This window comes from Sminthopsis crassicaudata, chromosome 4, assembly GCF_048593235.1.
Source record: "Sminthopsis crassicaudata isolate SCR6 chromosome 4, ASM4859323v1, whole genome shotgun sequence".
In the NCBI taxonomy this organism is placed as follows: domain Eukaryota; kingdom Metazoa; phylum Chordata; class Mammalia; order Dasyuromorphia; family Dasyuridae; genus Sminthopsis; species Sminthopsis crassicaudata.
The window spans coordinates 354,066,611-354,188,506 of record NC_133620.1 but is presented as its reverse complement, the minus strand read 5'-3'; the positions used below and the strand labels follow the sequence as shown (position 1 = coordinate 354,188,506).

General features: G+C 41.2%; 7 protein-coding genes across 17 annotated transcripts; 2 read left to right on the top strand and 5 right to left on the bottom strand.

Annotated features, from left to right (window-relative positions):
- Positions 1-15,807: 15,807 nt before the first annotated feature.
- Positions 15,808-19,186, bottom strand: RND2 (Rho family GTPase 2). 2 transcript variants are annotated; one of them, XM_074261637.1, is made up of 5 exons: positions 18,966-19,186; positions 18,421-18,508; positions 17,514-17,623; positions 16,800-16,934; positions 15,808-16,606 (listed from the first exon to the last, which is right to left on the bottom strand). In XM_074261637.1, exons 1-5 carry the CDS (start codon positions 19,065-19,067, stop codon positions 16,358-16,360), a joined length of 684 nt encoding a protein of 227 aa, XP_074117738.1. In that variant the 5' UTR covers positions 19,068-19,186; the 3' UTR covers positions 15,808-16,357. The 2 variants fall into 2 exon arrangements, with proteins under 2 accessions (XP_074117738.1, XP_074117737.1); XM_074261636.1 differs by having other exon boundaries at positions 18,421-18,541; positions 18,930-19,156.
- Positions 19,187-22,437: 3,251 nt separating this feature from the next.
- VAT1 (vesicle amine transport 1) lies at positions 22,438-32,148 on the top strand. The gene is made up of 6 exons (XM_074261632.1): positions 22,438-23,113; positions 26,084-26,291; positions 26,634-26,804; positions 26,932-27,021; positions 29,468-29,709; positions 30,338-32,148. The coding sequence occupies exons 1-6, from the start codon at positions 22,709-22,711 to the stop codon at positions 30,419-30,421; spliced, it is 1,200 nt and encodes a 399-aa protein (XP_074117733.1). The 5' UTR covers positions 22,438-22,708; the 3' UTR covers positions 30,422-32,148.
- A 242-nt stretch (positions 32,149-32,390) lies between these two features.
- Positions 32,391-45,004, bottom strand: IFI35 (interferon induced protein 35). 3 transcript variants are annotated; one of them, XM_074261634.1, is made up of 8 exons: positions 44,806-45,004; positions 43,280-43,360; positions 42,971-43,063; positions 33,492-33,639; positions 33,311-33,417; positions 33,048-33,234; positions 32,841-32,947; positions 32,391-32,695 (listed from the first exon to the last, which is right to left on the bottom strand). In XM_074261634.1, exons 1-8 carry the CDS (start codon positions 44,824-44,826, stop codon positions 32,504-32,506), a joined length of 936 nt encoding a protein of 311 aa, XP_074117735.1. In that variant the 5' UTR covers positions 44,827-45,004; the 3' UTR covers positions 32,391-32,503. The 3 variants fall into 3 exon arrangements, with proteins under 3 accessions (XP_074117735.1, XP_074117734.1, XP_074117736.1); XM_074261633.1 differs by having other exon boundaries at positions 43,280-43,420; positions 44,806-44,893; XM_074261635.1 differs by lacking the exon at positions 43,280-43,360 and having other exon boundaries at positions 44,806-44,972.
- An 8,255-nt stretch (positions 45,005-53,259) lies between these two features.
- Positions 53,260-56,139, bottom strand: RPL27 (ribosomal protein L27). 2 transcript variants are annotated; one of them, XM_074261630.1, is made up of 5 exons: positions 56,015-56,139; positions 55,709-55,791; positions 54,835-55,004; positions 53,468-53,578; positions 53,260-53,352 (listed from the first exon to the last, which is right to left on the bottom strand). In XM_074261630.1, exons 2-5 carry the CDS (start codon positions 55,787-55,789, stop codon positions 53,304-53,306), a joined length of 411 nt encoding a protein of 136 aa, XP_074117731.1. In that variant the 5' UTR covers positions 55,790-55,791; positions 56,015-56,139; the 3' UTR covers positions 53,260-53,303. The 2 variants fall into 2 exon arrangements, with proteins under 2 accessions (XP_074117731.1, XP_074117732.1); XM_074261631.1 differs by having other exon boundaries at positions 55,991-56,069.
- A 3,814-nt stretch (positions 56,140-59,953) lies between these two features.
- On the bottom strand, positions 59,954-71,308 carry RUNDC1 (RUN domain containing 1). The gene is made up of 5 exons (XM_074261620.1): positions 70,333-71,308; positions 64,763-64,921; positions 63,115-63,313; positions 62,806-62,922; positions 59,954-62,703 (listed from the first exon to the last, which is right to left on the bottom strand). The coding sequence occupies exons 1-5, from the start codon at positions 70,837-70,839 to the stop codon at positions 61,838-61,840; spliced, it is 1,848 nt and encodes a 615-aa protein (XP_074117721.1). The 5' UTR covers positions 70,840-71,308; the 3' UTR covers positions 59,954-61,837.
- A 360-nt stretch (positions 71,309-71,668) lies between these two features.
- On the top strand, positions 71,669-88,217 carry LOC141539218 (putative protein PTGES3L). Of its 6 annotated transcripts, XM_074261627.1 has the most exons (16): positions 72,007-72,214; positions 72,304-72,370; positions 72,492-72,590; positions 74,471-74,560; positions 74,720-74,773; positions 79,384-79,521; positions 81,229-81,388; positions 81,573-81,630; positions 82,920-83,076; positions 83,178-83,294; positions 83,602-83,732; positions 84,318-84,384; positions 84,663-84,754; positions 85,419-85,473; positions 86,020-86,114; positions 87,971-88,217. In XM_074261627.1, exons 1-16 carry the CDS (start codon positions 72,072-72,074, stop codon positions 88,104-88,106), a joined length of 1,659 nt encoding a protein of 552 aa, XP_074117728.1. In that variant the 5' UTR covers positions 72,007-72,071; the 3' UTR covers positions 88,107-88,217. The 6 variants fall into 6 exon arrangements, with proteins under 6 accessions (XP_074117726.1, XP_074117725.1, XP_074117727.1 ...); XM_074261621.1 differs by lacking the exons at positions 72,007-72,214; positions 72,304-72,370; positions 72,492-72,590; positions 74,471-74,560; positions 74,720-74,773 and adding an exon at positions 78,810-79,280; XM_074261625.1 differs by lacking the exons at positions 79,384-79,521; positions 81,229-81,388; positions 81,573-81,630; ... (6 more) ...; positions 86,020-86,114; positions 87,971-88,217 and adding exons at positions 71,669-71,797; positions 75,053-75,080; positions 75,436-75,562 and having other exon boundaries at positions 72,101-72,214.
- LOC141539219 (transcription initiation factor TFIID subunit 9-like) lies at positions 74,019-79,265 on the bottom strand. Of its 2 annotated transcripts, none has more exons than XM_074261628.1 (2): positions 78,148-78,993; positions 74,019-75,090 (listed from the first exon to the last, which is right to left on the bottom strand). In XM_074261628.1, exon 1 carries the CDS (start codon positions 78,991-78,993, stop codon positions 78,172-78,174), a length of 822 nt encoding a protein of 273 aa, XP_074117729.1. In that variant the 3' UTR covers positions 74,019-75,090; positions 78,148-78,171. The 2 variants fall into 2 exon arrangements, with proteins under 2 accessions (XP_074117729.1, XP_074117730.1); XM_074261629.1 differs by lacking the exon at positions 74,019-75,090 and adding an exon at positions 75,411-76,914 and having other exon boundaries at positions 78,148-79,265.
- Positions 88,218-121,896: the final 33,679 nt, after the last annotated feature.

The following is a 121,896-nucleotide window of genomic DNA, read 5'->3' as shown; positions in this document are numbered from 1 at the left end:
TAGAAATATTAGAGACATCTGCTGACGTTTTCTTTATGCCAAATGTGAGAGCTAATAACTCCTTGCCTTAATGATAATTTCATCCTTTAGAAGGTAAAGAAACAGATAAAGAGAATTCTATTCAGAATCTGATTTGCATTAACAAGGAAGAACTGGTTGCTGGGGGGAAGATGGGGGGAACCTTTGGCCAACTCCTTCCTAGATTTGTGACAAGGGAAAAAATATGGGCAGGGTTATTATGAGGATGCAATGAAATAATAATTGTAATCTGGCTCAGTAAGCACTATTATAAATGTTAATTAGAACATCCAGCAGAGCCTGGAGTCAGGAAAACATCTTCCTAGGCTCAAATTTGGTGTCAGATATTTATTAACTGTGTGACCCTGAGCAAGAACCTTAACCCCATTTGCCTCAGTTTCCTCATCTGCAAAATGAGCTGGAGAAGGAAATGGCAAACCACTCCAGTATCTTTGCTAAGAAAACCCCAAATAGGGTCCAAGAGTTGGACACAACTGAAAAATGACTGTTATTAATTTGACAAAGCAAATTTCAAAGGGGTCAGAGAAAGGACAAGATCCCATGGGCTAAAATTCTTCAGGGGAAGTCACATTAGGAAAGATGGGAAGCACTTAAGAGTGAAATTCTTCAGAGACAAAAGGAAAACAATTCTGATGATGAAAGAGGAAAAGAGAGGTTGTCTAAATATACTTTTGTAGATACATGGGGAATTCACCGACCAACCAACATAGCTTAGATTTTTTTGCCCATTCTTTATTTCCACTTGTCCTTAAGCATGTGTAATGCTAGCAATTATACATGTATACCTTCTAAATAGTTTTTCATTCAGATTGAAGGATAGCATTATTGTTATTTCACACTTGAGTAGCAAATTTAGAGGGTTCCGAAATCAGTCATGGTCCTCCAGGAGTGCAGCAACTAAGAGCTTAATACTCACTTAGCAAGATGAATCAATATAGATTTTAAAAAGATAAATACATAAAATGGAAGCAAGAGCAAGTCACAAAATGAATACAAAAATGTGTCATAGTCCTGTAAAATTTGTTGTGTGAACACTCAAAATGAGATGAAAATGGCTAGCTTTAAAGACTATCAAAGAAGGGATAGGGCCATTGATTAGGTTGGATGGAACAATGATGATTTGCAATAGATCAGAATTGCTGGAATCTTATGAAACAGTGAGCCTGGCACTCCTCCCAATTCCCCAGAATCAGGTATGTTAACTTTTTCATTTCATCTTTTCCCCAGAATCTTTCTGTACCTTCCACTCTGTTGGATCCTGACAGAAGGAAAGAGTGAGATTGTCCCAGTGGGATAGTTTTAAAGACCTGCACAGTCTATCACAGCAACTGTAGTCACTGAAAAAAAAGATCCCATCTAGGTTTCCCCCCAAGGGTGAGGGAAACTTGGGATGCCTTATTCCAAAAGCAGATCTCTGCCATCTTCCTCCATGGATACCTTCATCTTACATGATCTAGACACATGCAAAAACTTCATTACACTTTGGCCATAGAGGGAAAAACCAGAATGAAAATGGGAATTATTATCAAAGATATATAAGGAAATAATAAGACAACACTTCCCTTTAATGAATCAAGTCACCTAGCCCAGATGAACCCCATTCTCGAGTGTTAAAATATTGACAGATATGATTGCTGAGTTTCTGCCAGTGATATCTGAAAAACAATGACGACTAGAAGTGAAGAAGAGAAAATGTTGTCCTGATTTTCATAAGATAAATAAAATTGGCTGATTCTTGGAGGAAATTCTAAAACAGATTTTTAAGGAACTGAACATGTAGAAAAGAAATTAGTGATTATGAAAAGCCAGCATGACTTCATCAGAAACAAAACCTTCTCTCTCTTTTTTTTTTGATAGGGTTATTAAACTGGTAGATAAGGAAAATGCCATGGATACCTACATTCTGATAAAAATAACTCAAGCTCTTCTTGAGAAAAAGAAGGAGAGAGATGTGATCTAGACACTGAGATGGATAAATACCCAGACTCAAAGGATAGTTATTAATGACTTAAAGTTAACTTGGCAGGAAGTGCCCAGGAGATTATTCCAAGGATCTGCACTTCACCTCATCTTGTTTCACATTTTTAGCTATAACTTGGACGAAGGCACAGATGGCAGCTCATCAGATTTGCAGAAAACACAGTGTGGAGGGATGGCCAACATTCTGGATGACAAGAGCAGAGCCCAAAAGGTTCTCCATGGCTTAGAACACTGACCTGAATCTAATAAGGAATTCAATAGCAATAATTGTGAAGTCATACTTATGTAACCTACCTTTTGGAGCCTGGACAAAAGACTTGTACAAGAGACAGGGCAGGGCTACCTAGTGGCAGGTTAACCCCCTTTCCAAGCTTCACTGAACTCAGAGGGAATTTCCTACATGAAGGTAAATTACCCAGAGTGTTCCTGACTCTGTTCTTAGGGAGGGGGCTTGTAACTAGGAGAAGCAGCAGCTAACCCAAGTAGCCAATATGCTAATAAGGAGAAAGGTGTGTGTGTCTGTGTGTGCACATAGATATACATGTAAGCATGTGTGTACATTTAATAGCATCATTTCTGTTTTGACTAGAAACCTTGAGGGTTTTCCCTCCCAGATTTATTTATCATTCTTTCTTTGGGCTACATGAAAGAGACCATTCTTTGCCTCAGATGCCGCTCGCCTTAATCCAGTTGTAGTCCAGTCAAACTGAGACTCGTTAAAGATTTTAGCTTAAAGCGGCCACGGTCTCCTGCTGCATCCAGAGTCATCTCTGGGGCCACTGGACCCACGTGGCTCTGGAGGAGAAAGGGAAGCAGGTGCCCTTGCACACCCTCCCCACTTAAATCCACTCCACCTGCATGGCATGGCCTCCCCTCATGGACTTCATGGACCTCTTCGAGAACGAAGAACAAATACAATATAATACACATGATCACATGCGTGTACATATGCACTGTGCATTACGTGAACATGTATACATGCTTAATATGTATAGCATGTGTACATATGTAACTGTGTCACAATGCACATGTATATACACACATAACCACACATACACAGAGAACTATATGTATATATACAAATGGGCAAACTTACACACATATATAACCACAAAACCATACTTATTCACATATATAATACACACACAAATAGCTTTGTTTACATATACATGTGCATGTACACACAACCATGTGCACAAATGCACATACATGCATGTGTGTTTTACAAATGTGTGTTTTACAAATGTGTGTGCAACACCACCTGTAGTGTGCAACACCACACACACACATGCACAGACATACAGAACCACGTGGGCAGTACATGTGTGTGAACATTTACAACCTACACCACCACATGTGTGCACCATATAACCATGTGTCTGCATGCTCAACATGTGTACCTGCATGTGTGAGTACAAACCACATGAATCTGCGTGTGTACACAATATAGTCACGTGTACGCCCCTTGGGGTTAGAAGGAAAACCGAAATCCTAGCTGCTCCCTCTCAGGGGGCTCTTCCCTTCCACCCCTCATGGCCATGACTTTCCTTAAGTCAAAGTCTCATTCCCTCGCCAGTGCAGGAAGGATGGGCCCCTTTTCACATGCTGGGAAAGAACAAAGGGGAAACCCCCACAAGGCCAGCTGCCTGGAAGCGAACAGGCTCCTTCTCCTTGCTTCCCAGCCTCCTTCCACCACATAAAACTGCTCACTAACAGCTCAGACTTTCCTCGGGGGATAACCTTTTTTTGTGCACTTTGGAAGTGAAGGGATATAAAATCTTAAGACTCCCTTTTACTTAGTCCAGGAGTTCCCTCAGTCAGGACAAAATCTCAATAAGGAATTTGTTCTCTTCCTTTCATTATCTCCCTTCATGCCGTGTTATTCATATGACTTTCTAACTCCGACTCTCCATCCAAAGTAAAGAAACACGCTTCTGTGGGACTCAGTTCCCTCCTCTGTAAAGTAAAAGCACCAGACTAGATGGCCTTTCTTTCAAGCTTTAATTCTATAATTCTCCACATAAGAATTGAGATCTGCTGTGACCCATCAATCAAACTTTATCGGAAGCCAACATTCAGGACTAATTAAACAAATGTAAACCAATTTTAAACAACAGAGATGAGCTCCCTAGGAGGGAGAGAGGAGAGGAAGAGAGTATTCAGCATTCTGGGCAGTAATATAGGAAGCAGCAGCCTCTGGCAATCTTCCATCATACCAAGGTATATTGGTAAATGTTTAACAACCAGTGGGGGAGGGAGTTGTATCCATGACACAAGTCTGCATTATTAACATTTTCTCCTTTATTTTCTTAAGTCTAAACAATCAACAGAACAATAAATCAAGTCTGATTTGTAACATTGGCTGGATTTCTGAAGTGCAAATACATTGAAAATTAATCTATATCTGCCATCCTCCCAGGCAAGATGAACACTTGGATATGTTATACTGGCAGTTTGTGGTTGTGCTCAATGACCACAGAGTTCCTTTCCAACTCCTTCTGCCCCCAAATTAGCACAAAACCCCAGGAACTACTCCTGGTTTTTCATCAGATACCGCGCAGACATGAAAACGATGCCGCAGGAATTCAAGAAACTGCTCCCTGGAGCTCTCTGAAGGTGTCAAAATGAGGTTCCACAGCAACTTGGACTTTCTGGTTTCCCATCAGTGCTATGACCACAATGCTGGGCCACTGCCAGTCGTCTTGACCGATGTCTTGCCAGTGGACTCCAGTGACTCTGTAGGTAAGAATGAAGCTGATGACTTCATTTAAATCCAATTCATTTTCAAGTCAAGAAATCACTCTTCTGAAGTCATTGGTCCTCTTCCGAGAAAGAAGGATGAACAACAACAATGGACATGGTGGAGGAATTGCCCCATTTGCCTGGGTTCCATCCCTGTGCTCACCTCCACTCTCAAGTCTCACAGCTTTTTTGTTTGAGAGTTCTTTGGCAGAGGGAAGAAAGAGAAGGAGCTGAACTTGAGATTTCATTGTCTATGCAGATACTGCAATTTGGGTTATCTCCCTCCAATGCACATGTTGCAATTTATGGTCTTATAGAAATGTCTGGGGATACTAGAACATTGTCAATCAACAATCAAAAAGAATGTAAGTATGTGTGCCAGGCACTGAACTAAGGGCTGGGAAAAGAAAAAGAGGGAAGAAAGCAGTCTCTAGTGTCGAGGAACTCTCCTTTAAATGGATACAGCATGCAAAAAGGGACAAGCTGAGGGGACCAAGGAAGGCCTCCTGCAAGAGATGGGATTTAAGCTCAATCTAAAAGGAAGCCAAAAAACCCCTAAGAATCCAAGGTGAGAAGACAAAACGTTCTCGGTGTGGGGGACAGCAGAGATGGGAGGTGAAGGAACCAGGTAGATCAGTGTCACTGAATCAGAGTGTGGAAGGGAGTAAGGATATGTAAGAAGGTTAGAAAAGTAGATTATGAAGTTTAAATGAAAAATAGAAAAGTTTACATTTGATCCTAGAAATAGCAGGGACCCACTGGAGTTCCTTAACCAGAGAGGCTACATAGTTAGGTCTCTGCCTTAGAAAAATCATCTCAATAGCTGAATGGAGGATGGAGCTGAATGGGGAGTGATTGGAGTCAGAGAGATCAATACTATTGCATAATTCAGAATGCAATTATGCACCCTGACCTAGGGTTATGGTGTTAGGAGTGGAGAGGAATAGATATATAAGAAAAATAGTTAAAATAAAAATAAGATTTGGCAATGGATTGGATTTATGGGATGGATAAGAGTAAGGAGTTGAGGACGACACTGAAGTTTAAACTTGGGTGACTGAGACATTAGTGGTATCCTCAATAGTCAAAGAGAATATTTGGAAGAGGGAAGGGTCAGGAAAAGAGATCAGTTCTGTTTTGGATGAGTTGATCAGTTGAATTTGAGATACCTTTAGAATATCTAGTTTAAATTAACCAAGAGACAATTGGAGATGCTCCTCAGAGAGATGAGGGTGGGATATAGAGAGATGAGAATTATCCACAGAAAGGTGATAATTGAACAAATGGGGTACATGGAGTGCTCAGGGAGGACCAGTATTTCTGATGTGAGGGCCTGAGGAGCCCTTTTTAGGGATGTTCATCCACTTTTTCCACTTTTCACCCAACTCATCCCAGGCTCCAAGAAGCTCAACAGAAAGCGTCATGGTAGATGGACCATGATGAGGGTTCCTGATAGACCTCAGACCCATCAGTGAGTTAGAAAGATGTTTAACCCAAGCATGTGAGGAGCGGTCAGGTGAGAAAATGTTGTTTCAGCAGCCATGAAGGCAGAGTGTGGAGTGCTGAGAGCTTGATCCGACGGCCCTGGGATGGTAGCAAGATCATCCACCACATCAGGTCCATCACCGGTCGTCCTGACTTCTGTCTTGCCATGGGACTTCTGGAAGAGAGCATGAGACTGATGACTTTGTGCAATTCTGCCTCATTTAAACCCATCTCATGAGCAAGTCAAGATGGCAAATCCCCCCACAGTGTCACTGGTCCTCTTCCAAAATGAAGGATACTGAACAAATGGGAGCTGAGATCTGAAATAGCAGAGAGTGAAAAGAGAAGGGAGTCGGGAGACAAGGAAAGAAGATTGAGCAAGAGAGGATGGGCAGGCTGAAGGACGAGAACCAGAACAGAGTAGGGCAGCTTATCTAGGAGAAGGGAACTGACTTGTGAGAGGCTGAAGAGAGGTCAGGGAGGCTCAGGGTCCAGAAGAAGCTATCAGACTAGCACGTAAGACAAAAAAGGTTACTTAAGGATTTGCTAAGGGTCACATAACCAGATTGTTGATCAGATAAGACTTGAATGTAAATTGTCTACAAAAGACTACACTAAGCTGCTTCTCTCAAGAACTACATATTTGTATTAATGTGTCTTGTAACTTTTTCTAGCACAGCATTCCTGCATAAAGCCCACTTCCCACCTTATCTGATATCTGGCATCCTACCTTGGGTCTCATAGAAGGAGTTAAGAATTGTGAGGGAAGGGCAGCCAGGTGGCTCAGTGCTCTATCCACTGCATAGTGGATATGCTCTATCCATTTGGATAGAGCACCAGCCCTGAAGTCAGGAGGACCTGAGTTCAAATATGATCAGTTCAAATAAGCCCAGTTGTCTCAGTAAAAAAATATATATTAAAAAAAAAAAAGAAAAAGAATCATAAGGGATCTTAGTTCAGTGTTTCTTAAACTTTCTCTACTCAGACCTCTTCTTACCTGAGAAATGTAATTCTGATCATAAAAGTATATTAAATTATATAAAATAGGTATACAAATCAAATATTTACTGATGTCATTTCATGACACCAAATTTAGTTATGTGACCCCATATTGGATCCAGACCCACTGTTTAAGAAGCTATGATTTTGTCCAAACTCCTCATTTTGCAGATAATATTTAAGCTCTATATGGGGAAAATACTTATCTCAGGTCACACAGTAATTATAGAGTAGGGTAATACATCTGACTTTAAAACTAGCCTGCCTATCTCTCTCCACCAACCAAAAGGGCAATTTTCTTATTTAAAATCTTTATATATGCATTTTAAATCTACCTCTTTTCCAATGAACACCCCTTTTAAAAAAACTATACAAAAATTAAATCTTCATCATTAAACACATACTCCAACAAAATTAATTCCCATTATTGGTCATGCCTGAAAATGTATATCTCTCTATGAACTTAAATTTCATTACCTCTCTGGCAGAAGGTGAATCTTTCAACTTCAGTTTTCTGGACCTATTGTTTATCATTTCATCTACTAGAATTTTGAAATTTTTCAGTTGTTTTTCTCTGTAATGTTATTGTATAAATTGTTCTCCTAGTTCTGTTTACTTTATTCTGCATCAGTTCTTAGAGTTCTTCCCAGGTTCTTCTGAAACTATTCATTCCATAATTTCTTTTTCTTTTTTTTTTTAGCTGAGGTAATTGGGCTTAAGTGACTTGTTGAGGGTCATGCAGCTAACGAGTATTAAGTGTCTAAGGTCAAATTTGAACTCAATGTCCTCCTGACTTCAGAGTTGGTGCTCTATCCACTACACCAACTAGCTGCCCCCATTCCATAATTTCTTATGGCACCATAATATTCTAACATCTTCAAACATAATTAGTTTCATTCTTCCTCAATAAGAGGACCTGCTCTTAGTTTCCAACTTTTGGTTACTACAAAAAGAATTATTATATTTTGCTACTATAGGTCCTTTTCTTCTTTTTGATCTCTTTGGGAATTAAAACCTAGAAGTGATGATAATAATAATAATAATAATAATGATAATAGCATTTATACAGCACTTATTATGTCAGGTTGTGCTAAAATATTAACAGTAATAATAATAGCTAATATTATTAGATTATTTGCCATCTAGGGAAGAAGGGAAGGAAATAATGGAATACAAGCTTTTGCAAGAGTCAATGTTGAAAAATTATCCATGCATACATTTTGAAAATAAAAATAAATAATTTTAATAATAAAATATTGATAAATATTATAAAATAATAATAACAATTTTAAAGAAAAAATATAGCTAATATTGATATTGCTCTTACTATGTTCCAAGCACTGTTCTGAGTGCTTTACAATTATTATTTAATTTGGTCCTCAAAACAAACTTGGAAGGTAAATGATATTATTATCCTCATTTTGCAGATGAGAAAACTGAGGCAAACAGAGATCAAGTGACTTAACCAGATTCACAAAGCAAGTACCTGTCTGAGGTTAGATTTTTTTAACTGAAGCTCGGTTCCCCTGATCTACCCACTGAGCTGCTTAGCTGTATGTCAAAGGCCATGCCCCATTTAGTTCCAAACTCTTTACCTGAATGGCTGGATCCGGGTACCATTCCACCCACAGTGCACTGTTGGGCCTGTTTACAATTTCTTCTATCCGCCCCTCCAGCCCCACCTCCTTCGCCTGCTCCCTTGGATGCTTCAGGGCTGTCCCTGGGACATTTCAGATGTCATAAAGAAGGTCCCCTGGCCCCTGGGAACCTGTCCCAGATCTTTCCTCTGCCATGCTGCCCAGCCCTGGCGAGAGAAGTAGCGTGTGGGTCAAGGGCAGCTCTTGGGGGAAGGGTTTGGATGCCAGGGGGCTGTAAGGGTAGGGAAGAAGAAAGGAGGGGGTCTGAGACTTCCTTCTCCAGAAGGGGGGAATTAGGGTTAGGGGAGAAGCAGGGCGGGGAGTGGATGGGGAGGGCTGAAGCAGGCTGCCTCATTTGCATCAGAAGTGATTGGTTTTCCCTGCTCGTCCCTCAGGAGGACACAATGGACAGTTGTTTGCTGCGGCAGCAGATCCATTTACCCCGAGAGAAAGAAAACTGAGCACAAGTGACTGATGGGTGATAGCACCAGCCCCCATCTCTGCTGAGGCTGTCCTTGCATCAGTGTTTCCATCAGCTCACTGTCTCTCTGTTCCTGCGTATCTCTATGCCTCTTTCTTGTAGCTTGTAAGGAATGACAATAATAAGGATTGTATAGGACGTCCCTAAAGCTTAAAACTGCATTAATATATGTTTTATGGTCACTCACAAAACAAATACAAAATCAGTAATAACTTCCCTTTTTTTTTTAAAACAATTTAAAGTTTGTGATTCACTTCTGTAACATATATGGGCCAAGGGATATGTGCAATTTAGTAATTTGGGGGGAATAATTCTGAATTATTTTCTAGAATAGCTGGACCAATTCACCGCTCCACAAACTGTGCTTCTATGAGATGTAAGCAAAAGGGACTGACCTCTACTGACCCTTCTGAGGTAGGAAAAGAAAATATTTTCAATCACCATTTTACAGAGAAGGAAACTGAGGCTCAGAGAGCATGCAAGATCCCACAGCTATTCATTGACAGAAATAGGCCTGTCACCCCTTTCCACTTCTATATTCTTCTTTCCCAGTCATTTTGTGTTTTTTCTTTTGGCCCCTCTATCTATCTCTGCCATTTTTCCCCTGTTTTCTCTTAAAAACAGGTCTGTTTCTGTATTTCTTCCTCAGTCTCGGGGGTCTCTTCCTCTTTTTCTTGTATTATGGTGTGCTTGGTATGTTGCTAGCCATATAATAAATATTGATTTCTCTACCATTGATTGATTTTTCTACTTCAATGAATGTCTCTCTCTTGGTAGAATGGAAAGATCCTTATACTCAAGCGTCAAGAGATTGAGTTCAAATTCTTACTCTGACAGATAAGAGTTATGTGACATCCATAGGGAAGTTGCAACTTTCTCAGGCTTGGAATTTTCATCTTTCAACAAGGACCACGCTTTGTGTTACTTACCTCGCAGAGGTTTTGTTTGGGTTTGTTTTAAAGGGGGAGAAAGCCCTTTGTAAATGCTTAAGCACTCCATGGATGTGAATATTTCATCTTTCTTCCTTTGACCCCATCTTTGTGCAGCTTGGATAATTACCAGGCTTATGTCCAATTAACTCCTGCCCTAACATGGTTGAGATTTGGCAGGGACAGGTGGCAATTTGACACCCATCTGGGTGGGAGGATAAATATGGTGCCCTGACAAGGGGAAAAACTCTGCCCTGGTGCCCTCTCCACAGATGTTCCCCCAGAGGAGGGCGACAGCTCTGTGGCATGGGACCCAGGACGTTCAGGGACACGTCGTCTCACTTCTCCTCTACGCCTCCACAAGAACATAGATCTGGAAGTCAAAGGCCCTCTTGTTGAATCTCATTTTACAGATGAGGAAGTCCAGGCTCAGGCAGATATGGGACTCACCTGTAGTCAAAAAGGTAATCACCATCAAAGGTGAAATCTGAATCTAAATCTTCAGACTCCAGAGTAATGGTTCTTTCCATAGAACCAACCTGCCTGTTTCCTTCTGGGCCAACTAGACCAACACACTCAGGAGGGAGCCCTTCAATTCAGTCTGAGCTAGAATAAGCTTCTGGGGATTCTAAACTCTCGAATATTGTTCCCCTCACCCCACTTGAGATCCTGGTGTCCAGGACCTGTGTCTCACTCTCAGCCTGACAAAGATTCAATCTTGGCTTTTCTTCTTACAACCTATGTTATCAAGAGTGAATCATCTAACCCTTCTAGGCCCCAGGTCCTCATCTGTAAAATGACTGGGTTGGACTAGGATGACCTCTAAGATAGAATCTTTCTTCTTTAAAACTGATCCTATGATTCTTGAAGAATACTGGACTTATCAGAGGACTAGCAACTCTGGGCAAGACACTTAAGCCTGTTTGCCTCAGTTTCCTCATCTGTCAAATGAGCTGGAGAAGGAAATGGCAAACCCCTCCAATGTCTCTGCCAGGAAAACCCCAAATGGGGTCACGGAGAGTCACAGGAGATTAAAAACAACTGAGCAACAACAAAGCAAGTCTGCAAGAATAGGGATGGGGTGGGGGGGAGGTAGGAGGAGGAGGATAGCTAGTGGGTTGTATGGAGGAAAAAAGTAGGCAGAGGGGCTCTCCCCTCAGAAAGATTTCCCCTCCCCAAAATACACATCCCTTAACTGTAGCTAGAGCTTTTAGTTACCCACCTCCTATTTATTGAGTGAATCAGTTTGGGAGCATCTGTTTGAGTGTGTACACTTATACCTCTATTTTTTAAAGGGATGTATGTGTGTGTAAGAGAGAAATAGAGAGACAGACAAAGAAAAAGACAATCAGAAAAGGCAGAGAAAGAGAGATAAAGAGAGAGACAGAGGCACAGTGGGCGTCTGTGTATGTATGTGAGAACATAAGGCCTCTGGGTTCATTCTGACACTGAATGAAAAACTTGCCAATGATTTTCCCAACTTCATTAATATGTGAACAGACATCTGTTATTTCAGAATTCACGACTCAGAGTTTTTTTTTTTGGGGGGGAGGAGCTTCCCCACCCCTTTCACTCTTGCAGACATCCCTTTACTCCCCTTTATATTCCCCACCTACCATGGGCCTAATCTCTCCAGCTGACTCATAGTTTTGAAGTTTGAGGAATGGGAAGCAGGAAAGAGAACTCAGAAAACTCAAGTGGAAGAGCGGGGGAAAGGAGCAAGAATAGAACCAGGCTCAAGAGACCACCAGTTCCTTCTCCCCAACTTCTCCAGAAAGGAATAAGCATTTATATAATGCCTACTATGGGCTGGTCATTGTGCTAAGCATTGTGTGAGGCGGTTTACCCCTCACACACAAATATATAATCTCACTTGATCTTTGTAAGAACCCTATAAGCTAAGGGCTGTTTTAAACCACATTTATAATTAAGGAAACTGAGGCAAGTAAGCAATAATTAGCTGTGGGTCACACAACTAGCACCTGAGGCCAGATTTGATCTCTGGACTTGCAGATTCCCGATCCAGCATTTCTCTGATACAAAGCGCTGTTTCTGGAACAGTGTTTTCCCCAAGTTCTGCCCTGATACCATTTCCACAGATGTATTCTCAGCATGGGTTGCTGAGCAGGTTGCTCTGGGCAGCTATTTCTCATCTCTTTTGCACTTTTATAAGAGCACAGATCTAGGACTGAAAGGAACCTCAAAGGCCATCTAGTCCAACCCCTTCATTTTACTGATGAGGGAATGGAGGCTGGGGGGGATGAATGGGTGGAAGAAATAGTCACCCCCGGGGTGAGATTTGAGCCCAAAGCCTCAGACTCCAGAGCAAAGGCTCTTCTTTCCACTGTACCATCCTTCCAACCTCCCTTGGTCAGGTTTCACACTAGGTGAATTCTGAGGTATCTTCCCATTCTAAATTTGTAGTCCTGATTTGATCAATCCTTCTTCCACCCTGGACCTGGACCACTAAAAAGCAAGCTGAATGTGCAGTACCATGGCAACCAGGGGAATACCGGATGGTACAACTGGAAACATCATGTAACAAGAGTGATCAGGAATCAGGGCCTGGAAGAGGGGGCTCTGGGCCTTGTCCCCCAGGAAAGTCTCAGACCTTCCACCTGGGTCAGATCTTCTCAGGACAAATCAGCCCTCTCTCTCCTCTCCCGCCCATGGCAGCCCTGTCTCTAGGAAGTCTCTTCTCATTCTCTCCCGTCCAATTCTTGTCAGCCCTTCACATCACGACCTCAGTAATAAGCCTGCATTTCTGAGCAGGGGGGTTTGTCCCAAATCTCAAACCAGAGGGCTCTGGAACGGGCCTTTTCTATCAGAAGTTTCCCAGGACCGCCTGCCTTCTACCCAATTAATCTCCAGCCTCCCGGTTTCCTCCTCCCTCCTAATGCAAGTGGAGTGTCTCAGAGGTTCAGAAACAGTGGCAGCTTCTCCAGAATCTGATTAGCTGTTTATTTCATTAAGTGATTAACTGAGGCGACATTGTTTCCACTAGGATGTCTAATTGGTGGGGAAAGCAGCAGCTGAACCAGCCCCCGTGCTTCCTCCCCATCCTAGGTGACAGGGTTCCCCACCCTCCCCTCTAGGAGGGGCTTCAGAGTAACAAGAGAGAACTGTTCTCACCCCCGTTCTCACCCCCTTCCCCCTCCCTTTTCTGTCTGTCTGCCCTCTCACCCTCCACCTCAGGGCACTTCAGGCAAACTCAGGAGTAAAGGAGGATATGAAATCCTTTTCCGGATGTCAAGCACTGGAAATGCATTAAACGCTGGTGTTTTATACCCCCTTCCCCAAGAGGTGTATCTTTTAATTATGTCTTTTTTAGGCTGATGTTAAAATTTTGAGTTTTCTTTTTGTGTGTGTAAACCATTGGGGGGAAGATGGGAGAGGAGGAAAGATCACCTGGGTTAGCAGACCAGTAAAACCAATCTTGAATTATTTCTCGGATAGCCACAAGGCAGGTAAGTATTTCTTCTCACCTTAGAAGACCTTCCCAGGTGATGCACAGGAAGGTCAGTAGATAAAATCTGAGTCACACAGCTGGGGCAGCCACAAGACCCTCGCAAGGCCTTCATAAACACCAGAAGTAGCAGAGAAATAGAGACTTACCCTTCCTGCCACTCACCAGCTGTCTCATTCTCCCGAGTCCCAGCCGGGTCTCTACAATCCAGTCTGACTTGGTCATACAAAGTGTCTATACTTATGGGACCTAGCTTTTCATTAACACAGAAACTGGGCCCTGAGAGTCAGGGGCAGATGACTGGAAATTTCCTCTTTGTTTGGGATGAAGTGAGAGCGAACTCTTTTAAATAACAAATTTCAGAGCAGATTCCCAGGGGAAAATCCCAACCAAGAGGGCATAGGTTATGAACTAGGATAGGAATGGGGTTCAGGCAGATTTAGGGACCTGGGCTCTTGGGGGAAGTGGGGAGAAGCTGAGAACGCCATGGAGGAAGAATTGGCAAGATGGGGGGTTACAAGTAGGTAAATGTCTCCCAGTGAGGGACCATTCTCTCTGCTTAGGAGAGTTGACAACGTGTGGGCCAGTTTTCATTTCCCTGTTATTAGGAACTAGGCCGGGACTGGGGGATGAGTTTGGAAAGGAGGGATTTCCCCCTCAAAACACTCCCAGGAAGAGGATTAGTGGAATCCACATCAGTGCAGCTGTGATTTTCTAGTTTATAGAGAAATTCTCCATCCTTTTTCTATGAGAAAATTCTCATTTCCCAGAAGTTCAAGATAATTCTTTCCCCACCCCACCCCCTTGCTGGTTGCTGTCCTTGGCACCAGGGCCAGGGAGGAAAAGTGCACAGAGTGCAACCAAACACCTAACAAAACATACAAAGATATCACCTTCCTGGGTCATATAATAACAGTCCATTCCATGGGGCTTCCCTCTTCCGCCCGGGACTCTCCATTTCACAAGGGATGAATTAAAACAAAGCATTGGATTAGAAGACAGAAGACTTGGATTCATATTCTGCCTCTGGAACTTGCTACCTTATGAGACTCTGGGCAAGGGAATAATCTCTTTGAACCCCAGTTTGCATGGAAAGCATTTATTAAGCGCCTACAATGTGCTTAATAAAGGGCTATGATAGGCTCTGTTATAAAATCTATAAAATGAAAGTAGAATGAAGTCTCTCTAGTTCCAAATCCTTTAATCCTATGAAATTTAGAACTGATTAACCTTGCCCAGCCCTGGTGAGTATTGAACCTTAGAACTCCTGCTCCTGAACTCAGAAATTGGGTGGAACTAGCCAGAACCCCCAAACCCTCTAATGGTATTACAGATTTTCTTAATTTTCTCAACCTGGAGTGTTAAAAGGAAATGTAAGGGATTTTTATTCTCCTGTGATACATCCTCAAGGAGGGAAAATTTGGAACCTGGGCATTGAATGAGAGAGATCCAAGACCATGAGAATGAATACCAGAACCTCAGGGGAGAAGGGAATACATACTCCCATCCCTCAACGATGGACACTGGCAAAGGATTAATTCACTTTGAAGTTCATGACTTGAAATCAGGCCGGGAACCTGGACAGTGGTTTTTCTGATAGACCCCGCTGAGTGGTTTCATCAGGGAAAGTTGTCATCTGCTCAACATTTTGTTCCTCTATCCAAGACAGGGGGAAGTGCTGGAGAAACGGTTCCAGTCCACTTTCCCCAGAGCACTTCCTTTTTCTGTGGAAGTGGCACATGGGGGGCACAAGGGGTAGACTATTTCTGCCAATGCACATTACAGTCCTAAAATCTTCAACACCTCCCAGAGCTAGTACGACTCCCATCTTTCTCTGACTTCCACCACAGAGAGCTCAGTCTTTAACCAAGATTCATCTCCTCTGGGTACCTTCAAATATTAGGAAGTCCCAGGTGGGGTCTGACTTCCATTGCTCAACCTCTAAGAGTCTTCTCATCTGTGGGAGCCTCAAACAACAGCAAATCCTAGTTTCCATGTCTCGCTTCCTTCTGTAGATTTGAAAAATGCAATGAACTGAAGTAGAGCCACTTTCCATGGACATGGGTTTTATTAGCCTCCTTTGGGGGAGGAAGGCAGCAGGGAAGAGAACTGAATGGGGACATATCCTTTGTCCTGAATTTAGTGCACGTGGCTGGAGTTAGGGGGTCAGAGAAAACAGCAGCAGAAGCAGATGAGGGATGGGAGTGGAGGGGGTGGCTCTGGGCCCACGAGGGGCAGGGTGTGAGTAGGGAGGGAGGAGTGAGAGGCCCACTCCTCATCTCCCTCACGTTCATATGTGTAAATGTTTTGTGGACATGCTTGTGTCCATGCACACATGCCTCTGGGCTCAACCTTGGGGCTCCGTGTAGCATGTGCCCAGATCGCTTAAGCATCAGGGACGCTCCCAGAGTTCCACAAGGAAGAGAGAGGGAGGGGAGGTAGAAGATGTTGGGCACAAAAATCTCCCCCTCCCTCCTACCCATCCCGCCCCTGTGCCAGATCAAGCTAGGTTATCTGGGTGAGTCTGGGGGGTCCTGGGCGAGCTCGACTCCAGACCAGCACGCTCCCTCAGGCTCAGCCGGGTGCCCGCTCTGAGCCCTCACATGACGCTGCAGCTCTTGGCCCGGTCCTTGCGAATCTCGGCCTCGGCCCCCTTGTCTGACCTCCCAGGCAGCTGCGCCGACCTCTGCAGGCCTCTCCTGGAGTCACTGCGCCGGAGCTGCCGGTGGCCGCGGCCCAGGGAGGCCACAGTGGCCACGTGGAAGACATCCCGGACGCTGCGCTCGGACGACCTCGACGAGCACTCCACGTAGGACACAGCCCCCACCTGCCGGGCCAGGACGCTGCCCTGGGACGGAGGGAGCGCGGTGTCATGACGGTCTGGGGGGGCCAGGCCCCGATACTGCGGGCCAGTGAGGGGGGGAACCTGGCCCTGAAGGGACCCGGACGAGTGGTGGCCAGGTCAGGGGAGAGATGGGCGAGGAAGGCAAAGGGACCGGGCTGGGGCCGGCCTGGGACTGGGTCAGAGGGCCGGGGCGCACCTGCTCGTGTGTGACGGGGATGAGCCGCTGCTTGGAGAGCTCCCTCAGCGTGGCCAGGTCTGTCCTCATGTCCAGCTTACACCCGACCAGCACCACCTTAGCATTGGGACAGAACTCCTGGGTCTCCCCTTGCCACTGAGGGAGCAAAGAAGCGGTTTGTTTGGGGGAGGGGTGTTCCCCCCATACTATGAAATCGTTCACTCCCTGCTTCAGCCGTTAGATCACAGTGTCTGCGGGTAGTGGGGCCGGAGCGTGAGAACCTTCTGAGTGAAGTGCGAGAATGGCCGAGTTCAGAGGGAGACTTGGGCTGGGGTTAGGGAACTCCCTCTTTCCCAAACTTTCCCTGGGAACTGACTAATTCAGACCCCTGCCCCTCCTCCTCCCAGGAACCCAGCAGGCCAAGAGCCCACTTCTCTCTATTCACCACAAACTTTTCTCATGGAAATCAGGTCCTGGGGAGAAGGCAGCTGGGGAGCAGGGCTTCCCCGGCCCCACCCCCTGGGCTCAGGGAGCTCCCAAACTGCCACAGAGACCAGGGGGGGGCGTGGGAGTGGGGGGAGAACCAGGGCTCGCCTGGGAGAGGAGAGTCTGAGCGCAGCTGGCTAGGCTACACGGCCCAGAAGTCCCCTTCTTGGTCCCCAGAGCCCAGGCTCTACCCAGGTGTCCTCGGGCTTCCCGAAGGAGAGAACCTACATTTCCCACAGTAGTTCCCACCTTCTTGAGCACACTGTCCAGCGTCTCTGGCCTGCTGATATCGAAGCAGATGAGGACAGCATCAGAGTCTGGGTAGGCCAGCGGTCGGACATTGTCATAATAGGAGGAACCTACGGAGGGAGGAAAACCAAGAGCCCAGAGCTGGCAGGAGACGGCTTAGGCAGGGGTTCCAAAACTCCGGCCCGGCTGAGCACGTTTCTGCAGCCGCCCGGTTATGGCAGGTGGGCTGAGGGCGCAGATAGAGTGTCCGGCCCTCCCACAGTCTGAGGGACAGGGAACTGGCCCCTACTTAAAAAGTCTGAGGACCGCTGGTAGAAGGTGGAGGGAGGAAGCCTGGTCAGTCAGGGAGCGGGCAATGCTTCCAGAGGAGAAGACCCAGAGCTCCCCTTCTTCCTCAGCCGGACTCCAACAAAGGGCGGGGAAGTATCACTAATAGTGTCAAATAGCCCTTGAATTGCCCTTCGTGGCTCCTGGAGCCGGGACCGGGAGGGAGAAGAGTAAGGAAGTCAGATTGCAGCAGAACTTTTCAGTCATTACAGGATGGCGGTCTGCCGCATCTGGGCAAGCCCTGTCTGCCAAACTCACCAATTAAGAGACTTTTCCGAGCTGGCTCTCACCTCAGAGGGAAAAGGGGGCAAAAGTCACTCCCTCCCCCCAGTCCCACAGCCGCATATTCCGGATGTCCCGGCTCCGGGCTCCCTGCAAGTCTGGGATGGGTCCTTCCTACGCCCCGGACTCAGTTTCCCCTCCAGAGGACGGGATCCGGCCCTGCCTTCCCACCTTCCCCGGCCTGGCAGGGGAATGAATGGGCCCGGCAGGCGGGCGCGTGCCCCAGGGGAAGGAAGCGTTCTGCACTCGGGGTGAGCGGGTCCGCGGAGGCCTGAGCCCGGGGGCCGGGAGGAGTTACCTGAAGTGTCCCACATGTTGAGCTCTATGCGGCGCTTGTCGATCTCAAAGCTGGCTGTGTAGTTCTCAAACACGGTGGGGACGTAACTCTGCGGACGGAGGCGCCGGGGCACCGTGAGGACCTTCCCCGCTCCCCCCCCCCCCCGCTCGGGCCGGACTCCCCCCCCCTCAGCCCGGGGGAGGACCTGGCACTGACCGCCCCGGGATTTCGGGGGAATGGGGGGAGTGGAGGGTGGAGGACTCCGGGAATCGCCGAGGAGGGAAGAAGCCGAGAGCCTTGCAGACCCCCCCTGCAGCCCCCATTCTTCCCTTCCTTGGCTCCTCAGATGCAGACGCTTTCCCCTGCTGTCCCCCGGGTACCCCGAACCTCAAGATCGCAGGCCGCCCCTCGGCCCCCGCCCCCCAGCCCCGTCCCCCCGCCCCCACCGCGCTGCCTGACCCCCGGCCCCTACCGCCGCAGCCGGCAGGCTCCCCGCTCGCTCCCGCGGCCCCCGGCGCCTAGCTCCGAGCCTCCCGAGAGCGCCCCAGCGGTGCGCGGCCCCTCACCCCGGGGTAGGCGTCCTTGGCGAACACCTGCAGCAGCGCCGTCTTGCCGCACTCCGCGTCCCCCACCACCACGATCTTGCATCGGCCGCTCTGCCCCTCCATGTCTCACTGCGCGCCAGCCAGGGCCCCCCGCCCGGGCGCCGCCGCAGCCGCTGCAGCCGCTGCAGCCGCCGCTCCGGCAGACACCGGCATCTCCCGGGCCCGCGCCGAGCCCCCGCCCCGGGCAGCCCCCCCGCCTCCGCCGGCCTCCGCCCCCCAGCCCGGGAACCGCGCCCCGGCCCCGCCTCCCACCAGCGCAAGGGGGAGGGGCTGCGAGGGCGGGGCGGGGCCAGGGCCGGAGGGCCCCGCCGGAGGGGGGGAGGGGGGACTTGTTAGGGAGCTTAGGGAGGTGGGCGCCGACGCCTGGAGAAGTTTTCTTGGGGGTGAGGCCGCCGGTATGCTCCTTCTACCGATTAAGCGCCCTCCTCCGACCAAACGCGTGCACCCACGTGCACATGCAACAGTGCGCCTCCGGACCTGCGGGGGGGGGGGGCGCCCTCAATTCTTGTCGCCCCTGGAGATCCTAGAGAAAATCAGGGTGCCCTCTCTCTAAGCGGGGGCACGGGCTGTGAGGATCCGTGGCGGCCGCGGCGCCAGAGGCGCGGGGAGGCAGGGATGACATCACGGTCAGCGCCGGGGAGAGGGGGGGCGAGAAGTGGGGTCTTAGGGGAGAGTAGTGGTGACTGCAATGTGAGCCCTGGATGCAGCGGAGAGAGCTCAGAAGCCCGCTCCTGGCGACGAGCTCTGCCGGCAAATTTTTGGAGAGCGGCGCCCTCTGCTGGTGAATTTGAGGATAGGCGAAGGGGGAAGAATCCTGTTTTGTGACATCTGGTGAATTCAGACTCACACCAGGCTAGACTTGAAATCCTGTCTGGGCTCTGTCAGGCCTGATTGTAGTTCCGGTGCCTAATAGTTAGCCCACAGAACCATCTGCGGCATCCTCCTGGGAAGAGGAGGGGGCCAAGAAAATCCAGGTTCCAGGACAGGTTTTACCCCTTACTGGCCCTGTGACTTTACACAAGTCATTGTCATCTTTTCAGTACCCTCACCTGCAAAACAGAGGTGGTGTTATTGGTGTAAGATTCTCCCGTGCAGGGCTGTGAGGAAAGTAACGTGAAGTCCCATTTGCAGGCGATCTTTTATTGTTCTCAAGACCGCGATGGTTTGGCACCAGTCTTACCAGGAGACAGGAAATCCAGGTGCCCTTATCCTGTTACTAACCAGCTGAGTGATCTGTTACTTAACCTCCATTTCCTCTGACTAACCCTACTACTCCGAGCACTAATGATTTTACTTTTATTTTGATGATTTCACTTATTTGTTTGTTTGTTTTGTTGAGGCAATGGGGGGGGGCAGTTAAGTGACTTGCCCAGGGTCACACAGCTAGGAAGTGTTAAGTGTCTGAGACCAGATTTGAACTCGGGTCCTCCTGAATTCAGGGCTGGTGCTCTATCCACTGCGCCACCTAGCTGCCCCCTTATTTGACTTTTTCTAAGTGTTTTCATTTACTATAAAAAAAATAATAACCTGATGGGACATGAATTATTTGTTGGGTATAGAAGGGTCTTCCTCCTCACCTTTGCCTTTCATAATTTCTGGCTTCCTTCAGGGCCTAGCTCTCATGCTTCCTCCTACAGTGCCTCTCCCCAAATTCTTTCATAATATACACACACATACATATGTGTTGTACACATGCACACTTTAAAATTTTAATCTTTTTTTTAATTTTGATAATAGCTTTTTATTTTCAAAATGCATGCCAAAGTAGTTTTCTTTTCTTTTTTCTTTTTTTTTCCTTTGAGGCTGGGGTTAAGTGACTTGCCTAGGGTCACACAGCTAGGAAGTAAGTGTGTGAGACCACATTTGAACTCGGGTCCTCCTGAATTCAAGGCTGGTGCTGTATCCACTGCGCCACCTAGCTGCCCCCTAAAATTTAAATCTGTATACATATCCCAATAAAACAACAGAGACTTGAATTTTTTGTTTTTATCTCAGAATCTGCATGTCCTTACTACAAGCTTATTGAATTAATGAATGCATAATGAATTAATCTCCATTTTAGAGAGAAGAAAATCTAGGCACACAGAGAAAATCAATATCATATAAAGTCATGTAACAATGTAGCTGTTTCTTTTCACCTTATGTACCCCTATATTATATTACTCCACTAGCAATCCATTCGTTTTTCTACTAGAGAGTACACTAAATTGTTCCTAGATTCTACTGAGGAAAGATAAAAATAATAATAATAATAATAATAAAGTCACATCTTTTCTGGTTGGGGCTTCAGTTGGAGAAAGCTTGAATTCAGTCCTGGGACCTAGGATTTTCTTCTTTCAGGGTACCCTTAGGATTTGGCAAATTCTCTCAGGCCCCTAATGTGATCATTAACAGCATTTCTTAAATCTCTAGTTTTAAGCCAGAAAAATACACAAACACTTAAATGAAAAAGTGACTACACTCACATTTTTAAGTTGGCATGGAGGACAACAAATACACAATTTAAAAAATACAAAATATTCACTTTCTCATTTCAAGGTAATTTAGAGGACACACCCTAACCACTAAGATCAGAAAGGTCTGTGGTCTTTCATCAGAGCTTTGAAGGAAAAGGGAAGTCCTTCTGAAGCATAAATTACTTAATTTGGGCTCCAGGTACTTATATATATATGTGTGTGTGTGTGTGTTTGGTTACCTATGTCAATTGATGGTGTTATCCATGTTTTATGCATTTAAATATTATTTGAAGAAAAAAAACACTCCATAGGTGTCACCAAAAGGCTTCTTGACACAAGGAAAGTTCACCTTTTAAAAAATATATTTATATTTATTTCATGAAATATTTATCAATTATACGTCAAAAAGTAACATTCTTTTTTTTTTAATTTTGAGTTCAGTTACTCCCGCTTGCCCTTTCACCCCTTGAGAAGACAAGCAGTATATCAATATATATATTATCAAATATGCATAGTTATATAAAACACATTTCCATATTAACCACGTTGCAGAAGAAAATATTACCACAAGAAAAACAAAGTGGGAAGGAAAGTTTCAGTCCACATCCAGAATCTGTCAGTTCTGTGTCCGCAGGTGGAGAAGCATTTTCATCCGGGTCTTTGGGAAATGTCAGCAGGTAGCTGAGAGTTTCGCAGCTGTTCATCGTTACAAAGAATCTGTTTTAAGGGAAAAACCCTAACGTGCCCTGAGAATGTAGGGGAGGAATAGCTTTGTTCTCTGCATTTTTCCCGGCGCCCGTTACACACTTAATAAACGTGGGGGAATGGATTTGTTAACAATGATGTCGGTAAGGACCATTAGGATTCTTAATTTGTCTCGGTCTCACTAACAAAAAGGCCCCCTCTCTCTGCGCACTCCCCTCGCAGACGCTCACAATGCCCTCCCGTCTCCCCCCCAGTGGAACGTTAGCACTATTAGAATGCACGCGCGCTGCGGGCCGAGGACATTTCGTTCTAGGCTGGGCGGGCGCGGAGGCCGCGGCGAGCCTGCGTACCATTTGACTAGGGCCGGGCCCGCTTCTGGCGTCCCTTTAACTCGGCCGCCCGGGCTCCGCCCCGCGCCTCGCGATTCTTCGCCTCCTCGGCTCCGCCCCGCGCCCCTCGCCTCGCTTTCCCCAGCGCCCGGAGCTCGCTCCCCACAGCTGTGCACCCGGGACCGGCGGCGAACGGACGGAGCTGGAGAGAGCCATGTCCGCAGAGGGGGAGGCAGCGGAGGTGGCCATTGCAGCGACGGCCACGGCCGGCGAGGGGGGCGATGCCCCTCCGCAGCTCCCCAAGTCGGAGGAGCCCGCCGCCCCGCAGCCGTCGGAGGCGGCCAAGGACGAGGTCCCCCCGGAGCGGCCCCCGTTGCGCTGCCTGGTGCTCACGGGCTTCGGCGGCTACGACAAAGTGAAGCTGCAGAGCCGGCCGGCCACCCCTCCGGCCCCGGGCCCCGGACAGCTGACCGTTCGCGTCCGAGCCTGCGGCCTCAACTTCGCTGACCTCATGATTCGCCAGGGGGTGTACGACCGGCTGCCGCCGGTGCCCTTCACCCCCGGGATGGAGGGTGCGGGCGTGGTGATTGCGGTAGGAGAGGGAGTCGGCGAGCGCCAGGTGAGCGGGCTCGGGAGGAGGTGGGGGGGTACAGGTACGGTCGTGGATGGGGACGGGGGTGTGGCTCCGAGGGAAGCGGAGCGAGGGGGTGTGTGGGGAAGTGAACGGAGTCCAGAGCTGCACACAAGCCCTCCCTGCCTTGGGGCTTCTTCCAATCCCTGCGGATAAGGAATTTTGGGGTGCTCGCTGGGAAGGGGCTCCACCCCATGCGTCTGTCCACTTGCAGCCGCCGCCCTTCGCCGGTGCCTGAAAAACAATAGGGTGGCCTCGCGCATGCGGAAAGTGAACTACACATCCAGCCCCCCCCCAAAAAAAAAATTAGCCCCCACGACTTAGAGTGTGCCCCCCCCCCCCAACAAACAGCGGAGTCTGGACTGTGCACGTCTCTAGGCAAGGTCTGTAGCGCCCTGCCCTGTGGAGGCGAAGGGGTGGGGCAGGGATCAACATTGCTTAAGAGCCTATTGGTTTTGGGGGGGGTAGACGGGGAGCCAGGGCCAGAGAGTCACATGCACCCCCGTGGCTGGCGGGGGCGGAGGGAGGGGACTACCTCTCCCTAAGCCAGACTTGAGGGACCGACACGCCCACCTCCTGGAAGAGGGAGGGTTGGAACTCTTACCCCACGAATTACCCTTTCCTCCCCCCCTTCTAGGGGCGTTTTCTACCCCGAAAACCAACTAGACATTGGGGAGGGAAAGGGAGGAGACGTCGAAGACGGGAGGGGGCGTTCGGAGAGGCTCCTTCTGTGACCGTCCTGCTCTCTCTCCTCCCCGTGACTCACACAACCGGCCTGGCTTAGTCTGCTGCTGCTGCTGGCTAGGCCGGGCCAGAAAGCTGGGAGCACCCTCTCCAGACAAAGCAGCCCCCCACTGGGACCCTGGCTCGGCTGTTCCGAGAGCTCGAGGGTGGGGTTGTTACGCAGTAAGGAGCAGGTTGTCCCTACTCCACCAGTCGCAGCATCCTATTTGAATTTATCATTCACCTCAGCACAGCCCTTGATTTCATTCAGGAAAATAAAATAAAAGTTTTAGAGAGACGAGCGCAAAGGGATAGATAATCAAGAGATCTTTATTTTATAAAGAGACCTTTATCCACTCCAGGCCCTACAATAACAGTCCCCAAAGGCACGAGGGGGAAGCTGCTGATAAACGTGTAGCTCAAACTCCGTTAAAATTCAGTCGTTTCCTTTTAGCTCGTCTCAGTATCGGATCCTTCCAGCCTTTTAATTGGGAGGCTGACCTTAAGAGATGGGGGAGGATTCTCATGGGATTTGGAGGTGGTGAACCGTCTGTTCTTGTAAACTGTGGAAGGCCATTCTTGGTATCCTCCCCAGCCAATATACACAGGGCTTCCGACGGATATCCTGTCCGGAGGAAGAATCCGAAGTGAGGGTCTAGAATTAAGCTTTGAATTGACCTCATCCCTGAGATCAAGGGATATGAGCCATTGGAAACATCACACAGGGTACATCCAGGGCCCTGTACAGAAAGGGCCTATAAATAAATGGTGTATTGGAAGTGGGCAAAGGAGATCTGCGGAGTCCAAAAGAACCAAGTTCAAATTCTGCTTCAGATACAGCTGTGTGAGGGAAGGCAAGTTAATTAGGAATCAGTTTTTTGTCTATAAAATAAGAAGTTGGCCCCTAAGATCCCTTCCCAGTCTAAATCTATGATCCTATTAAATCAGAGAATATTTTTGCCCCCACCCTCATCCTACTCCATTTCCTAGCCTTTAAACAGAAGCTGGAAGAGAATTTTCCTCCTGTTTATTTGCCTTGACCAGTCCAAGTCTCTCATTCTGTGCTGTAGGGAGCAGGCTGAGAAAGGGATATGTATGTTTCAGAGTTTTTGTGCTCTAGAGTCCCTGCTACGTAGAGAATGTAAGCCTTGGGGATAGTAGGCTTTTTGGTGGAATGGGGGTTAGATAAGTATGGGAGTTCTAGCCCCCTCCCCCTTCCCCACTAACTGGCTGCTTCTCATTATCATGCAGGAGTCTCATCATTCTTGGCAAGGGCTGAGACAGACCCTGATTGTCCGAGGATCTCACCCCCACCCACATCTCTATGTTCCCTATGGAGGAAGAATAAACCTTCCACCCCCATTCCAGAGAAGACCCCCCTCCTAAAAAATGCTGTCAAGCTGGAGAAGACCAAATAATAGTCTGTTCTGCTTTTACTCTAGGCATTGTGTGCACTGTGCTCTGGGAGTGTTTAGGGGTAGAAGGGGAGTGTTTCTCCATCTTGGAATGAAGGGATAGATATAAAATATAACAAATCTCTCTGAATCCCCAATAACTTCTCTGTGTATATAGAATGTTCCAGAAGTCTTAATGTGGTTTAACGCCATTTGAACTAAACGTGCTAAAACTTTCAGAATACCTTGTATTCTACCCTATCCGTCAGGATCCAGTCTGGCTCCCACCCCCATCTTCACCCTCTGCCTTCTTTGAATTGCCATAGCACAGTACTAGAGTTTATTCTTCTCCGTGTTCTGTTCCCTCACTCGACTGTAAGCATAAGAGGAGGGATGGTTTTATTCATCTGTGTTCTGCCTCCTCCCCCGGCAGTGCAGAGCAGCCTTGGACAATAGTTAAATAAGAGAACACAACTTGGGGATTAGAAAGCTGGACTTGAGTCCTGCCTCCTCCACTTTAGCTGGGTGTGATTTTAGGTAAATGCTTTTCATTTCTGGGCCTAAGTTTGTTTCTGCATAAAATGATCTTAACCTAGGGTCCATTGACTTGTTTTAAGATTATACCTATAACTGAATTTCAGTAAAATCTATTTCCTTTATAGTCCTTTGTATTTTATACATTAAAAAAAAACACTTTTCTTTCTTGAGAAGGGGCCCACAGGACTGTTAGATACAAGCAAGCTGAAGACCCCGTGGACCAGGTGATTTGAGTCATACTCCTCCCAGACTCTGTAATTTTCTTTGTGGAATGAAAAGTCTTTTTCTCTTCCCGCCCCCCAAGGTAGGGGACCGGGTGATGGTGCTGGTGCGGTCTGGGATGTGGCAGGAAGAGGTGACCGTGCCAGCAGTGCAGACATTCCCCATGCCAGAAGCCATGTCCTTTGAGGAGGCAGCTGCCTTGCCAGTCAATTACATCACCGCGTACATGGTCCTTTTCGACTGTGGCAATCTTCGGCCTGGCCACAGTGTCCTGGTGCACATGGCGGCAGGTAATGCCAGACTCTCCTCCTCTGTCTGCTGGTCCCCTCCCCCACCTTGCCTCCCCCTCCAGTCACCAAGCTGGCTGTTGTCATGGCAACACCAGGCAGACCTTGGCCTGGACTGCCCAGGAACCTCCCAGAGGCCTCAGCAGTAGTGTTGCCTTGGCAACATCCAGGCTCCAGGTTGGGTTTGGCGGTGTGGTTTCCATAGCAACTTGCCCCTGCCCCTTTCCTATGGAAATCTGGGCATGGAATGTGAATGTGGAAGTGGGCTGGGAGGTGAGGTGCGTGAGGGCCTGCCAGAAGACTTGGCCTCCTAGATGTTGTTTTTGTGACTGTCCCCGTCTGTAGGAGGAGTAGGGATGGCAGCCATCCAGCTGTGCCAGACAGTGGAGAACGTGACCGTGTTTGGGACCGCTTCAGCCAGCAAGCATGACGTGCTAAAGGAGAAGGGAGTCAGCCACCCCATTGACTACCACACGTCCAACTACGTGGATGAAGTCAAAAAGATCTCCCCCAAAGGTAAGTGTGAATGTGTGTGAGTGTGTGTGTGTATGTGTGTGTGTGTGTGTGAGAGAGAGAGAGAGATAGGAGGGGGCTCCCTTTGCCCAGCTCCATCCCTGCTGACTTTCTATGATCCTCTCTACAGGGGTGGACATTGTCCTGGATCCACTGGGTGGAGCAGATACCTACAAAGCTTACAACCTTCTGAAACCAATGGGTAAAGTTGTCACCTACGGTGAGTTTCTTTTGGGGGGATGGGAGGAGACACTGAGGGAGAGGGGTCAAGTTGAGAACAGGCAAATACTAGGTGAAAATGCTTGTCAATCTACTTGGCATTGCATCCTCCTGTTTATGGATAACTAGGGAACATTTTTACAGATTTATTTTAAAGTTTGATTTTTAATAAATGAGTTCAGGAGAAAACAGTCAAGTGGTCTGCAGATGAAGTGAGTTGGGGAGGATGTTCCCAAATCTCTAAAGAAAGGGAGGTTGGCCCTTTCTCTCTCATCCATAAGGTCATAGATTTGGAGATGGAAGGGACCTTAGAGGCATCAAATCTAGTCATTTCATTTTATAGGTGAAGAAATGGGCTGAATGTTGCCTATGATCACAGGTCTGATAAGTGTCCTGAGATGAGGTTAGACCTTTCTGACTTCCTGTCCAGCACTCTCTCCAGCATGCTGTATTCCCACTGAAAGGATTTAGGGAAAGTTACAGCTGGGGCAAGGGGCTTTTGAGACATTTAAAAAAAAAGAAAACATAAAACCAAACTTTGTTCAGAATCGAATGAGATATTTGTAAAGTGCCTGGGACTTAGCAGACACTTATTAAATGTTCATTTCCTTCTCCTTTATCTTCCAACTTGCCCTGAATATTACTACTCTCACTGCCCAAGAAGTACAAACCTCATTTTAATGTTATTCCCTGAATGATATATTGCTTCCTCCTTTTGAAGATGAGTCTGGAAATGTGTAACAAGGAGTTATAAAAATCTCACCCTTTGACCAGCTTACCGATTCCACTTGAATGACCATTCCACAAGAAAATAACACAAAAGGAAAATGGGAAAAGAGAGATGGAAGCTGTGCAAAGGCATTTTTAACAGCGCTGGGTATAATGGGGGGGAAATTACAGACAACTGGACTGCAGTTCTAAGTTGTCTAAACTAGTATGCTATCATAGTGGGACGCTGGCTGGCTGTAAAGTGATAGGTGTGTGGACTCTGCCCACATGTTGACAGTGCTAAAGTTCTGGCAGTGCCTGGAGAGCCTAGGCCTCAAAGTCCTGTGGAGCTAGAAAGGAGGCAGCCCTGGGCCTGGCCATAGGCTTGTCTGCTGTTCAAAAACCCAAGTGCAACAAAGATGGGCCTGGGTTTGCTGTTTTTCCAGCTTAGACAGTTATCAGAAACCCTCTGCTAATGTAGCAGTCAGGTCCAGAGACAAGATATAGCATGCTTAATGTTGAAAATCCCCAAGATTTTAATCACTTTGGCTAAAAGACCTTCCTAGAGGTCTTCAGATAAAAGCTGGATGAGTACTTGTGAGGAATGTTGTAGGAGAGGATTCCTGTTCAGATGTGGGTCGGACCTGTATGGTCCTTATCAACTCTGATACAGTGACACAACTGTGTCAAAGTAGACACAAACACATCAACAGATATCGGGAAATAATCTGAGTGCCTTAAGAAACCAGTAGGTTTCCTTCAGATGGCAAAGTAAATAGAGCTCTGGACCTGGAGTCAGGAGGAGCTGGTTTCAAATTTGACCTCAGATATTGTCTGTACAAGCCCAAGCAAGTCACTTAACTTTGCTTCAGTTCCTCATCTGTGAGTCACTTAACCTTGTTTGTTCATTTTACATATGAGAAAACTGAGGCAATGACAAATCACTACATTGTCTTTCCTAGGAAAACCCCAAAAAGGAGTTGTTATACAAAGACTGAAACTAGTCCCTCTCCTTCAACAAAAACGCTTCAATTCTTGATTAACACTTTAGCTATATACATATATATGTGTATGTGTGCGTGTGTGTGCATATACAAAATATATATGTAGTATGTACATATATATATGTACACATAATTGCATGTACATAATTTAATTTTTTACTTGAGTAGATTTGTAGTTTTATTAATGATAAAGAATGCCCAATGAGGGCATTCCTATCAATGCAAATCAACTCCTGCTTTCCAACTCGGGTGGTTATACCCTGACTCTGATGGACTTTATGGAGTTGTACAAGTCTTCCTAATTCCTTAAGGCTGAGGCCTACTCTTTACACACTGTGCCCTGCTTCTGCCTCTAAAGAATGTGCATGTTTAATATACAATTTGTATTAAATCTGTACTATGTAGGCGCACCAGATTTTCATTTTCAACGTATCTAATACATAGTACATTTGTGTGTCATGTGTATACATGGATGTGTATGTTTTGTGTGTTCACAGGGTTCTATGTTTAAAAAAAAAAATCTGAGTCACACAGATTGAAAAAATCAGAGCAAGTGGCATATTCTAAAACCAGCCGGGGAAAAGGCAGGATCAGGTGCTGGTGTGAATTCCCTAGTTGCTGCTTCTTGCCCTGCTGGAGATTGTTTGAGAAAAGGCTCCAGTGGGCCTTGGAACCCTTCTTCCACCAGCAGCAGATGTGGCTGGTTTTTGACGAATGTGTCCCGTTTTTCTGCAGGGGTGGCCAACTTGCTGACCGGCCCCAAACGGAACCTGATGGCATTGGCAAAGACCTGGTGGAATCAGTTCAGCGTGTCTGCCTTGCAGCTGCTGCAGGCCAATCGGGGCATCTGTGGCTTCAACCTCAACTACCTGGAGAATGAGGTGGAGCTGGTCAGCAGGGTGGTGTTGCAGCTGATGACCCTTTACAGTGAGGGCCACATCAAGCCTCATATTGACTCAGTCTGGCCCTTTGAGAAGGTGAGCTAGGGACTGGCCCAAGGGCCTGCTTTATGAAGCTGACATTCAAATACGAGGTGCCATAGAAATTATTTTACTTAAAGAGGGCAGTGAGACTTGGAAAGAGTTGCCTGTGTTTACTTAGGGGGCAGGTGGCAAAGACTTACCTGACATCAAGGTAGCCAGAGGGCTGGACCTGGAGTCAGGAAGACCTGAATTCAAATGTAGCCTCAGACACTTACTAGCTCTATCACTTAATCTTCATTTTCCTAGCTGTAAAATTGGGATAATAGCATCAACTCTCAAGATTGTTGTAAAGGTCCAGTGAAGTGATCTTTGTAAAAGTGCTTAGCTCAGTGCCAGTGGGTGCTCTACAAATGCTTGTTTCCCCACTTTGTTTCTCCAAGGCCACTGTACAGTGCCTTCTCTACAGCTCTTGTACCCATAACGGTGAGGGTAGCTGAGAAGGCATGGAAATGTGTTCTGAGCCTGGCTCTGATGCTCTCTGCATGGTCTCTTTCCACTCCTAGTCCTCTGAGCCTTAGGAATACCTTATTCTTAGATTACTCCCTGAATGGGGGTAGAGGGAAAGGAACCCAGGGTTTGAGAAAAGCCTCAATGTTTTGTTTGTTTCCTGTTTCCCCCACAGGTGGCTGACGCCATGAAGCAAATCCAAGAGAAGAAGAATGTGGGCAAAGTCATCTTGGTGCCCAACTCAGAGAAGAAGAACTAGGGGGAGGGTGATAGCAGGGGAGAAAGGCTGGGGGGAGCAGAGAGGACAAGGGTTAAGAATTTGGGGGGGTCTAGAATGGAGAGGTCAGGAAGTCATATTCTTTTGGGTTACTACTGATGTCTCTGCCTTCTTTCTCCAGCTCTCCCAAATACACTGCCCTCCCAAGGGTCAGAGATGGTCTTCGTGGTGTGATGACCTCTCTCCAAACCTGTTTCTTTTCTCTTGGTCAGGGCTGCCTCCCCTCCCTTCCACTTCCCTCAGAAGGTTAGGAAGTGACCACTTGGATGTATGGGCCCTGCTGAGTGGGCGGGGACCGCCCAGAGGCCCAGCTGCTTCTTCCCACCCCACCCTTTCTTGTTCTCCTGGGCTTTCTGCCCTTCTTGTGCCAAGTTTAACCTCTTCTCCTCTCCCACTCTCCCTGCCCTGTTGTGTATGAATTGGTCTCTGCTTGTTCTTCCCCAATCCTACCCCCTTACTTCCCCCAAAGAAACTGAAATGCCAGCTCAGGGTGGGGGTGAGGGAGCCATCCTTTTGAGTCTAGCACATATCCCATCTCAGGTGCACTCCCTATTCCCACTAACTCTGAACAGCCCCAGAGCTGACCACTCTTTAAAATAATATACAGGGTGTCCTAAAAATCTTAGTGCCATTTTAAGCTTTCTAAAATGGCACTGGGATTTCTGGGACACCCTCTGTAAATGTAAGCAATTAATAGTAAGTGGCTAAGTCCAGTCAACATTTCCCTCCTCCTTATTCCTGACTTTAAAAGCACAACTGGACCTTTCCTTACACAGGGCTCTTCCACAGGTTTAATCTAGTTTGTGTCTTACACCCTAGGGAAGGGACCAGCCCCTCCCCATATTCTGAGGCAGGAGTCCCCCTGACTTCCTCTCTTCCACTGAGTTCCTTAGATCTGTTCTCAGTGCCTTAGCATCTGAAAAGGTTCTTGTGTTCATGGGGAGTACTATCATTTCCTACCCACCCACTCCAGGTTCTCTTACCCCAACACTCCCCAGTGCCTTGTTCTGATGGAGCTGGGGTTTCCAGTCCCACTGCGCTGCCAAAAAAAAAAAAATCTGTGTGTCTGAGGGGGTGGGGATCCAGACAGCCTGTAGTCTCTGGGGCTTGTGAGAAACTCCCCCACCCTTTTTCCAATCTAACTTATCGGTCTCTGGTTGGGGAGAATTTTTTTTTTTCAGCCTTGCAGATAACTGTGGAATTTACCAGCCTGGCTCTTGGAAACAATTGTGTCCATTTCCAAAGTCTGGGACCAAAATAAAATCTGAAGCACATTCCAGCTTGAGTCCTGTTAAGGCCCCAACCAATTTTTTCCCTTCTCAAATTGGGAGGCAAGTTTCTTAAACATAGCCCTGGATTTCTTGTTTACATTTGGGATTGGTTGGGGGTGGGGGGAGGGAAGAGAACAGTAGGCAGATTTGGACATCTGCCTTTGGGTCCCTGAGCTGGAGCCAAATGTCAGGATTCTGAAGGTGACCCTTGTCAGCCCCTCTTCTCTAAATGGAGGAGGGAGGGATAAGGGACAGGTAGATCACTACCCTGGCCACTGCCAAACGACCAGTGTGGGGAAGGGGGTGGGCTTATCATATCCTTCCCTCCTTTTTCTAAGCAAGGCCTAACGTGAAATGTGACCTTCTGCTTGTGTGTGTGTCTTCCCCATCCACCCACTGCCGAAGCTGCCTTTGTGTCAATAAAGCGCTGTCCCTATAGCTCGTCTCCACTGGGTTTTCTTTGTGTATTGGGGAGTGGGAATGAGGATGGGACTTGAAGAGAAAGCTGGAGAAAGCCCCAGGGGTTCTTGGCCTTCTCTCCTCCTTACACATCAGAAGCATTTATTAAGGCCTCCCTCCGGCTGCCAGGCCCAAAGCTCCAGAGATGCAAAGAGGCAAAAGATTGGGGCTCCCTTTCCCCCTCTCCTCCCTACTTGTTAGAGTGAAATGGATGAAAACGATGCCAATAAAGGTTTAATTTCTGAAGGGGCAAAAGGCTGAAGAGGGAATGAGGCCCCTTCCCCTTAAAGGAGGTACAAAATGGGGATTGTGAGAAGCAGCGGCCCAGGAGGAGCTAACCAGACTCGGGGGTGAAAAGAGCCAACTTCTGTGTCCCCGGGGCCACGCAGACCAAGGCTTCCACTTCACCTCCCCCTTGGCTTGGCTTCTGGAAATGGATTTCGAGGACATCTAGCAGTTCTTCGCCATCGAGGATGTCTGGGATGTTGTGCACCAGCACTGAGTGGGGGGCTGGGCAACAGTTTATCTGGAAGAGGGATGCAGACATGGAGAGTGGGGTGGGGTGACTGGGATCCTCAGTACTAACGCAGGGTTAGGGGTCCTCAGGGGAGAGGCCTAGTCCGCCCTGCAACGGTGTGACATGCTCCTGTTCATCCCCTCCTCCCCCTTACCTCTATCTCCTGGATCTTCCCATTGACATAAGGAAAGACTCTTAAGGGAACCGAGTGAGGGCCCAGCGGCACAAAGAAGTGGCATATGCTAGTCAGGCGCTGAGCCACTGGCGAGGAGAAACAAAGGGAAGAAGGCTCCTTAGCCCCGAGATGCCCGCGACCCCCGTCTCCCTGGGTTACTCCGCAAGCCCCGACGATCCCGGTCACCTCGGTCATCGGCAAAGCTCAGAACGGCCGCCCCGGGCAGCAGCTCCCGCGTCTGCACCTCCCCCCCGCCGTTGGAGGGCTTGCTGAAGAAGAGCTCCAGCTTGTCCAGCAGCTGCTCTTCACCCAGCTGGAGCGCTGGGGGCAGCCCCAGGACGAGGATCTTCCGCCTGCACAGCCAGGTCAGAACCTGGGGAGGGGACGGTGGAGAATGGCACCGCCGTTCCCGCCGCGACCGAGATCCCGCCCACCCGAGCCCTTAGAACCTTGATGGCCGTGGGGACGGGCAGCTCTACGGGCTGGAGGCGGACGGGGAGCCGGCACTTCTCCAGGAGGATGCTGTGCTCCCGCTGCCGCAGCAGGCCGGTCGCCACTGGGGGACGGACAAGGAGGGTCAGCCTGGGCTCCCCTCACCCGCCCAGCCCTTCTCCCGCGTTCCTCTGCTACCTCCGGCGTCCTCGAAGCTGACCAAGGCTGAGCTCCCAGGCAGCGGGTAATGGATCCGCAGGTGGGAAATCAGGACGTCGGGCACTTCCTTGTTCTCCTTTTTGCGTCCTCGGAACACCAGGACCGCCTGAGGCACTGGGAAGGGGACCTGAAGATGGGGAGAAGGTACCGATCAAAGGGAGTCAGCTCACACTCGGCAGGTGGGGACATCCCATTCAGCTGAGACCCCCCTTCTTCGAGATCCCTCTGGGGCTTCAAATGGATCTCATCAATTCAAATAGTCCCCCTTTTTTTTTCTATTTTTTAATAAAGCCTTTTAGTTTTCAAAACACACGAGTGGGCAATTCTTCAACATTAGCCAAAACCTTGTGTTCCAATTTCCCCCTCCCTTCCCCCACGCCATCCGCTAGATGGCAAGTAGTCCAATATATATTAAACATGATAGAAATCCAATATATGCAATATATATCCACTATTTCTTGCCACCGAGAGAAAAAATGAAGCAAAACGAAATGCAAGCAAACAACAAGAAAAAGAGTGAGAATGCTATGTTGTGGTCCACACTCTGTTCCCAAAGTTCCCTCTCTGGGTGTAGATGGCTCTCTTCATCAATGAATAAGTGGAACTAATTTGTTTCATTTCATTGTTGGAGAGGGCCAAGTCCATCAGAATTGATCATCATACAGTATTGTTGTTGAAATATACAACGATCTCCTGGTCCTGCTCATTTCACTCAGCATCTGTTCATGAAGTGTCTCCAGGCCTTTCTGAAATCATCCTGCTGGTCATTTCTTACAGAACAATATTATTACATAACATTCACATACCATAACTTATTCATTCTCCAGTTGATGGGCTTCTACTCAGTTTCCAGTTTCTGGCCATTACAAAGAGGGCTGCCACAAACATTTTGGCACATACAGGTGCCTTTCCCTCCTTTAAGATCTCTTTGGGATTTAAGCCTAGTAGCAACACTGCTGGATCAAAGGGGATGCACAGTTTGATAACTCTCGGAGCATAGTTCCAGATTGCTCTCCAGATTGGTTGGATCCATTCAGTTCCATCAACAATGTATCAGTGTCCCAGTTTTCCCACATCCCCTCCAACATTAGTTGTTATCTTTTTCTGTCATCTTAGCCAATCGGAGAGATGTGTAGTGTATCTCAGAGTTATCTTAATTTGCATTTCTCTGATCAATAGTGATTTGGAACAACTCCATTGTACATGGGAACAAAAAGATTATACAATGATCAATTCTGACAAATGTGACTTTTTCCAACTAGATGATTCAGACCAGTTCCAATGATCTTGTGGCAAAGAGAGCCATCTACACCCAAAGAGAGGACTGTGGGGACTGAGTGTGGATTACAACATAGCATTCTCACTCTGTTGTTTTTGCTAGCATTTTGTTTTCTTTGTTTTTTTTTCCTTTTTTCTTGTGCAGCAAGATTATTGTATAAATATGTATATATACATATATATTGGATTTAACATATATTTTAACATGTTTAACATATATTGGATTACTTGCCATCTGGGGAGGGGTTGGGCAAAGGGAAAATTTGGAACACAAGGTTTTGTAAGGGTCAATGTTGAAAAATTATCCATGAATATGTTTTGAAAATAAAAAGCTTTAATAAAAAAAAAGAAGAAGAAGAAGAAGAAGAGGCCCAATAGGATTTACCAGACTGCTAAGGGAGAGGGAAGAAGTACATGATACAAAATACTCAGATTTAAAAATTTTTTTCTTATTTTCCAAATAATTTAAATAATGATAAATCAGTCACAGTCACTTAAACCTGTTTGCCTCAGTTTCCTCCCCTATAAAATGGGCTGGAGAAGGAAACAGCAAAACTACTCAGAGTATCTTTGCCAAGAAAATTCAAAAAGAAGAGTCAGACAAGACTGAAAACAAAACATATACACAATTTACAACTCCAGCAATAATGCATGAATGTGCCTGTTTTTCTGTAACCCCTCTAATGTTGACTTCCCATCTTCTGTCATATTTTTAACTTGCATTTTGGGGGTACGAGGTGAAATTTCAAGCTTGTTATGACTTCTTTTTCTCTTATTATAAATTATTTGGAACATTCTTTTGTAGGGCTAACAGTTTCCAAACTTGTTTTTTTCTGAGGACTGTTCATATCCCCTGACCATTTTTTTAAACTGGGAAATGGCATTCTCCTATTTCTATTCTGTAGCAGTTGCCTCCAAAGTGGAGTACTCCAGGTATGCAAGATGATCCATGGAGGTATACAAAGAAAATATTAAAGTCCCAAAGAAAGCCACACAGCTGTTCAATGAATTCCTGGACTCTACAACAAACCAGAGGCATGATCTGTGGAATCCTGGGGTATGAAAGAGCTCTCACTTCCCACCCAATAAATTGTCAAAGAAAACAAAAGATGGATAGTCAACAATGGAAGGGTTGTAGAAAGACAGGCATGCTTGAAAGAGAGAAGTGTTGGTGGAGTTCTGCAGTAGGATAAGCATTCTGGAAATCAATTTGAAATTATGCAAAGGAGGTAGCTAAAATACTAATTCAGAGTTCTATAATAAAATACCATTCAGAATTCCATATTAATTCAGAGATTGTCATTCTAGACAAATGCATTCCCCTAAGGAAGTCCCAAAATATTTATAGCAGCACCTTTTGTGGTAAACAAAGAATTGGAAACAAAGTGGATGCTCACTAAATAGGAAATGATTATTAAATAAATTATGATGCATAAGTATAATGGATCATCAGTCTATTTTTTAAAAGAGAGATGAGATGAATACAAAGAACCTTGAAAGACTTACATGAACTGATGCAGATTGAAGTAAACCAAGCTAAGAAAACAATAAATATGATGACAACAACAATGTAAATGAGAACCATCACCAAGAACAACCGAAAGTGAGCACCACAGAATTTCATAAAACAAACATAGCTCCCAAAGAAGAAATATGAGAAGATATCCCCCACTCCACTCTTTTGCAGTGGTAGGAAGTCCATATAAATGGAATATTACCTACATTTTCCGTTTTAAAAATACATATCTTAATTAGTTTTGATTGGTTTTTCTATCTTTCTCTTAAAATATATATATACATACATATATACATATATATATATATGTTCTTTGTCTTCTGGTGCCAAAATGGTGGAGGAAGGAACCCTCTTAAGCCCTCCCAAATCCCCCTCCAAATAACTAGAAAATCACTTCAGAATTGGTCTAGGATCAGAGAAGCAATCTGCAAGCCCATCAGGAAAGATGTGTTTCACTGAGAGAAGGAAGTCCATCAGCAGGCTGTCCTGCAAATCAGCAGACCCTGAGGCAAGTGAGCAGCCTGAGCACTGTAAGATCCCATCCCCAGCACAAGCCACCAGCAAGGTCCATAGACCCCGTTGCTTATCTGAAGCCTACCACCAGAGGGATCCTGTTTCCATAGTAATCCAAAAGCAGGGCCCCAGGCCCGGGCAGACCAGCAACACGAAGCTTCCTTCTGGGCTAACTTCTGGAAAGACTCTGTTACCATAGCAACCCAGCAGCAAGGCCCCATCCTAGGGCAGGCCAACAGCTAAACCCCACAATCAGGGGAGGCTAACAGGGAGGTCCCAGCCCCAGTACAAGCCAGGAGGGAAGTCTGTCCTCCAGAGGAAGCTAGAAGCTAAGCCCTGAAGCCCAGTGAAAGCTGGTAGTGAGACCCAGAACCCCGGCACAAAAATCTAGGGACAGTGTGGAACCAGAGCCCAACTCTCACATAAAAACAACAAGCCACAAAAAAGGCAGGAGGGACAGGCAAAAACCAAAACAAACAAAAGAGCTGGACCACAGAAAGTTAGTATGGTTGCAGGGAGGATCAAGGCATAAACTTAGAAGAGGACAATAGTGTCAAAAGGGCTACATGTGAAGCCTCAAAGCACCATTTAATTTGATCGAAGGCCCGAAAAGAATTCCTGGAAGAGCTTAAAAAATGAGTTAAAAAAGGAAATTAGAGAAATAGAGGTAAAATTTGGAAGAAGAAAAATAGTAGAATAATAGAAGCATGGGGAAAAAAAAACAATAAAATGGGAAAAGACGCAAAAATTTCCTGATGAAAATGATTTCCTAAAAAATAGAATTGGCCAGTTGGGAAAGAAAGTACAAATTTCACTGAAGAAAATAATTCCTTAAAAGTTAGAATTGAACAAGTGAAAACTAATGACCTCAATGATACATCAAGATATAAAACAAAATCAAAAAAGTAAAAAAAAAAAAAAAAAAGAAGAAAATATGAAATTTCTGATTGGAAAAACAATTGATTTAGAAAACAGATGCAGGAAAGAGAATATAAGAATTATTGGATTATCTGAAAGCACGACTAAGGGGGAAAAAAGGCTGAGCAATATTTTTCAAGAAATTATCAAGAAAAACTGCCCTGATGCATCAGAACCAGAGGGTAAAATAGAAATTAAAAGAATACACTGTTCAACAACTGAAAGAAATCCCCAAATGAAAACTCCCAGGAACATCATAACAAAATTCCAGAGCTCACAGATCAAGGAGAAATATTGCGCATAGCCAAATAAACAATTTAAATATCATAGAACTAGAGCCAGAATTACACAAAATTTGGCAGCTTCCACATTAAAGAATCAGAGAGTTTGGAATATGATTTACCAGAAGGCAAAGGAATTAAGCTTACAATGAAAAATCACCTATCCAGCAAAACTGAATATAGTTTTTCAGGAGGAAAAAATGGATATGTAACAAAATAGAGTACTTTCAAATATTTCTAATTAAAAGATTAGAGTTGAAAAGAGAATCTATCCTTCAAATACAAGATTCAAGGGAAACATTAAAAGGTAAGAAAATTAAGTTGGTTTTTTTTTAATCACCAAAAAATATTAAACTGTTTATATTTCTATATGGCAAGATTTATTTGTAACTCTTACTTTAGTATTATAACAGCAATTAGGAGTATGGATAGTAAAACTAAAATCTGTTTTTATGGGGGGAAAACAATGAAATAGATAAACCATTGGCTAATTAGGTTTTTTAAAAGAAAAGAGAAAACTTTGATACTATTTAGTATCAAAAATGAAAGTGGGGAACTCACCACTAATGAAGAGGAAATTAGAACAATTGTCAGGATCTACTTTGCCAATCATATGCCAATAAATATGATATTTAAATAAAATGAATGAATATTCACGTATTAATACAAAAAATATTAATTGCCAAGAGTAACAGAAGAAAAAATAAAATATTTAAATAACCTAATCTTAGAAAAAGAAACTGAACTAGCCATCAATAAACTTCCTAAGAAAAATTCCCCAAGAACAACTAGATTCACAAATGAATTATACCAAACATTTAAAGAACAATGAATTTCAAGACTATTTAAACTATTTGAAAAAATAAGCAGAGAATGACACAAATATGATGCCCTCAAACCAGGAAGAGCTAAAACAGAGAAAGAAAATTATAGATCAAAATAGTGATACAAAATTTTTAAATAAAATACTAGCAAAGAGATTGCAGCAATATATCACTAGGATTATACACTATGACCAGGTGGGGTTTATACCAGAAATACAGGGATGGTTCAATATTAGGAAAACTATTAGTACAACTGACCATATCAATAGCAAACCCAATAGAAATATGATTATTTTAATAAATGCAGAAAAAGGTTTTGACAAAATATAGCATCCATTCCTATAAAAAATATCAGAGGTCATAGGAATAAAGAAATTTTTCTTAAAATAAGTAATATTTATCTAAAATCATCAGCAAGCATTATCTGTATTGGGGATAAGCTAAAAGCCTTCCCAATACAATTAGAGATGAAGTAAGGATGCCAATTTTCATCTCCATTATTTAATATTGTACTAGAAATGCTAATTAAGGCAATAAGAGAAGAAAAACGAAATTAAAGGAACTAGAACAAGGAATGAGGAAATAAAATTATCACTTTTTGTAGATGATATGATGTTATGCTTTAAAAATCCTAGAGAATCAACTAAAAACTACATGAAATTATGAATAACTTTTACCAAGTTTAAGGATGTAAAATAAATCCATATAAATCATCAGTCTTTCTACATATTACCAACAAAGTCCAGCAACAAGAGATAGAAAGAGAAATTTCATTTAAAATATCTGTAGACAATATAAAATACTTTGGAGTCTATCTGCCAAGACAAATGGAGAACTATATACACACAATTATCCAACACTTCACACAAATAAATTCATATCTAAACAACTGGAAAATATTAATTGCTCATGGGTTCAACCAAATTAATTGTTTGTTAATTAATTTAATGTGTTAATTTGTTTATTCAGTAACAAATCAAACTATCAAAAAACGATTTCCCCCACCCTGAGGCTGGGGTTAAGTGACTTGCCCAGAGTCACACAGCTAGGAAGTGTTAAGTGTCTGAGACCAGATTTGAACTTGGGTCCTCCTGAATTCAAGGCTGGTGCTCTATCCACTACACCACCTAGCTGCCCCAAAAAACTATTTTTTAAACTAGAAAAAAATCGTAAGAAGATTCATTTGTAAGAACAAACCTCAAGGAATCAATGAAAAATAAAATGTGAAAGAAGGTGGTCTAGTCATACCAGAAGATTGCAAAAGTGGTATTTATCATATATTATAAAGTGGTAATTATCAAAAAAAATCTGACACTGGCTAAAAAAAAAAAAAAGAGTGGTGGATCAGTGGAATAGATTAGGTACACATTACATCATAGTAAATGATCATAGTAATCTAGTATATGACAAACCCAACGATCCAAGCTTTTGGAAGAAAAACTCATTATTTGACATAAACTGCTAGGAAAACCAGAAAATAGTATGGCAGAAACCAGGCAAAGAGCAACATTTCACACAATATACCAAAATAAGGTTAAAATGTGTACATGATCTAGACACAAAGGGTGATACCATAAGCAAATTAAAAGAGCATGGAAGTTTATCTGTCAGATTTATGAATAAGGGAAGAATTTGGGATCAAAGAAGATATACAGAACATTATATAATATAAAATAGATAATTTTAATTATATAAAATTTAGAAGGTTTTAAATAATCAAAACCAATGCAAATAAAATTATAAGAAAAGCAGAAAACTAGAGGGAAAATTTTTGAAGCAAGATAAAGGCCTCATTTCTCAAATATATAGAAAAGAGAATAAAATTTATAAAAATATAACTCATTCCTCAAATGATAAATGGTCAAAGGAGATGAACAACCCATTTTTAAAACAAAGAAATCAAAACTATAGTCATATGGAGAAATATTCTAAATCACTATTGAATAGAGAAATACATATTAAAATAACTCTGAGGTATCACCTCACACCTATCAAAATGGCTAATATGACAAAAAAAGGAAAATGTTGGATGTTGGAAGAAATATGGGAAAACTAGAACATTAATATACCATAGAGTTGTGAACTGAACAAACTCTTTTGGACAGTTATTGGGAATATGCCCAAAGGGCTATAAGATTGGGTTATTCTTTAATCCAGCAATACTACTCCAGATCTCTATTCTGAGGATGTCCATAAAAATAAGGAAAGCAGCTATTTGTACAAAAATATTTCTAGAAGCTCTTTTCTTGCTGGTGAAGAATTGGACATCAAAGGGATGCCCAAAGAGATGCATCAAAGGGATTCTATTAGGGAATGGTTCAACAAGCTGTGTATATGGTTGTAATGGAATATTAATGTGCTATAAGAAATGATAAGTAGGATGATATTAGAAAAATCTAGAAAGATTTACATGAATTGATGAATAGTGAAATGAACAGAACTGGTTTCTGTTGTACCCAACAACAACAATATTGTTTGATGAAGAATTGTAAATGATTTAGCTAGTCTAAGCAATAGTGATCCAAGGTAATCCCAAAAGATTAATCATGAAGCATAATATCTGCCTCCAGAGAAAAAACTGATATTGATTGAATACAGACTGAAGCATGCTATTTTTCACTTTCTTTTATTTTTTTCCTTTATTCACATGTTCTTGCATAAAATAACTAATATGGAAGTGTTATACATAATTATACATGTATAACTTATATCTGATTGCTTACTGTCTCAGGGAGGAAGAGAAGGGAGGATAGAATTTGGAACTCAAAACTTTAAATAAAAATGTTTAAAAAAAATTTTTAAATATTCTTTATTAGATAGAATGGCTTTCTGGGAGTAGGAGAAGAAAGGATACCAGGAGAAAGTTAAACAATGTAAAAAACAAACGACATCAATAAAAATGTATTTATAAAAATAAAACTAAATGAAAAAAATTCTTAAGAATTCCTGGCCACAAAGGGGAAATATGAGAAGAAATATTCATTTGCAGAGTGCAGAGATACAGGGGTATAGAACATTGCACATAATGACAGATTTTTTTGAGGTACTGGTGAGTTTTGCTAAATTTTTCTTTTTTTCTAAAAATAATTTATTATATGGGGCAGCTAGATGGCACAGTGGATAGACCTGAGTTCAAATCTAACTACAAACATTTAACACTTCTTAGCTGTGTGACCCTGAGCAAATCATATAACACTCCTTCCCCCCAAAAAAAAAGTTATAAAAGATGGTTTTCTGAAAGGAGGGATAAATTGGGATATAGGAAGTGTAGTAAGTGAAAAAAATAAAAGATATCCACTTTGATTACCTAAGTTAAGTGAATAATTCACTAATTAAAATTCAGGCTGTTAATGCCTACTTATTGTAAGGCATCTTGGGAGATACAAAGATTGAACCATAAACCACATAGTTCTTGCCTTCAAGGATTTTAGATTCTAGATATGAAACATAAATACAAATATACAAAATTTTAGCATAAAATTTAGGAAAAACATATACAGAAGAGATCAAAGAGAGATGGGAACAGGAAGGAGAGCTGAGCACGACATTTGATCTGAACCTTGAAGGAAGAGAGTTTTTGATAAGCTAGAATATGAAGTAGATCATTCTATAGATGGCTTGTGTGAAGGGAAAGAGTAGATTCTGAACCTTTTGGTGTCATGGACACCTTGGTGGTCTGATAAAGCCTAGGGACCCCTTCTGAGGTGAGGGGGCTTTTCAGAATAATGTTCTTAAATGCATAAAATAAAATACATAGCACTATAAAGAAAACCAATTATGCTGAAAATAGTTAGATTTTAAATTTTTATTAAAGATTAATTATTGATGTTAAATATGAAAATAAATGTGAAACATTAAAATTAAATATTAAAAATGGACCTCTCATACAGAAGATTAATGAGTAGTTCAGTTTGGAGAGACACAGAGAAGGCGAAGGAGAGTTCTATGAAATAAAGCTTTATAATACAGTTTGAGATGTGGTATGACCAGAATAGACCACCTTCTAGTAAGTGAGAGAGATTTTCAGATATAGACCTGACAGGATTGGGAACCTTACTGGACGTGAGGGAAAAGAAGAAACAAAGTTCCCTTCAGTCTCCAACCCCCACCTGTCTGCTTGTCATTTACCTCCTCCTTTTGGAAGACTCCTTTCCGGAGTTGCTGTAATTCCTCCTTTCTCAATTTCAACCTCTTCTGTTCTTCTTTCAGACAGCAGAGCTCCTGCTCAAGAAGGGGAAGGCAGGGAGAGACAGGTGATGATGAATTAATTGCTTGTCTTTCAAAAAAATGTACCTACCCAAGGAAAAGGTTCCCCATTCTGTTTTTTTTTTCTTTTTTTTTCTTTTAAGGTTCCCCATTCTGAAAGGTCTTACCTGGAATACAATCCAGTCTCTCTCCTTCCTGGAGAGGACCCTGGCTGACCCCCATGGGACTCACCTGAAGCTTCAATCTCCACCATGCATCATCCTGAGGTCTGTGTGTGTCTTCTCCCAAAGCATCCTCATGGGTCAGTTGATCCTTGTCAATTAACAAACCCTGTTGAGTTCCTCCCATTCCCCCATCACCACATCAGAGGCTCTGTAGGATTTGGGCACTATATAAAACATGGTCCCTGAAGAAATGTGGACTCTGATGGTTTCATGCTGTGGCAAGATTTATATACAGAGCATCATAGACAGAGGTAAAAGGGATCTTAAAGGCAGATGATTGGATGTGGATTTTGGAGGACCTTGGATTCAAATCCTGCCTGTAAGGCTAAGTAGGTCACTTAGTTTCCTCCTCTATAAAATGAAGGGATTGGACTAGATGGACTCATAAGGTCCCTTTTAGCATTCAATCCATGAACCTATGATCTAATTATCACCACTTCATTTTATAAATGAGGAAAATGAGGATCAAAAATGTTTAATGACTTGCCTGCTACCTAAGTATAAAGTGGAAAAGATGTTAGTTGAATTCCAACTATTTTGGCAATCAAATTGGAACTTTGTGCAAAGAGTTCTATAGTTCATGTCTTTTGACCCAGAAATACCACTACCTGTTCTATGACCAAGGGAAATGAAGAAAAGAAGGAGAAGTCTTATATGTGTGAAAGATTTATAATAGCTTTTTCTAAAGTGACTAAAAAGTGAAAACTAAACAGATGCCCATTGATTAGGGAGTGGCTGAACAAATTATGGTACCCTATTGAATAGAAGTGATATTGGGGCTGTTTCAGAAAAACCTGGGAACCCGTGCTATGAACTGATGCACGGGGAGGTGAACAGAACCAGGAGAATAAATTAGATAATAACAATATAATAAAGAAGATAAAAAACTTTAAAAGACTTAAGTCTGATCAATGCAATGACCAAGCACAATTTTAGAAGTCTGATGATGAAAAATGCTATTTCCTGACAGAAAGGGTTGGACTCATTATACAGAAGAGAACATAAATCTTTAGATGTAGACAGTATGGGCATTTATTTTGCCTGATTACGCATATTGATTATAAGGGTTTAGTTTTTCTCTAACATTATTTGATGGGGAATGGGGAAGGAGAGAAAGAAATGATTGTTAATTGAAAAAAAAAAAAATTAAAAGCAACTAGTTTTAGGAAAGAACACCTGAGAAAGAAGGATAGATCGATATGCAGACAGATTGTACTGAATTGAGAATGAAGATTGATGTTTATCTTTGTCACTAGATTTTTTGAGGAGCCCGGGGATTAATGTTTCTCTTCAGAAAGTGAGGGTAAGGCAGACACCTTCAGACTCTATGAATAGGAGCATTATTTGAGACAATGTGGGGTTGGTTTCATGTGGGGTAAGGGCTCAGTCTGTTTCTCCTCTCTTTTGCAAGGAAGCCAAAGAGGTATTGAATAAGCAACCTGATTTCTGCTCCCAGCCACAGCAGACCCTTTTCTACTCCCTCCATCTGTAAACCCATCAGCCGGGAAGGCTGTCATTCTGAAGGCCACTTACCTTATTATCTGTCTGATCCATGAGGTTCTTCTCCTGTCTCCTTAGGGGTAGGTAACACGAAGGCTCAGGGTGCCACCTGGAGGTGAGGATTTGAGGAGGGGAAGGGAAAAAGGGGTGAGCTATCGAGGATTGATCCCCCGGGTCTCAGGTCTCTTCAGATACACAAGCTGGAGGATCTCCAACTCTCCCCAGTTAAAGTACTTCCACTTTCATTTCTTGTAAATACCCACCCCTCAGTGACCACGCCTCCCTGATTTCCCTATCCCCAGAGCGAGCCTAGATACATCCCTGCCCAGCAGTAACAAGTGCCTACCTTCACTACCCCCAGCCAGCTGGAAGCTGGAACTGAATCCTCATCTCCAACTCTGAGATACACAGATGAGACCCGCCTCCAGAGAAACCTCACCTACGGGAACGTTAATCTCTTCATCTGATCTCAGGCTTCCATTCAATCCCACAAGAAGCAAGCAGTGACTATTAAGTAGTCCGTCAACAAGCATTTACTAAGTGCTTACTGTGTACTGTGCTAAGTGCAGGGGACATAAAGAATGGCAAAAGCAGTCTGTTTGAAATTTACATTCTAATGAGGGAGACAAGAACCCTCTTAAATCTGGTGGCTTCCCTCAATTGATTATTCCCAATTTATCTTGCATATGTATAATTTTAATGCAGTTGTTTGCATGCTGTCTCCTCTATTAGAATATGAGCACTCTAAAAGCAGGGACTATCTTTTACTTTTCTGTTTCAAGCACTTAGCCCAGAGGTATGTTGACTACTGGACTATGTATAAACAATAATAAAAATAGCTAATGTTGATATAATAGCCTTTTAGTAATATATATTTATATATTATAATTTATATTAAATGTCATATATTTTATATATTAGCCCTATATAAATATATATTATATGTAAATTATTTATAATAATCTTTTCCCTTTAGCAGGATATAATGCCCTCTATAATAATCTTTTAAAAAACCTTTCCTTTTATTTAAAAAATTCATTTAGAAAATGGCAGTTAATAAAGGAACATAGGACAGAAATTAAGAAATGTGAGAGTGTGTGGGGGGTGACAGCAATTCAAAGAAGCCATGGAGGACATAAAGAAGATTAAAAATGCCATTGACTGATTTAATTGATCAAGAGAACAAAAACTGAGACCCAGATTTCCTTTCTTGGGTATGCTTTCCACAAATTAAAGTGATGAATATTGAGCATTATTACTTTTTAAACTCTGTCCCCTGCTTGCCCCCTTCAGTCCAATAAATACAAAAGTAGGACTGTTAATAGAAGTTGTACTTCAAAGGTTTTGTTCTAAATCATGAAAGGAGGCTGGGTCTGGAATTTAAAAATACACACACACAATATATAAATAAATATAACATAAGACACAAATATGCATATAAATGTGCAAGACTACAATACTTTATATATACATGTATATACATGTACATGTGCATATAGTTACATGTTCATAAACACTACCTATATGTGTGTGTGTGTGTATGACATGTATATATACAAAGTCATCATCAGAGGAAAACAGGTTAAGAAATTAAAAAGGAGGAAGTAGCTATGTGGTACAATAGATAGAATACTGACCCTGGAATCAGGAGAACCTGAATTCAAATGTGACCTCAGACATTTAACACTTCCAAAGTCTGGGACCCCGGATAAGTCATTTAACTCCAATTCCCTCTCCCCAAAAAAATTCAGAAGGGATGAGAGTGGCAAGAAGCTTCTACAGATAAAAGCATTGCCAGGTCGAGCTTTCAGCAAAAATTTTTTCCAAAATGAAGGTGTTTTTTTGTTTTAAGCTAATCACTCATAAGGGTCTGAGAGCAACCCCAGTGTCAAGTTAGAACAAGGCAATTGACCTCAAGCTCCACTAGCTCCCTTTCTATTTTTTTTTTTTCCCCTGAGGCTGGGGTTAAGTGACTTGCCCAGCCAGAGTCACACAGCTAGGAAGTGCTAAGTGTCTGAGATCAAATTTGAACTCGGGTCCTCCTAAGTTCAGGGCTTGGTGTTCTATCCACTGCGCCACCTAGCTGCCCTCCACTAGCTCCCAATATCTATCTCTGCTTTACTGTCTTATTGATCCAGAAGGGAATAGAAAGAATTTCATGAAAAAGCATGAGACATTTTAAATATTCTTCATTTTACAATGATCTGTCTTAATCTGTGGGATGTTTTGATTTTTGTTGTTTTGTGTGTGTGTGTGTGTGTATATGGTGGGGCAGCTAAGCGTCCAAGTGGATAGAGCACAAGGAAGACATTTTCCTGAGTTCAAATCTGGATTCAGACACTGACTATGTGACCTTGGGTAAATCACTTCATCCTATTTACCTCAGTTTCTTTATTTGTTAAGTGACCTGGAGAAGGAAATAGCAAACCACTACAGTATGTGTATCTTTGCCAAGAAAACCCCAAACGGGATCATGAAGAGTTGGACATGACTGAAAAATAATAACTGTGGTGTTAGGTCACAAAAAAATCAGGAAGCAGAAATTATCTCAAGTTAATAAGAAATTGGTTGTCATATGCAGTAGCCAGAATGCATATATGTAAACTGAATTACAGGTATATAGGTAGCCCACTGAAGAGGCTATGAAATTCCCTAAAACACCCCAACTTTTAAACCTTCAGTCAAACAACTCAGGTTTCTTCTCTTTACCAAACATTGTTCTCCTACTGATATATCGATGCAAGCCCTTTTTCTTATCCTGAAAATAGTTTTCAAGAACATCTAGAGGTCTCCTGCGCAAAAAAAAAAAAAAAAAAAAAAAAAAAAAAAAAAAAAAACCCAAACCTATTGTTTACCAGCAACTTAAATGCTTCCTTTTTCTGTTTTGTAACCTTGTGAGTAGGCATGAATTAGTTTCCTTATTTATTTTTTATTTTTTAATTTACAAAGCACATGCAAGTTTTCCAACATTGACCCTTGCATAACCTTTTCTTCCAAATTTTCCCCTTTCCCCCACCCACTCCCCTAACTGGCAGGTAGTCTAATATATGTTAAATATGTTGAAATACATGTTAGATCCAATATATGTATACATTTTTATAGTTATTTTGTTGCACAAGAAAAATCTAGATCAATAAGGAAGAAAAAAATAACGGAAAGAAAACAAAATGCAAGCAAATAAAACAGAGTGAGAATGCTGTATTGTGCTCCACGCTGTTCCATGGTTCTCTCTCTGGTGTAGAAGGCTCTCTTTATCATTGAACAAGTGGCACTGGTTTGAATCATCTCAATGTTGAAGAGAGCCACTTCTATCAGAATTGATTGGTGTATAGTCTTGTTGCCGTGTATAATGAGCTCCTGGTTCTGCTCATTTCACTTAGCATCAGTTCATGTAAGTCTCTCCAAGCTTTTCTGAAATCATCCTGCTGGTCGTTTCTTTTCTTTTCTTTTTTTTTTTTACATTGTTAAAATTAATTTTATAATTATAACTTTTTTTTGACAGTACATATGCATGGGTAATTTTTTACAACATTATCCCCTGCATTCACATCTATTCAGAATTTTCCCTCCTTCCCTCCACCTCCTCCCCTAGAAGGCAGGCAGTCCCATCCCATACATGTTAAATGTGTAATAGTATATCCTAGATACAATATATGTGTACAGAACCGAATTTCTTGTTGCACAGGAAGAATTGGATTCAGAAGGCAAAAATAACCTGAGAAGAAAAACTAAAATACAAAAAGTTTACACTCATCTCCCAGTGTTCCTTCTCTGGGTGTAGCTGATTCCATTCATCAATTGGAACTGAATTAGATCCTCTCTTTGTTGAAGATATCCATTTTCATCAGAATACATCCTCATACAGTATCGTTGTTGAACTATATAATGATCTCCTGGTTCTGCTCATTTCACTCAGCATCAGTTCATGTAAGTCCCTCCAGGCTTCTCTAAAATCATCCTGCTGGTCATTTCTTACAGAACAATAATATTCCATAACATTCATATACCATAATTTACCCAACCATTCTCCAATTGATGGGCATCCATTCATTTTCCAGTTTCTAGCCACTACAAAAAGGGCTGCCACAAACATTTTGGCACATACAGGTCCCTTTCCCTTCTTTAGTATTTCTTTGGGATATAAGCCCAGTAGTAGCACTGCTGGATCAAAGGGTATATACACAGTTTGATAACTTTTTGAGCATAGTTCCAAATTGCTCTCCAGAATGGTTGGATCTGTTCATAACTCCACCAGCCATGTTTCAGTGTCCCAGTTTTCCCACATCCCCTCCAACATTCATCATTACCTTTTCCTATCATCTTAGCCAATCTGAATGTGCAGTGGTATCTCAGAGTTGTCTTAATTTGCATTTCTCTGATCAATAGCAATTTGGAACTTTTCATATGAAAAGTTTCAATTTCTTCATCTAAAAATTATCTGTTCATATCCTTAGACCACTTATCAATTGGAGAATGGCTTGAACTGTTATAAATTTGAGTCAATTCTCTATATATTTTAGAAATGAGGTCTTTATCACAACTTTTGAATGTAAAAAATGTTTTCTCATTCCCTTCTAATCATCTGCATTACTTTTGTTTGTATAAAAACTTTTTAACTTGATATAATCAAAATTTCTATTTTGTGATCAATAATGATCTCTAGTTCTTCTTTGGTCACAAATTCCTTCCTCCTCCACAAGTCCTGTGTTTATAATCTCATTCTTTATGCCTAGATCATGAACCCATTTTGACCTTATCTTGCCATATGGTGTTAGATGCTGACTCTATGCCTAGTTCCTGCCATCGCAGTTTCCAACTTTCCCAGCAGTTTTTATCAAATAGTGAATTCTTATCCCAAAAGCTGGAGTCTTTGGGTTTGTCAAACACTAGATTGCTATAGTTATTGACTATTTTGTCCTGTGAACCTAACCTATTCCACTGATCAACTTCTCTATTTCTTAGCCAATACCAAATGGTTTTGGTGACCACTCCTTTATAATATAGTTTTAGATCAGGTACAGCTAGGCAGCCTTCATTTGATTTTCTCTTCATTAAATCCTTAGAAATTCTTGACCTTTTGTTCTTCCAGATGAATTTTGTTATATTTTTTCTAGTTCAGTATAATAGTATTTTGGGAGTTTGATTGATATAGTACTAAATAAATAGATCGGTTTAGGTAGTATTGTCATGTTTATTATATTCGCTCAACCTATTCTAGAGCACTTGATATTTTTCCAGTTCCTTAGATCTGACTTTGTGTGGAAAGTGTTTTGTAGTTTTGCTCATATTAGTTCCTGATTTTTCCTTGGCAGAAAGATTCCCAAATATTTTATACTATCAATAGTTATTTTAAAAGGAATTTTTCTTTGTATAAGTTAGGTTTTTTTGCAAGGTGATCACCCCTGCTCTAGCTATGTTCTCCTTGGTGAACTAGTTTAGATCTACATTATCCCTCCCCCCTCTGGTGGCCCTTGTCCCATCACTCATGCCTTGCCAAAACCAACATTATTAACTCCTCTGTTCCTACTCACATGATGCTGATGGATGAAATCTTTCACCTGGATTTGTTATTTCATTAGTCTAAATAACTAACTCCCAGGTAAGGAAACTCATTCAAATCCAACAATCTGTCTTCTTACCACCTGATCACTAAACAGAAACTGCTTTCTCCAAAGTTATAAATGCTCAATGACATGTTAAAAAAGTTTTTATAATAGCTTTTTATTTTTTCAAAATACATGCAAAGATAGTTTCTAACTTCACCATTGCAAAACTTTGTTAAAAATTGTTAATAATTCAAAATTTTGAATGTCAAATTCTTTCCTCTTGAGAAGGAAATTTGAATTATATATAGTCATTATATCTAATCATTAAATATTTTGCAAAAGAAAACAAATGTTCTGGTTCTGCTCACTTCACTATGTATCAAGTCCTTCCAGTTTTTTTGAAAGCATCTTGCTCATTTTTTTTTTCCCAAATAGTATCTTATTTTTTCTAATTACATGGAAAGATAATTCTAATTTTCATCTAAAAAATTTTGAGTTCCAAATTTTCCCTCTTCCTTATAATTAATTTGATACAGCAATTTCTTATAGCACAGTTATCCCAATCACATATAACTCGTTCAGTCATTACCCAATTGATTGGCATCCCCTTAATTTCCAATTCCTTGCCACCAGAGTCGTTATTTTTTTGTTCATGTGGACTCTTTCCCTTTTTATCTCTTTGGGATACAGAACCAGCAGTAAGTAGTTTTATAACTTTCTGGACATAGTTCCAAATTGTTCTCCAGAATGACTGTATCAGTATACAACTCCAATTAGTGCCTCTATTTTTCCCCCCCACATCATCTTGAATGTTTGTTATTTTCCTTGCTAATGATCTCTTAATGACCAAATCTAATAGCTAATCAAATCTCATCTTCCTTTTCTTTTCTAAAGCTGTTGATCTGGCTGACCACTTTCTTCTGGATGTTCGTTCCTCTCTGGGTATTCATTACAGTGCTTGGTTCTCTTTGAACTACTCCATGGCATACTGGAGTGTACCCCAATGCTTAGATCCTCTTCTTGACCTCATAAATTTCACAAATTCAATTATCTTCATGTTAATAATTTGCACAGCTACCTTTCTAACTCTAAACTTCACGATCTCCAAACTCATAGCACCTATCCATGTCTGAAACAAATCACTTTTACTTTCAAGTAACAGTTCCAAGCCTTCTCTCACTCTCAAGGGTCACATCATTGTTCTAATCAAATTATCAACCTTGACTTCTCATTCACTCAACTGGAATATGCTATTTTCATTTATAAGGCATTCATCCTAATTTAGGCTCCCTATCACCCATTTAGACTATTCTTAAAAAAAAAAAAAAAAAAGGCTATTTGGTTAACTCAAGGGTCTGCCCATCTCACCAGTTATTTTTCTAAAGGTAAGCCTGATCTTGTCATTCCAAATCTGTTGTCTGGCTCCCTCTCACCTACAGGACCAAATGCAAACTCCTATTTGGCATTTAATTCTCTTCACAAAAAGGTTTCTAACTACTATGGAATAAGACTTTTTTTCTCTATTAGAGCTGACCAAGTTAGGACGCATCCCAATTGTTTTTAAAAATGATTTGCAATTCTTAAAGGATAAATTAGCAAAAAATTTATTACCTGAGATTATAACTATTCTTCTACAACATCCAAATACTTGTTTTTAAATAACATTTAAATGTAAAGTGCAAAGCACTTTATAAGATTTTATGGTAGGGGCAGCTAGGTGGCGCAGTGGATAGAGCACCAGCCCTGAAATCAGGAGGACCAGAGTTCAAATCTGGTCTCAGACAACACTTCCTAGCTGTGTGACCCTGGGCAAGTCACTTAATCCCAGCATCAGGGGAAAAAAAAAAAAAAAAAAAGATTTTATGGTCCATTTATTTCCCTAACTGCTAAGAAAGCAAGCAATTTGGTATAAGTTATGTACAATCATGTAAAACCTATTTCATACTAGTCACGTTGTGAAAGAACAAAGGAAAAGAGTAAAAACAGCATGCTTTAATCTTCACTCAAGATCATCAGTTCTTCCTCTGGATGTGAATAGCATTTTCCATCAGGAGTGTTTTGGAATCAGTGTTCAGATCTAAATACTATCATAAAAAAGGCTTAAAACAATTCCTGAGGGTCACTTAAGATTCTGCAGTTTTAACAGTTAGGCATTTTTTAAAGGTAGAGGATAAGATGAAAGAATAGGGGTACTAAGGTAACAGGAAAAGTTCTAAAATAGATGTATATCATTAATCGAGCCAGTTTCTATCCTTTTTCTTTTTCCAGGATTCTTATACATTATACCCCTTAATGCTTTCTATGATGAATGGAATGCACTCCTGCCTCTTGGAATCTTTTATTTCCTTCAAAACTCAATTATCTTTATTGCAAGTTCATAATCTTTTTTGGGGTCAGATTTTTTTTTTTGTTGGCTGAAGCAAATGGGGTTAAGTGACTTGCCCAGGGTCACACAGCTAGTAAGTGTTTAGTGCCTGAAACCACATTTGAACTCGGGTCCTCTTGACTTTGGTATTCTGTCCACTGTGACACCTAGCTGCCCTGGGTCATAGATTTCTTTGGTAAAGTCTATGGAACTATTCACAAAATCCTTTTAAATACATAAAATGAGTATACTGAAATACAATTATCAAAATATTTAAAAAAAAAAAAAAATCAAGTTAATGGACCCAATTTACAAATTCCTGTTCTACAGGAAGCTTTTCCCAGATTCCTTATCTGCTAGAGCATTCCCTCATCAGAAGCTATTTCACATCTGTAAATGTGCAGAGCTTAGCACAAGATCTGGAATAAAACAAAGGTTCAACAAATGATTGTGTGCACATGCACATATCAATACAATAGCATTCTGTCTCCTACTGCAGTCTATTTCTCCCTGCTCTTCACTTTATCCAACAAATGTAAAGAGTTCCATGTACTCTATGAATCAGACACACAAATGTCCATTTTTAATAAACATTTTATTTACTGACCAACAGGGTAGCTCTAAAACCGTAGCTTCTGGAAGAACCACTTGTTTTTGCCCGTCTTATACCTAGAGAAAAAAAGACATTGATGAAGAGATAATATAAGCCACAAGGAAAAGGACAAAGCCTTCATATTAAAGGGATACTCCCCCCCCCAGTATCATATTACTTCTTATAACTCACCTTTCCTCAAACTTGACCTTGGCCTCCCTCCTTGCCTTACGTTTTAGTGCAGGGTCACGGAATACATCCTTGTTGACAACTGTTTTGTCCAATGGGATGTCCACAGAGTATCTAGAGATAGGAAAAGTAGAAGCTAGTAGAGAAGCTAACTAGACCCAGCCCCTGTTAGCTCTAAAGCCAAGAATGCAACTCTACCATCAGAACTCAGGCACAGTCTATCTAGTGAGACCACCAAAACAAAATTTGAAGTACCAGTACCAGATTCTAAACAGTTCTTACACAAGTTAGACTAAGAGGATTAAGTTTAGGCAGGAAATGGGAAGTGGTGGGTAGCTGAGTAAAGGAACAAATAAAAGGCAGGACATATACTTAATTATGGGCTGAGAATTGGATTAAGGGTGCAAACCTAATTTTGACTTTTCCCTATTCACAGAAAACTGGTTTAAGATCCACCTGAAGTACTTAGGTGGGACGATAAAAGTACTGTGACAGAAGTCAGTACTTGTGCTAGCTGGATGATCTTTGTGCAAGGGACTAAATGATTTGATATTTGTAAAGTGATTTAATGTTTGTAAAGTACAAAAAGCCTGATTCATCACAGGAGCTTGATAAACGTTTCCTTTCCCAATTCTTGTTTTATTTAGAAAGAATAATGATTTTGATCTTGGAGAAATATCTTTCCATTGGAATTGGTCAAGGAATAGTTATAATTGAAAACTAAGCTAAGATTTTTTCCCTTGCTACAAGTTTCCTATGTTACTTCAAACTTCGTCTTGGGATAGAAAGAGGCCATAGGACTATGCCCATTTGGATATTTTTTTTCTTTGCTGAGGCAAATGGGGTCACAGAGCTAGGAAAGTGTCTAGGTTAAGTGTCTGAGGCCAGATTTGAACTCAGGTCCTCTGGACTTCAGGGCTGGTGCTCTATCCACTGCACCACCTAGCTGCCCTTCAACAATTTTTTTTTTAAGGCATAAAGAAAAAGGCTTGGACATGAAATGTTTAATTAATAAATTATAATCCATTAATCGTTTATGGGAGACCAAAGCCCAAGGTACAAGAAGATGTCAATTGTGTTTATTGTGGAAAAGCCCATAAACACAAAATGCATACAGAAAAATCACTTCTTTTACAGTTAACTATGGATAAGACATATTTAACCTATATCAGATTGCTTATTGTTTTGGGGAGGGGAGAGAACACAAGATTCACAGAAAACTGTCTTTCAATATATTTAGAAATATAAAGTACTGAGGGAAAAAAAAAAGAAAGTTAACCTATTTCTCGGCCTTTTTTGAAAATCTTTTGAAATCTCATCCAAACCACTTTTTCTTCCCAACTGTACCCTCTCCTTTCATAGAGCCTTACCTAGTGGGCATGAGATGGTTGTAGTTATAAACTTTCACGAAAGACTTGATTTTAGATCTCTTGGCAATCTTCTTTTTGCCCATCGCTGCAGTCACTTTGCGAGGATAGCGATCGATTCCTGCCACCAAGGCATGGCTGTAGGGCCTGTCCGAGGTCCCGTCATCAATGTTCTGAAAAAAACAATTAAAATGCCAGCAGGTTGGCAAGCTGTCAAGGAACTTGCTCCACAAAGGTTCTGGTCTTAGCCCAGGGAGCAAGCTCCCTAGAAAGCTGGCGTCTCAAAACTTCACGGCTGCTAAAATGAACCCAAACCCCAACAAGAATGCTTAAATGTCCCTTTAGACAGAGATTTTGGCTGAAAAGTCAGTGACTCCAGATCCACTTCACCCAGATCCCAGTTCTTTTTTCTGTGTCCCACAGGAAAGTTCAGGCCTGTTAAGGATGTACAGGCCACCTCGGTAACCAGCACCTGGCCTCTCCAGTCCTCCTCCCCGCCCCACTTCACCTGCATTCAGTCCCACTGGGCTTTCTCTTCCGCACACAAAACGGTCCGTACCCTAACACTCTGGCTGTCCCACCATGCTTCTCTCCCTCGGCCCCTGCCAGCCAGCTTCCTACACGTGCTCCCTTAATGCTCGCCTTTTCCTCAGAGAATTATCTCCGACTCATCCAGTCCCCAGCTCGGCGGTGCTCGACTTCTGCACGCTGACCTCCCCCATTAGGATACGGGCATTCTTGGGAGCAGGGGCTGCTTTTGCCTCTGCCTGTTTCGCTAGAGCTTAGCACCGCGCAGGGTACACAGCAAGCGCTTAATGCATGCATGGCTGACTCGAGAAGCGGCCGTCACTCTCAGCCCGCCCCGACCTTCCCGTACCTTCACGATGACGGCTTTGCGCCCGGAGTACCGCCCGGCCAGGACCAGCACCACCTTCCCGGGTTTCATAAACTTGCCCATTTCTGGGGAAAAGAACGCGGCAGGAAAGAGACCCGTAAGCGCAGGGACGGCCTCCGACACCGCTGAGCCCAAATCCAGCCCCGGCTCCCTGAGCCTCCCCGCGGAACCACATCCCGCCCATCCCGCAGGCCCCCAGGTCTTAGCTGAGAAGACCTCGAGGGACCCCGTGCCCCGTAGGGCGCGGATGGCAGCGGATCCTACCGCGGTTCGGAGCCCGAGACTCACCGACACGAACCAGGCCTCTCCAAGAGCCAAAAGGAAGACCGCACGCTTCCGCTGACCTTTCACACCGGGCTGGATGACGTCACTGCCGCCTTCGGCCCCGCCCCCGAAAGTAGGCATTCCAGTCAAGCTCTGCTGAAGCCTGACTAAGGGCGGAAGAAGCTTTTTGAGAGGGTGCCTGGGCCGGTAAATCGTTCCGTGAAACCGAACTTTATTAGCAGCCCAGGGCTCAGACTAGGGACAAAAGGCTGCTTCCCTGTTTCCGGGATTCGGAGTCAGGGAAGAGTTCCGAGTGGGGTGTGATGGGAGACTCTCCCCGTAGAACAGACTGGGGTGGAGGGGTGGGATCTGCCGGGGGAGCAGCTTTGAGGGACGCCCTCCCTCCCAGCCTCCGCTGTGCTTTAATCGGCACTGGGAAGGAGCTCCTCTCTTCAGCTCAGGTTTATTGCCTGAGTGCGAGGTCTATGATAAACGCCGGGAATGCAGGCAAGGCAAAGATCCCTGCCCTCGAACAAGGAGGGCCCCACGCCGGAGTGCAGTCCGGCCCAGCCCGAGGACGAGGCTCCGCTCCTCTGTCAGTTTCACCTTCCCTCCCCCTCCCATTTTCCTAAATACCGGTAGCTGGAGATCGCCCCCAGTGTGAGGGCGCTCGGTCTTTCCGAGGGGCGGCTCCGCCCCCCTGCAGTTCCGGGCGCCCCCGCGCCTCCCTCGCTCCGCTGCCAGCGCCTTTACGCCGGGATGCTCTGCCTCCTCACCTGTGGGAAGCTTTCCCTGTCTGTCCTCCGGCCTGCACGTTGTTCCCCGGCCAGATCCTGGGAGGAGGGACCGTCCCCTTTCTGTGTCCCCAGCGCGCAGCATGGCGTGGGAGCCATTGTTATTGTCTGATTTGTGCCGGAACTACCTCTCTCAATGCTCTGAGAGTTGCCATCTCCTTCTCCGGCTCATTTCGCAGCCGAGGACACTGAGGCAAGCGGGGTTAGGTGACTTGCCCAGGGTCCCACAGCTAGGAAGTGTCTGAGGCCGGATCTGAATTCACGAAAGGGAATCTTACTAATATTCACTGCACAGTCCAGGGCTAACCATTATGTAAGTCTTTTATGTGGCTCTGCACATAGACTTGGAATTATGAAACCCTGCGTTCAAGTCCTGCCTCAGATCTTTACTGTCTTGACGGGGCAAGCAAGTCTCGTAACCCGAGCAGTTTTCTCATCTGTGAAATGGGATTGTTTTGCAGATAAAATGAACTTTTTGCAAACCTTAAGCCTCTTTATAAATACTAGCTATCACTACAATTGACAATACTCTCCCGTCCACAGGGTTCTCAGAATGTTTAAAAACATTTAACTTAAAAGTGAATAGGATTACTTAGAATTACAAAGGAAATCAATTTTAATGAAATCATGATTTAATTATTTTTAAAAATCCACAGGACTCCACCCCACCCAGTGCTGAGCTTCTGCTCTACAGTCTTCAGTATATACCAATATATTTTTCTTTTATGTCTGCTCAAAGTCTACATGAATTTAAAGCACAGAGCATTAAAGCTGGATGGTACTTCAACCCCTTTAATTTTGGAGATGAAACAGGGACCAAAAGAGGTTAAATGATTTGCTCAATCACATAGTGTCTAGGCAGATCCAGGATTGGAATTCAGGTGTTAGAGATTACTCAAAGTTATTTTGCTTGATCTGTTAGAGGGCAGCTGGCTTTAATGGTGTGCTGAATTGCTGTGGCTAGTTACTACATTTTCACTGTAAGCTTTTGCACCCCAGAAACAGACAAATGTTACAAATCAGGGTATGCTTTCTTTTTCTGTTGCTTGGATTTAAGATAGAGATGTTTAAAACTTGTTATGCATACTTTTTTTTCCCCTAGAAAGTAGATTGTTAACATTTGGCAAACCTTTGCTAGCCTCCTGCAATTAGTTAATCAACAAGTAAATATTTACTATAAGCTAGGCACTATGCTAAGCACTGAAGATACAAAAGTCCCCATCCCTAAGGGGTTTAGATTCTAATAATCCATACATAGCTAAGTAATGAAATATGTGTACAAAATGAAAATGGAGCAATCCTGGGAAGGAAGGCATCATTTCCTCAGAGGTCAGAAAAGTTTTCATGGAGAAAGTGGCACTTGGGCCAAGTCTTAAGCTAAACTCGAGATTCTAAGAGGTAGTGAGAAGGTAAGGGTCTATTACTTATATGGAAGAGTGCAAAGAGATGAGACAAGAAATTGAGGATGGTAAAGGCAGTTTGGTCTCACTGTACTGAGCAGAAAAGAATAATGTGTAACAAAAGGCAGATGGTGAAGAGCTTTAAACACTTTATATTTGATTTGAGAAGTGACAAGGATTCATGGTGATTGATTGGATAGGTGACAATCACAAATGTGCGGGAGGGAGATGGAATGGAGAGGAATGGAGAAGCTGGAAGTGAACCTCTGATACTCTAGATAAGAGCAATTGAAGACCTTAACTTGGGTAAAAGTCATAGGGGTTCTGGAAAGAAAGGGGCATAGTAGAGAGAAATAGAATTTACAAGTGGCAAGCTTTGCCAACAGCCTGCAGGTTAAAGTGAGAATGTGGAGTCTAGGATACCATCAAAGTTGTGAACTTGGATGCCTGGAAGAATGATGGTGTCCTTGGCAGTAATAGAGAATTTCAGAAATGTAGATCTAGAGGGAAAGAAAAATGAATTTTGTGTTTGTGGCAGCCCTTTTTGTAGTGACTAGAAATTGGAAACTGAGTGGATGCCCATCAATTGGAGAATGGCTGTATATGAATGTTATGGAATATTATTGCTCTGTAAGAAACGACCAGCAGAATAATTACAGAGAGGGCTGGAGAGACTTACATGAACTGATGCTGAGTGAATTGAGCAGAACCAGGACATCATTATACATGGCAACAAAACTATACAATGATTAGTTCTGATGAACGTGGCTCTTTTCAACAATGAGAGGATCCAAACCAGTTCCAATTGTTTAGTAATGAAGAGTCAGCTACACCCAGAGTGAGAACTATGGGAAATGAGTGTGGACAACATAGCATTTCCACTTTGTTATTGTTTGCTTGCATTTGTTTTCCTTCTCAGGTTTTTCTTTTTCTTCCTTCTTGATCTAGATTTTTCTTGTGCAACAAGATAACTGTATAAATATGTATACATACTGGATTTAACATATATTTTAACATATTCAGCATGTATTGGACTACCTGCCATCTAGGGGAGGGGAAAAGTTGGAACAGAAGATTTTGCAAGGGTCAGTGCTGAAAAATTACCCATGTATATATTTTGTAAATAAAAAGCTATAATTAAAAAAATAACCCAAGATTCTCTCCCCCCCCAAAAAAAAAGAATTTTATTTAATTTGAGATGTCTATAGGAGTTATATTACCATTTAATATATAGACAAAGACAAGGCAGGGGCCTGCATCTAGCTTTATCTGTGCATGTCGTCTAGGATAGTACACTGTACTGGCAAATGCTTAATATGTTTGTTGAATGAATAGGTATTTATATCCTCTATAGTTTACTTCTGGAATAGGTCATATAGTATCTGTGAAATGCTGTGGTATCCTTTTTTTTTGGTGATGTTGGCAGAAAACTAGTATGAGCAGCCAGAGTAGGAACCCTTTGCAAGAGCTTATTCTTTGGGTCTTTGTTGGGGAGCCATAAGGCAATTTGTTTTTAACCAGCATAACTCCAGTGTACAGCCTGGCCTTATTCTTTGGGATAGCCCCATCTACAAAAGGCAGAGTTTATGATAAAGAATGGAGCAGCTTGCTAGAGATACTAGAATGCCTAATTCTTTTCAGTTAAAAAATCAGAAGATCTAGAAGACATTCTTTGAATCTGAGATGCAAACCCCAGCTTTTAGGAAAACACTTTAAAGATTATGAAAATTTACACAAAATACTTTGGCTTTGTTAGCAACAAGGAGAGATTAACATCCACAACATTTACATTTATTCTGTCACACATGGTAGATAAATTAGGAACAAAATCAACACAATTTTAAATAACATTTCCTGAAAAAATAAAATTAAGTTAAAACGCACCATAAAGCCCAGCAGATACAATTTCATTCCACAACTGTACATGTAACTGAAGACAAAGCTTTTTCAAGAGTTTTTAAATTTCAGAGGCTTGTCCAGAAAATTGAACATTCACAACTTTGGACAGTTATGTACTGGTATTCACCACAACTTTATTGAAAAAAAAAAAAAAAAAAAAAAGTGGAATAAAAAGAAAAAAGTGATAATAAATCTTAAATAGGGCTGTTCTAGAATTAACTATTAAGTTCTTCCCACTTCACTCTTGGGAACAATCATGGACAAGCATCAACACCCACAATGGGAGAGGCTAGTTGTCAACATATCTAAGATTTAAAGCCTTCCCTGAAGGGAGAAGAAAACTAGGTCGGTCTTTATTTCTCTAAGTAATTCTGCTTCTGAATTAAGGAAAAATTGATACTGGTTATGCACATGTATTTTTATACATATAAGTCTGCCTTGGCATGGGAGTCCCTGACAGAATAGTTCAAAAACAGATGTACCTTTGAGAAATCAGGTTCAAATTCCTAGGGATCCAAGAGTCTTGCTAAAAAAGGATGGCAGATAGGAGAAAACACAAAAGGCAAGAGAATATCTATCATGGCACAAACTGGCAAAACATTTTTGCCCTCTTGGATTTAGGCTCTGATTTCTACAAAAAAAAGATGCTTCCAAGCAGCTTCATTTAAAATAAAAACAAATAAATATAAAACATGGTTAACTCCCTGACAGCCCTGCCTGAATTTGTCTGAAAGTATAATTTTTCTTATTGCATTCATAGGCTTAGAACAGAGAAAAGATACAGAAACTTCTGGCATCCCTCTTTGGGTACAAAGGAGAAATAATGATCACAAGGGGGCCTGGCCAAAGCCATTCAAACCTGCTTTAAGAAAAAACAAAAACAAAAAAAAAAAACACATGATAATATATCTAGCATTTCTAAGGTGTTTTAGTTTGGCAAAGAGCTTCACAAATATTTCATTTGACTCTTATAACAATCCAGAAAGGTAAGTGCTGTTATCCCTATTTTTACAGAAGAGAAAATTGAGGCAGACAGAGGTTAAGTGACTTGCTCAGTCACACAGCAAGTAAATGGGAGGATTTGAATTCAAGTCTTCCTGACTTTCAATGCAGTCCTCTATTATGTCTACCCAATTATCCCCTGCTTACCACCAAAAAGGGGGGCAGGGGTAAGGAGAAAAAAAATTAAAAGGAAAAGTGAACTATATGTATACAGATCTACAGTTTCAGATACAGTTATCTTTTTTCTGTTCAACTGTGTATATGGTAGTGTTCATCTTATTGGAAGTTAGTCAAGTCCAAAATAAAAAATAGTCTCTCATTTGAGCAGCAAAATGTTGGGCTTAATTTCTCCCCTCATAAGCAGGAATACATCTTTGCCAACCCTTATTGTCATCGCCACACAATGAATGTACTTCTGGGTTTGCTAAGTTTCTGATGATATCTGTGGGTCAATAGAGCAGCTGGGAAGGCAAAATTGCCTTGGAAGTGCACGCCCACGTGTGCACCCAGTCAAACACAGGCAGGTGGTCATGTATGAGGGTAGGGCATTTCCAACGAGGGGCTTTCAAATGTGAATTTCTAAGGTGCTAAGTGGGTGACAGATTTTAGAGGCACTGGGACTAGCCACCTATGTAAAGCCTAGGGAGAACCTGTCAGCCAGCTGCTTTTTCCTCCAACTCCCTCAGCCTCATGCAGTAAAGTGGTAACTCATCCCTAGAGAGAGGCACTGGGGGGGGGCAAGGGCCTGCTCGTCAAAAGGCATCTTTGATGTTCTTGAGCTGCCGGACAGCCAGGTCCACTGGGAGGCTGAATTTGAGACTGCTCAAGCGGCTGAGCAGATTGAGGGCACTTTCAAAACCTGTGTGCGCCATATAACTCCACGGCTGGTAGTGCGGCTCAATGAGCGCTCCGGATTTGCAGATCAGGTTGATCCATGACACCAAACGCTGCTCGTTCAGGGCCATGCACACCAAAGCCTTCAATTCTGAATCTGCACTGCGCTTAAAAGGGTCATGTTCGGTCAGCACCACATGAATGGCTGTCAGCAAGCTTGCTTTGGGCGTCACCACAGTACCCCCTGTTACAGGCAGCCCAAAGGACTGGGACAGCTTTCGAGCTGGGGATTCCACAAAAGCTCGGCCATTCTTGGTGTTGTAGTATTTCACAAAGAGCTCCCAAGGGTGCATGGTCTGAGGAGCGGAGGAGAGGGATGGGAGCAAGCAAGCAATGGGCGCCATCACAAGACTCATCCCAGGCGAGGGGGCATACAATCCGTGGGCCAGCAAATCTCGCATGGCGATGGTCAGCTCCTTTCGCACTGCCACCGTTAACTCATCTTTACCCCCAAGGGGGATGTCCTGAAGACTGCTACTGCTGATGACATGATCGCTCATTTGGTTGCGCAGAGCTAACTGTCTCACCCTGTCCACTGAGGCCTCCAGCCTTTTCAGCAGAGGAGAGTAGTCCCTATCAGCCTGGTCCCTCTGCCATAGGGTCCGGGGGATCTGGCCGGCGGTGCAGCCAAACTGACTCACTGCAAAGATCTGGAGCACGGCCAGTGCTCGCCGCATCAAGTGCAGCCCCGTCTCTCGGATCTTCCTTGCCTCTTCGGCATTCACTGAGGAAAGAAACAACCACCTGTCAGTGGGAGGCACCTTTTTCCACAGTGGAGACACCCTCCCCTTCCCCCCAGAGCTTCCAAGGATGAGGTCACACTCACCTTTTTTATTGCCAGGAGGCAGCCGAGTACCCACCCTAGAGGGGCCATTTCCGGGCTTCCCTGACGTTCTGCACTCACAGTGTTCACCTCCTGTCTGCAGGGGGCTTCCCACTTCATCTGTAATACAAAGTCACAAGAAGAAGACACTGACTTACTAGCCTTTCTGAAGAACAGGGCTGGATAGTTTTTATTGATTGTGATCATTCATTAAGTGATAATGGGCCAGTACTGCATGATGGTGCTCCATGCTCATGTGGATGTGGAATTGTGATTCTGAGATACCTTCACCTTCTGTCTCAAGCCACTGACCTTGGATGAAATTAATGAACATTTCCAGGTCTCGGATCTGGGTTTTCAGCTGTTCTACCAACTGCTCCTTCACTCGGGCAGGGTTGACTATCTGAGCCACAGCTGCATCCACACGTTGCCGGAGCTCTTCAGGAGACAGTGAACTTATGTCTTCATTCAGGTTCATGTCCAACTTCTTGATTAGTTCGTCTATGATCACCTGCATGAGACCAAAAGTAATGATGTCCCCTCACTCACAGCTTGAAATGGAGCTCCACGATCATTATACACTTCAACAACAATACTGTATGAGGATGTATTCTGATGGATGTGGATATCTTCAACATAGAGAAGATCTAACTCAGATCCAATTGATCAATAATGAACAGAATCAGCTACACCCAGAGAAGGTGTTTGCATTTTTTGTTTTTCTTCCCAGGTTATTTTTACCTTCTGAATCCAATTCTTCCTTTGAAACAACAACAACAACAACAACAAAAAAATTCGGTTCTGCACACATATATTGTATCTAGGATATACTATAACATATTTAATATGTATAGGAACTGCCATCTAGGGGAGGGGGTGGAGGGAAGGAGGGGAAAATTCCCGAAGGGAATACAAGGAATAACGTTGTAAAAAATTACCTATGCATATGTACTGTCAAAAAAGTTATAATTATAAAATTAATTAAAAAAAAAAAACTTTAATAAAAAATTTAAAAATAAAAAAATAAAAAAAAATAAAAAGAAATGGAGCTCCACAAGGGGGAGACATACCAGACCAGCTGATTAACAAAGTCTCCAGACCTTCCTTTCTCATTTGTAGTCTCTCTGTCATATAAGGCCACTCTATAAGCATGGCACAGCCTACAGAGGCTATTCATGAGCTTTCATAATATCACTATGATTGCACAAGAATGATATAAATACCACCATAGTCACATGTTCTCCACCCTCATTTGGAAAATCACTAAATTCTGCCTCTTTGTGTTTTTTGGTAACATATTTTTGTAAAACCAGGTAATGATATGAGACAGGATATCCCATATGTCCCAGCATAAGCTTATTCTGATTTCTTCAAATTTCTGGTCACCAAGGGTTCCAGGTGACTAGAGGGAAAAAAAAAATCAGTTAATAGTGAGGACTGTGTGGCAAATTTTAGAGAAAAATAAGCAGGCCACTGAAGAGAACGTGCTGGAAATTTATACTACATTTCTAGAACTCTGTCATATAACTTTTTTGGAGTAGGAAGAAAAGGGAAAATTATTGTTTCCAATTATGCAAATATAAGTGCATATAATCATGCAAAATAATTTTAAATAAGATTACCTTAAAGACATAGGTAAGAAGATAAAGTTAAAGATAAAGGAAGATAGGTACATACTCATACATAATTTGAACTACAGTTCTATAGACATGTGTATGTATATAAAGAATATAACAAAGACATAGTAGTAAATCTATGTCTATCATGCTATAATAAAAACTATTTCTAATTCCTAAAAATTTGATTAGTCGGAGGAGATAACCCAAAAAGAGAACTAGGAAAAGCCAGCTAAAAGAACTCCAGCAAAGGTCAAGTCCTAACAGCCTGGGGTGGGGGTGGAAGGGAAGTGGCTGCACATGTCCAACACAGACCACCAGAAGAACCTCCAGGATCTGCTTACCCGCTGTCTTTCCAAGACCATGGATTGTGGTAGAGAGTCATAGTTGCCCTCCTGGTAGGCAAAGGTTTCCAGGTCATCTAATTGAGTCTTGAGCTGAACAATGAGTTCTCGCTGCTTCTCTCTCTGGGCTTCTACAAGCTCCTGTTTTTCCTGTTCACTCTATAAAATAAGGAAATAGAATTCATATGTTGAACATGAAAAGGACTAGTGCAGGGGACACTGTGCATTCTTCTCTCTCTGGCAGGAGCCTTTTATTCTAGTTGCTTCATCCAAACTGGTCTGTCAGGGCTGCACCAATTGTTTGATATCTCTGCCAACAAAGCTTATTGGGTCTCGGGCACAAGCAACCTCCCCAGCAGAAAAGCCCATACTTTCTTCAGGTGACATTACCACTTTTGGACTTTCAAGCTCATACCCACCTCTCTAGGAGTCTTGGGGAAAAAGAAAAAACCAACAACATAGTACTAGGCAAATTTAGAAAATCATTCAAATTTGATTCCTTATCCCCCCATGGCTGCCACCACGTTTAGTTTATAAAAGATATTCTTGGGAAAAAGAAAAAACCAACAACCTAGTACTAGGCAAATATAGAAAATCATTCAAATTTGATTCCTTATCCCCCCATGGCTGCCACCACGTTTAGTTTATAGAAGATATTCTTTCTTCTCCTAGTTGTCTAGGGAAGAAAATGAACCACTGCTTTGCCCCTTATTCAATCTAGCTAAAGTTTCAGCATTTTGAAAAGAAAATTTCTAGATAACTAAGAGGAAATAAAGAGAATTTATAGAGCCTAGATATCTCATCTCAAATGAAATTATAATCTAGTTAGTCTCTGAATGACTGGCATAAGAATGAGGTGGTCCATTATTTCTTTCTTCTCCCTCCTTCAAAAAATCTTGTCTGGGTTCACATCACGGAATATCCCCCTTGCTTAGTTTCTGGTATGTTCCCATTCTAATTCCCAGCAACTTGGGAAGAAGGAAAAGATGTAACACCACTGTCATTCTTATCCATTCACTGTCAAGTGTAGCAATGCATAGTTAGGGTACTAACAGCTCACCCTAGGTTAAGAATGAAATGTTTAAATTCTCTAAGGACAGAGAGATTATGTCACTGTCTCTTCCATTCTTCCAAACCCAGTGGCTTGGAAAAACTCCCTTTTTGCTAGAAGCCTTCCTTTCAAGATTTTCTCCAGTTTATAGAATATCTATCCATCCATCTATAGTTAGTTTGTGCATAGCTCTTTACATATTGTCTACTCCATTAGACAGTAACCATTTTCAGATTAAGGATTACCTTTTACTCTAGCACATGGCATATAGTAAGTGCCTAAAATAAATGTTTATTGACCATCATATCAAGGTAAGAAATGAACAATGATCTCTTCTTCCATTCTCTGGCATTCAGTGCACTGATGGGAGTTATAGAGCCAAATAATAATAAATGAGAATTAAGTCAGCACAGAGTAAACTGCTAGTTAATAATCTCTAGGCTTCAAATGCCTTTCCTTGGCACTTCCCACACCCATTTTTCAGCTTCCAGTTTATGCATAGAATTATTTTTTAAATCCATAATTAAATCTTAAAAGAATTTCACTCTTTGAAAATTAAAACTGGGCAAGTGCAAGCTAGTGAAGCTATAACACCAAGAAGTAACAAAACAGAATATAAAGAATGAAAAAATTGAAAGTGAAACATAAGAAAAACAACATTTATAGAGAATAGATCAAGAAGAACTACCTAAAAACTGTCACAAAAAAAGAACTTTGACACAATAATGCAAGAGATAATCCAAGAAAATTGTCTTAGAGTTAAAGAACATGTGGGGAAAATAGAAATAGAAAAAATCCATTGATCATCACCTCAAAGAGATGCTTTAGGGAAAACATATAAGAATATTACTGCCAAACTTCAAAATCCCCAGATCAAAGAGAAAATCTTGCAATATATAAGGAAAAACAACTCTAAGTATGCAAGTATGCTGGAGCTACAACAATTAAAATTATACAGACTTAGCAGCCATAATAAAAGACTGCAGGTCCTAGAATCACATATACTGGCAAAGAATTGGGCTACAGCAAATATATCAGATCCAGCAAAATTATTTATAATATTTAACAAAAAAAAAAATTCAACAAACTTGCAGATTTTCAGGACTTTCTTTCAACTAAACCCAAACTCAATAGAAATTATAACATATAAAAACCAATATCAAAGATCAATTTCAAGGAACTTAACATGGACAAATCTATTTTTTTACATGGAAATGTATACCACATGTTTAAGACTGACATCTGCAATAGGGTAGCTCAAAAGAAAGCTTGGGGCAAAAGTAAAATTTAATTATGTTTTTTTTAAAAATGAGGTTCAGAGGCAGCAAAGTGGCACAGTGGATAGAGCACCACTCCTGAAGTCAGGAGGATCTGAGTTCAAATCTGGTCTCAGACACTGAACACTTTCTGGCTGTGTGACCCTGGACAAGTCACTTAACTCCAACTGCTTCAGGGGAAAAAAAAAGAGGTTCAGAGGAAGAATAGACAGGCATTAGAAGAGGCAGAGGGCTCAAAGTTCTGAAAACCTACTCACATTGGGAATGGGTTAAATAGGCAATACTATATGTATATTATGAAGGGTATAGCCTCCAAAATCTATAAGAAAATAAAGGAGAGGGATGAATGGAGAAGGAAGCAAAGGGTGGGAGAAGACAAGGAAGGGATTCACAGGTGGGAGAAGGCTAAGTAATACCAAGGCAAATTAAAGCAAAAGGTTAGCAGGAATAGGAAAGAGAAGGGGGTGTGTGTATGTACATAAATATACTCTTACTGAACTATTACCTTTTTGAGGGAGGGGGAGTGGGGAAAGGGGAAAAAAGAATAAAGTAAAAAAAAGTTCATAGTAAGAACAAAAGAAAAACTTAGAAGAAAGTAGAGAAAAGATGGACACTCAAGAATATAACTTGTACTATTATATATACTTTCTTGAACTGGTAACACATTGTATATATTCCTACCTGATATTCTGCTGTGTACAAGACAATATTCTGTTTTGTTTTGTTTTCCTTTCTGGTTTTTTTTTTTTTTAATAAAATTGTTTTTTAAATCTACAATTAAGACTTTTCTAATTTGTTATAGAGAGCATAAAGCTATCAGAAAACCATACTTTACAAAAAAAAGATGAAAATCACAGGGAATTCTAAGCCTTTATTTTTAGTTTATCCACAAGGATATAGAATATAGCCTTAAAATGGCACTTACCAATCCCTGAAGTTGCAAGGCATGAGAAAGAACAAAGGCAAAAACATTAATGTCATGACATCTTATAAACACTTTATTGTTTTTGGTTTGCTCTAAATAAAAATCCCACAATATCTTCTCTAGAAATAGTGACTATAGCTTAGTGAAGTCACAACTGTGTCAACTATGAATCTGACCACAGATTCCTGTTAGTCTTGAACTCTGTCCATGAAAAGTTGTCTAACCAGCCACAGAGGAGAAGGGGAAAGTTCTTTTTTAAAGTGTCCTAACTGCAGATAAAAGAAAACAAGTGTGCATGAGAGTATTTGCAGAAAACCTACAGGGCAAAAACAATATGGTATTTACTGGAATGGAGGCAAACATAACAAGTTAACCACAGGATAAGTTATAACAAACACTAAAAAATGTGGGTAGTAAACAATGTCCATACTGCCTGTTCTGTCCTGCCTCTTCCCATCTCCTTCCTGCCCCTGTCCCCCTCCTCCTAGTATGAAAATGTAGGAAACCAGGATAAAAAGCATTCTAAATAATATGTAGTAAAGCAGTCAATTACATCTTCTACCACAGGGTATCATAATGACATTTAAAACTGGAAAGGAAGTTCAGGGGCATCTGGCCCATTTTACTTATGAGGAAACTCAGGCCCAGAGAGATGAAGGCACCTAAGTGCTTCTATCCACTGATCTTTCCACTGCATTTTAAAGCTTCCCTGTAGACAAGTTCAGTCACTTGAAAAAGGCTTTGAGAAAGTGAATGGTAATGGCAGCGAGTTTTGAAAATTTTTTTTAAATCTACTCATTTCTTAAAGCAGATACAAATAAGTACAAAAATTGTATCAGATGCAGATGGGCCATTTGATGCTGATGCTCCTGAAACAAGGTCTGATCAATTTATTGCCCTTGTGTTCAGAAAAGGAGGTTTTCTTAGAATCTGTGTCAATCAGGGCCCAACAAGCTTGGGTGAGGGGAGGGAATGGCTCCCTCTCAAGTTTTTTTTCATTTCCCCCCCAGAGGCTATGAAGAGGGGGAGAGGTGGGTGGGAGAGCAAACAGGAGATCCAGTTTGGCAGATTTAAAAGAAGTGGGTCAACATTCTTTGCTGATAAGAAGCTTCCAGGACTTCACTTTCAGGTGGGAAAAAAGCCACATGTGGGAGTGTGTATGTGACTTTAGCAAACTAAAACAAAGTCTAGGGATACAGAACGCTCAGCATATCAAGCTGTGTATACCTTGGGCCATCCCTGAAAGGAAGTTTTCTGTGGTAAAGAACACATAGTTAGATTATTCCATGAATAGGCTTATCACTAACCAAAGGGAGCTCAACCTACAATTGACTGTGTGTGATTGGGGGGGGGGAAGGGAGGCAAGGGGGAAATTAAAGTGCCTAAATCAATCAAGATTTGAGTTTTAGTGATTAGGTCCTTTTACATACAATCTTAAAACCAGAAAGACAGGATTTAAAATTAAATGTCTTCCAGATCTTTCTAGGAAGTCATAGACAGGCTTCATCCCGATTCCTTGGATGCTACTCCCAAGCATTTATCCATTCCGTCCTTGCATCAAGTCAAGGTTGGACTGGCCTGGACAAGGACCTACACTTCTGGGGGGGAGGGCACACTATCCCAATAAGCCATGGAGCCGCTCACAGCCTGGGAGGCCCAGGAAGGCCTTTGGAGATGACAATGTTCCCTGCAGGTTTCACCAGCCTGGGGAACTGCAGGTGTGGGGAGTCCTGGCACTAAAGCAAACTCACTTGCCTATGACTCAGTAGGCAAGTGGAGGGAGTTGCCTAAAGCACAGAAGGGCACAGTGGTCCCTACTAGAGTCAGGGGCACGAGGGCTCACACCCCTTTGGGCAAGTCCCTTTCTCCCCCTTCCTGAGCCTCAGTTTCCTTATCTGTAAAGTGAGGGCTTGGACCAGATGGCATCTAAGGTTGCTTCCAGATGTAAAGCTGGGGCCTAAGGGATTCCTAAGGTCAGCAGAGGGACCGGAATATAGATCTATCCCTGCTAAGTCTAACCTCTCTGCCAGGGTCACCTTCAGGCTCCAAGGTCTCTCTCCATCCTGATCCCTTCTACCTTTGGCCCCTTTCAGAAGTGGTTATCCGCCCCCCCCCCCCCCCCCCCCCCCGGTCTCTATCAGCTGGGGGCTGGGGGTGGAGGCGTCCTTCTGCTGCTTGACCTGAGCAGTCTCAATGCCCGCTCCCACACTGTCCCACTGCCAGGCCTTTCTCTAGGCTGGGGCCCCCTCCCAGTGCTCCGGTCCCTCTCTCTCCGCCCAGAACCGCCCCCAGACCCAAGCCCGCGGGCGGGCCTCACCGGCTCGTTGGGCCGCAATCCCTGCGGGCCCTCGCGCGGCCGGTCTCCGTCTGCCTCCTCGGCGGTCGGGTTCCCGGGGGCGCCCCAGCCCAGCACGTGCGGGCAGCCGCGGAAAGCGAAGTCCTCGAGCTCGCGCAGCAGGCGCTGCTGTTCCGTAGGGGGTCCGCGCACCACCTGTCGCAGGCGGAACTGAACCTGCGCGAAGTGCGAGGACAGCGCGAGCAGCGCCGAGTCCAGCCGCCGCCGTTCGGCCCGCAGCCGCCGCAGCGCCCGGCCCGGGGACTCGGGGGGCGAGGAGGGGCCGGAGCCCGCGCACCCCTCGGAGCCGTCCTCCTCCTCCTCACACAGCGCCGCCTGCGCCTCGGCCACCGCGCCCACCGGCGCCCACCGGATCGCCTCGCACGGAGGCGGCGTCGCCTCCGCCTCCTCCCCTTCGGCCTCCGCTTTGGGCTCCGAAGCCGCGGCTCCGTCCACCGCGGTCGCGGACATCCCCTCCGCCGCAGCCATCTTCCCGGAAGCGCGTCCCGTCAACCGCACCCCCTCGCTGCCATGGCAACGCCGCGCGCAAGAGCCGGGGTGGTGGGCGGGGCCTAGGCTTGGGGCGTCATCGAGAGTGGGCGTTCTTTCAGATCCCGAGAACCAAGGTCCACCTTCCAACTGAGTTGTGCAGTGAGCCGGCTATTCGGGGGCTTTCTTAGCACCTCCTCTTCCTTTAGCACTGCCGATTTACTTCACACTGTCCTATGGCCACTTCAGATAGCCACCCCTGCCTCATTCTGCAGAAGTGGGGGCTGTGAGTGTATCTAACGACAATGCATATAACTAAACTTGTTTGATACACGTTAATATTATGGAACTTTTTTCCCTTTCTATAAAAAAATCACTAAGAATTGCTCTCTGGGGAAAAAAAAAGATACCATGGGAAATGTCAGCGATGTTAAAACAAAATATATCAATAAAAGTTTTATTTTAGAAAATAGATGTTTGTATATTATCCAATATACTTGGCATCTGGGGGAGGGCGTGGGGGAAGGGAGGGAAAATTGGAACACAAGGTTTTGTAAGGGCTAATGTTAATTGTCCATGCAAGTTTTGAAAAATAAAAAGCTTTAATAAAAAAAAAAGATACTTGGTGATTTTCGGATGGTACTGCATGGGAGGAGGCAGGAGAGAGACCCTAGTGCTTACGGTCTACCTTTGTTCCCTTCCCCCCTTCCTCCCCCTCTGGTGGTGACAGGACTGCCTTTAGAAAGAGCAAAAGGGATTACCTCTCCTCCCTCCACCCCCATCTGAAACCCCTACCCCACAGGCGTCTGGCCCCTGGAGTCCCTCGTCTGCCCTTCCCAGGGCCATATAAGGAGCATCAGCTGTCGGGGGCGGCACCTGGCTCTAAAGATAGCTGGGGAGAGGGGGCAGGAGCTGTATTCAGCAACCCGAAACACGCCGTCACCAGCGCCATGACACGGTGAGTGTCCTTTGGTCATTCGGCCGGGTTCTCTTTAGATTCAAGGTTTCTGGTGTCCTAGCCCAGAACGCTAGGACTCGGCACCTCTAAAAGCTTTGGTCTCAGTGAGCCCAAGACTCCCGAGATCGGACCGTGGAGGCTGGAGGGGGAGAGGGGGACGCAGAGAGTCCCCTTGAGAGAGAGCTCTGCCTTCTGGGGTCCCCACTCCCCTCCTTCTTCCAGTTGTTCTCCTTTCGGGTCGGGGAGATTCAGCTCTCCCACACACTCCCTCCTCATGCCGGTCCCATGCCCTCCTCCTCTCAGACAGCACGCCCGGACTCTGTGGTACGACCGCCCCAAGTATGTGTTCATGGAGTTCTGTGTAGAGGACAGCACTGATGTCCAAGTGCTTCTGGAGGACCACCGGGTGGTTTTCAGGTACCTCCCCCCTCCCACTTTGGGGCAGGGTGTCTCCTACAAAGTCTTTCTTCTCCATTGCCTCTCCCTGCCCTTTTCTCTCTTCCAAGCTGCAGGAATGCTGAGGGTGTGGAGATGTACAATGAGATCGAGTTTTATGCCAAGGTGAACTCCAAGGTAAAGGGCCTGGGGGCATGGTGAATGGCAGAAGCGGGGGTGGGGGTGGTGAAGTCTTCTTTTCAGAACAAAGAGGAGCCCTCCCCCTCCAACTACCTGAGTGAGTCTGCTTGCCCCCTAGGACTCTCAGGATAAAAGATCAAGCCGCTCAATCACGTGCTTCGTGAGAAAATGGAAGGAGAAAGTAGCTTGGCCTCGGCTCACCAAAGAAGACATAAAGGTGAGTGGGTCTGGTGCAGAGACCGGTGTGGGCCTTAAGTTCATTACAGAAGCTTTTAATTAAGAAACCCACGTGTGAAAATCGGGTCTTGAACTCAGGCCTTCCAGGATCGAGGCCCAGATAAACAAGTACAAGAAAGATACAATAAAGGCAAAGGGATGCAGCAAGGAGGAATGCACTGACAGTTGAGGTGATCTGGAAGGGCTTTAGATGGAGGGAACCATTTGAGCTGAGGATTGAAGGAAAGAAGAGATTTCGAGAGAAATAAAAAGGAAAAGCATTTGGAGGTGGTAAAGTGGGATACCTAGAGAGACAGTATGAAAGAGGCTGTCTGAGAAGAGTAACTTGGTTGGAATGCAGTGTGAAGAAGAGGAAGCCTGGAAAGGCACATTTCAAACAGACTGTGAAGGGCTTGAAAGGCTAAAATAAGGCCCTTTATCTAGAGGCCATAGTGATTAAAGCTTTTTTCAATCATTAAACATTTAAACATCTACTATGTGCTAATCCTTCTACTATTCCCACTGCTCCCTCTCAGAGATCCTTCTAACAAAGAATTAAAAACAAGAAAAAGACAATAAGTAAAATTCATCAATATATATAGGAAAAAATATGAAATCCTATACAATGTTTCACATCAAGTAGCTATTAAGTGCTAACTATTTATCCTAACTCCTCCCTCTCAGAGATCTATTCCTTCTAACAAAGAATTAAAAACAAGAAAAAGACAAGAAATAAATAAAATTCATCAATGTATAGGAAAAAATATGATATCCTATGCAATGTTTCACATCACTGTACTCTTTGACCCCTCAAACTCTCCTTCCCCTACACCACAGAAAGCTCATAAATCTTTGAGACCACCTTTGTTCTTTATAATCTTGATTTTTTTGTGACTATTTTTTTTATTGACAGTCATGTAATCATTGTATATAACTTTTCCATAAGTTCATGTCTTTCCATGCTTCTCTGAATTCATGTTCTTTCAGCACATCTTCTTAATTAGTCTTGTAATTTGAGTTTGGCCTCATCAGGGTTCTCCAGTCACCAGTCATTTATTGATAAATCTAATGGTTCTCAATCCTCTCACTCTTGACCTCTCTGCAGCCTTTTGTCTGGACTGAATTGGCCTGGTGGTTCACATTCAGATTGGAATGAAAAGAGAGATTTGTAATTCATCGGACAGTTATGAAAAACTTTACTTAGCCATAATATGGCAAGGATAGTCAGCAAAGATGCTGCTTTGACTCAGTTTTGAGTGCAAGTTCCCTAAGTACACATTTGCCATGATGGCAAATCAGATATCATATTTGAGAGAGGAGCACTCAATTATTTTTTATTTTTAATTTAAATTTAAATCACTAACCACCTACTTCAGTGGTTTGAGCCTTAATCCCCTGGACCCAATTAAATATTTAAGACAGTTTCAACACTTTAAAAAAAAAAGTTTTTATTAATCATATTTTCCAAGTATATGTAAATTTTTTTCATTTTTAATAATTTTGAGTTCCAAATTTTCTCCCATGCTCAATTCTTTTTTTTAACCTGCAATGGCAAATGTTGCTCTTATAATTGATATTCTCCCTGCTATCAACTTTATGTTGTACAGGCTGCTCCTGCTCCCCATGTATAGAACTTTCTCTCCTTTGTCTATTAAAATCTTAGCATCTTCAAAAACTCAGCTTGAGCCACTTCCTCCTGTACAAGGCCTTCCCTAATATTCCTCATTGTATTTACTTTCTTATTTCTTATGATGGAATATAAATTCTTTGTACAATTTTGGATTTTTTTGGTATCCCCAAGACCTTACAGGTTGCCTACCATATAGTAAACTCTTAATAAATGCTTTTTGAATGACTTTCAGTATTTCTTTCCTCTTGTAGCCAGTGTGGCTATCTGTGGACTTTGATAATTGGAGAGACTGGGAAGGGGATGAAGAGGTGGAGCTAGCTCAGGTGGAACATTATGCAGAGGTGAGATGCCAGTTTTATGTCCCTGAGTTTCTCTTTTCCTGTCATTTACTCTACATAAGTTCTGTTTGGTTTGCTGTCATATAGGGTTTTGCTTGGTGTCTTTGATCAATGACATCTAGATATCCTTTCTTCCTGTGATTTCCTCCATCTTCTTTCCAGCTCTTAAAGAAAGCTAGTGCAAAGGGACCTCCCCCTGCCATGGATGATCTGGATGTAAGTGGAACAAATAAGACTAATTCATGGGACTCTGGTCAGTGAAACTGGTTGTTTTCTACTTATTACATGTTCTGTGATGCTATGTTCTCCTATGAAGCCTGCTTTCTCTAGTTCCAATTTTTTTCCAGACAGCAAAGAGAAAGCTGATTAAATGTGTTTTCTCCTTGCTTCTATGGGTATGCCCAGCAGGTCTTTTTCCTTCTTGTCCCATTGGGTATATAAATACAAATACCTCTTCTCTTCCCTCACTTAACATTAGCTTCTGTTCTTTTCTAGGATGAGTCCAGTGGTGAAGACACAACAGGTAATTTCTCCTGTGAAAAAGACAAGTAGGGATCTAGAAACCATTACCTTTACAATTTTTGGATCTTATCTCTGGCTCTATTATGGACCTATGGTGAAACAATGCTGGGCCTTGGGTTTACCTCTCTACCTTTAACATTTATCCTCCCAGCAAGCCCTTTCTCTCTGGTTGTCCACCAAGGATGCTATTTTGGCTGCTGTTATTGAAATGGGCCTTTGGTGTCTTCCTATTATCAGTTTTTAATTTCTGGATTTTGGCCAGTCATAAGAGTTCTCATGTTTGTGTATATGACAAGGGAAAAGGCAAAGAGCAAGTAGACTTAACTAAAACTTTTGTAATTTTTTTTTTTAATTAGGAACATAAGCAACATTACAGAAGAGAATGAACATGCTGTCATCTTCCCTCCCTATTTTCTTTGTAAACCTATGTACATTTTTGAATCATTGTATCATGTATTTTAACTTAACATGATTTCATACACACCTTTTGAATGTTTCAATATACAATACATAATTATCATATAGGGGACTGAACACTGAATTTAAAACCAAAAGATCTTGAAGTCCCAGATCTAACATTAACTAGCAGGATGACCAAAGGCAACTCACTCAACATCGATAAGCCTGTTTGGTCATCTGTAAAATGGGGTAACAATACATTTCCTGTGTCACTAGACTGAAGAAAGTGCCCTATAAAGTGCTATCTAAATGCAAACTACTGGTATATTAGTTTCCATAGTCTATTGAATCATTCCCCTAGTGTTGGCTATTGAAGCTGTTTCCAATTTTATAACCAACACTATACAATTTTTATAAAATAACTTTTTAAAAAATTATTTCCTTGGGGTATAATTCCCCAAAGAAGAGATATGTGCCATTTTATAACTCTGCTTTTAACAATCCATTTCTCTTTAATGTCTAAAATTCAGGTTCTCAACCTGAGGTAATTTTCCTTCTCCCTAGTTGGGGGAGAAGAACAGTTCTAAGGCCACATTTCACAGAATGACTTTCCTTGTTGCCTTTGGGTACATGACAAAACAAACCCCCATCTGGGAAGCTAGGAACCAGCCTTCATTTAATCAATAACTTTGCCTTCTGGCTTACACTTCTAATAACAATTTGCCCAGGGATATTTTCAGTTCTTCCAGTATGATCAGTTGGTAAACAAAACTGCACACTTAAATTGTCTGAACAGTCTAGGAACTGAGTCTTAAAAGTATTCCTTTCCCATCATTACACATGTATAGCATGTTTGCTGTTCAGGACAGAGCCATCATATTTTTATGATGATCCTCTTTTGCAAATGGCTGGGCTAGTCCTCAGACAGCAGGTAAAGTTTATTTCTGGGGACATACTTGAACTTTCCCAGATCTGCCAGAATGCTTTAAAAAAAAAAAAAAGGATCACCTTTATATCATCACCATACAACTCTTTCAAAAGTGGGTTGCTGTGGTTTTTGCTTAGGTTTCATGTTAATTTCACTGAACCCAGAACATGATGTGGTTGACAGTGAGAAGCATTTGTAGAAATTCATTTGAATGATGTTCATAACTTTGGCCATAGTCTGGTGATCTACTTCTGAGAAAAGGAATGCTTATTTTTTCAAATGAGAAAATGTGAAGGGTAGGAAAAGAGTCAAAAGAAATTGTATACTTTTTTTCAAAGGAAACACTTTCAGGAAGTGTCAGTAATATCAAAAATCCTGGCAGAAGCTGGGTTTCACCAAGACACCACAGTTCAGGAAGGGCACTGGTAAGCAGGATATTGTCCAAAGAGAATGACAGTGAAGAGTCCATGTCATATGAAGATAGTTAAATGAACTGAGGATGTTTAGCCTGGAGAAGATTAAAAAAAAAAAAAAAAAAAAAAAGGTTGGAGAATGATATATGATGGCTGAGTTCAAATTTTGGAAGAGCTGTCACATAAAAGATTAGATTTTTTGTTTAGCCCAATAAGCCACAACCGGGAACACCAGATGAAAGTTACAGAGTGGAGGGTCCCAGGAGTGTGTCCTCAACAAGAAACTGGATAACCATTTTTCTGATATATTATAGTAGAGATTCCTTTTTGGGTACAATTTAGACAATTTTGGGCCACTGAGAAGCTCCCCTTCAAGTTAGGCCCCTAGGTGTTGTAAGTATATGGAGTATAAGGAGACCAAAATCCAAATCCTGCCTGACACTTAACTAGATATGACCTCAAGCAAGTCACTTGGCCTTAGTCAACTTCAATTTCTTTAAAAAGCTATGTCAAGGCTTGTAAAACTTTGGCACCACTTGGTAAATTATACTGGGAGAGAGCTGGGTTCAAATTTAACTCATCTGTTTACTACCTGCTACTTATTAGGTGGAGCCAGTACTGATCCTGCTCCTTTCCCTCATCTTTAAAAAAAAAAAAAAAAAAAAAAAGTGGGTACCAGATTGCTTCTACAATCTCTTCAAGCTCCAAATTCTAAAATGCTATAAACTTGAGCTAAGAATAGCTCTTTGCAGAACACTGGCCCCAAGGGACACAAGGGCTAGATACTGGGTTTTTTTTTTACCTTATTTTCTTATTTTATATCTTCTAACTACAGTCTAACAAAAAAAATTCTTGAACTTAATAAAGAAAATCCAACAATTACACTTCCAGTGAAAAATACTGCTGCTCTACCACCCTTTTCTTCATCTTTTGTTTTTTCAATAATGGAGGCAGCTAAGTGATACAGAGGTCAGAATCCTGAGACCTGAAGTCAGTAAGAGCTGGAGTTCAAATTCAGCCTTGCTGTCTGACTTTGGGCAAATCATTTAACCTGTCTGCTTCAATATATATCTATAAAACAGGGAAAATAGTACTCACCTCCTACGGTGTTGGGAGGAAGTGCTCTGCAGACCTTAAAGTGCTATATAAATGCAGTGATTATTTAAGACACATGGTGTTCCCTGTTCACATTTTAGGCTCTAATAATAGCTGATTTGCTCAGGATGCCTTATGCAGCGTGAGACTTTCAGTTTTATTTACTGCAGCAGGACTTTTGGGACACTGGCCACAACCTGAGACTGATACCCCACCATGAAGCGCAGTCTTACCTCTGACATCATCAGCTCAGACCTTTACAAGTTGTCATAGTCGTCATCCTCTTCGTGTTTCCTTTTCAATGGATTGGAGGACTCGGCGGGGGTGCTCTGCGAGGAGGAGGACGAGGAAGATGAAGACGATGACGAGGATGACGACGAGGACACCATATTGGTCGTGATAAGGATATTCTTGGACCCGATGAGGGAGGGGTTGATCAGGACGTTCTGCACGGCGGGCGTGGCGGGCATCGCGGCCTTGACCGCTGGGCTCTGCGACGCCGGGATCTGCACCGTGAACCTCTGGCCGGCCAGAGACAGAGGGGTCGTAACGTCGGCAGCCACGGCCACTGCGGGCGCGGACGAGGGAGCACCCAGGGTGGGGGTGCCGGGCCTGCTGCTGACTGCGCCCACGCTCAGCCGGGGCACCGTGATTCTTCCCGCCTGGGCCGGCACCTTTTTGGGCAGGGACTTGAGCCGGTAGTTGGGCGCTGTTAAGCAATAGCGGTCCGGCGGTAGCCGCGGGCCCGAGTAGGGTTTGATCAGCGGCAGCGGGGTCTGGTTCTTCTGCCGGGCAATATCTAACAGGAAATCCCTCGGCGGCGGCGCCGTGAACGATTGGTCGGCCCTGCACTGGATGGCCAGCCGCACGTCGTCCGCATCCACCGCCGGTTTCTTGGCGTGGCTCGAGTAAATCTTGGCGTCGTCCAAAATCGTGGTGACGTAGCGGAAGGCGAACTCCAGCATCTGGTTGATGACCCTTGGTTCGTACTCTGTGATGCCCATATCCTTCAGAATTTGAGCCATCACTTGGGCATCTTTTGGCGTGCTCTTGGGGGACGCCATCTTGCCCGGCTCCATGATTTCCGGTGTCCGCACTTCACTTCCGGTTTCCGAGAGCTACGCCAAAGGTTACTAAACGACCGGGAGGGAAGAATCCCCGATTTCCGTTTTCGTTAATTCTGGCCCACGCCGCCTACCGTCCGAAATCCCTTTCCAAACACTCTACCGCCGCAGAGGAAAGAAACACAGGTCCTACCTAGGGCTTGAGCTCCGTTTTTGTCGGGTCCTTCACTTTAGCGTTCCCAACCTTCAGGGAGTCAGCAACCATGACGTTCCGGTGCCAGCGGGACAGCTACGCTCGAGAGGTGAGACCGGAGGCTAGGGATTCGAGATCTAGGGGGGCTGGGAGGGAGGGGCGCGGGCGTCGGCCGGCAGGCCCCGCCTTACGGCTCTCCCCTCGCTCCGCAGTTCAGCACCACAGTGCTTTCTTGCCGCCCCGCGGAGCTGCAGACGGAAGGGACTGGCAATAGCAAGAACAAGGAGAAGTTAAGCGGCTACCACGTGGTCTTGGAAGATACCCTGCTCTTCCCTGAGGGCGGGGGCCAGGTGCGAGGCCCCGCCTTAGTTCGTCAGCCCTGCCCCCCAGCTCGCCAAGCACCCTACCGCTACTCTAGGCCCCGCCTCCTCTTTCAAGCCACTCCTCTCTGGAATCCCGCCCTTTATGCAGGCCACGCCCTTATCCTGGCCCCCACCTGCCCCTGTACCCACCCCGGTGCTTCAGTTTAGCTTCTCTTTGGGTTCTTCCCCTAGAGGGCAGAAGAGAGAGGGCTCAATGTACTAGGTGGGAGTTTAGATCGCTCTTTTTAATAGCGGAGGAAGTGACTTTCCCAGACCCGCATCCTGGAGGTGGCAGAGTCGGGACTTAGAAGTCTAATCCTGGGCTTCACACTCCTGGCTCTTCTAGCATCCTTCAGGTCCCGTCTCATTCCCAAGGCCCGGTCCCTGGGACTGGGAGATGCCCTCCTCGCCCTGCCCTGGATCACTTCCTGAAAAAGGAGGGCTTAGGCTAGATGGGGGGCGGTCTTAACCTTTTTTGTGTCTTGGACTCTTGTGGCAATGTGATGAAGCCGGAGAGCCCTTGTCGGAATGACGTCTTTAATTTCATAATGTAGATATAGTTTCGCTGATTATTTTGAATATAGTTCTCAGAATAGTAAAAACAAATAAAACAAAAAGTTCACAGGCTCCAGTTTTAAGAACCCCTGACCTAGGCCTCTTTCAGTGTAAATCTTTGAATCTCCACCCTCCAGTTCGGCCCCTCAGATTTGAGAAAGTGGCGCGGCAGACTGTTACCTTATGGAAGCGTTTGAACAAACCTCGGAGCGCTGGGGATGTGCCTTTGTGTTAGTTCTTATTGCTAGAGCCGCCTTGCATCCCGGCCTGAGGCGGACTGTGGCAGCCCCGACTCAGTCTCTGGCCGACCGTTACTTTCTCTGATTTGCAGAGGATGGGCTATTTGGGGAAGTTCCTTATACTGTTATGCCAATGCTGTAGGTCCAGTTCCTACCCCTGACCTCCTTAAGTACAGGGTAAGCTATAAGGCAAGAATGTACAACCATCAAGTGTGGGAGGCTTGGCTCTTCTCAGTGGTTCTGTGATCCAAAGCAGTCCCAATAGGCTTTGGACAGAAAGTTCCATCTGCATCCAGAAAAAGAACTAAGGAGACTAAACGTAAATCAACACAGGCTATGTTCACTTTTTTCTGCCTTTTTATGTCTCCCATGGTTTTTTCCCTTTTGCTATGATTTTTCTCTCCCAACATTTGTAAAGCAATGTGTGTTAAAAATCAATTTTAAAAAATGAAAAAAAAATAAGAAGAGAAAGATGGATAAATCCTCTCCTTGTTCCCCACCTATCAGAATCAGCTTAAAACAGAATAGCCTGAGCCTATTAGATCCATCACAACCTCTGTGTTTGGGAACTTCAGATTATAGCATTATTTCACATCTCTCTTTCTCTTCCCCCCAAAAAACCCAAACCATACTAAGTTTCAAAGAATCAGAGTAATGTCAGAAGTAATTTCATTCAACCTGTTCATACCAGTGTGTGGCAGAGAGAGCATTCAAACTCAGGTCCTCTGACTGCAGTAAAGCTAGCAGTGTTCATTCCTGCACTACTTGTTTCCTTATAGCCCAGACAAATCCTACTTTTCAAGGCAATGTGTACTTTTTAATTCCTAAATTGCTTCTTAAATGTGAATTACTGCTTTATCCTTCCTTTCCTAAATCCATAGTAGAAACTTTTTCCCCCCAGCCCGATGACCGAGGTTCTATTGACAACATCCCAGTGCTCAGAGTGACCCGCCGGGGACCTGAAGCTGAGCATTTTTTGCTTACTCCCCTGGCACCTGGGAGCCAAGTCCAAGTGCAGCTGGACTGGGAGCGGAGGTTTGACCACATGCAGCAGCATTCAGGTATGTAGGGAATGGAAGTGGAGAAAAAATGTAGCCTCATTACTGGGAATTCAATCTGGATGATAATATCACCTTGGCTATCCTTACAGCCAAACATTTGTGTAGAGAGACCTGTGCCTGAGTCCGAGAGCTTTTGTATGTCAGGGTGTTCTATTATTCCCTTTCTCCTTATCTCAATATCCAGGGCAGCATCTCATCTCAGCTGTGGCTGATCACCTGTTTGGATTGAAGACAACATCATGGTGAGTAAAAAACATTGGACTAACTACTAAAAGTTTTAAAGTTATATTAAAACCATAACTTTGAACATTAGTACAATCAACTAAACTGGCTTAGCCAATGTTTACATTTAAAATAACTTCAACACATGAAATGCCTTAATATTTTTCAGTCAGTTCCTGTTACAAAGGAATGCTTGTCAGAGTTCTTTTGCCATTTTTTCCCATTCATTTTTGTTTTTATCTAGTCATTTTTACAGAAATTATGAGGTAGTATGATACACTGATTAGACAGAGCTTCTAATTGAGCAAGACTTTTTCTTACTTTGTTTTTCCAAATAAAATATTTCTTTTTTAAAAAGGGGGGGAAAATTTGAGGAAGAGTAGGGTTCAGGCTGTAGGAACCTTGCTGGACAATTCACTGAACTATTCGGTACTATTAGCAGTTCTTCAAGGACTCAGTTACAAAAAAGGTGCCACTCTGTGTTGATAGAAAGAATTTTCTCATCCTTGAGTTCTCTATTCCACTTGTCTAGTTCCTATCCCTAATTAGAGATGCCACATGGGATAGTGGCCAGAGGGCTATTCTTGGAGTCAGGATAATCTGGATTCATGCCCCGTGTCTGACATATTAGCTCTGTGACCTTGGGAAAGTCAATTTACTTCTCATTGTCCTGGTCAAATATCTAAGACTATCAGTCTCAGAACAGTTCCCAGTCTGCATTGGTGGAAGGAGTTTTCTTACTCAGAGTTCTATCACACTACTGAAGTTATAGGTTAAAAAAGTGTACTTTTAGTGTATATTTCATCTTATTGCTCTTTTTTTTTTTTTTCATTTTGCAATTTTATAATTGACTATGTGATACAGATCATTGACTTCTCTAGCTTTCCCTTAACAGAGAGGATAGGGGCAAGAATTTCCTGGAATGGAATACTGCCTATCATTTGCTCAGTCCTTTTCTGTTAGCTCCCAAGATAGGAAAAGGTAATATTTCTGTGTCAGAGGATGGACAGGGGAAGAGAATTTTTCTAATCCAGTTATTTTAGTGTGATGGACTCACTGTCTTTCATGGCATCTGTAATTTTTTTTTTCCTTCAGGGTTGTGATAGTTGCATTTCACCATAATTGGATTCCTTTACAAGCCTATGTATTTAAAAACATTATTCTGCAGTGATAGCCCTAGGCTTCACCAGACTGCCAAAGTGAACCTGGTGATGGAAGAGAGATTAAGAACCCCTCAAGCTTTAGTCCTATAAGCTGCCAATCTCATATATTTCATTCTCATCCCATGAACCCCACTCTCTCTGGTTAGGGAGTTAGGACGCTTTCGAAGCACAATAGAGCTGGATAGCCCCATGATCTTACCAGAACAGATAGCTGCTATCGAGCAGAGTGTCAATGAGAAGATCCGAAATCGGCTACCTGTGACTGTGAAGGAACTGAGCCTGGATGATCCTGAGGTGGAGAAGGTAAAATCTGTTGGGAACAGGTAGTCAATGATAACTTCATGGTATCTAAAGGGTTCTTTTAAAGAACCTTTTAGAAGCTTAGACATACCTGCCCATCCCAGGTAAGGGGCCGGGGTTTGCCAGATGACCATGTAGGACCTATCCGTGTCATCACCATTGAGGGTGTCGACTCCAATATGTGCTGTGGAACTCACGTGAGAAACCTCAGTGATCTGCAGGTAAGTGGGAGGAAGGGAAAAGTTGGGGCTCCAGAAAGGGCCAGAGGTGCAGGATAGGCCTGAGAGAGAGGCAGGAGAGAGTAGAGGCTCAAAAATCTTGAAATTCTTTTGGCAAAGAAGCCCAGTATCAATCTCACCACTTCTACTGGAGAAGTCTGTAGGGAAAGTGCATGGTGTAAGCCCCATAAAAGGATTCTTTGTATGACCCTTAACCCTCCCCCCCCCCATTCATTTATTCTGAAGAGGCAATATGAGCCTAGCTTGCTCTTCAAACACACTTCACATACGTCTTCCAAACCTTGTCCAGGTCATTAAGATCCTTGGTACTGAGAAGGGGAAAAAGAACAAGACCAACCTGGTATTTCTAGCAGGGAACCGGGTGCTGAAGTGGATGGAGAGAAGTCATGGAGCAGAAAAGGCCTTGACCACATTACTCAAGTAGGTGCCTCTTTTCCTTTCCACTGAGTGATGTTAGGGAAGTGCCTCGGTTTCCCCATCAGCAACATGAAAAATATACCCCTTTGCTTTCTCTCAGAACAAGGATCAGTTGAGCTGGTGGCTGTGGGAGGGCTGTTGAAGGTGGGCTTCTTGGCAGAACAGCCTGGTGGAAGGAGTGCTGGGCATAGAGTCAAAACCACCTGCCTCAGACACTTAACAGCTATGTGGCCCTGGGCAAATGACATAATCTCTCTGAACCTAAGTTTCCAATAGTAATAGCATCTACTTCAGAGAATTGTTAGAAGGATTAAATAAGACAATGCAAAGTTCTAGGCAAACCTTAAAGCATCATACAAATGGCCAGTCCTTGTCCCCAGTTGTCTTGTGAATAAGTGACCTTCCACCCTCAGCTTTATTTCTGTTGCTGGTGTGTCTCTGCTATGCTCAACAATAATCTGTGGTCCTCAGTCTTGGGAGGAGGAACCATTATTTGAAGTCAGATATCACTGGGTCTCTGCGGGTCATCCTCTAGAAACTGGAGTGGGGAATTAGAGGATGGGTCTTCAGATTTCTGTGTCTCTCAAGGTGTGGAGTGGAAGAACATGCTGAGGCTGTTCAGAAACTGCAGAACTCAGCCAAGCTGCTCCAGAAGGTGACTTACCCTAGATCCCTAAGGAGGGGAGGCTGTAGTGGAGATAGATTCGTTCCTACAGTGGCTTTCCCTTGGGCCTAGATTGGGAGAGTATAAGTAATATCTAGGCCTGGCCCAGATATTTGCAGCTGCTTCACAGGGTCAAGTCCCTAGGTATATGGTGGTAGCTGGAGGTAAGGGAAGGGGGGGGTGAGATGGTGGGGATTTACTGTATGTTACCTCCTTTCCTCTATGTTACTCCCTGCACCGACCTTGCTAACTTACAGTATCATTTTCAGAACAACCTGAATCTGCTCAGAGACCTGGCCGTTCTCACTGCCCACAGCCTTAGGAACAGCTCAGACAGGGAAGGAGTGATTGTATTACACAGGTGAGGATTCAGAAACTGGCAGCAGCAGTGAGGAGGAGAAGGGCCAGGGAGGGGAGATAGACTGGTGCCCCACATTGCTGCTGTGGGCAGTAGCCTAAAGACACTGGGGAAAAAATTTGCACTTAAATATGATATTGTAAAACCTAAGAGAAGGGGGAGAGGTGTCAGATGCCTGACTTCGTTTGGACAGGGTGATGAGCTTGTTCCTGGAATCTTCTTCCCTCTCTTCATGGTCCCATAATCAATGCTCTATCCAGAAAACCCCAGTTGTTCCAGGATACTGGGGCCTAAAGTTTTATCTGCTGAGGCTAGGGAGAGACCACATGCTCTCTCTCGCCTCTAATATACTTTTTCATTCTTGGGGGAGTCTGAAGTTTGTGTGCCGTGGACCGTTATCCTTGGGGAACAGATAGCTCTGAACAGCCTGCTCTCCCTGGTCTCTGACACAACCTTGCTTTAATGCCCTAAATAAGTAAACTTTGGATATGACATGTGATTAAAATAATGCTGGATCTGAAGTCTGAGGACCTTGATTCAGATCCTGTGTCTTCACCTTACCATTTGGGAAAGTCATTTAGCCTCTCTAGGCCTCTTTATCTGTAAAATGTTCTAGATACCTCGGTGGTCCCATCCATCTCTAAATCTAAATGGTCTTTTGTTGTAGGAAAGATGGTGACTCTGAATTTATGAACATCATTGCCAATGAAATTGGGATAGAGGTGAGACTATGAGGTACCCCTCTTTACCCTCCTTCCCCCACCCCAGGGACCTTGCCTCCTTATATTTGGCTCTCTAGTCTAAACACAGCCTGTTAACTTCTTTCAAGATCAGACTGTGACATAATGTCTTTCTGGACCTCTGGCATTTGCTATTCCTGGGTCTGTATATCATTTCAGAGCAGGAGCCTAGAAGGGACACTCCTATTTTTTCTGTAGAAACCAATTTTTGAGTGATAGCCAGGCCTTTCATCCTTCCCACCTCTATTTCAGGTGACTCCTATGGAATGAAGTTACAGTATCACTCAGTCATTTGTTAAGTGGCTCTAAGCTCTTGTGGCCCCCCTATGTCTTCCAACTGCTTTCAGACCATTTCTCCTTGTATTATGCATTATGAACAAATGAAAGAGATATTTCTTCATTGCTCAGGAATTTGATTCTAAAACTTTAGGAAATATCTACCCTTGGTAGGAGGAATCGTTTTGGGAATGAATAGATTTTGTATCACAAGGTATGTAGGACTCATTCATTCCTCCATCTTTCTTCTAGGATACCCTTCTCTTCTTAACTGTGGGGGATGAGAAAGGTGCTGGGCTCTTCTTACTTGCAGGACCAGTTGAGGCAGTGGATATGCTGGGACCCAGGTAAGATAACATGAAAGTCTTCTGTAGCGAGCTGTCGTCTCCAGAAGCTGCCGGATCGCTCTCTGGGAAGAGATCTGCTGTGTCTACTCAAATCTTTCAGACAGATTCTTCTTCCTGTAGTGAACCGTTGTCTCCAGGCAGTTGCTGTTAACTCTTGTCCAGAGAAGTGACTTCCCTTCCTGCAGAGAGCTGCATCAAGCCAGATGTAGTGCAGAGTCTTCTTCTATCTCTGGAGTGGTGTCTTCTTTTATCCTCCCAGAGAATGGGCGTGGGATAATGCAAGGGCTTCTGGGAAGAACCACTTCAACCAATGAGCTTGCTCCTTCTAGGATTCCTAAGGTGTAAACTTCCTTTACAGGTCTGAGCCAGAGAACTGTCAAGTCAACCTGAGTTCTCACCTTGTAATTGTCCAGACAACCTGAGTTCTCACCTAGTAATCCTAACAGTCTTCCGTTCTGGTTGACAAACATTTATTGAACATTAGGCACTGGGGACAGATTAAGAGACAGAAACAGAACACTCTCTGACCTCAAGAAGCTTACATTCTACTGAAGGAAGGCAGCATGTGTACAGATCAGCAAATAGAAATCTGTAGGAAGTGCTTTGGGAGGTGAAAAGAAGCCACTCAGAACTGGACCTGAGAGTCATTCTAGAGAAATAAGAAGCTGATTTAGAGGCATGGAAATAGAAAGGACAGTATAGAGAGAGTGAAGGAGAAAGAGGAGTGCAGGATACCTTCAGGTGCAAGGATGAGAAGTAGAGGTGAGGGAGGGGGTGGGGTGGGGTAGAAGGAGACTCCGTAGCTTCCATTTTGGACTTATGGAGTTTAACTGACTCATGAGATACTGAGATGATGTTTGGCAAAGTTGGTTACAAGGGAGGTTCAGGAAAAGGCAAGGCCTGGCTATAAAGATATTTTAAAGCTACTCGAATAGAGATCCTAATTGGAAGCTCACCAGTAGAGAGGCCACACCCAGAAGAGTGGTGGACCCAGGACAGAACCATGGGGTGCACTTGGCCAATGGGCAGGATATAGAAGGTGACTGAGTGGAGGAGAAGGGATGGTCAGGCAGGTAGGAGAATCTGGAGAAAATGGGGTTATAAAAACCTGGAAAGCAGGAAATACTTAGGAAGACACGGCAGTCAACAGCTCAGGTGCTGAAGAGACAACTGGGAAAAAGGGCACCAGACTCAGCTATTAGGAGATCATTAATTACTTTAGAAAGAACAATTTCAGTTGAATAATGGGATCACAAATTGCACTGATTGCAGGGAGTTGAAAAGTGAAGGAATGAGTGGAAAAGAACTTAATACACTTACCGCAAGCCAACATTGTGCTAAGAGTACCAATGGAAAAGGGAGGCAGCACTTCTGAGGGGCTTCATTCTCCTTAGGGGAGACCCCCCATCTAGGACACATGGGCTTCAGGGAAGCGGTGCTTAGGGAGAAGTGTCAGGGCATGTGACAAGGCCCAGTATTCTCCCTGCCAGCAGGGTCTGATTTGTACCCTGTGTGCCGAGGTAATGTGATTAGCCATGGCCCTGACCTCTCGACTATGGAGAAATGGGCAGTGGGCTTGAGGCTCAGAGTGGGGTAAGTTCCAGGATGGAGGGAGCATCTGACACTGCTGGGAAATAAGCCCCACTTTGGGATCTCAAGGTTGAAGAAGTAGAAGCAGTGAGTGCAGACAGCTTTTTCAAGGCATTTGGTTATAAAAGAGAGACAAAAAAAGAAGAGTTATTGATACTATTATGAGATTCCTTCTAAGTGGTAAAGGGGAACTCAAAAAACTGCGTTCTTCCTGTATTCTTCCTGAATGGGCTTGTTGTCTCTAATGCTAATATATTGGTTTTCAGGGTAGCTGAATTGCTGCAAGGTAAAGGAGCTGGGAAGAAAGGCCGCTTTCAGGGCAAGGCTACCAAACTTAGCCGGCGTGCAGAAGTGCAGGCCCTTCTCCACGACTATCTCAATAGTCAGAGTGCTGAAGAATAGCAACTCCTGCCTTGTGTCCTTCCTGAGCATTTCCTTAGCACCAGACAGCATGTGGCCTTGGAAATAATTTGCTTTCTTCTAGACAATAAAATGATTTTATTGGAATGTGAATCTTATGCTATACTGTCTACAAACCTGTGTAGTTCTTTTTGTGTATGCATACTTATATACACTATAAAATAGGTAATGGGTTTGGCCAACTCATCCAGGGCCTTCTTTCTTGATGCTGTGAAATACAATTGCGTAAAAACTCTATAGATCTGATAAGGTCTAAATTTAGGGAAACAAAATGAGATTAGGATTTCTGGTTGTCAGGGAATTAAATGATAAGGTCTAGTGGGAGGTTTGGGGTTCAGGGAACCAAATGGAGAGGTTTGGCTCCCCTGCACCCCCTTGGGATTCGGCACAAGGGTAGGGAGTTTGGGAGGACTCTCTTCTGGCAGCACAGAGGTTCTCTGTAAAGGAAATTATAGACCTGAAAACTTAGATAAGAGGTTTAATTATAGGGATTGGAAAGTAAGGTTAGAAATCCTGACAGAGAGGCATAAAGTCTCATTAGGGAAATAGGTGAGAATAAAGAGAGGATAGCACTGGAAAAGAATGTTATTCCAGTGGGCAGATCTATGGAAAATGGAGTTTTGCACTGAGAATGCAACTCTCAGTGGATAGAAAGTTCTGCCAGCAAAGGGAGCTGCCAAGGTCCATCTGCAAAGGACTTTAGTTGATGGATGCTATTATATTGAGTGTCTTGGTGGGGGCTGGGATAGCCCAAGAGCAGATTAGACCCGTTGGGGATTGGGACAACCCAAGTTGGCTCTACTCAAGCTGGGTTTCAGCTTGAGCTAAATTTGAATTCAATGAGTTCCTTCAGTTCAGTAGGATTGGAATTCCTTTTGCTAGATAACGGAAAGAAACTCTTGTTTGCTTTCCCTTGGTCGTGGTCCCTCACTGAGGCAGAGTTGAGGGAGATTTTCTCCTTCAAGGAGTTTTAGAGTTTCGAGGTTCCTTCTTCAGATCTACCTGGATGAGAAGACCTGCGATCTATTGCCTTAAGTAGTTTTCTTTTCCTTTTTTGTTGTAGGAAAATAAGCTATATAAATGTGACTTCAGAGGCAGCAAAAGCATGTGGAGAATACATGTAGCATTAATCAAGTAACTCATTTGTGGGTTTGGCAAAGATTCTAAAAGTTGGGAGGGACCTTGGTGGTGAGACAATCCAATAGGCCCAAGTTGGAATCTTAATGGAGAAGAAGAAGCTCACATAAGGCAGCCCATCCCATTTTTAGAGTTTTAGCTGTTGGAAAGTGTTTCTTTACATGGAACCTAAACCTGCTTCTACAATTTCTACTCACTCAGTGTTTTCAGTTCTGCCCTCTGAAGTTAGAGTTGTGATTCTCTTAACTTCTGTGGGCAGTGGGGCTAAGTCTGAATTTGGATCAGGGATGAGCATGGAAAAAAGAGGAAGAAAGATCAGTAATAGGAGAGTTGGGTGATTTTATATTTGTACATTTGTAGTGTTAACAGTTAAAGAAAAAAAGTGCAAGGCTTAGATTATTCAATAGTCCTTATTATCTATACTTCTATTCCCCTCATTAATTGATATCAAGAATAGATAACAAATGAAGGTAGTAGATTCTGTTAATAGAATTTTAAATGTAGTCTAGTTGCTAATTGAGAATAGTTGGAGGCCAGAGACAGGAGTGCCCAGAAACAAGTAGGATTTAACTAATTACTTTCAGTATGGGAAATTTTTCTGCAGACCTTCTGAAGTTCTCCTGAGGAAAGCTCCTCCTACTGCATGAAGGCACACTTTATATACATAAATAATGAATGGGAAGGTGGATTTTTATAATCCACATACAGTCATTTTCCAGGGTGAAAGTGGTTTCCTATAGCCCATAACTACAGGACAATATGGGTGTTCTTGAGTCCTGTGGGAACAGTTCTTAAGTGATGAATGTTTCAAAATCTCAGGGTCATTACTTGGGACCACAAGACCAGAGTTTTGTGACAGGAACAAGTTCTGCAATCTGATTCACTCCACTTAACATACATAGGAGAGCATTGTCAGGAATTGATTAATCATTTCAAGCTACATTGTGAGACTGACTCCCAAATCAGAATCTGTTGGGAAAATGGTAGCTCTGAAAAATCTAAATTATTAATATATTCATTACACATGCCTTATCAATTAATATGAACATCATAATTCCTTTCACAACACCTTCCCTCTACCCCTCACAGATGCTGAGCTTTTGGTTCCAGGGCTATCCTGTATTGCTGTGTTATGTCTATTTAACTCTGGAACTTTTGAAAGAAAAGAGCACATAAAAGAAGAGAACTTTCTCTTAGAGGTTTTTCTTATTTATTCCAGATGGCCCAAGTCACTTAGTCAACATCCCAAGATGATCCCTACATGGGACTACCTGCCTCTCCCCTTCAGTACTCTGAAAAAGATCCCGTGAGACAAGTCGGAAATACCCCCGGACATAGGACATATTCCACTTTATCCTTTGGGGTAATATGTTCTAGCATACTGTCAGTAAAAATGATTCATTTTTACAACATATTTTGTTGTAAAGGGGAAGTAAAAAAGGCAACAATTAAAGTCGACACACACTTTTCCCAGTCCTGATAGACACATAATTAAGATAGTTTCTGATTGCAAACATAATTTAATGAAAAAAAGAAAATGGAAATTACTACAGGCTATACCTCTGGGTCTACACATCCACTATCCAATCATTTCCTCACATTTATTAAGATTGCCTTGGGAAAGAAAGAAAGAAAAAATACCAATCTAATTAGCCTTTTTCCGGAGCAAATGAAGTTAGCACTACTTGCCAGACAAGATAAATAGTCTAAATAAATGTGGACTCTGTGTTCCAGCTGAAAATAGGAGAACTGAGTTAATGGTCCTGTTGAGATATAAGAAAGAACACTTTGTCAGTCTTCCCAGGAAGAAATAATCTACTTATTTTTCTATCTGTCTTACTCAGGAAGTCCCCTTTCTAGGACTTCAGCTAGTTCCATTGATGATCTGACTGTCAGTTAGCCAATTAATTTTCGTGTAATTATAAATATATGAAAAATACCACAAACTACATCCAGGACAAGTGGGGCTCTCAAAGGACTGGGTTGGGGGGAAGGATGGAGTTTCCTAGGGGAGGAGCTTAACCCCCTGCTTCTTCTTTTAAGTAATCATTTTTGCTAACTGACTAAATATAGTCAGTAGATCTTTAAATTCATGGATTAGGTCTAAGTTCTGATTGCTGCACTCCAGTTATGGCTTTTTTTGTTTTTGCCTCAGTTCCTCTAGATATGGAACAGAAGCCAACACATTTTGATATTCTCTTTATAGCACAAAGAATGCAAAAATGAAGAAATAAATCAAACAATAAGCATTTATTAGATGTCTGCTACTTGCCAGGAACTGGTCTAGATGCTGAGAATACATATACAATAAATGAAACAATCCCTACTCAGGAGGAATTTACATTCCAATTGGGAAGGCAACAAAGAGTATACAAGTATATACAGAATAAATACAGGGAGAATAAATCCATAGAAAAAAAATTAAATGCAAGGAAACTTGTGAGGGAGGACATTAGCACTTGGAGGGATTATGAGAGATTTAATGCAAAAGATAATGCTTAAGTAGCATCTTGAAGGAAAGCAAGGACTCTGAGGTAGAGATGATAGAATAAATTCAAGGTATGGGGAATAGCCAATACCAATTCACCTGTGCCAACATTTTGGAGGATCATTTAAGCAAAAGTGATCATTGAAGCTATGAGAAAGTATCAGTTAGCCAAAAGAAATAATACAAGAAGAACAAGAAGCCAAAAATGGGACCTAGGGAATGCTTACATTTAGGGATGAGAAAATGGAGTCAGAAAAGGAAATAGAAAAGGGCTGGTAAGAGAGGCAGAAGGAAAACCATGAAAATGCAGTGTAATAGAAGCCAAGAAAGGAGAGTTTCAAGAAGAAAGGCATGAAAATGTTTGTGGCAGCCCTTTTTGTAGTGGCTAGAAACTGGAAAATGAATGGATGCCCATCTATTGGAGAATGGTTGGGTAAATTGTGGTATATGAATGTTATGGAATATTAGTGTTCTAAAAGAAATGACCAACAGGAGGAATACAGAGAGGCCTGGAGAGACTTACATGAACTGATGCTGAGTGAAATGAGCAGAACCAGGAGATCATTATACACTTCAACAATACTGTAAGAGGATATATTCTGATGGAAGTGGATATCTTCAAGAAAGAGAAGATCTAATTCAGTTCTAATTGATCAATGATGGACAGAATCAGCTACACCCAGAGAAGGAACACTGGAAAATGAGTCTAAACTGTTTGCATTTTTGTTTTTCTTCCCAAGTTATTTTTATCTTCTGAATCCAATTCTTCCTGTGTAACAAGAAATTCAGTTCTGCACACATATATTGTATCTAGGATATACTATAACATATTTAACATGTATGGGACTGCTGGCCAGCTAGGGGAGGAGGTGGAGGGAAGGAGGGGAAAATTCGGAACAGAAGTGAGTGCAAGAGATAATGTTGTAAAAAATTACCCATGCCTATGTACTGTCAAAAAAAAATTAATTATAAAATTAATTTGAAAAAATGATAAAATTTTTTAAAAAAGAAGGAAGGCATGGTCAGCAAGTAAAATACCTTAATAAATATGCATAATTAAGCAAAACAAATTCCCCCATTGATTATATACATACATACATAGTTATGTGTATGTGTGTGATTTTGCATCTCAAATCTACTACCTCTCTGTAAGGAGGTAGATACGCAGCATTGGTTCTCTAGAATCATGGTTGGTTACTGTATTGATCATGGTTTTTACAGCTTCCATAGTTGTTTATCTTTATAATGTTATTGCTATGATATAAATTGTTCTCCTGGTTCAGGTCATTTAATTCATTAATTCACAAAGTCTCCAACATTGCTTTTTTAATATTGATATACCAATTCTTTTGTGTTTTTTTTCCATTCTGCATTAGCTCATATAAGTCTTTCCATGTTTCCTTGAAATCATCTTTTTTTACAATTCAATAATATTCCATTATATTAATATATAACTCTTTGTTCAGCCATCCTTCAACTGATGGGCATCCCTTTAGTGTCTATCAAGGGTTAAGGACTCATTATTTGATTATAAACTGCTGGGAAAATTGGTCATCTATATGAAAGAAATTTGATTTACATGAGATGCCTTAGATAAGCTCCAAAAGGATATGTGTTTGATATAAAAGTTTAGATCATAAGCAAATTAGAGAAGCACAGAAAAATTACCTTTCAGATCTATGGACAAAAGAAAAGTTCATGACTAGACCAGAAATATAGAGTATCACAGAGGAGAAAATGGATAATTTTGATTACATAAAGTTAAAAAGGTTTAGTACAACCAAATCAATTAAACTAAGACTAAAAGGAAAACTGGAGGAAAAAAACCCAAAGTTTATAGCAAGTTTCTCTAATAAAGGTCTAATTACCAAGAAGTAAAAATAAGAGCCATAAAGAATTAGAAAATGAGTGGGTGCTATTGATTGGGGAATGGCTGAATAAGTTATGGTATCTGAATATATTGTTTTATTAAAAATGATGAAAAGCTGGTTTTAGAAAAGCCTGGAAAGATTTACATTAACTGATGCTGAGTGAAGCAAGCAGAATCAGGAAAACATCGTACACAGCAATGACAATGATGATCAACTTGGTTCTTCTCAGCAGTTCAGTGATCCAAGGAAATTCCAATAAATTTTAGATGGAAAATGCTAATAGCACCCAGAGGGAGAACTATGGAGACCGAATGTGGATCAATGCATACTATTTTCACCTTTTTTCCCTTCTGTTTTTGTTTTTCTTATGGTTTTTCATTTTTGTTCTAATTTTTCTCTTCCAACATGACTTATATAGAAATATGTTTTAAAAAGAATGTACATATATAATCTAAAAAAAGATATTTTAAAAAAGAATAAGAGCCATTCCAAAATTAATAGTCTAAAGACATTAAATAGGCAGCTCTTAAGAGAAGAAATCTAGGCTATCTATAGTCATATGAAAAATGTATAGAAATGAAAAGTAATTCTGAGTGTCTAATTCATACCCCTTAGAGTGGAAAATAATAAGATGGAATACAGAGCAACATCTCACTTCATAAATCGGGATAAAGTCCAATGGACACATGGCATAGACATTATCATCACCACCTTCCAGTCCCCTAGATTTACGATATACTAGGTGTCATACTTAACTCCTCACTCCCTCTTACCCCTGTTTCTAATAAATTGCTAAATCCTGTCAATTCTGCCTTTGTCACTGTTGTTGTGTATACCCTTTCCTCCCTCCAATACTGCCATCACTGATGAAGGCCTCATAATATTTCACCTGGATTATTATAAGTGTCTGCTGGTTAACCTACCTATGCCATCTCCTCTCACATCCTACATTCTACTGTCAAACTGATCATATTCAAGTGCATTGACTTTTCAATAAACTCCGGTAGTTTCCCATTACTTCCAAAATAAAAAACTCTGGCTTTCCAAGCCCTTCACAACTTGCCTTTACCTTCCAAGCTGCTTACATCTTCCTCCCCTGCATGACTCTATCATTCAGGGACTCTGGGCTTTTTGCCGTAATCTCCCAATTCTTCATTTTCATTTTCTGTCTCCCATGCCTGGAATTCACCCCCTTCTCATCTCTACTTTCTAGCTTCCTTCAAGTCTCAGATAAAATCCCATCTGAAAGAGGTCTTTCTTTTTTTTATTTATTATAATTTTTTTCACAGTATATATGCATGAGTAATTTTTTTTATAATATTATCCCTTGTATTCATTTTTCCAAATTATCTCCTCCCTCTCTTTACTCCCTCCCCTTGATGACAGGCAATCCCATACATTTTACATATGTTACAATATAACCTAGATACAATATATGTGTGTAAATACCATTTTCTTGTTGCACATTTATTGGATTCCGAAGGTATAAGTAACCTGGGTAGATAGACAGTAGTGCTAACAATTTACATTCACTTCCCAGTGTTCCTTCTCTGGGTGTAGTTATTTCTGTCCATCATTGATCAACTGGAAGTGAGTTGGATCTTCTTTATATTGAAGATATCCACTTCCATCAGAATACATCTTCATACTGAAAGAGGCCTTTCTGAAAGTCCCTTAATTCACTAGGACCTTTCCCTTTGAAATTAGCACCAGTTAATCATGTATGTATTTTGTTCATGCATGACTATATGTTATTCCTTGTGATCTTTTTGAGAACAGGGACTTTTTTTTTTACCTTTGCATACTCAACCCAATGCCTGGCACATAATAAGCATTTAATAAGTGTCTAATTGTAATGTGCTATTGTCTCCAGAAGCTGCCGATCGCTCTCTGGGAGGAGATCTGCTGTGTCAACTCAAATCTCTCGGACAGATTCTTCTTCCTGTAGAGAGCCGACTTCCCTTCCTGCAGAGAACAGCCTCAAGTCTGGTCCAGAAAAAACTCCTTTTTTCCTCCAGAGCTGCCCTCTTTATCCTCCCAGAGAATGGGCGTGGGATAATGCAAGGGCTTCTGGGAAGAATTACTTCAACCAATGAACTTGCTCCTCCTAAGCATGCAAGTTCTTCCCCAGGAAAGGCCGGAACTAGAGAATTGTCAAGTACCGACTTAGCACTTAGTAAGAACCTAATATCTCATTATCTCATTAGCACTTAGTAAGAACCTAACATCTCCCCCTTTCTTTTGATTTAGAACATAGGGTGGTCATAACCTTGAAACATAAATCATGGGAGGCATTACACATAATTACATAGATTACACAAATACATAGTAACATAGTAACATAATACATGCTAGAAGTATGTAACAAATAACATGATCAAATAATCATGAATTGAGAATTTATAAATGTCCATAAGTCCATTGTCCATTAGTTTCATCAGCACTTAGTAAGAACCTAACATCTCCCCCTTTCTTTTGTTTTTGGAGGAGTGTCTTAGGATATACTTCATATCCTAAATATTGAAAAGGAGCATGTCTTTGAATTTTTTCTGTAGCTATATGCAGTTTGTAGTACTTTAGTGTTTCCATGGTCTTTTGTAGACATGCTTCTAACATTTGTTCCTCAGGTGCACATCCCAAAATATCATCCATATAATGTAACCATATTACTTTTGGAAATGCTTTTCTTATTGGAGCAAGAACAGCAGCAACATACATTTGGCACATAGTAGGGCTGTTTTTCATTCCCTGTGTGGCAAAACTGTCCATTCATATCTTTTATAAGGCTCAGCCAAATTAACACTAGGCACTGAAAAAGCAAATCTTTCATATCCTCCTTATCTAGAGGGATAGAATAGAAACAATCTTTAATGTCTATAACCCATAGAGGCCATTCTCTTGGCAACTGAGTAGGAGATGGAAGTCCAGGCTGAAGAGTTCCCATAGTTTCCATCTGTTCATTTACTCTTCTTAGATCAGTTAACATCCTCCATTTTCCAGATTTCTTTTTCACCACAAATACTGGGGAATTCCAAGAACTTAGAGAAGGCCGCAAGTGTCCTTGGTCAAGTTGTTCATTCACTATGTCTAATAAGGCCTGAATTTTATCACTTCTTAAGGGCCACTGTTCTACCCACACTGGTGAATCAGTCTTCCACTGAATAGGAACCAGTGAAAGTGCAGGTAGGCCTTCAACAGCAGCCCTGCCTAAAAAGCCTAAGTGCTTATTTGTAATCCTATCTGCTGTAAAATGTCTCTTCCTCACAGATTGATGGGGATTTTTTTCAACCACAAAAGGAGTAAAAACTTCTGTTTCACCTTCAAATATCCATTTCAAAGGCCTAGCACTAACTTCTGCTGCTATTGATCCTCCTACCCCAGACATCGTAGGTGTCTGCCTTAATCTTTGGCCAGTGACTGGGCCAATTGGCATCTCTAATAACTGTACAATCTGCACCCGTGTCTACCAATCCTTCAAATGGTATTCCATTTATATAAATAAATATAAAGTGACTTAGCACTTAGTAAGAACCTAATATCTCATTATCTCATTAGCACTTAGTAAGAACCTAACATCTAATAAGCATTTTTAAGGGTTTACTATGTGCAACTTAACTGTGCTAAGCACTAGAAAGATAAAACAAAAGAAAGAGTCATTTTTCTCAAAGAGCTCACAATCTAATGAGCAAAGGTTTTAGCTGCCAATCAGATGGAAAAATCCCATATCTTAGGATACTGCAACAAAACAGATGGTAACACCCCTGCTCTAACGTTGCTTCCATGGATAAAATAATATCCATATCTGATGTTAAACCATGAAGACTTTGGTACAAAATATTATTTTAGGGGCTTGCAGGAGTGGCTGCAAGGCTGTATCTCCACAGGGTTTATTCCACAGGACAACAGTTGTAGCCCTCAGTTGAAATAATAAGCAAAAAATAAATAAAAATAGAGCAAAAAATTGCTCTTTCGACTTACATGAATTGATGCTGAGTGACATGAGTAGGACCAGAGATCGTTATATACTTCAACAACAATACTATATGATGATCAATTCTGATGGATGTGGCCATTTCCAACAATGAGATGAAGCAAATCAGTTCCAATAGAGCAGTAATTAACTGAACCAGCTACACCCAGCAAAAGAACTCTGAAAAGATGACTATGAAGCACTACCTAGACTTCTCAATCCCTCTATTTTTGTCCGCCTGCATTTTTGATTTCCTTCACAGGCTAATTGTACACTATTTCAAAGTCCGATTCTTTTTGTACAGCAAAACAACTGTTTGGACATGTATACATATATTGTATTTCATTTATACTTTAACATATTGAACATGAACAGGGGAAAAATTAGAACGAAAGGTTTGGCAATTGTTAATGTTGTAAAATTACTCATGCATATATCTGATAAATAAAAACTATCATTATTTTTAAAAAATTGTTCTTCCCAAGGCTCTTGGCTTAGTATCCTGGGCTCTCCTAATCAAGCTATGAGGGAAGATAGTGGTGCAGGTGGTAGAAGTTTTATTTGCCTTCTCTCCTTAAGAGAGTCTTGTTACTCAAGCAGTTTAATGAGAATAAGATCTAATCTTACATAGAAGACAAATAATATGTATTATCATATTATAGAATATGTAGAATATATAGAAGACAAATAATATGTATTATCATAAATATTATAGAATATATAAATATATAGAAGGCAAATAATATGTATTATCCTAAATATAGAATATAAGCTATGTGATACATATCTTATTGAGCTATAATCTTATAAAGAATATCATCATTGACTATGAACCACTACATAGACTTCCCAATCCCTCTATTTTTGTCTGCCTGCATTTCTGATTTCCTTCACAGGCTAATTGTACACTGTTTCAAAGTCCCAGATTATTATTATTAATTTTTTTTGTATAGCAAAATAACTGCATGGATAAATACACACACACACATATATAGTATTTAACTTATACTTTAACATATTTAACATATATTGATCAACCTGCCATCAGGGGGAAGCGGGGGGGGGGGGGGGGAGGAAAGAGGGGAAAAGTTGGAACAAAAGGTTTTGCAATTGTCAATGCTGAAAAATTACCCATGCATATATCTTTGTAAATAAAAAGCTATAATAAAAAATTTTAAAAGAATATCATCATTTTATAATTCTTATGAGTAAGAATTGATTTTATTATGATATTAATAGCGATCTATTGCTATCAACTACTTCATAAAAATCTAGAAAATGTACTAGTATGAGTCCTGATTGGAAAATGCAAGAAAAAAATCAGACTGAGTCATTTTCCCAACCTAGTCAGCATAGGAGGGAAACACAGAGATCTAAGGAGCTCAAATCAAATGAGTATTGTACTGGGGGTTTGAAGGAGGGTCTGCCAGGGGCAGGTCACTAGGGCAAGAACAGGTGTAAAATCTGATGATTCAGAGGCTAATCTTGTGTAGGGAGCAGGATCAGGTGCCTATTGGCGGCTCTGCTGATCATTACCCAGTTCTGGGTCACAGATCTAGGGAGGACGGATGAAGGAACTATACCCAAGGGCAGCAGTTTTGGGAAAGAAGCAGGTGTTTCTGCTGTAGGCTGTGTACTGAGTGATGAGTAAGCTTATCCCAACTTCAAACCCAGGTACAGCAACATACTTACAGAAGGATAATATATAAAACAATAAATAGCATGTCTTTAGAAGGTCAAAGAGTTGCACAAAGGACTTTGAACACACTTCAGAAATGGATCTGCTGTCTTTGTATTATTTTCTACTTTTTGTAGAGCTGAGAATGTAGGACTAACTAATCCAAACAAAATACATACAACCCTAAAGAGGCTAGCAAAGGAAATGTTATAATTAACCACTCAGATGGACATACTACTTCTTGGTCATTACCTCTAACCACAGGAACTCTACCCCTTGACCTTCAGCACCAGGAAAAACCTAGAGCAAATAGTTTTAGAAAGATGGTGATATAGGAATGGATCTTGCAACTGACTCATTGATCCCACTGGTGTAGTAAATTTTTTTTGGCAAGAAAAATTCCTTAAGAAAATCAGGGTTCAAATAATGACCAATGTTGGAAGGGATGTGGGAAAACTGGGACACTAATGCATTGCTGGTGGAGTTGTGAACGGATCCAGCCATTCTGGAGAGCAATTTGGAACTATGCCCCAAAAGTTATCAAACTGTGCATACCCTTTGACCCAGCATTGCTGTTATTAGGATTATATCCCAAAGAAATACTAAAGAGCAGATAGGGACCTGTATGTGCCAAAATGTTTGTGGCAGCCCTTTTTGTAGTGGCTAGAAACTGGAAACTGAATGGATGCCCATCAATTGGAGAATGGTTGGGTAAATTGTGGTACACGAATGTTATAGAATATTATTGTTCTATAAGAAACGACCAGCAGAATGATTTCAGAGAGACCTGGAGAGACTTACATGAACTGATGCTGAGTGAAATGAGCAGGACCAGGAGATCATTATACATGGCAACAACAAGATTATACATCAATCAATTCTGATAGAAGGGCTCTCTTCAACATTGAGATGATTCAAATCAGTGCCACTTGTTCAATGATGAAGAGAGCCTTCCACATCAGAGAGAGAACCATGGGAACAGCATAGAACACAATATAACATTCTCACTCTCTCTGTTTTATTTGCTTGCATTTTGTTTTCTTTCTCAGTTTCTTTTTCTTCCTTCTTGATCTGATTTTTCTTGTATAGCAAGATGTATACATATTGGATCTAACATGTATTTCAACATATTTAACATATATTGGACTACCTGCCAGCTAGGGGAGAGGGTAGGAGGAAGGAGGGGAAAATTTGGAACAAAAGGTTTTTGTAAAGGTCAAAGTTGAAAAATCACCCATGCATATGTTTTGTAAATAAAAAGCTTTAGTTTAAAAAAAGAAAAGAAAAGAAAAGCAGGGTTCAGATTCCAATGAAAATACTGAATTGTTCCACGATCTAACAACGTACTTCCTATTTATATACTGTTAAGTCACTATCAGAGTTAGATTAAGTGTTCTGAGACTTTAAATACTTAATCATTTTGAGGTATTGATGAATAATTCATAAATAACCAATCTTTCAGATTTAATGTTGCCACTCATTTCCTAATCTCAAATTAAACAGAATGGGTCTTTTAAGCATAATGCTGAGTCTAAGGAGCTAAGGGACATTCCTTCATGGGACCCTAAAGATCAATATAATTCCTATTTCTAAAGCACATTATTGATTTATCTTTTCCCCTTATTTAACTGAATCTAATATCTAAGGAGACAGCATGATACCTATGTTCTATCAATAGTACTAGTAAAAATGTATTCTTCCAATATACAATGCATATGTGTACAAAACTAATAGATTTCTATCCTGCTTAAAAAAAGCTAAAAACAATTCAATGTATCCTCCAGTGACATCCTTATCCATTGTCTAATTGTTACTATTTACTACTACCAACATTAACTACTATTGAAGTTTTGCAAGAAAACAGTGTTTGTTGGTTTTTTAAAATACTTTTTATTGACAGAACATATGCATGAATAATTTTTACAACATTGTTCCTTGTAATCACTTCTGTTCCAACTTTTCCCTTCCTTCCCTCTATCCCCTCCCCTACATGGCAGGCAAAACCATACATGTTAAACATGTTAAAGTATATCTTAGATATAATATATGTGTGCAGATCCATACAGTTCTCTTGTTGCACAAGAAAAATTGGATTCAGAAGGTAAAAATAACCTGGGAAGAAAAACAAAAATGCAAGGAGTCCACATTCATTTCCCAGTGTTCTTTCTCTGGCTGTGGCTGATTCTATCCATCACTGATCAATTGGGACTGAATTAGATCTTCTCTTTGTCGAAGATATCCACTTCCATCAGAATATATCCTCTTACAGTATTGTTGAAGTGTATAATGATCTCCTGGTTCTGCTTATTTCACTCAGCATTGGTTCATGTAAGTCTCTCCAGACCTCTTTGTATTCATCCTACTGGTCATTTTTTACAGAACAATAATATTCCATAACATTCATATACCACAATTTACCCAACCATTCTCCAAATGATGAGCATCCACTCAATTTCCAATTTCTAGCCACTACAAAAAGGGCTGCCACAAACATTCTTGCACATACAGGTCCCTTTTCCCTCCTTTAAGATCTCTTTGGGATATAATCCCAGTAGAAACACTGTTGGATCAAAGGGTATGAACAGTTTAATAATTTTTTGAGCATAGTTCCAAATTGCTCTCCAGAATGGCTGGATTGTTCACAACTCCATCAACAATGCATCAGTGTCCCAGTTTTCCCGCAACCCCTCCAACATTGGTCACTATCTTTTCCTGTCATCTTAGCCAATCTGACATCTACAATCTGTGTAGTGGAATCTCAGAGTTGTCTTACTTTGCATTTCTCTGATCAAAGGTTATTTGGAAACCTTTCATATGAGTAGAAATAGTTTCAGTTTCATTATCTGAAAACTGTCTATTCATATCCTTTGACCATTTATCAATTGGAGAATGGCTTGATTTCTTATAGAGTCAATTCTCTATATATTTTGGAAATGAGGCCTTTATCAGAACCTTAAACTGTAAAAATGTTTTCCCTATTTATTGCTTCCCTTCTAATCTTGTCTGCATTAGTTTTGTTTGTACAAAAGCTTTTTAATTTGATATAATCAAAATTTTCTATTTTGTGATCAATAATGATCTCTTGTTTTTGTTTGGATATAAATTCTTTCCTCCTCCACAAGTATGAGAGGTAAATTATCCTATGTTCTTCTAATTTATTTATAATCTCGTTCTTTATGCCTAAATCATGAACCCATTTTGATTTTATCTTGGTGTACACTATTAAATGTGGCTCCATGTCTAGTTTCTACCATATTAATTTCCAGTTTTCCCAGCAGTTTTTGTCAAATAGTGAATTCTTATCCCAAAAATTGGAATCTTTGGGTTTGTCAAACACTAGATTGCTATAGTCATTAACTATTTTGTCCTGTGAGCCTAACTTATTCCACTGATCAACTACTCTATTTCTTAGCCAATACCAAATGGTTTTGGTGACCACTGCTTTATAATATAGTTTTAGATCAGGTACAGCTAGGCCGCCTTCATTTGATTTTTTTTTCATTAGTTCCCTTGAAAGTTTTGACCTTTTGTTCTTCCATATGAATTTTGTTGTTATTTTTTCTAGGTCATTAAAATAGTTTCTTGGGAATCTGATTGGTATAGCACTAAATAAATAGATTAGTTTAGGGAGTATTGTCATCTTTATTATATTTGTTTGGCCTATCCAAGAGCACTTAATATTTTTCCAATTGTTTAAATCTGACTTATTTGTATGGAAAGTGTTTTATAGTTTTGCTCATCTAGTTCCTGACTTTCTTTTGGCAGATAGATTCCCAAATATTTTATGCTATCAACAGTTATTTTGAATGGATTTTCTCTTTGTATTGCTTCTGTTGGATTTTGTTGGTGATGTATAAAAATTCTGGGGATTTATGTGGATTTACTTTGTATCCTGCAACTTTGCTAAAATTGTGGATTATTTCTAATAGCTTTTTAGTAGAATCTCTGGGGTTCTCTAAGTATACCATCACATCATCTGCAAAGAGTGATAATTTGGTTTCCTTATTACTTATTCTAATTCCTTTAATTTCTTTCTCAACTCTTATTGCTGAAGCTAATGGAAAACAGTGTTTTTAAACATTTTTCTGTTTATATTTCTGGGTTTTTTTAATACTAGAATCCTTTATTTGTTAAAATTGAAAGGAATCCCTCTGCAGATAGATTATATATGTCAACAGCAGGGGGTGCTGGAGAGTTGTAATTATAAAGCTTCTGTTAAGAGAACTAAAATTGCCAAACTGAAAAGAAAAAATTAAATATCAATTCGGTGTATTGTAATATATAGGATTGTTTACAAAATGCTGACAGCCGTTAGGGCTCAATTTGTTTAGCATCTGGAAGGAGTTTATTATTTGCCCTTTTGAAATAGGTCTACCCTTCTCTACTTACAATAATGATTGATATTTTATTGGTTAAACTTCACCATTACAAAAATCAGAGTTTCAGAACAGGGTTAGGTTCTGTATTTTCCTTTGAGCCTGTCTCCAGAGCTATTCTTTGTATTCCATAGCATTGGTCATTCTGATAGCTATATTGGATTGCTATATAAACAGATATGCCCTATTATTTGTTTCTTATAGGTCAGAATTTAAATGTCATCTCTAGCTCCTTCCCCATCTCACCCTCAAAATCTTCATCACTTCCCATTCTTCCTTATAATCTTCCCCTTTGATGAGCCCTAACTAAAAGCAGTAAGGACCATACTTTATTTTTGATTAGCATGCTTGTACTCTAATTTGTGGACATTTTCACAAATTATTCATAAGAAGATTCCATATCAAGAGTTCCTCATATATTTAAAATCTGATTCAATTTGTACAAAATTCTGATTTGCACACATGTTAGGAATACATTTAATGCCTAAAGATACAGATGAAGGAAGTTTGGGTATAAAATAGATTTCTATAGAATATTTGGAATAGCATGATCTAATGCTAGGGAGGGAGAAATAGTAAGAGTACAGCAGTAGATACTAATCTGTAATGGCTAGGTGACTCAGTGGATAGGGCACTGGATCTGGAGTCTGGAAAACTTGAATTGAAAGCTGAACTCAGACACTTAGTTATGTAACCCTGGACAAGTGACTTAACTTCTACTTGCCTTAATCCACTGGAAAAGGAAATGGCAAACCACTCCAGTATTTTTACCAAGAAAACCCCAAGAAAGCACATGAAGAGTTGGATACAACTGAATGTATGACAATGGCACCTAATCAACTATTGTGGGAAATGAGTTGCTAAAAAGCACTTGGACAAATACACATACAGTTCAATATTGTTCAAAATGCTAATCACACCTGTAGCTGAAAAAATCTGTCAAAGAAAAGTTCATAGTTAATGGATTTTCTCTTTGTATTGCTTCTGTTGGATTTTGTGGGTGATGTATAAAAATTCTGGGCATTTATGTGGATTTATTTTGTATCCTGCAACTTTGCTAAAATTGTGGATTATTTCTAATAGCTTTTTAGTAGAATCTCTGAAGGAGAAAATATTGATAATCCTGGAGAAAACTAGAGCATAGGCATGTGTTCTGTAATGTTCTGTTTTGCTCTTCTGTACTACATCCAATTAAGCAAGTGGGAGCATTCAAAAAATAAATAGTGATGATATTTGTCTAATTTTTTTAATTTAAAATTTAAAATGATTTATTTCATTAAATGTTTCCTAATTACATGTAAAAAATTGATAATCACTTTAAAAATTTTTTGAGTTTCTAATTCTCTCCTTCCTAGTCCTCCCCTGCTAGAGAAGGTAAGCAATTTAATTTGATTATTCATATGAGGTCATACAAAACATATCTCCATATTGTCTCTATTGCAAAAGAAAACACAAACAAAATTAAACAGTAAAAACAAAGTAAAAAGATGCTACAATCTGCATTTAGAATTCATCAATTCTCTTTCTGGAAGTTGACAGTATTTTTCATCATAGGTCCTTTCTTTCTACATAAGGTATCATATCCTTACCTTCAGATGCTCTGCCCAAAGGAATGTATTTTTTTTTTTTTTTGATTGCTGAAACTTCTCAAGATACCTTGGAATTTACTAGGTAGATTCTTTCTTAAGAATTATGCCTTAAACCCAAATCGTAGCTCTTATTGACTGGCCAACAACAGGTCAAGACCTAGAAAAAGTAACAAAATTCACCTGGAAGAACAAAGAATTTCAAGGGAACTAATAAAAAAAAATCAAATGAAGGTGGCCTAGATGTACCAGATCTAAAACTATATTATAAAACAGTGGTCACCAAAACCATTTGGTATTGGCTAAGAAATAGAGTAGTTGATCAGTGGAATAGGTTAGGCTCATAGGACAAAATAGTTAATGACTATAGCAATCTAGTGTTTGACAAACCCAAAGATCCCAGCTTTTGGGATGAAAATTCACTATTTGATAAAAACTGCTAGGAAAATTGGAAACTAGTATGGCAGAAACTAGCATTAATCCACACTTAATACAATATACCAAGGTCAAAATGGGTTCATGATCTAGGTATAAAGAATGAGACTATAAATAAATTAGAAGATGATCTTGTGAGGAAGAGAGTCATCTAATCCCAGAGAGAGGACTGAGGGAACTGAGTGTGAACCACATCATAGCATTTCCATTCTTTCTGTTATTGTTTGCTTGCATTTTTGTTTTCCTTTTCAGGTTTTTTTCTTTCTAGATCCGATTTTTCTTGTGTAGCATATAAATATGTACTGGATTTAACATATACTTTAACATATTTAACATGTATTAGACTACCTGCCTTCTAGGGGAGGGGAGAGGGAGAAGGAGGGAAAAATTTGGAACAGAAGGTTTTGCAAGGGTCAATGCTGAAAAATTACCCATGTTTTGTAAATAAAAAGCTACAATAACACAAAAGTAAAAATAAAATAAAAAGCAGGGCTCTGCTTCCAGGGCTTCAAAAAGCTTCAAAAGATTTTGTACAGCTGTTTCAGAGATACTTCAGAGATCTGTAAGTTTTCAGTTTTCCAAGGCAATATGATCTAAAGAGAGATGTGTTTACGACTATTCTGGCAAGTGCTGTAGTCTATGAGCAACCACAAATACTCTTTTCTACCTTGAGACTGCCACCCAGATCTGAGTATGGGCAAAGCCCCTAGTGCCAGGAAAGAGACCCCCTATAATATTCTTACTGCTTGTTCAACCCCTTCACTGTCTATAGGATGAGTTCTAGAGGCTGCAGCTGCAGCTCCTGATTCATTCACTCCCACGGCTTACAACCTTCCCTTTATTGTGCTCCACTCTCACTTTAGTGTAATGGACCTTTCCTGCTAACTTTACAAGTTGTCTTGGGCTGGAAAATTGTTTCACCCTGTCCATTTGTGGTTCTTCTACTCCAGAATTTGTTCTAGAGCATTATTTAAACAGCTTTGGAAAGATTTGGGGGAGAACTCAGGAGAGTTGTTTCCTTTTTTCTGTCATCTTAGCCTCTAATATTTTTTAATAAAAATGTGTATAATATTTTGTCAAAGACTTTTTCTGCATTAGTACAATTATATTATTGTTAATGATATGAGCAATTATACTGATAATTTTCCTAATATTGAATTAGTCCTGCATTATTGGTATCAATCCTATCTAGTCATAATACATGATCTTTGTGAGCTATTTCTGTAATCTTGCTAGTATTTTATTTTAAAATTTTGCATCAATATTCACTGAGGAAATTGGTTGATATTTTTATTTCTCTGTTTTTGTTCTCCCTGGTTAGGTTTTAAAACCATATTTGTGTCATAAAAGGAATTTTAGGGCTCCTCTTTTTTTAGTTTGTATTTTAAATTTTTTTATTGAAGCTTTTTATTTTCAAAACATATGCAAGAATAATTTTTCAACATTGACCCTTGCAAAATTTTGTGTTTCAATTTTTCCCCTCCTTCCTCCCACCTCTTCTTCCTCTAGATGGCAAATAATCCAATATATGTTAAATATGATAAAAAAATGTAAATTCAATGTAACCGTACATATTCATACAATTATCTTGTTGCACAAGAAAAATCAGATCAAAAAGGAAAAAAAGTGAGAAAAAAATAAAATGCAAGCAAACAAAAACAAAAAAAATGAAAATACTATGTTGTGATCCGCACTCAGTTCCTACAGTCCTCTCTCTGGGTGTAAATGGCTTTCTTCATCACAATTTCATTAGGACTGGTAGAGCTCCTTCTTTACCTATTTTTAAAAAATGGTTGATATAGTATTGGGATTAATTGTTCCTTAAATATGCGTAGAATTCATTTGTTAATACATCTGACTCTGGGATTTTCTTTTCTTTTTCTTTTTTTTTTTTTTGGTAAATTTTTATTTTTAACTTAAATACAAAATAAGAAAAGAAAAAAAGAAACATTGCTATTTATACAGAAGACCATAAAAAAGATTTGATAAAAATAATAAATTTCTATTTCAAGAAATATAATATATACTACACATAGTTTTCAAAGCTGCCGGGCTTTTCTTTGCTTCCTTGTTGGTTTTCTTTTGTTCTCTGAGTACTTTTTTATTTGATTTTTTTCTTCTCTCTCCCCCACTTACATTACATTATATACATATATATATGTGGACATTTAGATATAAATATATAGAGAGATCTATAAATTTGTAAATATATAAGACTATACTATGCTTATTTCTTCCTGTCATCTGATTCTCCAAAGGTGTATAGCATCTTCCTTCATAAGTCCAAGTCTTTCCATGTTTTTCTTTTTTCCCCCCAAAACAATTGGGGTTTTGCCCCAAAGCAATTGACTTGCCCAGGGTCACACCACTAGGAAGTGTTATGTGATTGAGGTCACATTTGAACTCAGGTCCTTCTGACTCCAGGGCCAGGTGTTCTATCCACTATGCCATCTAGTTTTCCCCATGTTTTTCTAAATCAATTAGCTCATAATTTCCTATACCACTGCAATATTCCAAACCCAATCACACTCGAGAGATTATCTATGAAAATCTATAAAGTTTAACAATTTTGTTATTTTTTTCTAACGCAATAAAATATTTTTTAGTAATTTAGTTGGGATTCCCTTGAATAAATAGACTAATAGGTAAAAATTGTCATTTTTAAAATTATGGGGGCTTTAGTTATCTATGAATAATGAATATTACTTCAGTTATTTAGACGATTATTTGTATACAAAGTGTTTTATGCTTATACTCATATAGATTCTGTATAAACTCAAGTATTCTTATACATCTAGGTATTTTAAATAGTCTAATACAATCCTGAATAATATTGCTGTCACAGTGTAGTTTATTTTTCACTCTTAATTAAATCTATTTTAAGTTTAACTTTGAGATCATGATTACTATCCGTGCTTTTTCTACATACTAAATTCTATTCCTGGTCCTGATTTTATTTTTGTGTGTATATCTCTCATTTTTATGTTTCTTGAAAGCAATAAATACATTGTTGAAGTCAAAATTTTAATCTGCTATCCATTTCTGTTTTATGGATAAATCCATCCCATTCACATTCTAAGCTAACAATTACTTATATATCTTCCTCCTTCCTATTTTTCCTTGATATCATCCTCTTTTTATCCTCTCTCTCCTTATTCCTCTGCTTTACTTTTACTCCATACCTTACCCTTTCATTCCCTAATATGCCCACCATTCTGAGTCCCTCCCTTATCCTCTTCCCCTACCATATCCCTTTCATTTCTTTCTGAATTTAGAAGATCCGTTACCAATAACAACAACGTTTCAGCACTACCTGCTCTCCCCCCATTAGGTTCTTCTGCATCATTTTTCCTTTTATGACTTATTTGTATGAGGTACTTACTTCTTTTTATTTTTCCCTACACACTTTTGCTTTGTTTCTTTTTTTAGAATCACCCCATCATACTCAGCTCAGCCCATGCCTTACTTTCAAACTATCCAAATAATGATGGCACTCATAAGAATGCTGCTAATATTTTCATGTATATGAAGTAAACAGTTTGACCTTGTTGAGTCCCTTATAATTGGTCTTTAATGATTAACATATTTCTCCTGGATAGAAGAATTTTCCTTTAGGTTCTGAGGGTTTTGTCACAAAAATCTGAAAGTCTTTTGAGCTAGTTAAATATCCATTTTTGGGGAAGCTAGGTGGATAGAGCACCAGCCCTGAAGTCAGGAGGATCTGAGTTCAAATGTGGCTTCAGACACTTAACATTTCCTAGCTGTGTGACACACACACACACACACACACACACACACACACACACACACACACACACATATATATATATATATATATATATATATATATATATATATATATATATATATATATATATATATATATATATATTTCCATGCAGGATTCTACTTTGCTGGGTTAGATACCCTTGGTTGTAACCCCAATTCTTTCACTGTATAGAATATAGTATTTGGAACTATGTCTTTCAACTGCTAGTTCTTGTGGTACTCTTATTGTAGCTCCATGATATTTAACCTTTTTTTCTTGTTGCTTCCAATATTTCCAGGTTAACCTGGAAGTTTTGAAACTTGGCTATGATCCTTCTGGATCTCTTTCATGTGGTGATTGGTGGATTTTTTTTTCCATTTCTACTTTGCCTTCTTGTCCTAGAACTTCAGGGCAATTTTCTATGAAATTACTTGTAATGTATCAAGATTTTTTATCATAATTTTCATGTAGTCTTAACTATTCTTGTTTCTCCTTAATCTGTTCCCAGATTAACTGTTTTTCTGATGAGATGTTTCACTTTCTCTTCTTCATTTTTCAAAATTTTATGATTTTTTTGGTGTCTTAGAACTACATTAACTTCCACACGTCTGATTCTGGTTTTCAAGGAATTATTTTTTTCCTTACATTTCTGATTCTCTACATCCAGTTGGTTGACTTTCTTCTCATAATCTTCTTGATTTTCTTGGATTGCTCTTATATTTTTCCCCTCATCTCTCTTGACTTTTAAAGTTCTTCTAAGAACTCTTTTTACATATGTTTATAGCATCTCTTTTTTGTAGTGGCAAGGAACTGAAAATTGAGTAGATGCCCATCAATTAGGGAATAGCTGAATAACTTATGATATATGAAGGTAATGGAATATTATTGTTCTATAAGAAATGATGAGCAGGCTGATTTCAGAAAAGCCTGGAAAGACTCACATGAATGGAGGCTGAGTAAAGTGAGCAGACCAGGAGAACATTGTACATTGTAATAGCAAGATTACATGACCATCAACTATAACAGATTTAACTCTTCCGAGCAAAGTGGTAATCCAAGACAATTGCAACAGATGGAAAGTGCCATTTGTATCCAGAGAGAGAACTATGGAGACTGAAAGTGTATCAAAGAAAAGTAATTTCACTTTTTTTGTTTGTTCATTTGCTTTTTTCTTTCTTGTAGTTTTTCCCCTTTTGATCTGATTTTTCATGCACAATATGACAAATACTGATACATATTTAAAAGGATTGTACATATATAACCTATATCAGATTGCCTGCTGCCTGGGGAGGGGATGGTAAGAGAAGAGGGGAGAAAAAAATTGGCATACAAAATCTTACAAAAATGAATATTTGTATATATTTAGAAAAATAAAATACTATTGGGGGAAAAAAGAATTCTTTTTGTGCATGGGACAATTTGACAGACGTTGAAAAAGGAGTGGCTTCAACAACCCTGGAAGGTAAGTTCTATTATTGCTCCATTTTACAGATGAAAAATTGAGGCAAACAAAAATTAAGTAACTTTCCTAGACTCATACTACCAGTGACCCAGCACTTTATGCCACCTAATTCTTTAAATAAAAGTTGTTGTTTAGTCATTAAATAAAAATAGCTAACACTTTTTTTTAAGGAGTGTTTTTTTTTTTAAAGCTTCCTCTGAATATGAATCAGATTTTCTCTAACCACATAATAACTATTTATGGTGAGGTTCTTTTCTCCTTTGCTTACTCATTTTTATTTTGTTTTTATCAGTTAGTCCTGAGGTATGGAAAATGATGTCCCACGCTTCAGGTCCTTCTTACTGTTATTTTCTGATGTCTGTCTTTGAGCCCAACCTTGTTCTCTCCTCTCCACTCCTAAGCCACAGCTGGGGTCCCTAGCCACACTGTCCCACAAATGATCTTGCTCCATTTGGCCCCTCTAGTGCTGCAAAGGACAACTGTCCCCTCTGCTGAAAATAGGGACTCTGCTCTCCCACAAGTGCCCACAGCCAACAGGATCCCTGTCCCTCATCATTGCACTCACCCAATGTATTGTAGATCTCTTTCCCTGCAGCCATAGTCTGGAATGTGTCTGGTCAGCAGAACCGTGCTTAGCATCCGTCAACAGTGGAAGGACCTTCTTTTCCTCAGCTGTCCTGCATCCAGGGCCATCATCTCTAGCATCCTGTTCTATTTCTTATCACTGAGACCCAGGTGACTGAAAAATAAATGAGGCTGATAACTTTGTCTAGCACACTCTCACTTAAATCCATCTCATTTGGATTTAAGTCCCTGCATCACCTCCCCAACTCATGTCTTGAGAATGAAAGACACAACAATTTAGCTGTCAAACTTCCTACATTGTCAGATGAAAGTTTTTAAGGCTGAGACTGCTGCTTAAATCAGTTGTTTGTTGATTCTGCAAAACTGGTTTGGAGGTGTTTACAATTTACTCAGACCACACCACCTCCTGGAGGTCGAGTCTTTTCTGGGTTCTTTCCAAATTGTTTTAGAACAATTTCTTTATCTGGTGTTTATTTCTGCTTCTCTGAGGCAAAGTTCTATCCTTTTTTGTGGAGGAAATTTAGACAGCTAAAAGTTTTCTGATTTATTTTGCCATCTTCCCAAAATCTTCCATGGGGATTTTTTCTTAGGGAGCTTACTGATGGCTTCTTCAATTTCTTTTCCTCAGATAAAGTTATTTAAGTATTCTACTTCCTCTTCTGTTAAACTGGAAGATTAATATTTTTGTCAATATCCATCTTCTTCATTTAGATTGTCAGTTTTACAGGGATATAATTGGGCAAAATAACTCCTAGTAATTGCTTTAATTTCATATTCATTCATGGTGCATTCCTTTTCATTTTTGATATTAGTAATTTGGTTTTCTTCTTTTTTAAAAAAATTAGCCAATGGCTTATCCATTTTGTTTTTAATTTTTCAAAAAACCTTTTGTTAGTTTAATTTTTTAAAAACTTCTAACTTTTATTCATCTGTACTTTGATTTTCAGGATTTCCATTTTATATTTCAATTGGGGATTTTTTTTCTAGCTTTTTGGTTTCCTGCCCAACTTATTGATCTCCTCTATTGATATATGCATTTGGAGATATAGAATTTCCCCTAAATGTTACTTTTGATGCAACATACATTTTGGAGTCCTGTCGCATTGCTGTCATTCTCTGGTTCTCACATTTTGAAAAATTAGATTTGGTTTCCAATTAATGTTTAATCTATGCTTCCATGGTTCTTTATTAAATGTAATTTTTATTGCATTATGCTCTGAAAAGGATACCTTTAATATTTCTGTTTTTCTGCATTTGTTTGTGAGGTTTTTTATATCTTAAGAAATGATCAATTTTTGTGAAGGTGCCATATACTACAGATAAAAAAGTATCCTTCTTTCTATTCCCATTCAGTATTTTCCCAAAAGTTTCTCATATCTTTACGAGTTTGCTTTGCTTGTGACTAATACTTCTTTTATTCTATCATCCTAATTATTCTACTTTTTTCCTTAACCTCTTTCCCTCCTGTTTGCCTACTGACTAAAATATATTTTTGTAGCTAATTGTTTGTGTGTGTATTGTTCCCTTCTTAGGCTAGTTTAGAGAAGTGTGAAATTCAAGTGTCACCCACTGTCCCTCCTCCCCAAACTCCTTCATCCTTGCTATATAAATACCTCCTTGTACAATCAATTTAAGGGACAATTTTTTTTCCCATTATTCCTCTTCTTTTCTCCCCCACTATTTTCTTCTTCCCCTCCCTTTCCATTTTTTTTTTTTTTAAGAGCACCAAATATAACAGAATCACTCCTAGGCTTTCTAATTGGACTCCATGGTTCCTGATAATGATAGAATTCTGAGGACATATAGTCTTTCCATATAAAAATGTAAACATTTTAATCTTGTCTAATCCTCTATAATTGCTCACACCTGTTTACATTTTTATGATTCTCTTGACTCCTATTATTTGTATGTCAGCTCAATTTTTTTTTTTTACTAAGAATTATAAGAAATCTTCTATTTCATTAAAGATCCATTTTCCTCCCTGTAGAATTATACTCAGTTTTTCTGGGTAAGTTATTTTTGACTATAAGCCTAGATCTTTTGATTTCCAGAATATCACATTCCAAATTCTGTTTCTTTGTGATAGCAGCTTGCAAATTTTGTATGATTTTGACTATGTCTTTTTAATATTGAAATTCTTTCTTTCTGGTTGCTTGAAGTATTTTAGGGTTTCTTCCAATTTCTACTTTGTTTTCTGGCCTTAAAAGATTTGGGTAGTTTTCTTTTATGATTTCTTGACATATAATGTCTAGGCGCTCTCTCTCTCTCTCTCTCTCTCTCTCTCTCTCTCTCTCTCTCTCTCTCTCTCTTTCTCTCTCTCTCTCTTTCTCTCTCTCTCTCTCTCTCTCTCTCTCTCTCTCTCTCTCTCTCTCTCTCTCTCTCTCTCTCTCTCTCTCTCTCTCTTTGGTCATGACTTTAGAGTAGTTCAGTGATTCTTAAATTTTCCCTTGATTGGTTTTCCAGGTCACCTTTTTATCTTATGATTGAATCAATTTTTTTCACTCTTGTCTTTGTTTTAGTGGGGTTTTTGTTTCATGGAGTTATTAGCCTCTCTGACACCAATACTATTTTTTAAGATAAGGTTTTATATCTTATTCTAAGCTGTAGATTATTTTTTATATTTTTCTTCTATAATTTTTTATTTTTCCATGTTTTCTTCTACAATTCTCATTTGGCCTTAAGAATCATTTTTAGTTTCATTTTGTTTTTTAATCCTTGTTTTATCTCTTCCAGAAATTCTGGTTAGACTTGTGTCTAAGCCAAGCTTTTCTGTGAGGCACTCATAGACACTTTTAAGTCATTTTCTTCTGTTTCTGTCTTGAGCTTCCCTGTTGCTATAATAGTTTTTTATGGTGACACTTTTGTTGTTTGTTCATTCTTCCTAATAACTTGACTTTGGGCTGTATATTAGGGTGGATTTTGTACACTTCTGTAGAGAACTCTTGGTCTAAGTTTCTGTTCTCTGTGTCCTGTAGCTTTTACAGCTTGCTCTGAAATGTGTAAGCTTTCAATGTTCTCAAAGAAACATAATCTAAGAAAAAAATTTGCCCAATGCCCTCCTGATATGAGCTCTGAAGCTTCTGACCTAGGTCAGCTTGACCTTAGTTGGGGATATCAATAGACTGCTGCTGAACTCAGTCATTATTAGTCTGCTGGGAGACTCTGAACTTAAGGCTCCATTTTGATCTGGAATGCTTGTCCTAGTTATTCTACTTCAGACTAGCTGGAAGCTAGAACCAAGTATTTGTTTTGCTCCAAAGATCAGAACCACATTTCTACTATTTGCTTTTGGACTTGTTCCTCATTGGGTCTGGTACAGCACCATTCCTTTTCAATCTATCCTCTCCAAGCCTATGTAGACTGGGAAAACGACTCACTGTGACTTTTTTCCTGGATTTCCCAATCAGAATTTACTCCTGTATTTTTAAAATCTTTGTTAGAAGAGGTTTTGTTATTAATTAAACTATGCTTCTTCTGCCCTGTTTTCCTCATCAAAACTCTATGAGATAGGCAGGACAGAGATTTTTATTTTCCTTTTACAAGTGAGGAAACTGGGATTCTTTGTATCTTTGGGACATTAAATGACATTGCCAAGACCATATAGTATATTGCGTAGGCAGGACTTGAACCCAGTTTTTCCTGATCCTAAACTCAGTTCTATCATACTATATTATTGTACATACATATGTGTATAAATAATATACATGTGATTTTTAAAAAACATACTTCAAGACTAAATAAAAAATATTGCTAACAAATATTATGTATAAAATACATACATACACACACACATATATGTTATAAATTTTCAGCAGCAAAATTTTAGTTTCTAAGCTTTTCCTTGTCATATAACATAGGGTCTTAGATGACTACTCTTAACTATTAGTTGCTAAATGCTTAGGGCATATGAATTTATCTTTATTTTAGCCCCAGCAACACATAATTAGAAAGCTAAATCAGCAAACAAACAAATATCATAATCCTTTTCCTAGACAGAAATAGGTTATTTTGGGATGCTCAACTATTTGGGATTAATTGTATCACTGTTATCTATAAGTGTAGATAAATGAAAGATAATTTTAGTACTAGTCTGAACTCTGATTAACCTGGAATAAATGATCTCAGGTGAATACAAAATCTATTGGGTGATCCTGTTTACCTGGAGTAACTTCACAATTTGAGAATACCGGGATATCTTTGAGACTGAAAAGCCATGATAAAATTTGGTTTTATGAATCCACCAAGAGGGTCTGTAGCCAAAGAGAATCCTGAAACTAAATCCAATGGGATGAAATAATATATGTTGCCTGGGAGAATTTAATCAAGATGACATGTCCTTAAGTGATCTCAGTCAATAAGCATTTATTAAACACCTATTACATGCTGGGCACTGTGATACAAAGAAGTCAAGAAACAATCCTCACTTTCAAGGAGCTCATAATCTAAGGGGTATCACTTTATCTGCTCATTCAATAACTACCTGAAATAAATAAGCATGAGCAAAAGCAGAAATGTCACTGAAAACTAACACTGGATTCTTAGTAGTCAGAAATTCTGAACTTAAAATAACAGCATTCCCAAAGGCTTCTTTTTAAAAAGGAAACTTCAGTTAGGGAGATACCAATGTCCTACATTAATTTTTTCTCAAAAATATTGTTCTGGTTTTCAAATGGATGGTAATTTCAGGTTACAAGTACTTAAGAATGTCTTTTTAATGGGCTTTTTTTTTTTTTTTAAATCAAGCTTCTCAAGAGGCAGTCTTGTGTACTGGAAAAAACACCAAACTTGGATTTTGGAAGACCTGGGTTCAAATGATGCCTCAGACACTTACTAGATGTGTGGCTCTGAGTAAGTCATTTAATTTCAGTACCTCAGTTTCTCCATCTATAAAATGAGAGGTGGGAGTAGGGCTCAATGATCTCTAAGTTCCTTTTCATGATTAGTTAGGAATTACATAGTGTTCAGTGGTGTCCAACTCTTCATGATCCCATTTGGGGTTTTCTTGGCAAAAATACTGAAGTGGTTTGCCATTTCCTTCTTCAGTTCATTTTACAGATGAGAAATGAGAATTAAGTCAGTTACCCAGGGTCACATAGTTGAGTGACTGAAGTTAGATTTGAACTGGGTAAAACAAGCCATCCTGATTCCAAGCCCAGCTCTTTATCTACTGTACCATCAATTGCTCTTGTTAGGATTAAGGAGTTGTCATGTCCTCAATCTGCTAAAAATCCAAACTTTCTAGATGTGCACACAACAATTAATCCCAAACAAGGGTGAATCTTATCAAACAAAAGTGAAATTTATCTTGGGAATAATGGAAATAAATAATTGGTGCAGTGAGAACACTTTGTAATTATCCCAGAATCCCAAACAGAAAACAAGAGAAAGTTCTTCAATTCTCTCAGTCTCTTCTTAGAACCCTACTAAACATAACCTGGTGACATTCTTCTTAAATTAAAAGGCTCTAAAGTTGTTACTGACATCTAAAATTAACGGAGGCCCATCATTACCAGCTACTTATATTTTTGTAAGTCTTTTAATAGCTTGGCTCCTTTCTACTTCATTCCCTTTCCAATTCATCCTCCAATTTTATACCACACTTATTTATAATTCATAAATCAATCTCATGTTATTCAAAACTAATGATTTATTTTGTATCCTAATTAAAACTCCTTAGTTAACCATCCAAGGCTCTCCACAGCCTGACACTATCCTAGCTTTCCAATCTTTTCTTATATCACTCCTGTCATGGAAGAAACTCTATCTTTTCTATCTTGGAAACTGCCTCAAACTCAACATTGCTGGAAAGACATGTTCTTTCCTCATTTTCCCTCAATATCATACCTTCTTTATAGATATAGTTTTAGTTTTTTAGTCTATCTAACTACTAGTTGGATCAAGTACTTTGGGGCCTTCCTAAAATTACTTCAGCAAAAAATATCAACAGCAAAAAAAAAAAGCCCATTACACATACTAACAGAAGAGTCTGTTTCCAGTCACAGGCAGATTTTCAGTCTTGATGGGTGTGTGTACGTGTGTTGTTTTGTTTTTTAGATTTACAAGAATTCACTCAAGCAATAAAGGTTAGCCAAATTTCATGTCATGGTAAACCTGGTTGAAAATGTAAGTGATCGGGGCAGCTAGGTGGCGCAGTGGATAGAGCACCGAGTTCAAATCTGGTTAGCTGTGTGACCCTGGGCAAGTCATTTAACCTCAGCCTCAGGGGAAGGGAAAAAAAAAAAAAACAAAGAAGAAGAAGAAAAAAGAAAATGTAAGTGGTCCATAGTACCATGTTTTTTATTCAAGGTTTAGATTTTTTGTTTCTAAAATAGCATTTTTATTCCAAAATTAACATATCTGTTTTGGATAGTCGTTTGAGAGGCTTTTTGTAACAACAATATTACTAATTGGGGGCAGCTAGATGTTGAAGTAGATGGAGCACTGGCCCTGGAGTCAGGAAGACCGATTTCAAATATGGGCTCAGACACTTGACATTTCTTAGCTGTGTGATCCTGGGTAACTCACTTAATCCCAAATGCCTCACAACCTCCCCCCCCCCAATATTACTAATTACACTCTAAAGTCATGAATGTAGAGCTAGAAGGGACCTTAGAGACCACCTAGTGCAAACTGAGGGCACGATGTCTTAAGTACCTTATCCAGGGTCCCACAGCTTGAAAGTGGCAGAGCCCCAATCTGGAATTATGCCCAAAAAGTTATCAAAATGTGCATAAGCCATACTACTACTGGGCTTATACCCCAAGGAACTACTAAAGAAGGGAAAGGGACCTGTATGTGCCAAAATGTTTGTGGCAGCCCTTTTCATAGTGGCTAGAAGCTGGAAGATGAATGGATGTCCATCAATTGGAGAATGGTTGGGTAAACTATGGTATATGAATGTTATGGAATATTATTGTTCTATAAGAAATGACCAACAGGAGAAATACAGAGAGGCCTGGAGAGACTTACATCAACTGATGCTGAGTGAAACGAGCAGAACCAGAAGATCATTATACACTTCAACAATGATACTGTACGAGGATGTATGCTGATGGAAGTGGATTTCTTCAACATAGAGAAGAGCTAATCCAATTCCAATTGATTAATGATGGACAGAACCAGCTACATCCAGAAAAGGAACACTGGGAAATGAATGTAAACGGTTATTTTTACCTTCTGAATCCAATTCTTCCTGTGCAACAAGAAATTCGGTTCTACACATATATATATTGTATCTAGAATATACTGTAATATATTTAACATATATAAGAGTGCCTGCCATCTGGGGGAGGGGGTTGGGGGAGGAAGGGAAAAAAATCTGAATAGAAGTAAGTGCAAGGGATAATGTTGTAAAAAATTACCCATGCATATGTACTGTCAAAAAATGTTATAATTATAAAATAAAATAAAAATAAAAAAAAAAAAAAAAAAAAAGAAAAAGAAAGTGGCAGAGCCCAAGTTTGACTCCATATGCGGCACTTTCAACATTATGCCCATTTATGTTGAGGGAATCAAAGAAGGATTAACAGTATGTAGAGAGGGCATTCAAACAACTAAAATATCTAGAATTAAGATGACTGCAAAGCAGTAAATGATTCAGAAAATGGAAGGGCAATAGGCCTGTTTATGGGGATTTATTGTCAAAATGGAAAAATTGCAAATTAGCTTCCGGACGACATTTGGAAGTGTAAGTGACATTGCAGCTGTTCACAAAAACTGAAAGGACAAGAGCAATGTTGTAAAACATAAAATAGATTTTCAAGTTAGTAATTGTGACTGGAGAGGAGGGGAGAATTAAATTAAGCAAGCAGAATAGAAAGTATAGCTCCGAGTAGCAAATTTAAGGAGGGACAACATGGTTCAGTTGTTTTAGTCCTATTCAACTCTTTTAATTTTTTATTACCCTGATGGGGTTGAATGTTATTATTTGGTATTACACAAGTCGTTTTCATCAACATTTCTTAATTTTCTTTACTGAGAAGAATATGGTGGATTTTTAGAGGTAGTGATAGGAAGCTATTAACACCTATTATTTTCCATTACAAATCAATTAGCAAATTCAAACACTGAGCAACAAAACATGAATTAGGGCATAGATTAATATTTTTGTTTCCCCCCCAAAAAGAGTAGAATGGTATGAGTTTGCCAGAGGGGCACAGGAAAAACTGAAGACTACTTGGTAGAAGTAAGGTATTTAACTTTTGGGGGTCCCGGTTTTTTTGTTTGTTTTTTACGTACGGGGAATCCGGACTAGATGGCTTTTAATTAAAAATTAAATTAGCTTTAATTCCAATTTACGGTGGCCAAGAGGACATAGTCCCGCCGCACTGTCTTTAATGGCCTCCTTTATTTGCCAGCCTTAAGAAACGTGTTGTTTGGTTGTTCTACTCCACTCCCTGGTGATTCCTATTTCAAAAACAACTTTAAATAAACCTCGGAGCCCGTCAGCAGGTGGGGGAGGGGGAGGGAACAGTCTGTCCCTGGTCGGACAGTGCCAACCTGCCCGCCCGTCTCGTCTGGGCTGCTTAGGCGGCACGGACCTTCCCCGAAATCCACCTATCATCTTGGGCTCTTATTAAGTGCTGTTTTATTTGGCCTCTCCGGGCCCCAGGATGCCCGGGAGCTGTGAATCACCCGATGTCCCAGTCACCGACTCTTATTTAGCGTCTCTTCAAACAGCGCCGAGTGAAAGGAGGGCTTTATGCAGAAGCCAGGGCTCTAATTACTTGGTTCTGGGTCCGAGGCGAAACCTCCACCCTGAGCCGGAGTGGGGGCGGAGGAGAGGTGCAGGGAACAGCCGAGGACTCGGGCTGAACCATAGGCCCTAGGGGAGGGGGGGGAGAGACCGAACCACCATTAAAGAAGCCACCTCGGTTCTTTTGGCTATTTACCCCCAGACTTAGCCTATAATTTCTGCTTTCAGAGATTGTGGAGAGAACTAGAATCCTCTCGGAATGACTTTGGAAGGAAGGCAGAATTTCCCCCACATGCGGGATAATGGAACGTTCCATCATGCAGTCGGCCTCCTTCCTCCCTCAGTTCCCGAGTCCGCGCAATTTGAGGTCTCTAGAGGAGGGGGTGGGTACGTTTGCAGCCAACATCACCCCTCCCCCCATGGGGGGGGCTCACGGGGCCCTTTCGGGGAATAGCGTTGGAGGCTGCTCAAAGAAAAACCAAAAAGGCGGGGAGGAAGGGGGAAAGGAAAGACATTGGTCTTAGTGAAGGGAAGGTGCATGAAATAGCTTCTCCGGCGTAATAGGATTTTAAACTCAAGGGATTTGAGATTTCGGTCCTTAGAGCTTGAGATCAGAGATTTAGCGCAGGAAATGACCTTACAGAGCAGAAGGCCCTGCCACATATTTTGCAGAATTAAAGCTTCATTTATGGTTTCGATTTTTCTTCGTTGTTAGAAATTCTGCCTTTCATAATCCGCTTTAGAGTACAGATTTAAAGAGAAAAAAAGAGAGAGAGAGAAATAAAAGACAACTCCGGAGAGATCTTCAGAGTTTTCGTTTTGCAATAAAAACTGGATAATTAAACCTTTTCATTCCTGAAGATAAATATGTAATTGTTTTTTATCTTGCTCAGTAAAAATTTTTTTAAAAACCACAGGCTCAAATAAACAATTTATTGCTAATCTAAACAAATTATTTTTCAGGGGAAGGAAACTGAGGCCCAGAAAGAATTTGACTTTGTCACAGGCGATTGAGAGCAAAGCTGGAAATCAAGATTAGGATTTATGACTTGTCTCTAAACCCAGGAGTTAAAATATGTATTTTTTGTGTTATAAAGCTCTTTAGCAGTCTCAGAATAATATTTTTAAATATGTGCAATAAAATATAGTATGACAATGGAAATCAATTATATTGATAATAATTATCAATATTATCGATAAGTTATTATCAATTATTATCTATATTATTATATATAATATAATACATAATACATTATATTAACATGTAATATACTAATAATATTATTATAATTATTATCAATATTATTGATAAATTGAGCTTAATCTCTCTATCTAAATATACCCGTATACACATGCACACATACGTACCAGGTTCATGGAACCCTGCTTTAAATCAGGACAGGGCACATTCATCCAAATTTCCCAATAGCCAGCCCTCTGATTAAAAATCAATGTGAAGAGGAACTGGGTTTTATTCTGTAATGAATTAAATTCAGCTTCAATAACTATCTTATGTTGTCAAATCTAGAACTGGAAGGGACTTCAGGGGTCATTTAACCTAAATCTCTCATTTAATTTTATTTTATGTATTGCTTGCTTTTTAAAAAGAGGATATGCTGAATTCAGACTGTTCCTTTAAAGCTGACCTTATTTTCATTTCCTTCTGATCATGTATGTGAATTTTTAAAAAATGCTTCAGCGATCCTCTTCTTTTTTTCTT

Excerpts from the sequence above, each read along its gene's own strand:
- LOC141539218 (XM_074261627.1), top strand. The coding sequence starts at position 72,072 with ATGCCGGTCCCATGCCCTCCTCCTCTCAGACAGCACGCCCGGACTCTG. Across the intron at positions 74,774-79,383 it reads CTGCCATGGATGATCTGGAT|TTCAGCACCACAGTGCTTTC; the intron begins GTAAGTGGAACA and ends CTCGCTCCGCAG. Across the intron at positions 84,385-84,662 it reads CAGCCAAGCTGCTCCAGAAG|AACAACCTGAATCTGCTCAG; the intron begins GTGACTTACCCT and ends TATCATTTTCAG.
- VAT1 (XM_074261632.1), top strand. The coding sequence starts at position 22,709 with ATGTCCGCAGAGGGGGAGGCAGCGGAGGTGGCCATTGCAGCGACGGCC. Across the intron at positions 27,022-29,467 it reads GGGTAAAGTTGTCACCTACG|GGGTGGCCAACTTGCTGACC; the intron begins GTGAGTTTCTTT and ends GTTTTTCTGCAG. Across the intron at positions 29,710-30,337 it reads CAGTCTGGCCCTTTGAGAAG|GTGGCTGACGCCATGAAGCA; the intron begins GTGAGCTAGGGA and ends TTTCCCCCACAG.
- LOC141539219 (XM_074261629.1), bottom strand. The coding sequence starts at position 78,993 with ATGGAGCCGGGCAAGATGGCGTCCCCCAAGAGCACGCCAAAAGATGCC.
- RUNDC1 (XM_074261620.1), bottom strand. The coding sequence starts at position 70,839 with ATGGCTGCGGCGGAGGGGATGTCCGCGACCGCGGTGGACGGAGCCGCG. Across the intron at positions 64,922-70,332 it reads GATTGCGGCCCAACGAGCCG|AGTGAACAGGAAAAACAGGA; the intron begins GTGAGGCCCGCC and ends CTTATTTTATAG. Across the intron at positions 63,314-64,762 it reads TGGTCTTGGAAAGACAGCGG|GTGATCATAGACGAACTAAT; the intron begins GTAAGCAGATCC and ends GGTCTCATGCAG.
- IFI35 (XM_074261633.1), bottom strand. The coding sequence starts at position 43,396 with ATGGGAGGAACTCAACAGGGTTTGTTAATTGACAAGGATCAACTGACC. Across the intron at positions 43,064-43,279 it reads GGTGGAGATTGAAGCTTCAG|GAGCTCTGCTGTCTGAAAGA; the intron begins GTGAGTCCCATG and ends CTTCTTGAGCAG. Across the intron at positions 32,948-33,047 it reads GAGCTTTGCCGATGACCGAG|TGGCTCAGCGCCTGACTAGC; the intron begins GTGACCGGGATC and ends TCTCCTCGCCAG.
- RPL27 (XM_074261630.1), bottom strand. The coding sequence starts at position 55,789 with ATGGGCAAGTTTATGAAACCCGGGAAGGTGGTGCTGGTCCTGGCCGGG. Across the intron at positions 55,005-55,708 it reads GCAAAGCCGTCATCGTGAAG|AACATTGATGACGGGACCTC; the intron begins GTACGGGAAGGT and ends TGTTTTTTTCAG. Across the intron at positions 53,579-54,834 it reads AACCATCTCATGCCCACTAG|ATACTCTGTGGACATCCCAT; the intron begins GTAAGGCTCTAT and ends TCCTATCTCTAG.
- RND2 (XM_074261636.1), bottom strand. The coding sequence starts at position 19,067 with ATGGAGGGGCAGAGCGGCCGATGCAAGATCGTGGTGGTGGGGGACGCG. Across the intron at positions 16,935-17,513 it reads TGGACAGTGTGCTCAAGAAG|TGGCAAGGGGAGACCCAGGA; the intron begins GTGGGAACTACT and ends TTGCTCCCTCAG. Across the intron at positions 16,607-16,799 it reads TCCCCGTCACACACGAGCAG|GGCAGCGTCCTGGCCCGGCA; the intron begins GTGCGCCCCGGC and ends CCTCCGTCCCAG.